Raw genomic sequence first — 144,179 nt, 5'->3', positions numbered from 1 at the left:
GGAAATAAGAAGCACAAGCTAACAAGCGCCGAAACTGTACCCGAGGTCCATTATAGGTAAGGAATCACTATAGGTTAACTTACCCTGCCTACATACGTCACAGCTGGCACGCACAGTTTCCTTTGCGATATCGTCTCGGATAGTAACCAATAGATGCTTGAATTATTCCCAAGAGTGCTTGTAATTTTGCTGAACATATATCCCAATACAGAGTGATCTGTGGGATTGAGATTTGGTGACAAAGCAGGTCATTTTTGTAATGATATGAGAAGGGGTAAATTCTGACGATACCACTATCGTGTTGTGTTTAATTGACAAAAGGGGCAATTCATCGTTTCACTTCGCGGCTTAGATTGTTTTCACATGTCACGAGCGTACCAAGTTATATAAATTCCTGTACTACTCCATATCGTTCCTCGTCCAGGTCGGCTCCAACACCATTTGGACTGTCCGTTCCCTGCCAGCAACAATGCATTTCGTTTTAGTGATCTTAGTGGTTAGTTCCAATCTAGCTTCCTTCCGTTTAAATGGCCTAAAGGCCTCTTCCACTGTTCTACGGTTGATTCCGATGATATCGCCGTCATCATCAAAACCAAGAAGCACGTAAGATTTCGTGATTATAAATTCGTACCTTTCCACGTTTGCTCTTGTTATTGCACCCTTTAAGGCAATGTTTTTTGTTGGATTATAACCACATAAATAGCTTGGGTCATTCGTGACTTCTGCGGAGTTGGTATTTGAGTTCAGGTCCTCGGCGTGAATGCTAACCACTACACTGACTGACCTCAAGGCAATGTTGAATAACAGGTTAGAGAACGCAACCCCTTGCTTCAGTCCATCCAACGTGATCCGATCATCTATTCTCACGCATGATTTGACCACCCGGCGTTGCATGAATCAGCGTAATTAGTTTCTTCGGAAAACCATGTTCTGGCATTATCTGCAACAACTCATTTCGTTTGACTGAATCGTACGCGGCCTTAAAGTCCACAAACAGGTGATAAGTCTGCAAATTGTACTCTCGAAACTTGTGTAGCAACTGACGCAGGGTAAACATCTAATCTGTCGTAGAACGACCCTCACGAAAACCAGCGTGGTACACGCCGACGAAGGACTCCGCTGCCCGCTTACGGTATCAACCTACAGAACGTGATAGGAGAAAGCAGAATTGAGCAATGTAATGCCTCGATAGTTTTTACACCCGAGTCTATGTCTTTTTTTTTTTTTTTTTTTTTTTGAAGATATGGCAAATGAGGCCCTTTAACCACACCTCCGGCATTTGTTCTTCCTCCCAGGTCCTGACAATGATCCGGTGGATTACTTTGTACAGTCGTTCGCTCCCCGCTTTCAAAAGTTCAGCCGGGATACCGTCCATCGCAACAGTCTTATTCAGCTCACTGATTGCCTTCTTAACCGCCTCCTGTGTTGGTGGCTCCACAGTTTGCTGTTTCATTTGACTACTTCCACCGTTATGACACTAAGATGGCTGCACACCACTGTTTTGTAGAATCTATGTGAGTCGTGGCTGGCGAATCTTTCCTTTGCGCCGGCGAGCACGTGCTTCTTGTACTCGTGTTTTTTTAGACGGTAACTCCAGGCCTTAGTCTTCTCATCTGTCACTCGCTGGCAATCGGCATCAAACCAGCAGTTACACAATCTTCCACGCGTCGTGCCTACTACCTCTCTCGCAGCTGTTTCAACGGAACTATGGAGGTTCCTCCACAGCCTACTAATACTCTCTTTTCTTCCTGCTGTTCTGCGATTCGTTGATCAAGCTTTATAGCATTCGTTGATCAAGCTTTATGTCACGCCATCTGCCGTCAATAGCTGGATGTTAAAACGTAGCGTCCACTCAATGCGAGCATTCGCCGCATTCGACAATCTTGCGTGAATCTTACACACGACGAGATAGTGGTCAAAGTCGATATTTGGTCCCCGAAAAGGCCGGACATCGATGACATTCGAAGAGTGTAGACCTTCAGTCCCAAAGTGAATACCTCCAGGTGTGTTTCCGAATATTTGGACGTGGAAAGTAGATGCTACAGATGGTAATTCCTCTGGCCGCAGCAACATTTATGAGCCTCAGACCGTTATCATTCGTCGACAGATGAAGGCTATGTTTTCCAATGACAGTACGGAAGAATTCCTTCCTCCCGATCTGTGCATTTGCATCTCCGATGAAGATTTTCACGTCGTGTTTTGAGCACTCGTCGTAGAACTCGTCCTTGGCATCATTTTTTACGAGTAGGGAAATCTGCTAGCACCTGAGAAGATACGGTGCTTTGAGACACCTGGGAAGACAACTCAGGTACTGTAGGGTTGGGTATCCCGACCCCCTTAATGAGGCGTGAGGATCCCGACCCCATACTAACCCTACTCGAGTCTCCAGCCTCAATTTTCCCCTGGCGCCATCTTGTCGGTATTATTTTAGGAGTGGGCTATTGGGCTAAACGCACCCTCTTAGATAACTACTGGACTATGGTAGTTAGGGTGTTTATTCGCCGTTGATCGGCTCTCCAGCGGTTTTGTAGCTCAAGTACAATCTGGGTAGCAGCCGCATTGACCGCTCCCCAAACGTTCGAGCTAGAACACATCCTTTGGACTTAGTTATCCGGAGTAGTGTACTGTCCGTTCACTGCCATCATTCGCTTCTCACGCCCGCGAAACAAGGGCATATGAAGAAAACAAGTTCTGCAGTTTCCTCTACATTCACGCATTCGAAACACGCGTGGGACTCCACATGCCCGAACTCGTGCAGATACTGTCTAAAACAACCATGCACTTACAGAATCTGTGTCAGGTGGAAGTTGACTTCGTCGTGGGGCCCCTGTCGACTCACCCGGAAACTTCCGGAATAAGTCGATGTGTCCACTGGCCTTTTGTGGAATCAGACCATGCCCGCTGCCATGTGGACATCGAGGCCACGTTGTTTGAAGCACTCTACGTCCTTGCTGATGATGGTGCCAATAGGCATCATACCCGCCAAGACGCAGATTGCGTCATGTACGATAGGTACTTTCCAGCTTACCTAGATAGCTTTTGGTTCCTAACACTGATGACCACACCAGCCCACCATATCTAGGTATGGACTGGACCACGTTGGCTAATAGCCTTCGCTGGCGTCCTTAGCATCATCGGATTAATCATTTGTCGGTACAGGTACGCTGATTGGGCGATTATTGAAGTATTTACCCTTTATTCTCGACACATATATATGTACGGTCAACTGCGCGCCTTCACCGGATAACTCGTTGCTGTTGCTTTCCCAACAGTACGAAACCGACTCCTGCTTTTCTACCGTCAGTGTAGTAGATGTGGTACTTGAAACAAGTGTCTGCAATAGGGTCTACTGCACAGAACTCCCTTTCTCCGGAATTTGGCCTCCGAACTTCCTGAATAGCAGCGATCTTCACTCCGAGTAGATGTAGCTCTCGAGCAAGCAAGCCAGCTCGCACCGGGTTATAGAGAGCTCGGACATTCCGGGTAACAAGTTCCCAATCGTTATCCATTAATCGTCTCCTTATTCTTTTCCGTGTGCTATGTCGATTAATTCATTCCGTATTTCCATTTTTGTTTTTCGTGGTAAATGAGATTTTAGGTACACTACATTCCGCTGATAATTCTGCAATCTTAGATATAGCTTGCAGGATACAGCGTTTCATATTCAGCCACTCACTCCGAGACAGACGCTGTTTGAGCCGCCCCGCACTTGAGGAAAATGCACTCAAAGCAAAGCCTGGATGCTAATTCCGTAATCGAAATTTGACCTTCTGTTTTTATACGACAGACTTCGCAAGCAGCTGTTAGAATACAGGACAGTGCGGGGTCAGTGCTACGATCCTATTGACTCTAGCAGCCAGTCCCAGCCGAGATTCGAACATACGACGACTGGCTTATTAGACCAGCGTCTTACCTCGAGGCCAACTGGGAGGCATGGGAAAAGGCACTCAGGTTCGCCCCTTTTAGTTTAGCTACTCCAGTATCAGTATGTACATGAAGTATTTCCAGGTACGAACGTAATTGTTTGATTTAGATCTTCGAGGAGGCGCTAGGTAGGGGTTTGAGAGAGTCAGAGCTATATTTGACGCTCTTTCCAGGTAACTCTCCCCATTTAATACCCACAAAAAGAAATTTAGAAGAACTAAAACTCTCTTCTAGAATAAATTTTCATCTCCTCCGGGTGTTACAGCATCAACGTTTGTTATTGTAGAAGATTTAGTTAGAACGGGAAACAAATTTTTGTTAGAATTTAAAAGACATTAGATCATAATAGATTGGTACTCAGTTCATATTCCGTATTTTTTTATAAGAGGCGTTGAATTTCTCAATGTTTTATGTTTGTTTCGACTGAACAGTCAGCATTGTATCAATTATGGGCCCTATTCTGTAAGTCACATCGAGCAACTCGGCTCGACTCAGTCACTGTCGAGTGTCGAGTGCAAGAAGAACGGGCAGCATAGTGGCTCAATGCACGACTAAAACAAAGCTAGCTCAAGCGTCACTTGTTAACCGTTTAGTCACTAGCTTTTTGGCGGACTTACAGAATAGGGCCAGATATTTCAACATTTTCCCGATTCATTTGAAGGGCTAAATTGCTTTGAAATTAAATAACCTCAGGCCGTTTTCTAAACTTAGGTGCGATAAGTTGTTATTTAAACCGGTCATTGTATGTTTCGAAGGGCAAAAAATGGAGCAAATTACATTTAAATCTAAATATCGTTTTGGTTGATTCTCATGCAAGTTCGTCATCCAATCTAGCAGAGATTCTATGAAATTTTATTGTATTTTACTTACATTAGCCCTTGGAGAATACTTTCATATTGATATTTTCATTGGAAATTTGAATGTTATTTGATTAATTACTATCATGTTTTTTAAACTACAAAAATTCTATCGACGGTCCATATGTCATCAATTGAGGGATAAACATATTTTAAAATTTGATTGACAACTGCTCGATATCTGAGTTTACCAACGAGCTTTTCGAGATAACCTACCAAGGTTTCAAAACTTTTTAAACGCTATAGTTCCCACGTGGTAGAACACGAATTCGTTCGACTCCAAAGGTATGGAAAACGACGCATGGGTGTTTCTTGATTTACAATATTTGATTATTAAATAATACTCCTAAGATTCACCTTTCTCGGACAGGTAACCAAAAACGTTTCACCAATCAATTTGCCGAAATCAGGCCCATCCTGAATTGTTCACACAGTACGTTACGCAACAAAGCTCCCCAAAACCGCCATCATGCATTTAAAATTATGCAACCATTCGATCCGATCGAACGATCCCTGCAACGGGAGAACCATATTCAACAACCACGCCGCTGGCTGCTGCGTGGGGCCGAGGAGTTCGTCCCTTCGCAAGCGTCGCACTCTTTTTACTTATCTTTTGGAAAGCGGACGCGACTTATATTGAAATTTCGCAATGTGCCCAAATGCGCGATGAACAAGCATCTGGATAAGGCCGACCAACGCCCCAAAACATCCACGAACCCAGACAGAGCAGCAGAGGGTGAGCAAGCAGCAGCAAGTCCCCCCGAAAAAATGAAAGTTGTTTTCGATTTCTCCAAATATCCGGGTTTCGACCACCTCGGGCTACTACTACTACTACTACTACTACTACTGGTGCGGCACCAATCGATACGCCGATGTACAGTGACGGGTTCCAATATTTATCATCTCGTCCTGAGCCGACTGCCGAGTGAGGTGTCTTTTAATTAGCGGTTTCAAAAAAACCTCTACGAGCGACTTGCGGACAAAAGGCTGATTGTTTTTCTGTCTCTGTTGTTCCCATGATCTCTGGAATAGTTATGAAAGATAAGCATCCATGATATGACAGCAAGTGGACGAAAACATAAACATTAATATTTATTGGCTTCGAGCAATCGGCATATGTTGGTTGACGAAAAGGGAAAGTTTTCGTTCTCTTCAGTTTTTCTCCACGCTACAGATACTTATAATTGGATGGAATGTCTTGAAATCGATCTCAGAATGTATATTTTTCGGGACGACGGAATGTGTCTATTTCTGACGCCATCTGATTGGTTTCTTTTACTTGATTTAATATATTCACTTCAATCTCTCTTTGCCCCATTTCTGCGTGTAACCTCTTTCACTACTGCGAATCACACATTTTCAAACATATTTACATGAATGTGCGTGGCATTCCTAATCATATGAGCTACCAAATATGAAAACTAGTTGAATTGCCGCTTTTCAACAGACATTACGCTTGAGCTCTCACGTGTACACCCGCCAGATGATCGAGTGAACGAACGGTCGAAAGTAAAAACTAAAGAAAACAACCCGACGCTATCCCATTCTTTCACGCAATTCAATTGAAATGATTCCTGATAGAGTAACTAACACACTGCATAAGCATAAGCATGATTGTAAAGTTCGTTGAACTTCAGCCATCTCTTATGACGCGCTGCAACGCGCTGCTCCGAGAAGAGGAAAAAGCGGAACGTAAAGATTAAGAACACACGCATCTGTAAAGCAAAGCCATGATGATTACAAGTAGCGGAAAAGTTGTGTGGTAAACATTAAGCGACTACAGATTGTAACAACGGTGTAAAAACAAGCATTGTTTTGGATGCAACAATTACAGTATGAATTTACAGAATTTTTAAAAAATCAATCTTTGATGGGCAAATATTATCTGTGTTTCCCTGATAACAATTTCCACCCGCATAAGAAGAGAAGGTGCGAAACCCGAGCCTTTTAATCGACATTGAAAAATGCGCACTCCGCCATACGAGCCTCTGTTTGTCTAGTGTTTTATATTGAAGCCGATGGCACTCTACTGTGAAGTGCTTCTTTCTATTTTCCAACCAGCTTCTGCCGTTGGGACGATCGTAGAAATTATCCGGGGGAAACTCTCAAAGTAAACCATATAGTAGACTATACTAGGTTATTGGTACAGAGTCGTTTGGCATCGCACTCAAATGTGTTTATTGGTTACTGAGTAGTGGAACTAACAATGACAGTGCGTCATAGGAAATCCATGCGGGTAAAATGCACATCGTTTAATGCGGTTTAATGTTAGTTTCAAATATTGCTACATAATTTTGATTCACAGGTTAGAGAACTATATGTCTTCCGAAAGCATTCTTAGACGTTTTTACCCTCATCCCTCACGGACACACTCGCAGAAGGAAATAGTCGAACTTATGACGGATACTTTCACACAGTCTAAGACATAATTTCAAAGTAGACGAGCTCACTTAGTAATTATTATCCATTGTTTTGTGCTAATTTTCTACTATTGAATCACAATCGTCGAAATTTTGTAGATGACTGAGTTTGTTATAATATTTTGGTTTTTGGCAAGATCCTTCAGCTAATATACAAACTCCATCATTTCTTTTCCGACCAATTCAACATTAGAGTATTTGTAATAAGAGAGTTTTTTGGATTAAACAGTATTATAACAAAGAGTGTGGCTTAGACAGGGTCCCACACAAAACATAATCTGAATAAGCTATTCTCTATAAATAAATAAATTTATATAAAATCTATAAAAATAAATTTTTACGCTTATGAAAACACATAGCAAACCTATCATTTTCAAATAAATATTTACATATATTCATAATTATAATTATTCATAATTATTAGCCAGTCATCGTATGTTCGAATCTCGGCTATACGGTGCTTGCTAGATAGATCGTTGCACTGGCCTCGTAATTTTCCTGTACTCTAACAGCCGGCTGCGAAGTCTGTCGATAAAGAAGGGTAATGTCTAAAGACGGTATAAACCTAAGGCTGTTTGCTTTTAGTAATTACTAGCTGACCCGACAAACTTCGTATTGCCACAAATTAACCTGTGTTGTACATAAATCATGAATCTCGGATGATCTTTGTCACTATCTCGAGTTTTGCAAGCCCCCCAATGGGCGGCGCTTCCGACGGCGGGTCACCGGTAACACTCGCGACCGGCTCGTCCTGAATGATCTAGTGTTACTATAGATAGTTTTTGTGGTCTTGTTATTGATTAATGTTTTATGGAAGAGTCTCGCATTTCTCGAATTTCTCGAGTTGGATTAGTTTTTGAGTTTCGCAAAAATTTCTGTTTTATTTGTATGAGAGTCCATATCCCCCTACCACAGGAGTGAGAGGTCTCTAACTATCATAAAATAAATTCAAGACTCAAAAATCTCCTACATGCTAAATTTGGTTCCATTTGCTTGATTAGTACTCAAATTATAAGGAAATTTGTATTTCATTTGTATGGGAGCCCACCCTCTTAAAAGGGAAAGGGGTCGTAATACACCACAGAAAAAAAATTCTGCCATCTAAAACTCTCACATGCTAAATTTGGTTCCATTTGCTTGATTAGTTCTAAAGTTATGAGCAAATTTGTATTTCATTTGCATGGGAGCCCCCCCCCCCTCCTAAAAAGGTAAGAAGTCCTAATTCATAATGGGAAAAATGGTTGCCTCCAAAAACACCCACATGCCAAATATGGTTCCATTTGCTTGATTAGTTCTCGAATTATGAGGAAATTTGTATTTCATTTGTGTAGAAGCCCCCCCTCTTGAAGTGTGGAAGGATCCTTATTCACCGTAGAAAATATTTTTGCCTCCAAAAACCTCCACATGACGAATTTGGTTCTATTTGCTTGATTAGTTCTCGAGTTATGGGAAAATTTGTATTTCATTTGTATTGGAGCCCCCCCTTCTAATGTGGGAAGAGGTCCTAATTTATCACAGAAAAAATTCTTGCCTCCAAAAACACCTACACGCCAAATTTGGTTCCATTTGCTGGATTAGTTCTCGAGTTATGAGGATATTTGTGTTTCGTTTGTATAGGACCCCCCCTCCTAAAGTGGGGAGGGGTCCCAATTCATCATTGAAAAAAAAATTGTCTCCAAAAACACACATATGCCAAATTTGGTTCAATTTGCTTGATTAGTTCTCGAGTTATGAGGAAATTTGTATTTCATTTGCACAGGAGCCCCTCCTCTTAAAGTGGGGAGGGGTCCTAATTCACCATAGAAAATTTTTTTGCTCTCGAAAACCTTCACATGCCAAATTTGGTTGCATTTGCTTGATTAGTTCTCGAGTTATGAGGAAATTTGTATGGAAGCCCCCCCTCTTAAAGGGGAGAGGAGTTATAATTCCTCTTATAAAGAGGGGAGGGGTCTCAATTCACCATAGAATAAATTCTTGTCACCAAAAAAAACACCCACATGCCAAATGTTTTTCTATTTGCTTGATTAGTTCTCGAGTTAGGAGGAAATATGTATTTCATTTGTACAGGAGCCCCCCCCCCTCTTAGAGTGGGGAGGGGTCCTAATTCACCGTAGAAAATTTTCCTGCCCTCGAAAACCTTCACATGCCAAATTTGGTTCCATTTGCTTGATTAGTTCTCAAATTATGAGGAAATTTGCATGGAAGCCCCCCCTCTTAAAGGGGAGAGGAGTTACAATTCCCCTTATAAAGAGGGAGGGGTTTCAATTTACCATAGAATAAATTCTTGTCACCGAAAACACCCACATGCCAAATTTGGTTCCATTTGCTGGATTAGCTCTCGAGTTATAAGGAAATTTGTATTTCGTTTGTATAGGAGCCCCCCCCCACTTAAAGTGGGGAGGGGTCCCAATTCATCATAGAAAAAAAATTTGTCTCCAAAAACACACACATGCCAAATTTGGTTCCATTTGCTTGATTAGTTCTCGAGTTATGAGGAAATTGGTATTTCATTTGTACAGGAGCCCCCCCTCTTAAAGTGAGGAGGGGTCCTAATTCAACATAGAAAATTTTCTTGCCCTCGAAAACTTTCACATGCCAAATTTGGTTCCATTTGCTTGATTAGTTCTCGAGTTATGAGGAAATTTGTATGGAAACCCCCCCTCTTAAAGGGGAGAGGAGTTATAATTCCCCTTATAAAGAGGGGAGGGGTCTAAAATTACCCTAGAATAAATTCTTGTCACCGAAAACACCCACATGCCAAATTTGGTTCTATTTGCTTGATTAGTTTTCGAGTTATGCATAAATTTGTGTTTCATTTGTATGGGAGCCCCCCCTCTTAGTGGGGGGAGGGGTCTCTAACCATCACTAAAACCTTTCCTGGCCCCAAAAACCTCTACATGCAAATTTTCATGCCGATTGGTTCAGTAGTTTTTGATTCTATAAGGAACACAGGACAGACAGACAGACAGACAGACAGACAGACAGACAGACAGACAGACAGACAGACAGAAATCCTTCTTTATAGGTATAGATTATTTACCATCGCCATCAACGTCTAATTCCGTACAAAATATAATTATCATTAAAATTGAGAATTCATGATTCAAATAAAGGTGAGTTCTCAAATTGAACAAGTGACAGACTTTCCAAACCATCTTCTTTGCTCCACCTGTTGATAAAAACTCGGCTGAAAATTTTCTTAACGTTCCGAAGACAACTTTCTACCATTTCTCAACAATGACGCACTTTTTTAACGAAAGCTTTCATCGAAAGCAAAGCTCCAAACAACCAAACCCCTAAAACTTTTCTACCGGTGTTCTTTCACCCGTTTCGCAGAAGCACGCAGCAGCCGCCTGAAGCGAGTCTTCCTTCCCCTGCTGTTGGCACTGAAGCTGAAGATGTCGATCGTCTTGCCGATTCTGCTCACCATCATCAAGCTAATCTCGCTGAAGGGATTGATCGCTGGTCTGCTGGCTCTGAAATTCTCTAGTAAGTAATTTTCAAAGTCGAACTTTTTCAACACATTATTAACCTCTGCCTTTCCATCGTAGTCTTCACCTTTCTGAAGGATCTGTTTAACAAGAAGCAGGAACGTGTGACCACCGCTTACATCACTAGCGCCCAGCCCGTGAATGCCGAGATCGTGCACCAGGACTGGCACCGCAATGGACAGGCTTCGCCGCAGGAACTGGCCTATAGTGGCTACAACCCGTACGCTACCCTGCAGTAAACGAAACCAAACTACAGCACGGCCAGCCGTGCTATTACTATAGGCCAAAACAGGAACGACAGGAATCTTTGCACTAGCTCATCGCCGCATCGTAACTTATTTATTTATTTATTTGCATTTCATTTCGGAGTTTCTGACATCAACGCTTTGATAATTTCTAGCTCCTCATTATTAGCTATTTCTATTTTCATTTCATGTAATTTTATGTTGTCGATTATCTGAACATGTGAAAGAAGAAAACAAATAAACAAAAATGAATGTAAAATTTTGAAAAAAAAATTTCATTTGAGTGCTACTGTCTAAATCCAATCATTCTTAGGAAGGTGTTCTTTGAAAAAATAAACCTGCACAGTAAAAATTGAATGACACACAGTAAATATTACAACGAAACGATGGCACAACACTCTTTCAATCGGTTAGTCGAACATTACACATACAAATCGACTCGCAATAGTATAGATCATTTTGCGATGACGTCATTTTGCCGTCAAATGACACCACTTAGTGGTTTGTTTACATGTTTTTTGTCACATCCAGCAGCTTCGATTTGAAATTTCGTGAAGGATAACTGCATCAGTTTCTGTAAAATGCATGTAAGGCACTTTCTCATATTTAAAAACTATAAATTTTTATCATTATCTGCCGGATAAAGATAGAAAACCCAATTCAAAATTTAACACCATGTAAACAAACCACCAAGGGCTGTCAAAAAAGTGTGGTTAGGAGCTCCCGTGTAATGATCTATAGATCATTTTGCGATGACGTCATTTTGCCGTCAAATGACACCACTTGGTGGTTTGTTTACATGTTTTTTGTCACATCCAGCAGCTTCGATTTGAAATTTCGTGAAGGATAACTGCATCAGTTTCTGTAAAATGCATGTAAGGCACTTTCTCATATTTAAAAACTATAAATTTTTATCATTATCTGCCGGATAAAGATAGAAAACCCAATTCAAAATTTAACACCATGTAAACAAACCACCAAGGGCTGTCAAAAAAGTGTGGTTAGGAGCTCCCGTGTAATGATCTATAAGCAATATATATAGAATGCCAGTGTCGCTGGTGTTTCATGGATATTTTGGTGGCAAACATGTTGCTGGTTCGTGTCTTGGATACGGGAACTACATTGTCAAATTGCCCAATAGAAAATTTTCCTGCCGACGAAGTACCCCAAAACGACCAAATCGGGTGATTTATCCTACGTGATTTACGGAAAAGCAGAAAGATTTTTTATTGGGTTGCCTTTTTAGTTTGACAATCAGATTCCCGTTTCGAATCGATCACTCACACATATGCGCATACAGTGTAAATACGTAATTTTCAAACGTGTGATGTTTACCACGAGCACTGCAGCGACACTGGCATTGTATATATATATAGATTCTACTCTCGCAATAGATGTATCAATTATGTGGTTATCAATTATGTTGAGAATTACAAATTTCTCTTTCAATCATTGATTAGTTAAAATTGACGAAAAGTTGCAAGGTCAAATATCCACATACATTTTCTACGTGATCGCGTTGCTTCACAGGCAGGGACGATAGTTAAATATACACCGTCTGTTTACTGTGATTTCGATAACTTTTCATTTAGAAAAAGAAATCAGTGGGGTTGTGTACAAGACACGACCGCATATGTAGGTGACGCAGGACTACGTAAAAGTCTCTTTGTTGTGATAGTAGCATGTATCCATGCATGTCCAGTATAAATACATGTTACTTGCGATATATGTAACATTTATCAAAGTAGTAACATTGTACACGTCCAATCCTCGATGTATATTTCAGAGTTATTTCTATGTGCATTTGAAAACAATTTAACAAAATCAAGAACACACACTAATGTTTTCTTGTTACCTTACAGAAATCAAAGATTTTATTACCAATCGTTTCACCACGTTGAAGGAATTTTACCAATTCAATCCCATTTCATCAACAGCACATCTTTTCACTACACTTCCAATGAAACGTACAACACGCGCATCCGTGCAGAATTAAATTATAACCGAACACTACAGCTGTAGGGCACTTTTCCAACACAGATATTAAATTCGCCTAGGTTTAATCGACTCGTCGTAAAGAATTGGCAATCTGTTGAAACAATGGGCTTTAGTATTTTTTTCTGACACACCTCCCTAAACCAGACCTCTAATTGGACAAGGTTTAATCGCGTTCGAAAGAAATTTGTTGGCACGAGAGGGCTTTGTCACTCTTTCTGGCGTACTTCCCAAGTAAGGACATCAAAATGGTCTAGGTTTAGTTGCGGTGTTAACCTTTCGTTACTCGCGCCAATTTCGATTTATATGCGTGCGCTTAAATCTAACAGAATTCGCTCGAATACCAATGCCACTTGGTGAAAAACTTATGAAACTTTATACACCGTTTGAAAAATCTTGGTCTGCGGATCAACTTTGTTGAAAACAGTATTTTTTTTTATTGCTGCTATCCCGAGATATACCGAGATTAAGTTAACGGTTCACAGGCGTTGTACAAAATACAACAGCGCGAGTAACGGGGGGCTAAGAAATCTTGTTGAGATGAAGAAGTTTTGTCACTTGTTTTGGCTTACTTCCCTAATATATTAGGAAATGATCGGTATACTGATATCAAATTGGAGTAGGTATAGATCATCGTAAAGAATCTTCCAACCAATCACGAAGCGATGATTTCCAGTTGGACAATGCTTAATTATTTTCAATTTTTCAATAGTACGTACTTTGAACTTTGGTGTGGATGCATAGAAGATTTTTCGATCGATTGGCGTAAAAATATTTCAAATCTATCTGGAAACCGCTAAGCTATTAGCGCTCAAAATCTTTCATTTTTCGTGACGCTCGCATTTTTCGATTTTTTGGAATTACCCCCTATACCAGCTACCTTCCTGAAAGACGTAGTCCTACGTCAAAAAGTGACAAAGCTTCCTCGTCCCAACAAGTCGAAGATTTTTTACGACGATTAAACCTAGAAGACCAGTTTGATGATAATATGATTCTATATGTATGCTCACGTTTGTCATTTCTTTAGAAGAGTAGTGAAAAGAGAATGTATTGTGTTGTGGTAAGGATGTGCCATTCATAGAAGGGATAAAATTGGTAAATTGGTAAATTGCTGATAGACAAATATAAAAATCAGAGGGGTGCACACCACACGACCGCATAGGTGACGTAGGACTACGTAAGTCTACTTGTACACTGAGAAAACTTTTCGTATAGTTTCTATGTGTCCCACATATAGATTTTTGCAATGTGCCCAGTAAATGATCTTTATGTGCCAAACAGTTATCATTTATGTGCACGCGAAAAATTTGCACATACTATTCATGTGCGTATAATTTTTATGTGTATTTCTGGTAGGATTGTGTTGATGTGCAGCTCATGATAATCATATGGAATTTCATATGGAAATTTAGTATTAGTTATGTGCAGAATATTTTGAGTGTAGCGATAGTAGGATGTACCCATGTATGTAATAATTCAATTCTTCATGTAAACATGCTACATGCGTTGTACGTAGCGTTTATCAAAGTAGGAACATTGTATACGTTCAATCCTCAACAGATTTAGAAGTTATTTCTATGAATTGATTAAATCTATTTTATTAAAACGAATCAGTCACACTAAACCAAATAGTAAATCAATTTTCATGATCTGTTTCTACGTTGAATAGCGCTTTTCCTCTGGTAATTGGTACACGGTACGCGCTAGTTTTCAAAAGGCTGAAACTTTACGCAAAACTTTTCTGCGGCTTATAAAAGAAAAACACTGATTTACAAGCTGCAGACGTTTTGGAAGTGGTAGAAAATGTCCTCCGTGACCAGAAAACTTATTCACTCCATTTGTTGGTCGTCCGCAACGGCGAAAAATTCAACTTTTCCCTTGTTGCCTGCGTTATTATCGTATTAACTGGACAAGAAAATATAATACACTCTTCAACTGTTGTGTGCTCCTTAAAAGAACCGATTGTTTGATTATCATAACTACAGCTTGCAATGACCTTGCACTAACGCACTTAACGTATTTTCTTTTCGGTAAACGGCTTGTTGCAACGAACCAACCGGAAAGCCTTAGGAGCTATGCGATCGACGAAGCCGTTCGTTTATTCCATCACAGCAGTCAGCTCCAGCTTCAATAGTTTCCTTTCCTCAGCAGCCGATACATACGACCGACCGGGAACTGCAAACGTGCACGACTCGAGCGTGACTTTCGTTTGCCCTTGATGCTTTCTTCTTTGTCGCAGCCAGACATGCCAGTAAGATGTTGGCAGTAGCTCAGCTAGCGTTTGAATAATGCTGTTCGCCGGCTTGCCTCGTGTTATGTACCAGAGCAAGCGACAAGAATCGGTCTCGCCTGTTTTTCGTGGTCCTTCATTCTATCATCTACGTTGAATGAAATGAAGCATTTCAATTTCAGTCTGAACAAAAGAGCAAAGTTACCAGTGAGCCGTTCGCCTTTTGCTGTCAAAGAATAATTACGTGCGCCCCAGAGGTTGGAAAACTCGCAAAATGAATAGATACGCCGAGCATCGGCAAACGGTTTTTATCATGATAAAACATCTACGCGAGTGGTTCAATTCGTCTATAACAATGAGCAACATACACTCACGCTTCGTAGCATCGCTGAATATACGAATATCGTGAGCAACGCAAAAGTGCGAACTGACGCTTTTTGCTGCTTGTAAAGCCACTAACATTACTTTAAAGTATTCTCTTTTCGTGGTAATACTATTTTGAATACTTTCCGACGTCCCCGGGCATTCTATATCCGAAAAATCGAACACACTCAATGTTCAATATTCAATTTTTGAACGAATTCTGATGTTCACATTGAGGTTCTGTTCGTGATAAAATTTAAAGCTGATGCGTGCATTATCTGCGAGGCAGGCGAATAGTGTATGTTCATGAGGGATGTTCATCGATTCAAATGATCACTTTTTCGCGAATTCTCCAACCACTGGTGCGCCCATAAACCAGCAGTAGTAATTTCGCAGCTGGAATTTTGAATTTATTCGCACGCAGGCGGGCAGATTGTGTGGTGACGAGAAGACCACACTGCAGCTGGCTGTCCGTATCGACGGAGAAATGAATAAGCTTTTCTTCGGAGCTACTAGAGGTGTTTTGCTAAACATTCAAGCTGTTAGGTTGCCCAAGAAAAGTTAGAAGAATGCCGATATCAACTACCAGACACCGTCCTTTTAAGGATGAAAATATGCTTTTATGAAGATATAAAAGATTATTGTTCACCGCTGATCACAATGAAGTTTATTGGGTCAGCAGTATTTATTAAAACAAAACATTGGGTTTAGTTTTAATGTGTTTTCCTGCGCATTTGTTGCGGCGAATCAGTGTTTAATTTGGTGTTAACTTGGTTGTAATTGCTATCACTTATTCACGGCAGACAATTTATTCGACGTGACGATTATTGAATATTGAGCCCAATAAGGAATTATCAAGGCAAATAGCAATCAAGGAGAAATGGTAGAATTTCTTCTAGTTCTCTTGTAAGTTTGTTATACTAGAATTAAATGGAATTTTCCATCGACTTTCTCGTTGATTCCTGAATTGTACCAAGACTTGTTCGATAATAATTGTAAATTATTCCAACCAACCACAAAGCGACAATTTCTAGTACGACCGAGTTAGATTTATTTTCAATTTTTCAATGACGCGCTTTGAAAATCAATAGTTTTCTATATTTTCAATATTTTCCAAAACCGATTTTCCGATCAATTGGTGTAAATATCTTGGAATACTATTAAAAATTTACTGAATTATAAGCCGAAGCGATGCCAGATTCTCTTGTGAGTCAAAAATGAAACGCCCTATTTACATAGATTCGTCAATGTCATTTGTCAAGAGTTTATGTTCACCATTCGCATGAGTGCCCTTCGCCTGTCCACTTACGACCCTAGATTCCGCCGGTTATCTGATTTCAACCGAGGTTCGTATCTCGGATGGTACCACGAGGAGGCAGGTATAGAAGTTGCTGCATAAGAGGTTGAGGACTTCCGTGGGATCTATTTTACAGGTGTTTGCATAAAATAGACCGCGACGTTCTGACGGTGCGCATTATCCAGTTGTTTGCCATCAGGGTTTGTTATCATGGATGACGAAACCTACATAAAACTATAAAATTCTTCCGGAACCGCAGTTTTATACCTCGCCGAAGGGGAAGAATGTTTCTGGAATGTTAAAGGACATTTACACCAAAAATTCGGTAAGAAGATTATGGTGTGGCGATGGCGAGCCAAATGCGAATGTGTAAAAACGTCTCGTCCATTCATTACAATTTGTTTAATTTTTTTTTTATTTATTTATTTGCCGTCAATCAACAATAGACCATTTACATTATTTTTTACACAATAATTCGTTACAATGAGATTATGACTAAAATACTGATTGCTGTCTTGAGCAAACGCACGCTTCCTGCCATTACTCTAAGAAAGCGCGCTAGTGTGGTATGAAGCCAACAATCCCAGCTAGCATTTTCATATCGGCACCAACTTTTCAAAAAAAAATAATCTGCAAAATGTAAACAAACCGAGTGAGAGTCTCTTTCCCTATACTAGTCCAGCAAAAAATATCCCTCACTCGGTTTGTTTACATTTTGCGGATTGGCCCTTTTGAAAAGTTGGTGCCGATTTGGTGCTAATTGTAACGCTGATGTCTTTTGAGTAGATGTCGTTTTTTGTGTATTAATTTACTATCATGAGAATATTGCAAACTGGGGCCCCTAATCTCAAAGGCCCGGTGGGCCCTTTGGCTCCCAGTCCGCCCCTGGTGCTAACTGGGATGTTTCATGTGCATCGAAGGATGTAAGCTTACCGCACTGTCCAGAGATTCATCCTATCGAAGCTTTTTTGCATGCATGTATGAAACCGACATGGACGGTGTAGAAAAACTGGCACCAAGTGATAAAACTTGTCGGAAAAGCACTGTGCAGAAGCTTATAAGTAATGTTAAGAGTAAATTAGAAAACTCGCCTACCCTATAAAAAAGCAAATTTAGTTAAAATTTGAAAAAAAAACACTGCTATGAAATATGTCAGAGAATAAAATAATTTTTAAAAAATTACATGGTTACAGTGACATTTATAATTCTCGGGACAGTAAGTATATACAAACAATTTTAGCTTAAAACACGTTAAAACTATCGCCTTAATATTTGAATGAGAATTAAAGTACCAATTTTTGTTTTTTAAAGCCCTAGGGAAAAAGTTTTACTGCTCCGTTGACCTATTATCCCATGTTATCCCATTATCGCAAAAAAAAATGTTGCCAACTGGAGAGCTTTGACGATCGTCAATTTTATCCAATCATCTAAGCAGGAGATTTTTATCGAAATTGATTTCATATTGCAATTGCTACAAACACATTTTTTGTGAAACCGATAATAATTATGGCTAGGAAACCTGTTCGGTTAAACATCAGCGCAAATTTAATTAAGTTTCACCAGTTTTTTTTTCTGTTAATCTAGATGGCCAAACCAAGTAAACAATTTCTAAATTATGAATAATAAACCAACAATTCACGCAAAAAGTCAACGAAATTGTAAATGAGAGTGGATAGCTTGAGAGCATACAAATCTTAGTACTCATCATTGTTCAACTCGTAACATGACCGATTTATTAGAACGTCCAATTTCAATTAATTTCACTTTCGCAACCATATGTTTCACATTAACCTTCCACTCTGAGCTTCCCGAACCTGGAATTAACGCAGTTCATAAACGAAAATACCTAAAATGCCTATAGTACAGGTGAAATCGTTCGGCAGAAAGGGAAAACTGCTCTAATGGTGGTACGCTCTAGTAAACAAAATCCGTCTATTCCCTTTCATCGTCAGTCAGCAACCGGCAGGTTTCGTTCCCTCAAATGCTCTAGACTCGTTCAATGCTTCTTATTTCATGTAATTGATTTATTCCGGATGGCAAGCTTGGCAAAGTTCGGATGAACTGGAAATGGTCCAGCAGCGATCGGTTTTTATGTTCTGTTTTGCTACAGTATTCGTCTCTTAGGACCTACAGTAATCTAATAATGGCATAAAAATTGATTATTTGCATTTGTTTTCACGCCGCTTTCGGCTCAACTGTTGTGGTCGGAGAAATGCTTAGCGGTGGGCTTACAAACTTGCAAGACTTTTTATCCCAAACGGTAAGCCATTTGCTGAGTTTTATTCGAAATTGCTGTTTTGCTTTGAGTCAAACGATGATTCAGTTTTATTTACAATTATTTGGGTCATACAATAATACTGGGATACGATAGTTCTCCCGTTTTGAACCAGAGTTTCTGATATTAACAATCATGTAAAAAAAACCAAGCGCCTCCATCAGTTTAAAAAAAAAGTAACAATGTCATCTCGTTTAATCACGGGCGATAGACGAAAGATCGAATAGTACTAATTTATGTGATCCTCATAGTTTGTCATCATTTTATTAACCAACTGGTTGTAACAAAACACCCACTTACCGACATAACGTCGAGCGTTTCCTCCCAACATAAAACCTACCCTCATCCCAAGGCCAAGTTCAACCTAGCGCCACTCGGTCTCGCCGAGGCTGCAGTGAGCCACATCGAAGTTCATGTAAACCGATTGATCGAGCTCGATCTTGAACTGTAAAGGAATCATTGTAGTGGCAGCTGGTCATTGCACATTGCAGGTGCGGTGTGGTAGGTAGAAACGATGCCTTGTTTAGCGAAATTGGGCTTTTACGCTTCACTTTAGAAATTTCATAAAGCAGTCGGAGAGCCGGAGGAATGAAGCAATGATTGTCGACGGCGGAGCCCCGCGGGATCTGCAGAGTGTGATTTTCGATGGCTTTATTTTCAGGAGAACAACCGCGATTTACTGTAAGCTGCTGTATAAAAGTTGATGATCTATCGATGATCGGTGGCAGTACAAGTTTGAGGTTTCCGGAATATCGAACGGTTCTTCTTGCTGCACGTCCGTTAGTGTCCAGCAGTGACTTAAAAGTGACTACAGTTTTAAAAATGACGCATTCCGTGCATGGTCTAGTAATAAGTGTGATTTTAACAGTTGCTTCCGGAGCATTTACCGACCACTCGAAGAAGATCTGTATCAACAAATATAGTGTTACCTGTTTAAAATTGGAAATCGTGTCATTTCTTGAACGGATATCGGAACAATCCGAGTACAATTTAATGTCCGGAGTGAGTGTGGTAAAAGATGCCGATGCAAACGTCACGAAAACGGCCGAAATCATCGCCGAAGTTTCCAGAATTTTTCCAAAGGATCCGAATAAACGATTGGACGAGTTTTTAATAGTAAAGTTGAACAATTACTTGAAAAGTCACTCATTGAGATTAAAGCTAATGGACAGCGAAGCTATGGAAAAAGCGCGTGCTCTTTTTGAAGGACGAAAGGGAAAACTTGGCAAAAAAGGCGGGTTGGAAACAATGATCGCCGCTGCGATGATGATGAAAGGTAATTATGCTGCAATCACATGATTGGTTTGGGCAAAGGAGGGTGATAAAAATAAGTAGAAGGAGTGATCCGATTGATGAGCTACAATCGCGCCTGTGAAAGAAAGAAACTAGGGGAAAGTAGTTAACAGTGAGACAGCAGGAACAGGGAGACAACGGGAATAGTTTCGTCATTTAAAATTTAAGATCCATGGTATTTTTCTGAAAAATGAAATTTGTGAACCTATAATACGTGAAGTAGCATGAGAAAAATTTGTTGCTTTTTACTATATTTTTCATCAAAAATCATTTTCGTGATGGACAAAGTAAATTTAATGGCGATCATTTTCAGGTAAATTTTAACAACAAAATGCTTATTCTAAATTAAAAATACTATCTAATCGAATTATTTGCTAACATAACTATTTCACTATTTGTTCATAAAACTTTCCTATTAGGAAAAGTGAGTCAAACAGATCGACCTAGTATTTTTTTTTATATTTTTTTCTTGTTGAATTGCGAATCAATCCGGATGGATTGATTGTAAATGAATTCTTGACTGTGCTAAAAGTTTGATGACCAGAATTTTCCCTTTATATGAATCTATATAAATGTGAAATGTATCGGAATTTTCAACCACACTTAACAATAATGTTTTCAGTTTAGATAGAATAAACAGGACTACCTCAATCTCAAAAGTCGCGAATCACTTTCGACCTGATCGAGTCATCTTGCACGTTGAGCCCCCCTGTTCCTGGTGTTTCTGTGGTTGTTGTGAAGCGCTGTTTTCGTCACTCTGTCGTCCGGCATTTTTACGATGTGTCCGGCCCATCGTAACCTACCGACTTTCGCCAAATGTACGATAGGAACCTTTCCAATCAGTGCATGTATCTCGTGATTCCCACGCCTTCGCCACTCTCAGTTTTCAGTTTGTACTCTGCCAAATATCGTTAGCAGTACCTTCCACTCGAACACGGCAAGGGCGCATAAGTTCTCCGTGACCGGCGTCATGGCTTAAAGTCCATAAAGAACTACTGATCTAATAAGGGTTCTGTACATCGACAGCTTCGTAAGGCGGCATATGCTTTTTGATCGTAGCATTTTGCAAAGGGCAAAATACTTTGCCCTAAGACCTAGGACTATTGTTGTTGTTCGCGGTCACCAGCGACACCAAATACACGAACTCATCTACCACTTCTAGTTGGTCACCGTCAACGGTTACCGTTTGTGGGAGACACGTATTTGTTTGCTTTGAGTGTCTTCCCTTTATATGTTTGGTCTGCGACGCATTTGTTTTTAGCTCAATCCTCCTAGACTCTGCTTTCAGTCTGGTGCAGATTTACCATTTACTCCGCCGTCACAAAGTTCCTGGCTCATTTGTCATTTACAAAGCTTAGGAGTTGACTACCTTGGCGAAAATCGTCCCTCTCGTTTCGATGCACAAGCGTCGGGTCACTTCCTTGGGAGCGACGTTGAACAGCATGCAGGATATTTAAGTCGTCACCTTGTCCCAGGCTTCGCCGCGTCCCGAGATGCGCATGAAACACATCACTCGATCCGATATAGCTCTGATCAGTAGTGGCGGTGTATTCGGTAAACCGTGTTCATGCATTTTCTACCATAGCTGGCAGTCTGGTAATACCTTTCGAAACCATGTGCTATCGGTGACAGCCAGCGTAACTAGATCTGGGAGAGTACCTTGTAAGCGACGTTTACCAGCGTTATGCCGCGAAAGTTGTGACTGCTCCCGATCACCCTTTTTGTAGATCGAGCGAACCACGCCTTTCGTCCATTCCTCCGGTAGCTCCTCCTCTTCCCAAATCTTGGTAATAACCCAGTGTAGGATCGTTGCCAGCATTTCTCGACCATGTTTACTAAACTCTACCGGCAGGCGATCCTTACCAGCGGCTTTGTTGGTCTTCAGCAGCCTGATTTCTTGTTCGACCTCTTGGAGGTCAGGTGTTAGGACATTACTATGTTCCATGGTTAACTTCTGTTACGGCTTCTTCTGCGACTTCGCCATTGAGGTACCCATCGAAGAACCACTTCCACCTGACGGCCACCTTGCACACATTTATGATTAGATTCCCTCCCTCGTCCCTACTGTAGAAGGGAAAATCAATCTTCACTGCTTGATGGTCCAAATCGGAATGAAAATATTATTTATTCCGTATTAGTTACAGGGAGTCAAGGATAGCTAATGCTATACAGTTTGCTACGATCCTACACCTACACTTGCTAGGTTTCGGTATGTAGCCCTTACGACTTCACCTTCTTGTAAAGCTTGCGCTCGGAATAACTGTTTATATCCTTCACGATCTCTGACCTCTTTTTGGCGCTTTTGACTACTCAGGATCATGATCAACTGGTTCCTTGCTCGTCGATATTTGACCAAGTTCTCCCTAGTGGCAATGTTCAGATACTATTTTCCAACCAATTTTTTTCTCCACCGCTTCAAAGCCATCACCTAACACCCATCAAACCAATCATTTTGTATACTACGGGGCTTTCCACCTAGTGCCTAGTGCAATAGCGGCCTCTCTGATGGTTGATTGTGTTTTGCACCAAGCGTCTTCGAGGTTTGAAGTATCTAACTCTTCAGAAGAAAGCAGTGCCGCATCCAATATTCGCGCGTAGTTCTCGGAAGATTACGGGTTATTATACTGTCTGATGATCAGTCGAGAAGGACGGTTATGACATGTCCGGTATAAGATTAAGAGTTTTGAGCGCACATATACTGCTGGAAACGAAGTTTTTACATCGTTGGTCGTAATCGTTCGTGTCGGCGTGTAGGCTATCGGGTTCTATCACCGGCCTATATATTTCTTCCCTACCTACGATGACGATCCTGATGTCCCGTGGTGAACAGCTATCGTATGTTGCATGCAGCCGCGCGTAGAATGCTTCCTTCTCATCGTCGGGACTACCTTCTAGAAACGGTTGTTTATCCTAAATAGACACATTCTCTCGTTGATCGGCTTCCAATCTATCATACGATCCTGCATCATGCCCAACATTACAAAGCCCATTCCCAGTCCATTAGTAGTGTCACCGTTCTAGTAAAACTGGGCCTTTCCGTCGCGGATCTTCCAAATTTTCTCTCTTTTGCAACAGATTTCCTGCAGAGCAACGATGCTTAGTTTACGGTCCTTACCGTCCTAAGACAAAGCCTGTTGAACAAAGTTTCTCCATGTAACTCAGTTGAGAGCTACCGCTCTCCAATTCCTCGGACACCGAGTATTCTCCGCGAGATCTCGCTCTACCTGGTCTAACCATCTTGCTCGCTGCGCTCCTGGTCGTCTTGTTCCTACCGGATTTGAGGGGAACACAATCTTTGCAGGGTAGTTGTCCGGCATTCCTGCAACATGCCCTGCCCATCGTCTTCGTCCAGCTTTAGCCACCTTCTGGATACTGGGTTCGCCATAGAGCTGTGCGAGTTCATGGTTCATCCTCCGCCTCCATACTCCGTTCTCCTGTACGCCGCCGAAGATCGTTCTTGGCACTCGTCGTTCGAAAACTCCGAGTACTCGTAGGTCTTCCTCGAGCATTGTCTATGTTTCATGCCCGTAGAGAATAACCGGTCTAATAAGCGTCTTGTACAGGGTGCACTTTGTACGGGGACGTAGTCTGCTCGACCGCAATTGGTTGTGGAGCCCATAGTAAGCACGACTTCCGCTGATAATACGCCTCCGAATCTCACAGCTGGTATCACTGTCCGCCGTTACCAGTGAGCCAAGGTAGACAAATTCATCGACTACCTCAAACTCATCGCCGTCGATCAATATACTACTACCCAAGCGGTGTCGTTCGGCCTCGGTTCCACTGGCCAGCATGTACTTTGTTTTAGATGTATTTACCTTTAACCCAATCTTTTCTGCTTCGCGCTTTAGTCTAGTGTACTGTTCAGCCACCGCCACAGATGTTCTGCCGATAATATCCATGTCATCGGCAAAGCAGACGAATTGGCTAGGTTTGTTGAATATCGTGCCCCGCGTGTTGATATCCGCTCGGTTCATAACACCTTGTAGCGCTATGTTGAACAGCAGGCATGAAAGACCATCACCTTGACGAAGCCCTCTGTGTGATTCGAATGAACTTGACAATCCACCCGAAATCCGAACACAGCACTGTGTACCATCCATCGTAGATTTAATCAGTTTGATGAGCTTCCTAGGGAAGCTGTTCTCGTTCATGATTTTCCATAGCTCTTTCCGGTCGATGGTATCATATGCGGCTATGAAGTCAACGAACAAATGATGCGTGGGAACTCTGTATTCACGGCCCTTTTGGAGGATTTGCCGCAGTGTAAATATTTGATCCGTTGTAGACCGACTTTCGACGAAGCCGGCTTGATAAGATCCTACAAATCTATTCGCAATTGGTGATAGACGGCGGAAAATGATTTGGGACAGCACTTTATAGGCGGCACTGAGAACGGTGATCGCTCGAACACAGTCCAACTTGTCGCCCTTTTTATAGATCGGGCAGATAGCCCCATCTTTCCACTCCTCCGGTAGCTGTTCCGTATCCCAAATTCTAACGATTAGTGGGTGTATACAAACGGCCAGCTTTTCTGGACCCATTTTAATAAACTCCGCTCCGATGCCATCTTTTTCAGCTGACTTGTTGTTCTTTAGCTGCATGATGGCCTCCTTAACATCGCCTATCGTTGGGGCTGGCACCTCTTCCCCGTTTGTTGCACCGTCAAAATCGCTTCCCCGCCGCCATGGTGCTCCGCCTGGGCGCCATTAAAGTGTTCGTCGAAGTGCTGCTTCCACCTATCGGTCACCTCACGATCGTCCGTCAGAATACTGCCAGTCTTATCCTGTAGGCTAGCAGCACAAAACCTTTGCGGGATCCGTTCAGTTTCTGGTAGAACTTTCGCGTTTCCTGAGAACGATGCAGCCGCTCCAACTCTGCATATTCCTGCTCTTCCAGGTAGCGATTTTGCTCCCGAAAGATTTGGTTTCGCTGCATCTTCTTCCGTTTGTGTCTTTCCACGTTCTGACGTGTGGCACTGCGCATTTTGGCCGTCCGCGCAGCGTTCTCCTCATCCATCACCCTCCTACATTCATCAACAAACCAATCGTCCCGCTGATTCCGGGCCACATGCCCGATGGAGCTCTCCGCTACACTGCTGATGGCTGTTTTGATAGTGTTCCAACAGTCCTCGAAAGAGGCTTCGTCCAGCTCGTTCTCTTCCGGCAGCGCAGCTTCGAGTGAATGCGCGTAGTTTGCGGCGACGTCTGGCTGCTTCAGCCGCGCGAGATCTAACCGATGGCTGGCGAGATCTAATGGCTGGCTGGCGTCGGTATCGAATGTTTTTCACAACGGAGAGTCTTGGGCGCATCTTAACCATCACTAGGTTGTGGTCCGAGTCAACGTTAGCGCTTCGATAGGATCTGACGTCGATAATGTCTGAGAAGTGCCGACTGTCGATCAAAACGTGGTCGATCTGTGATTCTGTCTGATTTGGTGACCTCCAGGTGTACTTGTGATGGATTCTGTGCTGGAAAAAAGTACTACGTACGGCCATATTCTTGGAGGCGGCAAAGTTGGTAAGCCTTGGGCCCATTTCATTGGTCCGCTGGTGTGCACTGAACCTTCCAATCAGGTTTGGATTCCTCCTCCTGACCGACCTGAGCATTGAAATCCCCGATGACGATCTTGATATCATGTTTTGGGCAGCGGTCGTATTCACTCTCCAATTGCGCGTAGAATTCATCTTTGTCGTCATCGGTACTTCTGAGGTGAGGGCTGTGCACGTTGATGATGCTTATATTGAAGAATCGGCCCTTGATTCTCAACCTGCACATTCGAGATTGATTGGCCACCACCCAATCACCCGTTTCCGCATCTCGCCCATCACTATTAAAGCTGTACCCAGCTCGTGTGTGTTGCCGCAGCTCTGGTAGATGGTATGTCTATCTCTGAACGTACGTACCGTTGAGCTCTTCCAGCACACCTCCTGCAGCGCTACGACATCGAACTTGCGGCTCTTCAATAGGTCGGAGAGCAGTCGAGTGCTCCCTTGGAAGTTGAGAGATCGGCAGTTCCACGTCCCGAGTTTCCAATTCATAGTCCTTTTTCGTCGCGTGGGTCTATTCCGATTGTTCCAGTAAGAATTTATATGTTCTTCGTTCCGTACTTTAGTATTTTTCGTGGTGATGGCTTGCAAAGCCTGCTACACCAACCCCCTGTCTCGCCGGAGGGCCAACAAAGCTCGAAAGAGCCCTCCTTTCCTGTCAGCATACGACCTTGGCTTCCACCGGGGTTGGTTACCCGATCTCCACCAAAGTTGCTCGTATCCCGGCTGGTACCACGAGGAGGTAGGAATATGAGTTGCTGGATAAGAGGCTATGAACCACTCTAGGTCTATTTTGCGCCTACACGTGCACAAGGCACCGACGGTACGCATTATTCAGCCGTTTACCAACCAACCGGTTCCGTCGCCTAGGTGGATGCCGAATATTCCAATTCGTATTTGCTTGAATACTCGTAGTTGTTTAATTTAGGTGGGTTACCTTACTAGAGCCACAGTTCCGACTCTAGAGATGAGGCTGTCATCACAAACTAACAGCCGTAACACTGAAGCCTCATTTCGTCGTCAATAAAAACGTTCATTTCAAATTTTCGCCAAGACTCAAACAACAGTCGCTGCGTGAGAACGCCGCTCGCCTGCGCTGGCGCTGTTGTCAGATAATTTACAGCATTTCTCAATTTATAGCACCCTATTCTGGTGTAGCGCGAAGACTGCACCAGGTGATGCTAGTGTTTTTCCATGTTTTGGGGGTGTCATTGAAATGATGTTTTGTTAGAAAATTTGTTCGAAGTGTTACGTCTGTTATTCTGTGCTGTCATCTTATAATGCCGAGACAACACTGTGCCTCCTTCCCTGCCGGTACACGGCCTTAGTTTCCACAGGGGTTGGTAACTCGAATCTCCCCTGCATAATTCAATCATACGAATTATTAATTTAAAAAGTTAATAGTTAATAAAGGGTTCAATTCCGGTGTAGTGGTTAGCATTCACGCCTCTCACGCCGAGGACTCGGGTTCAAATCCCAACCCCGCAGAAGTCACGAATGACCTAAGCTGTTAAAATGACTATAATCAAAATAAAAAAAAATAAATAATTAATAAGCTCTACAAAAATGGCCAAGAACCGCTAGCAACGGCAGTTCATTGAATAATTTCTAGGATTTGGGCGGAGGAGAAACTACCGGAGGAAATGATGGAAGGTGTAGTCTGTCCCATCTACAAAAATGCCGATCGACTAGATTACTGTAATTACTGCGGCATCACGTTGGTCAACGCCGCCTACAAGGTGCACTCCAAGATTTTGTTGTGTCGTCTATCCCCAATAACAAGAGAATTCGTAGGGCAGCTACTACGTATCAAATTTTTACTCTCCGACAAATCCTCCAGAAATGTCGGGAGTACAAGGTGCTCACGCATCATATTTTCGTGAATTTCAAGGTAGCATACGATACAGTTGAACGAGAACAGCTATGGTAGAACGTGTGATCCGGCGAGCGGGCACCAAAACGAGAGGAACGATCTTCAGCAAGAGTGGCCAACTTCTAGTTTTCACAGATGACCTCGACATCATTATTAGAAACCTTGGGACGGCGGAGGCAATCTACGCCAATCTAGAAACGAAGGCTAGGAGGATAGGGTTACAAACCAATGCGTCGAAAACCAAATATATGGTAAGAAGAGGCTCCAGAGAAAGTAACGTTTGCCTCCCACGGACAGTGACTATTTACGGCGATGAACTGGAAGTAGTTGATGAGTTCGTATACTTGGAATTTCTGGTCACCACCGACAATAATACGAGTAAGGAGATCCAACGACGCATTCAAGCTGGAAATCGAGCCTACTTTTCTCTCCACAAGCCGCTTCAATCTAGGAGCATACACCGCCACACAAAGCTGACGATGTACAAAACGCTAATCAGACCGGACTCTACGGAATTGGAACAGTAACTTTGCTTACGAATACATACGTGCACTAGCCGTATTTGAACGAAAGGTGTTGTGGACTATGTTTGGCGGAGTACAAACGGAAAGCGGAGAGTGGCGGAGGCGTATGAAACACGAGCTACAGGCTCTGCTTGGACAGATTCCCATCGTACACCTGGCGAAAGTTGGGAGACTACGGTGGGCCGGCCACGTCGCATGGATGCCGGACGACTGAACCCCACCAGCACCAGGAATAGAGGGGCTCAACGTGGCTCGACCAGGTTGAAGTCGACTTGCGTGTGTCGAGACACGCAACGAATTGGCGACGAGTAGCCCAGGACCGAGTACAATGGAGGGGAATTCTTGATACGGCAAGAGCCACCCCGGCTCTCGGCTGCTAAAGTAAAGTGAAGTAAATTATTAAGTTAAGTTTAGGTGTCCACCAGACTACCACGTCAGCACAATCGTTAAGATTAGGGCCCCTCAGTCGCAGAATGTTAATTCAAATATAGCTATAAGAAGCGATATATAAAACAAAACATACTAATTCATGTTATCAAACTTTACGGTTTATATTTATAGCATGATGTTATGAATATATTTTCATACTGTAAATACAAATACATAGAAATGTTTTTTTTTATCGTGAATATAAATTTGAAACCACAACGAATTCTTATTAAAGCAACGTCCGTTACAAAACCGGATCAATGAATTTTTCAAATATACTATTCGCGCTAATGGTTTGTTTCATGTTTCCAGGAACACTAGGAGCAATTGCTCTAGGAACCCTTGCGCTCATAGCCGGCAAGGCTTTGATGACAGGACTGTTGGCGCTTACCTTGGCCACCATTGTTGGACTCAAATCGCTCACCGGCGGCGGGGGCAGCCACAAATCCACAACCTACGAAATAATAGCGAAACCAATGTACTCACATGCCGAAACGGAGGAAACCAGTCATCCGCACACTGGCTTTAGCGGGGGCTGGAAACGCTCCCAACGAATAGAGATACCGGAATATTACGCCAACGAGGGATACTAACCATGTACATGCGCTGTGTTATGATTTTCAAAAGAAATATTTTCCTGGCAGTATGTGATCGTAGCGGTAGTGACGAGTAAAAACTTCCAGCGATCATTTCTTTTCTCCATTTGCTCTCTTTGAAGCTTCTTTTTAAGCGCCTAACATATAGTCTATTGAAATAACCTTGTGTGAAGAACTGAAAGCTTCATCCACTCATTTTATTTGTAAGCAGCCGATATAACTTTGATTCAATCATAGAGTAAGGTTTTCTCTGTTTATTTATTAATGTGATAATAATTTAATGATTTGTTATAGTCCTAGCTTAAGAAGCATTTTCATAGTTATATACTATCATCATAAAAGTTTTTGCCGAAATACTGTTGTAAATATTTCATGATATTAACGTGATTAACGTGTTAAAACATATTCCATTTCTTTAATTCTGAACCAAAATTTGTTGAATTATCTCAGAAGGGATCTCGCCCCCTGCAGACAGCGCGACAAGTGACACGCTTGTTTATATGGAATTCGTGTTCGTCGCCTAGTAGGATAACGCATATGTTTTGGCTTAAGGTTAAGACATAAACCACACGGCCGCGAATTACCCATATACGGTGTGTCGCATGTCGCTCCGTCTGCAGAGTGCTTTACACTGTGGTAATGTCACCACGAAACTTTAAACAAATTCTGTAGTTTTTCAAAAAACGAAAAAACAGTAGGTCAATCTTCATTCCCCATACCTTAGCACAATCAGGTAACTATCTTAGTATTATAGTGATGTAATACTTACTGTTACACACATGGCATATAAAAAAGATAAAATAAACATCAATTTATATTTCTGTGGTACTATTGTTTTTACTTCCTTACCGCTCTAAATATTTACTTTCGTAGCGCAATTTATACTGATGACTTTGCAAAACGATTTTGATGACCTTTACAAAGGATTTGTTTCATTTTGAATTCCTATTACTCTCCAACATAATTGTTTTTTCCCCCACTGCATATCGTACACAGGTGTCACAATGTTGCCCAAGCACACATTATTATTTTGCTACGGTTTCTTGCACTTTGTCGTATGGCTAGGCACAAACAAAAACGAAAGAAAAGTGCGCCCATTTCCGATCTTTAATCAATTATCTTGCCGCCATCCGAAAGCAAAGGTTCGGTTTGATGTTTTTGCGCTGCCCCCGGGTAGGTTTGTTGAAAAGCGATGACGCTCACCCGCATACATTAGCGAAAGTTCAGCAGACTGAAGAAAATGATTGCTGACATTGTTTTGTCTTGATTTCATTCCTGGCCTTCGAGTGATGAAAACACACCTGTCACAGGGCAACAATCATGGCCTCTTTCTGCGAAGTACAGTAGTGACGGAGTTCATCCTACGTAATGATTGCCTTAAAATTGTTCATCCGTTTGATTGATAATTGGTCGATATCAATTCATAGAAGTAGTACTGGCGAACTGGCATTGTTGCATTCCAAGCATTTTCTTTAGAGACTTTAGTTATGATTTTTTTTTGAAAATGCTTCAGAACAGTAACTTTATCACAGACACTTTATCGTAAACACAGACCATTGTTTAAGTTACTATCTCGCATTGAAGGGTTAAAGTAATAAAGAAAGCATATACTTTTTTATTACACAGTTTGACAAAAAATAATTTAATATTGAATAAATATATCTGACACTCCTTTTCTTTCTTTTCTGCTGCATATTATGAGCATTTCTATGCGGCTCGTTCGTGGAAGCATACCAATCAGTTACAATAGACTTGAGAAATGAATGATTAAATGCTGCATTGAGACTGGCGCCGTATTAGGCTCCATTTCAATTCATTCAATTGCTTTTGCTTCTGGGTCTTTAAATTTCATATGTTTTAGTACTCATATTATGCCCAGCCCTACAGACTACCAGCACAGACAAACAGACATAACCCTTGGAAGAAAAATCTACAAAAATTATTGTCACGCACATTTTGCCTGAACACCAGCACCATCTATGATCAACATTCCCGGCTCCAACAGAAGTATCCCTCGAACAACCGAGAAATTTTCATGGGATATTCCTCTCCTTTCGTTAAAAAGCGCCACTTTGACGAATACGGTGACATTTCCAACCAACAATAAATTTGAAATAACAGTTACAGCGTGCGATGAATAGAAGAGTGATTGTTATGTCCACTTGTCTGTGCTACCAGGTTGATTATTTCCCGAAGCCACCAGCAAACACTACATTGCTATGAGCGCAGATTGATTTACAAGAATAATTCATGCTGTGACGGAAGCTACGTGCCGTGAGCCCTCGCTAATATAAATGACTCCTCGTTCAGATTAGGCAAGTTCATTTTTAATCTGAATATTTGGTTACTCTACTCATTTTCACATACGCGCAAGGTGCGCACCCTATCAATTTGCTGTTTTGATTTCTAAAAATAAAAAATAAGAAAACTTAGGAACTGAGGAAGCCTGCAAGTCGTAGGCGAAATACGTATCTGTCGTGAATAAAATACACATAGTAGAATTAAATTGGATAAGTTTTCTTATTTTTTATTTTTAGGTTTCGTATTCTACTAAGACGCTCCAAAAACTTCAGTGTTTTGATTTGACAAAAACAAACATTTTTAAAACGTATCAAATGTGAGTGAATTTTCAACGTCCAGAGTTTAGAAGCTAGGTAATTTTCTAAACTATTCCAACTAAAATGGTCTTTGTAGGGTACTGAAGAGAGGTAAGTTACGTGTGTGCCAAAGCTTCTGCGCAAGAGGAAACATATTTAGTTTTTTTTTTATTTTTTCAATTTGCCCGGTCATCATAACGGTCAATTGTATATGACGCTTGAATATTTTTAATGTGAACGCATTCAGTTTTTAAGTTTAGTTTTAGTTTAGTTTTTAATCTAATTTGCTCAAATTAAAGAAAGTCGTACTAACGGGGAGTGACGGTATAGAAATTTTTTCCCAACATGGCTCGTTCCTGCACTCTAAAAAATCGATACGTCGCATCCACGTGAAAAATCATGTAAAACTTCTGCATAGCAACTTACATGAACTTCATGTACTAGTTAGAGTGACTATATACAGAGTGGCGCCAAGTCATCCCAAATGTATGCAATGCGGTTTATCCTAGGTTTTTCCTTCTCTTTCCTGCATACGCGTTGGATAGGTTGTCTGCTCGATTGGAATGACACTGACAGATAATTATCATTCCAATTTTGACATTGTCGCCACTCTGTATATAGTCACTCTAGTACTAGTTAATAGGAAAGTTGATAAAATTTACCGGGAATGTACGTAAACTGGTTAGTACGAGTGCGAATTACCAATAATTCACGTAAATGTTACATGGAAAGTGTTATGGATGAGAATAACTTGACGTGCCGTTTTTTTTTGAGTGTGATTAATTATTTAGGCCATTGCACAATAAATTTTTAGAGTTTTTGCCATCAGCCCTTAGAAATTGGCTTTAAGCCTCTAACGGGCAACATCGTAAAAACGATGCGATCAAGCCAATTACTACTTTTTTATGAAAGTACACTCAAAACAAGCTCGAATTTTGATTTTCATGCTAAAATTATTATCTGGAGGAGCGCCGGGTAAGAAATAGTCCAATTCCCAATTTCCTTTTTTCGTTTTTCAAGTCTAACGCTCTTTATTATTTTTCGGAATTTGTCGATTTCTTGTTTCTGAAAGATGATTTTGCGCATGGTCATGATAGAACGCAGAATGTTGTGATATTAATATGTCAAGAAATCGGTTCTGAACTAATTTTTCATATTGTTAGTTCAAAACAAATTTTGTATGTTGCTCTGAAGCACCAGAAGCGAAAAAAATTGAAAATTAGGAGGCAAAAAAAAAATTTTGGACATGAGTTAATATCTTTTAATTTTTAATTTTTTTTTAATTTTTGGAATGATTCGCGATAAGAGCGCAACTAACAAAGTGTGAACAATGAGAAATATCACTGATAATTTGCCAGTACATTTTCAAGTCATAATTTAAATAAAAGTTACAAAAATCAATATTTTTTGAAACGATGATTCTACAATTGATGAAAGGACGGTAAGGGAAAGTAATGAAGAAGGATTTTTTTTCCGGGAATGAAGGGGAAGGGTGGAAAGGAAGGGGGGGACAAAAGATAGGAGTCACAACGACAACTTGTTAAGCATAGCTACCTATTACCCCCCCCCCTCCCTTCCTTTCCACGCTTCCCCTTCATTCCCGGAAAAAAAATCCTTCATTACTTTCCCTTACCGTCCCTTCATCAATTGTAGAATCATCATTTCAAAAAATATTAATATATGCCTGACCGCATTTCAAGGTCATGACTAAAGTCACGAGTTTGGTCAATTTACAAAAATCAAGTTTAAAGACATAAATTGGTGTAGAATAAATCAATCTTATAATTTCACAACAATACTGCATAAAATCTGTGCATTCAAGCTCAAAATCAAAGTTTTATAGTTGAACCCCTTGGAATGAGCCTCAAAGCATTTTGACAATGAGATTCGCCCAGCCCTGTTTCATCTTGTTTTGATTTTTTTTATTTAGATTCGCCTGTTTACAATGCGCCTGTGTTTTGAAAACAACGCAGTTTCGCTCTTTACTATCGCCCGCTTAGGCGCTTCCGGCAGAAATCGAACAAACATCTGGCAGCGAAAAACTTTTTCTGCCAGTCACCCGTGAAAACTAGCAGAAATGACACATCCGATTCGGGCAGAAATTTTTGCCCAGTTTTTCTGCCGGATTTTTGTTCGATTTCAGCCAGAGGTTTCGAATAAAAACCGGTTTTGCATCGATTCAGCTTTCCCTTCTTTTTTGGAGGGTAGCAGCAGCGGACTGTAGCAGCAAGAAGCGTGCAATAAACAGGTTAACAATTAAATTATACCTGCTTTATCCAGTTCCATATTATTCTCTTACCATTTGCCCAAAACTGCACATTTGACATAAAGAGAATCGAGCGAAAAATGAAGACTGGTTCCCCGCTTACGAAAAAGTCGGATGCCTGGCAGAAATCGAACAGAATCAATATGGCGCCGGCTGATTTTGACATTCAGAACCGGTTCATCTTCTTCGTTTTTCGCTCTATTCTGTTTATTTCATAACAAGTGACATAAACATGACATGCGCTGCTCGTTGCAGTTTCCGATTCTAGGTAAGAAAATTACAAATTTATATTTGCAACCTTCAGTTTTCGTTCGTATAGCCACACAAAACAAATCAAACAATCTTCATCTATAGCTATAATCATAAAAATGTTTGTTTTGTTTAGTGTGATGCATTTATAACCAGACCTTTTTTCAGAAAATTGTTTCCAGTACCGGTGTTCTTTTGTGCGCCATTTATGTGCTTTGTGTGTGAGTGCTTATATAATAATGTAAATAAAAAGTTACAATAATAAATATAAATTTGATTTAACGTAATTTGTAGGATGACATTCCATCTTTAGTAATGAAAAATAATACAAAAAAGGAAAATCGGCCGAACCGGTTCTGTTCGATATGGCTGGCAGAAACCGAACAGAAATCGGGCAGAAAAATCAAAACAGAACCGTTAGGCGAAATTTCTGCCCGAAACGGTTGTTGCATTTCTGCTAGTTTTCACGGGTGACGGCGGCCAGAAATCCGGCAGAATGACTGGCAGAAAAAGTTTTTCGCTGCCAGATTTTGGTTCGATTTGTGCCGGACGTGCCTAAGCGGGTTCTGTTCGATTTCTGCCAGGCATCCGACTTTTTCGTAAGCGGGCGCCTGTTTACAAAACGATTTGCAAATAAGCCTGTCACCCTTGCTGTCACCTCATAACAATGCGAAGGGCTAAACTGCGAACTGTCTTTTGTTTTGATTAAACACTTCTATCGCCCATTACTAAAAACTTGTTTTAAATAATTCTAACGATTAAAACAGAAGAAAGGATTCTTGCCAAGGATATTATCAGTCTTTTTAAGGATGATGGTGTGATAAAACGCTTTGTTTACAATTTACCAGTTGAGCCCCAATCGCGAATCACTCCGGATTTACTTTAATTTAATTGTCTGTGGGCAAGCGCTAACATAACCCTACTTCTTTGACGTCTATCAGTGGTTTGTTTTCATGGACATGACCAATATTGCATGGGTGAGAAATAAACGTAGAAACACATATCTCTGCGGTCCCACTGACACATCTGTTTGATGAAAAATATCAAGATTTCTCAGGCAAATGTAAATGAAACATTGCTTATTTGCAACTATTTACTCCAGCCTTTTCAATGGCTTTAATTTTTCACGTTTGCAAACGAAATATTGGTGATGGTTATGAACAAATAACGCCATGTTGCTTGTAATGTAGGTTACATTTATCTTCTTCTCTGGTTTATCTCCTCTCTTGGGTACATTTATCACTTATGTTCATTAACTTCTATTCCTGTCTTCACATGGTACCGGCTGGGGAATGCAACTTTGGTTGTCGTACGCAAACAAGGAAGGGTGAATAGTGACTTCAGCCCATTCTAAGATGGCAGCCCTGCTAAGTGAGATAACAACCTTTAGGCCCCCATACATATTCGAACATGTTGGCCTAAAAATGTTGGTGTGTCCACATTCGACTGACACGCTCGGCTGTTTGTGAGTCCCGCGAACCAAACTGGCAAAGATTGACTGCGATGGTTGGCAACACATCGTCCGGGCAAGCCTTGCTCTAGTCTGGTATCTAAAGTGAAAAGGCTACTCGAGAGAGATAGATAGAGGGAGAGAGAGAGAGAGAGAGAGAGAGAGAGAGAGAGAGAGAGAGAGAGAGAGAGAGAGAGAGAGAGAGAGAGAGCCTTCAACGCAACCAGTGATAAACCCCTCGGCAAAGTGCCCAGCAAGTGGAGGGAGTGATTTTGGGATGAAAGTTGGAGGATAATCGACGAACGGAAAAAGGCGAAAGCCACCATTGAACGAGCACGAATTAAAGCTGCTGAAACAGCTGCCTGTCAACGATACGCCGAACTCTAGAGGGTGTTAAACGAGCTTGTAGGTGGGATAAAAAAGTCTGGACTAACTCCCTGGTGGACGAAGGAGAAACCACCGCCGCCAATGGTGATATCCGTTTGTTGTACGATATTTCTCACCGTCTTAGTGGTGCCAAGATGAATACTAAGATGCCGCTCAAGACAGAACTGGTCAGCTATTGACTTACCGTACAGAACTGCTTAAACGATGGACTGAACATTTTGAACAACTCTTTCGAGTTTCAAATGTCAGTAGCTAGCAAAACCACACGCTTAAAAAATTTGACCCACTTTCACGAAAAGTGGAACAGCTCAAAACATGCGTATATTTTACACACTATTTTGAGTAACTCTTACTCCTTTTATGAGTTCCACCGTAGAAGCTCATTAATGAGCAATATTTACTCAAAAATGAGTGCCATTTCACCCAAAACTGAGTAGTACTTACATAAACTACGAGTAAATTTAACTCAGTTATGAGGTCGACCTAAACTACTCAGAATTGAGAAATTGCCATTACTCAAATTTTTGGGCTGTTCCACTTTTTGTCATAGTGAGTCGGTTTTTACTAATTTTTGAGTTGAAAGTCACTCATTTCTGAGTTAATCTTATTCATTCGCGGGTTAAATTTTTTAAGCGTGCAGTAGCGTATGACGTCAATAGTTCGTCTCACGTCTCATCAATCGTGTCATATCCAAGGCGCCTGGATGAAATTGAGGTAGTCATCAAAGGTATAAAATCCTAAAGACTGCCAAGGATTCAGTGCATTTCGGCCGAGATGCTCAAAACTGACCCATCTTTGCCAACCCAGATGATGCATATGCGCAACTTTTTCGGTAAACTGGATGCAGAGCATTTTGGTCAAAGTCCCTAAACAATGGAGACCTGACTGGATGCGGCAACTGATGTGGCATCACGTGGCTCTGTATCACTCTTAAAGTACTCTGTAAGGTAATTCTTAATCAGATTCAGGAGAAGATCGGCTCTACTCTTCGGCGGCAGCAAACGGAATTCCAAGCTGGCCAATCAAGTGTAGACTATATCACAAAACTCCGCATTATTGGAGCAAATCAATGAATTACAAGACTCTCTTCAGCTGGTGTTCATTGACATCGAAAAGACGTTTAAGCGACTCGATCACGAAAACATCTGGGGCACACCTAGGCGTAGGCACATCTAGGAGTTCCAGATAAGCTAGTCCATCTCATCGATGCGAGGCGTTCTTGTGCAAGGTGTTGCACAATAGACCATTTTATATGACAAACGACAAGGTAACCTGCTGATTATTGATATTGCCCTTTCCCGTGCTGGCACGGCACGGCAGCAATATCAATATCAGCAATATTGTTAGTTCGTAAAATGGTCTATGGCGCCTTGTCCGGCCATATAAGGGATACTACTGGTGTGGTGTGAGACAGGGCTGCATTTTATCACGCTGCTATTTCTCATCGTTATAGAGAAGATATTAGTTGGAACGATTGATAGTAGACCACAGTCTATGGCAGTGAATTCTGAAGGAAAAGAGCGTATGAGATCTGCAGAGAAGCACTCGACAGGAATTCGCAAGGGAAGCGTAGAAGAGGTGGACCGAGAGGTTAATAACGACACAGCTTAATTGGCTACGTGCAAAAGGAGGAGCTGATTAGGAGGGAGCCAACAGAAGGCGACGAGGACAGTGAGTATGAATGTATGTTCCGCCATAACTCCGGAACGCCTGAACGGTTCTTGTTTTTTGACTTAAAAGAATCAGCGCAGGGGGGTTGACAAAAGGGGGAGACGGTCTCTTACAAGGGCGGAGAAAGGTTCAAATAGACAAAGGGACGCTTTGCTCTTGCATTTGGAACGATATCCGTTGTACAATAGGACACCGCCTCTTGTTTCTGATAAAAAATAACAGAAGTTGGCGCCTGTGTTTCATCGTGCGCCATGCGTGAGAGTATGCTTGAAACTATCAATGTTTCCCTGTTGAGTACAACAGATGTCGTTACTTCGTAACGCATATTGTACATTTCGGAAACAACTGAATTTTGCGCGATAATAAATTTACTGAACACATCAACCTTACTCTCTCATGCATCTCAGTTTCTTTTATGTTTATCGCGAATCACAATGTAACGTTTGACACCTGAATCAATAAATAGTTGGTAAACATTGTTTTTATTTATTGCATTCATGTTGCGAAATTCAATTTTTTCGAATTGAAATGTCGCAAACACATTCAGCTCCTGGCTCTCGTACGGTATCAAATCACTCTCGGATGACTGGTAATAAGATGCTATGGACAGGTATAAAAAATGTTTGTTTTTTATCAAAATTAGGCAGAAGTCATGAAAATTAACTATAACAGAGTAACTGTATCACAAAAAAATATGATTAGTGATTGTTTCTCAGGTAGGTAAACATAAATAAGTGAGAAATTTTGATTTTACTACCACCAGGAAAGCGCCATCTCTTGAAAAGCAACGGTTCGTATGGTGTCCTATTAACTGGACGACAAGTAGGGATTTCTGAAAGGGAGGAATAGGGTGGCAATTGATTAGGGGGGAGATCCATAAATGTCCATAAAAAAAGGATTTGTCTCGCTTTATAGGGATTACCGAAAACAAGACTGATTACAAGTGGCTGAATGACAACTGGAGGGGGAGCTGATAAGGGTTAAACACATTTAAATGAAGAAAAACGATTTTATTTCTTGCATATGAGAATGTTCGTTACAATAGCAGATGTACAAGTGGCTGAGTGATATAGGGACTCCGGGTAAGAACGAGCAATCAACTAGTTCGATATATATGCCCAAAGCAGTCCTGGTTTTAATTTTTGTTACATTAACTACTAACGAGACCAAGTTTATAACAAAACGCAAAAGAGATTTAATTATAAAAAACTTGCTAGGGCATTACAAATATTTTATAAACTTTTTGTCCTTCCCATGTTGGGCAACCTACGGAGAATGAATACAATAATATAATTGTAATCGAGAAAAAATTAAAAGATTTAAACATTTTTACGTGAAGCTTATTCGTGAAAACAAAATCTAATCTATTCTGGAAATCGAAACTAAATTTTTTTGTCGATTTTTGGAACTTCCACTTTTGTTTCGTGATAGAAATGTCAACATTCTGTATATTAATTTCTCAAGTTCTTTCAGTTATAGAGCACAAACAATACTTTACAATTATTTTACTCAGCTCCAACAATTTTTGCCCTCCAGTTTTTAAGGTTACGGTTTAGTGGTGTAACTGGTTAAACTAACACGCTCAGCTAGAGATTAAGAGCTGTGAGTTCGACTCACGACTTCGCTTGATCGATATTTTTAGGCTAAGATTCAAATTTTCAGTTCGTACTATTTTTGATTTGTCACATTAAACATTTACTCTTCCAGTAAAAAAATTATTCATTTTATTCAAATGCGTATCATCAAACGTATAAGCGACGAACCCGAATCTCCCGTACGATGCAACGCATTTACGCTGGTATCATCATAATGCACCTTTTTCTCACCATCTCATTCTGTAACTCACGTGATTTTTGCGCACACAGCATCTTTCTCCGCAAGGAAAAACTCTCTCCTGCTCACGGTTTTTCGCCGCTGCTGAAGATTGATTCGAACCGGGTGATTAACTCCAAAAATGATAAAACACTCCAGCCCCGATCGAATCCGTTTCAGTCTTGCAGCAACAGTTCGCGACGTAGGACGTTCGCTTTTTGTGCAGTGTTCCGGCTACCGTGCATCATACACGACTCTCACGAGACTTGCCGAAAGGTCTCCCACACACGTGTGCCAGGCAAGCTGGGTCCGCTCTCCGGTGAATACATATTTGTGCGGACGCGAGCAGAAGGAACCAAACTTTCACTACTTTCTCGAAGACTTCTTCGATCGCCTTGCCGAAGACGGAATCGGCGACCGGTTTAAGTTTTCCTACAAGTGAATCCACACGGAAAGGAAAAGAGCTCCGACGATCGGCCAGACTCCTCCAGCCGCAGTATTTAATGGTGTTAACAGTGTAGTGGTGCTAATTAGCGCGTTGAGTGGACGTGACTTTAAAAAGTGCAACTCTGTGAACGGTACGGCACGCAGCAGGCAGATTCGACCGGAACCGATCAACGAATCGGGCAGGACAGCGAACCCCAATCCAAAAAAAAGGTGAACATATGAACCCTCTCTCTCTCTCTCGAAAGCGTATTTTTTCGATTGTTTTGTATTATATCGTGCGGCACCCAAGTGAAACAAATTGTGACGCCATCATCAGCTCCCCGACGACCCGTAGTCGCGTGCGTGAGTACATTCACCGCTAGGTATGCCTAGAGGAGGCAGCTTTGCCGAACGGTAACATTATCAACAACAGAGCCAAAATACGGAAAATGACAGACCGAGCGTGAACTTGATGCGTCTGACCGATATTTGTGCGGTTCGCGCTGCTACTCGTTCGGCACATTAGGTGGTTTTTTTTTCGAGGACAGACTCGTCCATGCATTTTGCTTTTTTGTATATATCTATTAATGGTTGTTTTGCATGATAATGAATTGGAAGGAAAACAAATTATTAAAACGGCGTTGGAAATCTCTGTTGGAGATACAGTAGAAATCTGTTTTTATCCGTTCCTGTTAGTTGGTGGAACTGGTTTTGCAAATTTTATTAATAACCTTAATCTAAGGCATTCCATAGTAAATGATAGTTCGCTATTTTGAATCGTGACTAATTTCTTAAACATGCAAAGGCAAAATTTGTTCTTGATTATCGAAATAGCTGTTGAAAAATTTCCAAATTAATTGAGGTCAGAGACTGAAACGGTTGACATGTTTCCTATACATTTCCCAGCATGCAATGCCGGGTCAGACTCTTAACCAATACCATCGCTCCGTACTGCCTCTGCATCAACAGTGCCTTGAAGCATCAAATCTAACCCGAACATGTACATGATGACAAGCAAACATTTTCTCATATGCGGTGATCAGTCACACAAAATGTCATGGTATAGAAATGACTCGCATGCACCGCTTTTTGCTTACAGTTGTAATTGGAAGGATATGGGCAAGCGATGGAGAATTAGGTGTAATTGGTGATACAGTTTTCACCTAGCATTAGCATTTATGTATTGAAAACTGTTTCATTTTTGCACGATTTTCGGATTGATCACCACTGTTAGAATCTGCTAAGAATAGATCCAGTAGAGTTTGGTTTCAATTTTGAATATGGTACACAGTGCTAACCGATGTATGTAAATGTCATTTGTCACTTTTGGTTGCTGCAACCTATTTATGACTGAAATCAGTCATTAATCGGTTACCACAACTAATTTATAACAACTGTGTTAGTAGGGGTGTCTCACGAGTGGAGATGAGCCTGTGCTAGAAGTGTGTACGACACGAAAAACAATAGGTGCTTGCGTTATTCTGGCATTTCTTCTCGGTGCGTGCGCACTAGAACCGTGCCGCAAGACTGGTGACAAATTTATGTCACCAACCAGTACATTTAACGATCCTGGGTAAGGTAAATCTTTCCAGTCACTATTTGCCAGATATTTTGAACTTGTATAGCAAAATGTGACCGATGATCTATAATATCAAAATTCTAGCTATTTTTATAAATTCAAACTTCAAACGAGTCCAGTTTTATCGTTACAGGTATTATACCACAATAGATCAAAATAATGGTCGCAGTGATCTAACCTTCCGACAAAGAGATCGTTACAGGCCTCCAGAGATTTGATTCCATAGTAAATTTAGTAAAGAATTTCGTTTTGATTTTGGTTTCGAACTATATTGTATCACCGAAACTTGTATCATCAAGAGCTGTGTCACTTTCAAAAAACGTTTTATGGCTTTATTATTCTTATCCGCAAGCCCCCTGCTTGGATAAATGATTGCGGTACACAACTTCTTAAGCGTTGCTTCACATGACCCTCCCTTACTTCATCTTGCGCTGTTTCTCCATCACGCCTGATCTCAATCTGTTACATCCTACTCAGGCCTAATAAGCCAGTCGTATGTTCGAATCTCGGCTGGGAGAGGCTGTTAGAGTCAATAGGATCGTAACAACTGGCCCTGCAATTGTCCTGTACTCTAACAGCTGGCTGCGAAGTCTGTCGTATAAAAACAGAAGGTCAACTTTCGATAACGGAATGTAGCACCTAGGCTTTGCTTTGCTTTTACTGTTATAAAAAATAACAGTTTGTTTATAAACCACTATTTCCGAAACTATAATCATTAAGATAAAATTAAGATGAGATTTGACCTATTTTTATTTCAACCCGAGCAGGAGCGAAGAGCAAAATAATATAAAAACAATATCAAACTGTGTTATAATGCTATATTTTGTTATTGAATAGATATGGAGATACATTGATAACACACTTTGTTATTGAGTAGATGTTTGAAACAGTGCTTGTAAGATGAGTTTAATAACTTATTTTGTTATCATATCTTATTTTGACCTCAAAATGACATTCGATATATTTTATAACTTTATTTTTTTATTCATTAAAGAGATTTTAGATTTTAAATATTTTATAAAATGATTTTTTAATATCTCATATGCTACTGCATTTGTTATTCAATACCGTAATAATACTGAAATATGTTATCCTAAACTCTAAATACAATCATGTTATTGCTTTGTTATTCAAATAACACAAGTAGTTATTCTTTTGGCCTTGCAGGAGCAAAATTTTGATATTATTTTTTGTTATTTTACCAACTATGTCAGCCAAAACAAGACCAAATTTTGATATGAGTTATTCGATTTCCCATAACACATTTTGATATTATTTTGCTCTTCGCGCCTGCTCGGGAATTCATAACCGCTTGGTTGGTTTCGAAGCACGATGCTGGTCTACCAAGCCAGTCGTCATAGGTTCGAATCTCGGCTAGGCGGTGCTGCTAGATAGAGTCAGCAGGATTTTTGCACCTGCCCTGTACTTTAATAGCGGGCTGTGAAGTCTGTCGATAAAGAAGGGTCAAGTCTTAGAAAGACGTTAAGCCCAAGAATTTGCTTGTTTCATTTCAATTCATGTCTAAACTAGTTTTCCTTTTTTGGTGTCAATTTTTTGATAAATATTTTTCCTAGTTATTTTGTAATTTTTTCCGTTTTTTGCTTATTTTTTGTAAAGTAGCCTTTATTTCAGTTCAGACTATTTTCTAATTTACTTATAGTTAGTCTGAAGCTAGTTTCGACTATAGGCCCTAGAATAAAAGAGTTCGCTTTACACCTTCTGTGAGGTTTACACGGTAAAAGTAGTTTTGTGTTAGTCCTAGGAAGTTTTGGATGTAGGACTATGGTTTTCCGCAGAGTATCATTCCATAATTTAGATTCTAGTTACCGTCATGAAAATATGAAAGATTTTGAACGCTAATAGCTCCGCCAATTATAAATGGATTTTCTTTTTCAACCACGAATGAGTGAAAACCAACGTCAAGTTTCAAGGTCAAATATCCCTACACATTCACCCTTATTCTTGTTTTCGTTCGAATGATATTCGTTCGAAAGTTAAGCCGATTCGTATTCTTGTTTTCGTTCGAATCAATTCGAACATTCGATGGTCCCTTCCTTTTGTTCATTCCAATATGAGAATAGTGCTTCCCGATTCGTTCGAAACAAACTATTCATACGAATGCAGGATACGGCCGTAAACATGACAAACACTTGACAAACACAAACAAAACACTTTGTGTTTTGAACATGATCCTTAAATCAGTTACCATTCGTTCCAAGCCAGTTACCTAGTGCTATAAGCCACACGAAAATTTTCAAAATGCAACATCGTCGCCAACCACCAGAAGAAGTGTAATTGTGACCTGATGAAAAAACTCTAAGAAACGAATAAAGCTGATATATAGAGCACGGGCATTTAGGCAATTTAAACTTGTCTTCTTGTATCAAATGCAAAACTATATTTCAGAACATTTATTACAATACAGTAAACAAAACATTTCGCGTGAACATTTGAAAAATGTCAAGCTCTGTCGAATTGAACCTACATTCATAGTCCTACGAGAAGCCCCCGGTTGTGCGCGTAAAAAACATACTTTAATTAAAATTTTTTGTAACGTAGTTCTTCTACAGTTAGCGAAGGGACGGTAGAAGAAACTAATGAAATTTAGAATGAAGGACAAAGAGCGGAAAGGTGAGAGGGGGAGGGGGGAGGTTATTAGTAGCTACGCTTAACAAGTAGTCGCTGTGACTCCCACCTTTTGTCCAATGCTGGAAGGTGCATGGTTCGAACCAAGCTATAATCTGAGTTTACAACCGGATTCGAACCCACAACACCCGCCAGGACATGTGGCTCGCTGGTACTAATGTACCTTTGAGCCATAGAGACGCTGGACAAAAGGGGATTACACAATCCCCTTATTATAATAATACTTTTTAGTACTCTTTATTATTGTTTTTATTTTCATTTCCTTTCCTATTTTTTCAATTTTGTTGAACTTCCCAAGTAACAATTTGGGTTTTATTACACTGTTATGATGGAATTTAAGACCAAAATTCGTCATGAAGACCGCCATAAGAGTACAATAAAACTTATATTGTTGCTTGGGTTACTTACTTACTTAATTGGCCTAACATCTTACGACAAGACCTCCGCAGTATAATTTCTCCATCTATTTCGGTCCATGGCAGCTGGTCTCCAGTTCCACAGGCACCCAGTGCTCACCAGATCTGGCTCCACCTGGTCTTGCCACCTCGCTCGCTGTGCCCCTCTTCATCTTGTTTCTACCGGATTTGACGCGAAAACCATTTTTGCAGGATAGTTGTCCGGCATTCTAGCAACATGTGCTACCCAACGTATCCGTCCAGCTTTAACCACTTTCTGAATACTTGGTTCGCCGTAAAGACGCGCGAGCTCGTTGGTCATTCTTCGGCTCCATACACCGTTCTCTTGCACTCCGCCAAAGATGGTTCTTAGCACCCGCCGTTCGAAAACTCCGAGTGCTCGTAGGTCCTCTTCTAGCAGTGTCCACGTTTCGTGCCCGTAGAGGACAACCGGTCTAATTAGCGTTTTGTACAGTATGCACTTTGTACGGGGGCTCAAATTGTTCGACCGCAAGTGTTTGTGGAGTCCGTAGTAGGCCCGACTTCCGCTGATAATACGTCTTTTAATCTCACGGCTAGTATTGTTGTCCTCAGTTGCCAGCGAGTCAAGGTATACGAACTCGTCGACTACCTCGAACTCATGCCCGTCGATTACCACGGTACTGCCCAAGCGAGCCCTGTCGCGCTCGGTCCCGCCAGCATATACTTCGTTTTAGACGTATTTATCTTCAATCCAATCTTCTCAGCTTCGCGTTTCAATCTGTAGTACTGATCTTCCACCGCCTCAAATGTTCTGCCAACAGCATCCACGTCGTCAGCAAAGCAGATAAATTGACTGGATTTATTGAAAATCGTGCCCCGTATTTCAATCGCCGCTCGTCTTATAACACCTTCAAGCGCAATGTTGAATAGCAGGCAGGAAAGGCCATCTCCTTGTCGAAGTCCCCTGCGAGATTCGAATGGGTCCGACAATCCACCCGAGATTCTCACACAGCACTGGATCCCATCCATCGTAGCCATGATAAGTCTAGTAAGCTTACCCGGAAAGCCGTTTTCGTCCAAAATTTTCCATAGCTCTTGTCGGTTTACGCTATCATATGCGGCTTTGAAATCGATGAACAGGTGGTGCGTGGAGACTCGGAATTCGCGGCACTTCGGGAGGATCTGCCGCAGGGTGAAGGTTTGGTCCGTTGTAGACCGATTTTCCATGAAGCCGGCCTGGTAACTTCCCACAAACTGGCTACTGACGACAGTCGATGAAAGATGAATTGGGACAGCACTTTGGAGGCGGCATTCAGGATAGTGATTGGTCGGTAGTTCTCACAATCCAGCTTGTAGATAGGGCAGATAACCCCGTCTTTCCACTCCTCCGGTAGTCGTTCTGTATCCCAAATCTTGACTATCAGTTGATGCAGACAGCCGGCCAACTTGCCTGGGCCCATTTGAATAAGTTCCGCTCCAATGCCATCCTTTCCCACTGTTTTGTTGTTCTTCAGCCGCTGGATGGCTTCTTTAACTTCCCTTATCGATGGGGGTGGCACATCTGCGTTGCTTGCTTTGCTACACCAATGTGGTCACTTCCTCCACTATCATGGTCTTCCGCCTGCACGCCATTTAGGTGTTCATCGTAGTGCTGCTTCCACCTTTCGATCATCGCATGGTCGTCAGTCAAGATACCTCCATCTATATCTCTGCACATTTCGGCCCGCGGCACAGAGCCTTTGCGAGATCCGTTGAGTCTCTTATAGAACTTCTGTGTATTGTGAAAGCGGTACAGCTGTTCAAGTTCTTCGCACTCCTTCTCGTCTTGGTGGCACTCCTTCTCCTTGAAGAGTCGGGTTTGCTACCTCCGCTTCTGTTTGTATCGATCCACATTCTGATGGGTGGCTCTACGCAGCATTTGTACCCGCGCTGCGTTCTTCTCATCCAATATCTGCTTGCATTCCTCGTCAAACCATTCGTTACGTCGATTCGGTGCCACACTGCCTAGGACGTTCTCCGCTACGCTGTTAATGGCTGTTTTCACGGCATTCCAACAGTCTTCAAGAGGGGCTTCATCCAGCTCTCCCTCTTCCGGCAGCGCGGTTTCAAGAGATAACGCGTAGTTTTCGGCGACCTCCGGTTGCTTCAGTCGCGCTAGGTTATACCATGGTGGGCGCCGGTGTTGTTCACAACAGATAGTTTTTGGCGTATCCTTACCATCACCAATCAGATAGTGATCCAAATCAATGTTAGCGCCCGGATAGGTTCTGACGTCGATAATGTCTGAAAAGTAGATGGTCGGCACTTTTCAGACATTATCGACGTCAGAACCTATCCGGGCGCTAACATTGATCAGAACGTGGTCGATTTGTGATTCTGTCTGGTTGAGTGACCATGTTCTTGGATGCGACGAAGTCGACAAATCTTAGGCCGTTTTCGTTCGTTTGCAAGTGAGCGCTGAACCGTCCAATCACCGCTTTAAATTCCTCCTCCTGACCAACCTGAGCATTACAGTCCCCGATGATAATTTTGACATCATGTCTTGAGCAGCGGTCCTATTCACGCTCCAACTGCGCGTAGAATTCGTCTTTGTCATCATCGGTACTTCCGAGGTGAGGGCTGTGCACGTTAATTATGTTAATATTAAAGAATCGGCCCTTGATTCTTAATCTGCACATTCGGGGGTTGATCGGCCACCACCCGATCACCTGCTTCTGCATCTCGCCCATCACCATAAAAGCTGTGCCCAGCTCGTGTGTATTGCCGCAGCTCTGGTAGATGGTATGACCATCTCTATACGTACGTACCATCGTTCCTTTCCAGCATACCTCCTGCAGTGCTACGATGTCGAACTTGTGGCTCTTCACTTCTTTAGAAAGCACGTAGGTACTTCCGAGGAAATTTAGAGACCGATAGTTCCATGTTCCTAATTTCCAAACGTTGTTAGTCCATTTTCGTCGCCTGGGTCTTTGCCGATTGTTCCGATTAGAGTTATTATCATTACTTACGGAGTCCATTGCCTTGATTTTTTAGTGGTTCATGCTTGCAAATCCCGCAACCAACCGCACAGAATCACAGAAGGGCCAACAAAGCTCGAAGGAGCCCTCCTCCCCTGTCAACATACGACCATGGTTTCCACCGGGGTTGGTTACCCGATCTCCACCGAGGTTGCTTGTATCCCGGCTGGTACCACGAGGAGGTAGGGGTAGGAGTTGCTGGGTAAGAGGCTGTGGGCCACTGTGGGGTCTATTTTATGCTCAGTGCACAAGGCACCGATGGTACACATTACCCAACCGTTTACCAATTTTGTTGTAATACCCTCTGAATTTTGAGAGTTTTGGTTTTTCACCTTTTTGTCTACTAACAGAAGGATGACTACTGGCTAAGCTTCTGGCCAGGATAAATACTGGCTTATCTTTCCGAGTACAGTCATCATTTAGCGTTGATCAACTTATGACAGCGGCATAAAATAAGTAAAAGAGTATATTTCGGTTAGAATCACATAATTGAATTGTTTATGAGACTAAAAAATGTATGTAGAGGAATCCGTTGGAGTAGGATTCTTCAAAGTTTTCAATTTTTTATTTGATTGTCCGTAAACTTATATAAAATGAGCAGAACAAACAAATTATAAGTACAAACAATATCCTCTGACACATCGCACAGAACCAACAGAAAGAAAAATAAAGAAATGCTCTACTGACCTACAAACAGCGTACCATTATTTCATTGCCTTCATTCTCGTCCATTACTGCTACAATAATTATATAATATCCGCACACCCTCCAGGATAAACGAAACACAAATTTCATTACCGCGTATCACTCGCAGCGAAAATTTTCCCAAATTGCGATCCATTAGCGGGTGCAGGTGCCGAATTGCAGCAGAACGCTTTTCCCCTGCCCGTCCGTCGCCGGCGGTGTAATGCTTTAAATATCCGTGCGGTTGAACGCGGACGCTTTCGTTTACGTTCTACTGATGGCGACGGACGGCGCGAACTTCAACGGGACTTTTCCGGCTAAGCGCGTTACGTAACCGATATTTCGCGAGGCCCGAAAATAAGCGGAAAGTTCAATTGTTCGCGCTCCGTTACCGGCTTTTTGCATAATTCGAAACAAACCCCGAAAAGTAGCGCAAAGCATCACGACTCTCCCGGTAGTGTTTGGTGTTCCGGTTGCCAATCCACTCACGATCTAAATGTGCGAATCCTATAAGTATTTCGATATACTGGCGATTTTATAGATTTGCATCATTGAATCGATTGTTATTAGCACTATTTGTTTGCCGATTGGATTTCAAGCTGAGGTCCGATCTTGCATTAAAGACATGTTTCCACTTTATTCATAGAATACAAGCAAACAGGCTTAATATATGGCAGAAGCATGGTTTCATGATCGAGAATCGTTAAACCTTATGTTGGTATACCGTTTGCATATATATTTATGATAGTTTTATTGCTGCTGATCACAATAGTTCTAATTTTTAAATTGCTAAGTTACGTTTTCTTTCGTAACTCCATAAAGACCTGGATAGCATGTGATGATTGTATTTAATTTGTTAAATCAGTCGTGACTACTCACGAATGGTTTAATTGTACTAATAAAAGATGAACAATACATCATATTTGTATGCTTTTGTCTGAGAACAAATAGTGCATGATCAAAAGAGCGAAAATTATCACAACTCTGCAGAAGATATTACACCTGTCTAGCTTGCTGTTCTTGTTCGACGCACTGTATAATTATTTAGTGGGTTTCACTGGTTTCTGCTGACCAACCAGCAGTCATAATACATGCGAGTTCCAGCTCAAAGATTTCTTCGATTGCACTGCACCCGAGCTTCCGCTTTGGATGCGTTTCGATGCGAACGATGAAAGCAGATCATCACCTAGTGCTCTACCCATGGTTATGGGGGGAAATAAAAACCTGGATGACGTTTCGTCAGTGCATTCCCGCTCTAGCCCTAGCCACCCGGAGCAAAACTGTTCCGGGAACATAGCTGAATTGATGGCATGAACTCGCTACACCAAGCGGTTGGCCTTTCTTTGTTGTCGCATTCTGATAGTCGGTCACGAGAGCCGCATTATGAAAATAACGCAGAAAACAAATGTCGTCTGCTTACATAAATTTGTGTTTGGTGTCGCGGAACACAATGAAAGGTGGCTTTTGTAGGTTAGTTACTTTTATTTTCGGGTTTTAATCCGGCCGAATAGTTTTGCTTTTCTTTTGTTGAAATTATTATGGGAAAAATCTAAGCAAGAAGTTAAAAATGGTTAATGCAATGGAGCCTAGAATTTAAAGTGAGTAATGCGAGGCAGTTTTATTTAACAATTCTTTAAAATAGTAATGTTGAAATTTAAATGAGCGCCGATTTTGGTCAAAACTTATACACTTATTTAGGTCAAACCGGTTCTTAAATCCAGATTTAACCAACTGAAAAACTGAAAGTTAACATTTAAGTCATTCCACGCAAGGGGCCGAGAAAAAGCTCAAACGTATAATCGCCTTTTTCTGATTTGAACCAAATTTTGTTAAATTGCTTGTTTCAGGTAGGGGAAGACTGTCCAGAACGCACCGGGGGGGTAGAATGGCCCATGCTATTAATTGTTTAAAACGCGGAAACTATTTGGTAAAATTATGAATGCGCATTTTATATTGGTGTAAAACAAGCTAATTCATAATTGTGTAGAATGTAAAAGCATCAAACATAGCCACATCCAATAAAATCAAGCGATTATCCGCGATCTCATTCCACATGTAAGAAATCACGGTTTTCTCTTAAGCTTTTACCACTAATCGGTATGCAAATTTCATAATAAATACAGTCTATCTAATTGATATACTGTCATACTCGATGAGTCATCACAAAAACGGCATTAACTAGGCATGTTTTTCACGTATATTGCAAAAAACTTCAAAATACAAAGCAAGGGTAGAATGCATCACTGCGGGATCGAACAGTTATAAAATATTTTTAATTTGCAGTACATCTTTTGTTTCGGATTATTTATTAAAAATGTAGCAATATTATGTATTGTATAGGAATTTGCCTTAAACCTAATTGTACATTGTTTTACTTACAATATTTCATCACACATCAGTTGGAGAAAAGTAGATGATTAAATTTTATTGCCAATTATGTTGAGATATGAACCCATCCCAGCAAACAAGCGTATGTAACAAACGCTATAACGAACGCTTCCGCCATTTCGGCAGCCTAGTTTTAGGAGTTTATACAACACGTGATTGAATGTAAATTTTTTGGCTGCGTTTAACGCCTAGCTGGGCAAACTTGGTGCGTTTTGTCCACGGACTTTGGCGTTCTGCCTCACATAATGATTTTGACTCTTGCCAAAAATCGTCAAAAATAACAAAAAATACTGGTTTTTGTAAGGAAATTTCACCAGGAGTAAGTGTAAAAAAGATCCCAAAGTCTTCTAGAAGTTGAAAAACGTGGAACAAACACGCCGTAGCTCTACAAAATGATGTTTTGCTTAAGCGGTGCATTCTGCACCACTTTACCCTATAAACGTGTAAAAAATGGGACACGTTGGGTATGGGATTTTGAGATCAAATTGTACTCATAAAGAAAAAAAGTCTATTTAATTTTCAAATCGAATTATAAAAGGAGGTTCAACCGGTACCAAATTGGGGATTTTTATTTTCGGGCTTTCAGAACAATTTGACAGAATATGGTTCAAATTCGTAAATGTCGATTACACAGTTTTTGAGTTTGTTCCAAACTTTTACCAACAAAATAAACAAATATGTATCAATACGTTGATTAATTTCCGAGAAAAAGGCGCGTAAAGCTTAAAAATATTGTTTTTGCAAATAAAAATAGTGTTTTTCAAAAATATTAGTTGTTTATGTTCCATTACATTTCGTTCCTATTCAGCCTCCGACCTCCTCGAGGTGCGACACTGATCCAACAAGCCAGTCATCGTATGTTTAGATCATTGGCGGAACTGGCGCCCATTTCTAGGGGCATTTTTTCGACCATTTTATTTGATCGGCCAGGTCCATTTTTCTAGGGGGGCTTAATCTCTCCTAGGGGGGCTTGAGTTGCATGGTTTCTCGAAATAACACATTTTTTTACACGGTTTCTCGAAATAACACAGTTTATTTTTGCACATATTTTTTTTGACACGGGACGCATCCCCCGTGTAAAAAATGAATTGGGTGTAATATACGGGACCACATCAAAATAATGAAGAGTACGTGATGAACGACAAGTATGAGAGCAGAAAAACCATTCCTGGCCGTCGTGGATGCAGCTCAGGAAAAAGGAAGTAGATAGGGTATGTTGCTGCTTCGTTGTAATTGTCTATTCCCGTCCTATCCAACACAAATTATTAAAAATATCAGCATTGTTATGACACACCATGCAAAACTAGTTATTCCCTAATATTTTAGTTTTTTGTCTATCATACGCGATCAATCAAAGTGAGCTGAGATCTATTCAAATGCTTTTTATCATTAAAGAAGTCCTACCAGTCAAATTTCCTACGTTTTTTCGACCGACGAAGAAGAAAATGTCGACTAATCGTTTTAATTTCCGTCATTCATAAACGAAAATAACTCACGAAAGGCATTATCGTTATTCTACAGCCAGGAAAACTTGCCTGACCTGCAGAAATTTGGCAGAATGACATTTGTCATGCCGTCCTACACAAATACACGCGCGTTAGCTACGTAAACATTGTCGTGATTTTTAGTTCGGACGATGAAGAATTTTAATTGACGGATTTTAAAACGGTACGACGAATTTAAGAAATAAAGTCAGTTGCGTAATTTCAGTAATATGCTTTAATAATCGCTTTTCAGTGATTTCAAAGTTCACAGAACGTAAGGTAAGTGTATTCTAGTCAAATCGGCACAAGAACTTTTGGAGTATTCATTAAATCCATCCAACAAGTAATGGTTGGTTGGTCGGTTTATTTATTAGAGACACTTTACACCGGGCGTTTCGGTGCATTCGTGTCTTTTGGCATAGTATTTACATACAATTTGTTTACAATTGCTTTGTATTTGTTTACAATTGCTTAACTCATAACTTCCAGAGTTTTCATTTCTCCATTTCCAAATTTTGCATGCTTCTTCGAGAAAAATCAGCAAATATTTTAAAATAAAAAAAATCGAGAAAAAAAGCTCCAGCTTTGAAAAAATTGTAAATTTCCCGTGACCCATATATAAATGAATTTCTGTCTGTCTGTATGTTCCATATAGACTCGGAAACTAATGAACCGATCGGCGTGAAAATTTGTTTGCAGGGACTGTTAGTCCGGGAAAGGTTTTTATGGTGGTTTGAAACCCCTGCTGCCTCTAGAAGAGGGGCTCTCATACAAATGTATCATAAATTTCTGCGTAACTTGAGAACTAATCAAGTAAATGAAACCAAATTTGACATGTGAGGCTGTTTGGAGGCAGGATTTTTGACGTAGGACTTCGTTTTTGTTTACTATAGTGGAACTGGGTAGCACTTTGTGGAAACGAAAATAGAAGTATAACGTTTGAATGAAAGATTTCAAATGATAATAACTACTAAACTATTGAACGAAACTGAACAATTTATATGTCGTTGCATAGATAAAATGACCAGCAATTTTAAGGAAGGGGTAAGAGAGCAATTTTATGGAGGGCGTAGGAGGGGGGGGGTCTCATATACAAATGAAACACAAATTTCCCCAAAACTAGAACCAGAACTAATCAAGCAAATGGAACCAAATTTGGCATGTGGGGGTTTAGAAGGCAGAAGATTTTTTTATGGTGTACTGAGTCCCATCTGTCTTTTTACGGGGGGGCTCCTATACGAATGAAACACAATATTTCTCATATTTCAATCTTCATGATGCACAGAAATGATTTTTGAAAGAAATCTCATATCTCAATGGTTTCAGGCGTTGTAATTATGAACTTATGAATTCCACGTATTTTCAAAGCCACCATTGCATTCAATGAAAAATTGAATCTGAATATTTCGCTCTTTCAGAGCGAACATTCACTTAAACAATAGCACTCACAGATTCTTATAAACATAAATATGCCAGAAAAGTAGTTTACCTTAGTCTTTGATCTAATGATCTGTTATAGTCCTACGTCACCCTTTCGTACAACTCTTAGAGCTGTATACCTTGTAGTTTTTCTATAGTGTATCGTGACCTCTCCCCTCTCTAAGAGAGGTGGCTCCCACACAAATGAAACACAAATTTACTCACAACTCGAGAACTAATTAAGCAAACGGAACCAAATTTAATATGTAAGGGGGTTTTGAAGGTTGGCATTTTTTCTATGGTGGCTCGAGACCCCTCAGCTCTCTGAGAGGGGGGCTTCCATGCAAATGAAATATAAATTTCTGCATAACTCGAGAACTATTCAAGCAAATGCAACCAAATTCAGCATATGGGGGTTTTTGGAGGCAGGATTTTTTTCCTATAGTAGTTTGTGACACCTCCCGCCTTTGAAAGCGGAGGCTCTCATACAAATAAGACATTTTTACTTAACTCTTTTATAAAACATTAGTCTATAACAATAACACCAAAAAATAAAATTTGTGAATTAAACTACCCATGGTTTCATAATTACGTAACTGCCAAAATGAATCATCTATGGCTGAATTGCTCAAAAACTTGCAACACTCGAGATCATGACGAAGGTCATCCGAGTTTTACAATTTATGTGCAGCACAGTTTAATTTGTGGCATTACGAAGTTTGCCGGGTTAGCTAGTAATTACTAAATTTTCAGCAGTCTCCGTTGGTTCGCAGCATGTGCGCATTAAATTTTATGGTGCAATTTGATAACATAGGTGCCTAAATTCAACGCGCTATCGAAATTTTGCAATTTTAATTGATTGTGATTTATAATAACCTTCTTTCTACAAAACATTTTGCTTTGCTTTGCTAAAACAAAATACTAGAATATGGCAATATGGCCTCGCATAAAAAAAATTTTCGGTGTTAAACTCTAATATTCTTCATAATAAAAGCAATAAATAAATAGCAATAAAGCAATAGCAGCAATAAATAAATAAAGCAGCAATAAATCTGGTTGGTCAGGGTCTTACCGTTTTAATCTATACCTATAAAAAAGGATTTCTGTCTGTCTGCCCCTATGTTCCTTTTAGAATCGAAAACTGCTGAACCGATCGGCGTGAAAATTTGCATATAGGGTTTTTAGGGCCAGGGAAGGTTCTTATGATGGTTAGAGACCCCTCCTCCCACTAAGAGGGGGAATACAAATAAAACACAAATTTCTGCATAACTCGAGAATTAATCAAGAAAATGGAACAAAATTTTACATGCGGGTGTTTTTGGAGATATGAATTTTTTCTATTGAGACCCCTTTCCACTTTAGGAGGGGGGCTCCCATACAAATGAAATACAAATTTCCTCATAACTAGAAAAGCAATCAAGCAAATGAAACCAAATTTGGCATGTGGGGGGTTTAGGAGGTAGGAATTTTTTTAATGATGGATGATTTTTTAATGAGACCCCTCACCCCTGTGGTAGGGGGATAAGGACTATCATACAAATAAAACAGAAATTTTTGCGTAACTCAAAAACTAATCGAACTCGAGAAATTTTAGACTCTTTCATAAAACATTAATCAATAACAAGACCACCAAAAGCTATCAATAATATCATTAGATAATTCAGCGCGAGAAGGCCACAGGCCGCGAGTGTTGCCGGCGACCTGCTGTCAGCCGGGCAGCCCCCCGTAGAGATCACCTCTATCTAAGTTTATTTCTTTTCCTAGATTTACTGACCTCTATTACTTTCCTTCAGTTGGGTCACCCCTGCGAAATGGTACTTTCTACGAAAAGATTTTCCGTAAAATGGTTCATCCCGCGTAATGTTTTTCGCGAAATGGTATTCTGCGAAACTCTATATTCCGCGGTACGGTCAACCGAGAATTGGAGTTCCGCAAAATGGTATTCGGCGAAATGGTTTGTAATGATGGCGAATATTTAAATCCTATCCGGTTTATTTTATCAAGCTAAGCAATGGGGGGAGTTGTTTTCTACTTTACTATGAGGAAAATTTGTATATTAAAACACCCATGAACTTCCCAGAAACTTGCAAAACTCAAGATTGTGACAAAGGTCATCCGAGATTCACGATTTATGTACAAGACAGTTTAATTTGTGGCAATACGAAGTTTGTCGGGTCAGCTAGTAGTTCTATAAAACAGCTTTATTGCGGTTTGAAAAGCAATCGTTACAAGATCAATTTTGATTGGTGCGCGTAAGGTAAGTTTATAAAAGACGTGATGCAGCCAGCTAGTTTTATCGTGGTAACGTAAGCAACCACAATAAATTTGCTTTATTAGCAGTTTTATATCGATTTTATATCCAGCTATAAGTGTGTTTTGACTCGTATCCTCTCTTACCCTCCTTATGGCATTACGCATAATAAAACCAGAGGTAATGATTAATACCGCAATAAAACCTTTATAACATTCAAGTAAATCCAAGTGGCTTTAGAATTGTTACTTGGGATGGTACTTCGAATCTAACTGGGCACTTATTATGGTGGTTCCAGTAACCACTTTCTCTTAATATTACAAGAGTTTCATCAACCCGAAGATACTCTACACTGCATTTTCTAAAAGATAAAGCATGATTTACTAGATGATTCGATACAATAAAAGTTTTGTTTTTGTACATGTTGATTTTCACTGCTCAAACGTGAATATCAATTTCGATATTTGAAATATCACTTCGTGCTGATATTGTACGACAAAGCGCATGAAGCTCATGCTTGCAATATTTTGTTTTTTTTTTTTTTGTTACTAGTTATCGTTGCATTTATTGTACTATCTATACCGTTTTACTTCTTTTGAAGTGATATGTCCAATCCTGAGTGTACGCCAATAAATAAACATCAATATTCAAGACCTCAGACACGAAAATGCTGCTCAGAGTCATCAGAAATTGGGCCATCAGTGCAAAAAATTGTCGTGGCGATCCTTTGAGTGATGTCTTATTAGCACGAAAATCAATCAAATTTTCTGTGTTTTGTTTCAATTTCAAAATGAATTAACTTTATTGGTGAACCCTTTATTAGCATATCTCTGTTAATTATTTTCAATTAATAATTCGTGAATAAACTGCTCTCTGGTCTATCACGGACAGCCCGGTTAACTAAATTTGGAACCCTAAATTTAATTTTCTTATTTTTTGTTGAACCATAATCTCCTACCGTTGACAAAATTTCACGGACTTATGGTACTACTAGACTCCAAGCTGCACTGGGTGAATATATATGGAAGAGTATGTAGTAAAACAAAAAAAATCCATGCGTCAGAAAAATAACTTGTAGCCGCTTTCCACAGACCAATCTAAGCACCTGTTGGCATTGGCACACATTCGATAGTGCCGGCAGGTGTTAGGTAGGTATAATGACCGATCAAAACATCAAACACATAATTCTACTTGAAAGATCAGCTTCCGAGGCACGGATAGGAAAAGTTATCTGTAATGTTTTAGTAAAGCTGGTCAAATCCACCTCCGCACGAACGAATGAAATCAATAAGTTGTAAACACATTTCTGCGCTGTTGTGAAAGCAACTAGCAAAACAAATACATTTAATTCCTCAACCATATCCACCTGTTCGAAGTGATGCAAACTGAAGATCCGAAAAAGAAAGTAAATAAAGTGGGAGTATTATGAAGACTCCTAGCCTTGTCTAGCCCAAATAAAGTGTACTCAAAAGTTTATTGCACGCACGAGCATAATTGATTGCCAGCATCATTCGCCCAGATGGGGAAAAACATGAATGCGTTTGCTTTGCTGGCGGTGGCTAGCATAATGGCTATCAAACAAGACTAGCGATCTTAATCATTGGACCGAGCACTCGATTTTTCAGACTAATTAGATTCTGTTTAGTTTTTTTTTCAGCCTACACGAAATGAAAGATTGCAACCGATTTCCTGAAAGTCTGATGTTGCAATCACGCTGGGTGATTTTAGTAATCACATTGAACCGCGCGTTTGCTGAGAAAGACTTTCTTCTTTGGCAGTTTTCTATGTGATGCCCGCGTAGTTCAATCACGGAAGCGCATTACGAGTAATGTGAAAATGTGTGTATTTGAAGGTCTGCTGCATTTGTGATTTGTGAAATGCATTCGTCGTAACATGGACGGTTTCTAACGATGCGAACTGTTTCGATTTCGAACGAAATGACCAGTCGATTGGCGAAAACATCACTTCGCAACAAGCTTAGTAGCATAGAAGGCGTAAAATCGTGAACTCAATATGTGATAACCTTTAAAAGTTCACCAATAGAGAGTTTAATTTAAGGCCGTGAAATATTTTTCGGGTGATTCGGTGATCCGTCAACTTTCTTCGACTGTGTTGGAAGGCAGACTTTCGCGGTCAGTGTGAAGGTGTCTATGATGATGGTTGTCATAGGTATCAGAAGCCAGTGGATGGCCGTTGAATGCGAATTGAGTGAAAAAGTTACGGGTATGCATAGTTTTTGGAAACCGGTTTGGATGACAGCCCGGTGAAATCAGCTATTTGTGTATTTTAATTTATTGATCTTCAGACATGGAAAACGAACTCTCGTCGACATGAGTGCAATCGTGCCCACTTTAAGTTTAAATGTAGCTGCAGAAAATTATTCTCCTGTTGCTTTTGCCACAAATAAGCATCGCTTGTTTTCAAACAATCCAGTTTCGACTCAAGTGTGCATCAAATCATAATAATTATTACATTGAGTTTGTTTGGTTGTTATACATTATTAATTCTACAGTAGTTAATTGTCCGACAATGGAGTACCTGGTTCAAAAACAGTTTCGAAGAGGGACTCAAAGCATTATTCACGAAAAGTGCGTTGACCAGTGAATGACGTAACGGGAAGATGGGAAGCGGGCCGATGAATGGGCTCGATTCGGGAAGCTCAAATACAATCTACTTGCACAACGAGCGTTGTTTTGAGGGAGGCGTGAACATGACACAGTTTCATAACCGAATTTGAAATAATTGTGCAACGCAAATTGAAATGATGAACCGGGAACGAATGCTGTTTCGATGATTGGTACGCTCGCTGCTGTATAACTCGGTCACCGCCAATCTTGTAAGATGATCAAGCGATGTCTGGCGAGTCTGGCCAGTCATGGGCACCTGTACATTATCTGCCGATTGCTATCCCATTGGCACATTTCACTGCTCCTGACTTGAAGAAACGCTACAGTTATGCAAGTAAATCAATGTATGGTTCAGCCTGTATGGAGCCTGTGTTTTCATCATTATTAGGTTACCGGCTGATTAATTCAGCAATTCATTCCAATCTACGAGAATCAACCCAGTTGAGCACTATTGCATTTTTTTAGCTTTGATTAATATAAATGCTACCGGTTTGTATTTATTTTAACACAGCGAAATGTTGATATAGATCAGCTACCTGTAATTTTACCTCCGAACGGAGATGGTAATAAACTATTTTATTCGAAATGGTTTGGTTCCACTGTGATAATTGATGCTGAATTGTTTTGATAGAGCTGGAAAAGTGTCGATATGGAGCTATATCGCACGTTTTAGACCAGTGGCTTAATATGGCCTTGATCAACCAATTATTGATAGTTGAAATATTTTGGTTACTAAGATACTTTTATCTATTAAGGTTTATCTATACAAAACTCAATATAGGTATAGCTCCGCATGTTTTAAGTCTTACATACATGTCTCCTCCAAGTCACCAACGAAATAAAGTAGTGGAAAATTGCACAGCTTTTGCCCGCGATTTCGAATAAGATAATTGGAGTCTACATAATATGTGGGAATCGACGTAATTGGTTCCAGCATGAAATAGCTTGTGATTCCGGCCGTTTATACGTAAGGTGTACCTTTACCAGATGGACAGCATTCTTTACCAACCGGTTAAAAGTCCAGAAGGTCCTTGACGATCGAGCTGGGATTACCACGCAGTTTATTTGGCTGAGACACTCAGTGTCTCAGTCACCTGCCACGTTTTAATAATCCAGATTCCGAGAAATTTGCATTACATTTAAAATTGCATTCATCTAACAGATGTAGGGGAATTGTGTAACGTTACCACCCCCCCCCCCCCCCCTGGCCAATGTGCCCTCTTCGTTTTTCCATAAACAAGCGAAATTAAAATGCAAAACCACCCAGAAACCATAGTATTTGATGGAACTAGCCTACTATGCAAGTATGACAGTTGTCATATGCTGTAAAAATAAAACAAAAATAAATTTGTTTTTGAGCAGCTTCCGATGTAACTTTTGGCGTTGTTCCCATAAGCTATTTTCTTGTCAAAATCTGTAAATAACCGGTTGTTGCGATTCGATTGCGCGAAGTGAACTTCAAAAAGACATCCCTGCCAAAAATTACGGCATGAAACGCTTGATTTGCTTTAGCATTTAATATTTTTTGAAATAAGTAAAAGCAGGCCAATATGCCCCACTTGCGGTGGTGCAATTTGCCCCCCTTGCAAATGTGGCTATAAACATAGGTAAACAGATCTAAGTTGAAATCAATTGCCATTATTTAATTCAATTGGTATTGTAGAGTAACCGTGGTGGGAATAATTTATTACTAACGTCCAAATTCCAGGTAATTCAACTACGCGGTGCAAAATGCCACAGCTGCAGTATAATGTGCCCCATGCAGAAAAGAAAAAGTGCACCAGAAGGCCGAAACTAGGTTTATTTTATATAAAAATACGATATTTTGAAAACAAAGGAAATAGTTTTACTTTCTACAAAATAGAGTTGGTCTGTCACTGGTAGAAATACTCAAATTATCGCATTGGGCATATTATACCGAGGGTGGGGCATTTTACCCCGCGCAGACGAGTAACACAACATTTGGGTGCTTTTATTAAATAATTCCTAGCATATTTATTCCACCATACTAAATAAAAAAACAATTTCAATTGGTTGTCAGCTTAAATACCAACATATACTCGTAGTTGTCACGTTAATTTGGGGAAGCATAACAGAGATATATCCATTTATTCTTAGAGGTGGCATATTATACACAATTCCCCTAACACTGAAGCTTTGTTTCATCACCAACAAAAACGATTAAGGGAACTGTGGGTGACGAACAGGATGGCACGGTGGTCCGGATTCGAAAAAATGCGGACATTAGCAATTGGGTACAAAATGCGTAATTTTTCAAGGGTGATGTCTTCGGAGAAGTTTAATAATCAAATATAGCGCATCTTTGTGCATTATTAGGGTGATCGTGAATTAACATATTAGGGTGATACAAACATTTGTTTTTTAAATAAATTTCAAAAAAAAAAATTCTCCAGAAAGTTACAGAACATGCTAAATTAAGCAACTTTGCTGAATATAGTCACTATCTATCTCTAACCGGTTGCGAAATATAATGATGTGTTAAAAAGGAGCACTTAATAATCAATTATGCTCAATAACTTTGCACACGATTTTTTTATTGCTTGTGAGTGTTCAATAAAGTTATTCAGTATGCTAAAATACACATTTTCTCTGAAGACTATCTGTCGCGACCCAGATAACACAAAATCGTAATAGAAAGTTCACATTAAATCGTTTTCATGCCAATTTCACATTGGAATTGTATAATGATTAAAGTATGTTAAATCGAAGTGAACAATAAGTTGTTTTGCAGTCGCGCGTACCTTCATATACAATTGATGACTGTGAATTATAAAGCAGTATAGACGATTGCTATATTTGATTATATCTTAATCATATATTCAGGAGTATTTAGTTGCGTGTTATAAAAACTACGCAAAATAGAATTACAACTAATTGTCAAAGTTTTCGCACGTATATCGCCTCCACTTTGGTACATATATGTTCTTATATGGCGTGAAATATAACTTTTTCGTTCAGATATGATTTCGTATATCTCAGTTGCAATCGAGATATACAAACCAAATGGTTTACTGGGGAGGACGCATATTTAATAAGTTATTAAATAAATGAAAAAAAAATTTACGGTATATATTTTTTTTTTTCAATTTCGGGCAGCTTTGCACAAACTAGACAACCATTAGGTGGAAGTACTATATTTTATCTATAAAAAAAATATTTCCCTCAGGCAGGGCTTATTCGTTCACTTTGGCTCAAGTTTGATTCATTTGACAGTACCGTCTCAGCCGAGCAAAATTTGACAAAGTTGTGCATGGAACATTTGTAGAACTAGTTATCATCTTCAATTTTGCTGAATGTAGTCTTGCTGTATCTGTTGTAGTTACGATGCTACAATGCTAGTCCGTCATTAGTAACTAAATGAGCATTCATTTAGTCACCAATAAGGTACCAGCATTGTTGCACCGTAAATACAAAAGATACAGTAAAACTTTATTCAGCAAAATTGTAGATAATAACTGGTTCAAACGTCCCATATAACTTTGTCAAATTTTGCTCGACTGAGACGGTACTGTCAAATGAATCAACATTGAGTCAAAGTGAATGAACAAGCCCTGCCCTCAGGAGATCTCTAAAGGAATCTCAGAAAAAATGAATTGAAAAATGTGTTATTTTTTAATAAAAATTTTTATAGCTCGTTAAGCGAAAGAGATAGAGAGTTACAGTATTCAACAAAGTTGCTTATTTTAATGTGTTCTACAACTTTGCTGAAGACACCATACCTTTTTGAACGCATTTAAATAAACCAAAATTTGTATCACCCTACCCAAGTAACCAGTAAGTACTAAACACTAGTCCTTGGACAACATTGTATAAGCATACAGAACTATGATTAAAAGCATATTTTTCTTTATATGCTTCTGTAGAACTCACATAATGCTAAAAAGGCGAAATAGCGGGTTGTTAAAATGCTACGCCACAAGCATCCAATAAGCATTATCAGTGTTTGTTTGAGGCTTGAACAAAACGTCATTTTGTCTACATTATCGACGTATCGAAAAAGTATCGATGGCATATCGTTTGCTTGTTATGGTAAATAAAAATATAGATTCGGTCGGGATTTAAAAAACTAAAAAAGCTAGCGATTTATTTTGCTGCATCTCACGGGGAGCAGGATAAATAGAACCATTTTTGGAAATGCTGAATAATCTATCTTACCATCTAGACAGGGCTCGAACCGGGAGTTAGTCATGCAACCTCATTCGTTTCCTTGCACCTTTGCTATCTAAACCATAGCGGATGTGATTGAGTGAGGTGAAATTAGTCGTATTTAAATCTTGGTGATATTCCCTCTCATATCATAGCTACTTGTCCTGCATTAACAATAGGGTAGAAAAAGACGGCAATCGTCAGATGGAAGAGGGCACAAATAGTGGCCGCAGAATAGCAAAATAAGAAGTCAAGTACAAGCCGTTCATCAACACTTACGGCTCGTTTTAATGCAATTGACTAAATGCATTATATTGTTACGTTATATGCGCATATATTGCTTTCTTTAATGCTGATTTACGTTAATGCTTCTATGCATCAACAATGTTAATATACGTTTTATAAGCATTAAGATTGCTAATATACAAAAGTTTGGCACTTGGGATGCAGAATTATTTCCAATATACGGTTTTAGATTAATGCTTATAGTTACTTGGGTATAATAAAACCACCAAAACCACAATAGTTTGCTATAGCGTGAAAATGAGTTATTTTTGAGGCATAGTGTCTTTGGAGAAGTTTAATAATAAAATATAGCTCATCTTTCTGCAATCTTAACCTTCCGTTACTCGCGCTGTTGTATTTTGTACAACATTTGTAGATTTTCGGATGCCATTTTGTTTTAATGTAACAGATCGATGACAAACCAAATTGTATTCTTCAATAAACTTATTACGAACAAAATGACATAATTATTCAATACATTAATGCTTTAAACTGTTCAGCAAAATAGATCAGCGTAAACCGAAATCGCAGAAACGATGCAAGCGACGAGTGACGGGTACCGCATCTGGTCCCTACTGGAGTTTTCTCTTATTTCTTCATAAGGGAAAATGGTTTCTGTATACAGCAAAGTTATTCAGCAGTTGATGGTCATTCCGCTGGTGTGCAAAAGTTCATAATTTCGTGACTTCACGGCGCTAGTCTACGGGCTAGTTTTCTGAATATGTTCTATCTACCGAATCTGTTTCTTTGTAAGATCCTGTTTTCAGAAAATGTTTTAGTGGACCAAGGCTAATGATCGGAAGTATCCAATTTTCACACTATGTGTCAACACTATGCAAAAATTTTTCTAAATACCATGCCCAACTAAATCAAAATACCACATCAGCCCTACTTTCTAACCACAGAAGCCATAGATGCCAACAGCAGAAATGTTATCATACTTTATGTGATGAGATGTTTTATGTGAAAAATATCTAAGAAAACATGATAACGGCTTGAAAAAATTTTAATCAATAGAATGCTACATCATTTAGGAACGATAAAAGGATCTTTCCGAATGCAGCAACTTGTATATGGCCGCAATTGTAAGATGTACAATTTACAGCGGGTTTTGGCGCCGCCTGGTGACAAACCTATAAAATTCTATCCCCCAAACGAAAGGTCTTAACCTACTGATTAACTTTGCTAAAGACAGTAACTTTTTATATAGCCAGGATTCCGAGATATTCCGAGATAAAGAGTGTTGTACAAAATACAACGCGCGAGAATCCGTGTTACAAAAGTTGGCGCGAGTAACGGAAGGTTAAAGTGACCGCGAATTCACCTATCAGGATGATAAATACTTTGGCTTTTTTAAATAAGGCCATTACAAATTAGTTTTAAAGTTTTTGTCACATCACCCCCTCTCCTGCCCCCCTCTCTCCCTTGGAAAATGGCTTGAAAAATCGGGGGGTAAAAAAATAATTTATAAGATATGAATAAATTTTTTTTTTATAAAATCAATTGTCCGTGAACTCCACAACCTGAAAAATTCGAAAAATGAGTATACAAGTTGAGTTAACGCTTCTAGCACCAAAGAGAAATAGAAATTCAAACAATGAAATGAATTTCTTTCTTTCTTTTATTTTTTTGCCTTTCTACTATAGAAATATATAGTAATAGGTAAAGCAATCACTTGGAAAACCAAAAATCGATAGAAAGAGAAAATTTTCGAATATCCAGGTTAGTCTCATATAACTGGTGCTTACATACTTATATCACAGACAAACAGACATAACACTTGGATTAAAAATCAACAAAAATTATCGTACCACACATTTTGCCTGAACACTAGTGCCATCAGTGCTGCAATTTTTCGACTGAAAATTTAAACGCCGAAAACTTTTTAACCTCAGTGTAAAAGATTACGGCTGACAGAAAGCTTCATTTCGCTCTCATTTATATTTGTTCCCTCTCGACTGCTTGCATCTGTTTCACTTACATGGCTTTGTGTATGAACATAGCTGTCATTCCTATATATTGAGCAGCGATTGATATACAATATCAATATCATTAAGATCCTGTTGATATTGAAATATCCATATCATTGAGATGCTGACAATATCATGAATGTCTAATATTAAATGCTGAAAAATTATTGTACGATCATTAAATTGAGTATCTAATTATCTAACTATATCATTAAAAATGATAATAATTGATTTTTTAGTCTCAGGCATTCATTATCATCAGCGTCTTAATGATATTAATATTGACAGCACCACTCAATACGTGATAGAACCTAGTGAATGAACTCGTCACTACCAAAATAATTTTGACGGATTGATCTGAAATAAATCTTCACTCGGATACAGTACGTTGCTTTCTTTTTCGATTGGTGTGCTATGATGTCGGTTTTGACAAATAGTTGCATTCATTTTCATCGGAATTTTGATATTGAAATTGAAAATTAGCAGCCCTGGGTGCCATTCGACATTCCCAAATATCAAAGAGCAATAGAAGTATCCCTCGAACTATCAAGTATTTTTTAAGGGGGACATCCCCTTCTTACGCTAAAAAGCTTTGATCAAAACGGAGACATTCCCAACTAAGCTCAAATTTGAAATGAGGGTTTAATTGGTGCGAAGAATGGAAAACGAGTGTTATGTCTATTTGTCTGTGCTTACATTATCCATGTGCTGGTGTTTACTGCCGTGAGCTGGAATTTGAGGAATCCTATTCGTTGGGTAGTTACTGCACCGTTTTCAAGCTGAAATCTTTGCAATTATGTGCGGAGCTCAGTTTGCATTTCAGAAAGAACTGATAGGCAAGATGATCTACTTCTGTTCTGACAGTCAAGCTGCTATAAAAGCCCTTTGTGCGGCTAATTCTAAATCTAAAACAGTCATCGCCTGCCACACCCAATTAGAAGAAATAAGCATTCTAAATGCCGTTCATCTGGTTTGGGTTCCTGGCCATTCTGGTATAACCGGAAATGAATGGGCTGATGAACTAGCAAGATCTGGAGCAGAAAAGTCGGTTTTCGGACCGGAACCTGCTTTACCAATTGCGGCATGTTGGCTAAAACAAAAGATTCGATCTTGGTTTTCATCTGAACATGTACGTTATTGGGAAAATCTTGAAACTTGTCGTCAAACGAAAAGTTTCATTGTTAAGCCTTGTGAGAAGGTTGCGCAATTTCTTTTGCAACACTCAAAGGTAAATTGTAGTATTCTTGTCAGATCACTGACTGGTCACTGCAGACTAAATTATCATATGGCTTTCATTGTAATTCATGTGAATCCGACTACGGTACACCATATCACGTAATTTGCAACTGTACTGCAGTAGCACAATTGCGTCATAGGATCTTTGGATCCTACGTCTTAAATGAATCGGATTTTAGGAAACTAAAATTACGAGACATTTTGATGTTTCTTACCGAAAGCGGAATTGAACTATAAGCTCTTATTTATCATGAGTATACCCCCCAGGGGGTGTACTATCGATAAGTTAACTACCAAGGATTGCAGTATCCCTTCGGGGGAACAAAAATCTCTCGGTATGTATGTGTTTGTGTTTGTCCAAATTCCTCATCCATCCCTTCCTATTCCTCCTGTTTTCCTTCCCGTCCTCATCAGGTAAATGATGACACGGGCAAGATGGGCAAGGCGCAAATCTTCCAAATGATTGTGAGGAACGTGATGCTCGAGCCAAAGATGCTGATACCTGATACATTATCCTTCCCCCATCTACTAACAATTCTTTTCCCGAAATACTTATGAAGATACAGAGGATTCCCTGATCCTTAGTAGCAACAAATATTGGACTAACATTCCTTCCTATCCCACCTGGACCCGCATTCGGACGTGGCCGGTGTCGGTATTGATCAGCATGCAGGAATAGCGTGCTGTCCCAAGTATGCTTTTTCCAGTCATCATTTTGCAATTTTCATCGGTCTTGGTCAATAACGGAGTAGCAGCGCCTGGGCGGTATCCTATGCTTATGCTTATGCTTATGCCGGGCTGTATCACTGCCGGACAGTGGGCGATAGATAGGTTATACACACATACAAACACACTTAACCCTCCGTTACTCCCGCTGTTGTATTTTGTACAACGCCTGTGAAGATGATACGGTACTGAATCCCAACATGGTATGGCATGGCATAGGTGCCCAGTAAACCATTTGGTTTGTATATCTCGATTGCAACTGAGGTATACGAAATCATATCTGAACGAAAAAGTTATATTTCACGCCATATAAGAGCATATATGTACCAAAGTGGAGGCGATATACGTGCGAAAATTTTGACAACTATTTGTAATTCTATTTTGCGCAGTTTTTATAACACGCAACTAAATACTCCTGAATATACGATATAGATATAATCAAATATTGCAATTGTCTATCCTGCTTTATAATTCACAGTCATGAATTGTATATGAAGACACGCACGACTGCAAAACAACTTATTGTTCACTTCGATTTGACATACTCTAATCATTATACAACTCCAATATGAAATTGATATGAAAACGATTTAATGTGAACTTTCTATTACGATTTTGTGTTATCTGGGTGCCATCTACAGAGACTATAGATTACAGAGGCGCCGAGACACTCGTCAAAAACCGCTAAATTTTGAACGAAAGCGGAAAGATACCTTTATTTATGATGGTACTCTCCGTGTTGTTTCAAAATTTACGGGTGTTTTAGTGTCTCGGCGCCTCTGTAATCTATAGTCTCTGTAGTGTCATCGATCCGGCCATGTTGGATTCAGTACCGTTTCACCTGAACTATTAACTTTATCTCGGTATATCTTAGGATTCCAGCAATAAAGAAAATTACTGTTTTTAGCAAAGTTGATCCGCAGACCAAAAACTTTTAAACTGTGGAAAAAGTTTCGTAAGTTTTTTACCAAGTGGCATCAGTTGGCGCGAGTAACGAAAGGTTAACTGGACCGGAAAGGCCCGCTGAAGTGTAAACAATCAATGTTCCTTTTCTAGTAGACACAAAACCTTCTTTTTGTATTATTATAACCTGTTCCACAGAAATAGAGTTCACAAAACCTTCATCTTTACTTACGTTTCAAGCCATGCAGGGTAGTGTTCAACACCCTTTAGGGAGACACCTCTTTTAGTTAATTTTTAATCACCTGTACACCCCTGGGAACTGCACAACTGACACACCAACATTCGTCAGTCAGTCTCTCCTAATCAAGTTAATGAAGATACGACCAAATTTGGCAAGGTTAGTGCTACTAACAGCTAATTTGGTCTAGAGCTACTAACCAGGTAGCCGTGGTTTGACGTAGTCCGGTTTATAATCCACCAGCCACGTACGTTAACCACCGACTAGAACGATGACGTTTGTAAAGTGGCAATCAGAATTCGTCAGCGTCAGCGATCCACAAAAATTGTAAACCTAAATATGTTGTCTACCTAGCGGTAAAACTTCTCACATCACTTCTCTCACCATCACATTCTTAATGCGTTTATCAACACAAAGTGTTTATTCATTTATTCAAGCATTTACAGTTAAGTACCGTGGTCGGTGCTTTCCGAAGGCACTCTATTTCTATCCTCTCCGCAAAACGGAATGGTCATGAATATTTACAATCGGTACACTGCCCTGTTAGGCGTGAGTTGTTGCGTGCAACATATCAAAACGCGGCGGCTTTTCCAGTTTACTCACAGCCAACAGATATAGTTTTAGAAGTGGCCGTCGCAGATACATATTAGAGATTGGACAATTTTGCGGTCAAGTTTTACGAAGTACATATACCATTGAAAGAGGAAATGCGTTTCACACAGCACAGCACCAATGAATTTTGGTGTTTATTCGGTGGCGAGGAAGTCCGTCCAATTCCGGATCTGAGACAAACTGCTTCATAGTTGATTCCGCCGATCAATTCGGTAATGTGATATATGACGTTTGCATTCAAACGAAAGTGAAACTTTCTACGACAATAAACATTGGCCGGTGGGTAGCACTAGGCGGAGGGGCTTGGCACCATCGACGCAAGTCAACAGCTCAAAGCTCTAAACTGGCAACGGCAAGTCGTCAGTATGAAAAACAGGTGAGCCGAAATTGATTCGATCATGGGCAAACCATTTATTTGATTGAAAGTGAAACGCTTACCTATTGTGATTCTTTTCAAGCAGACTGGATGATATTTGAGCTACTATGATTGTAAGCACTTAAACAAATGAGTCTATATGGCTTAGACGAAATATAAGCTCAACAAGTGTTAAAATGACGTCATAAAGGTTCAAAGAAAGTAAAGCCCTTCGGGTGGCTTTCTGTATTCTTCTTTTTTCTACTGAACACAATGTTGAATGGACAAAATTAGCTTGGTTCGTTTTTAAGAAATGCTACTGGTTAATATGAACGTTTCTTAGGACAGCTGATTTTGGCAATTTCACAGAAGTCAATAGTCTTCAGTTGAAAGGAGCCCAAGTCTAAAATGTAAACAAACCGAATGATTTTCCAAAAGCTATTTTTTGCTGGACTACCATAGGAAAATGAACCCTCACGCGGTTTTTTTTACATTTTGGACTTGGACCCTTTTCAATTGTTGGTCTTCAGTTTATATCGCTTTTTATCATGGATATACCCTGTTGTTGACTATTGTGAAAATATTCAAGTTTGTGATAACTAAACGGCATTTTCATGAAGATTTATTTTTCTGCATTATTTAGAAGAAAAATGTATCTGAAACGCATGGAAAAATTGTGGAATTTTTGGACAGTTGTGAAAGTTTTGACAGTTCAAGGATGGCTCATTGAGAGGCTCTCTCAATTGGCCTCGAGGCAGGACGCTGGTCTAATAAGCCAATCGTCGTATGTTCGAATCTCGACAGGGAGAAATAAGTAAAAGTCCATAGGATCTTAGCACCAGCCATACATTTGTTTTGTACTCAAACAGTTTACTGTTAAGTTTGACAGAAGACCATGTTTCAAGAACGAAATGTAGCACTTAGGCTTTACTTTGCTTTGATATCAGTGCTCAAAATAAACCACGGTGTGGATAGTCGAAAAGTTCGAAGACGAAGAATCGAAGATATGGCCATCGGCATAACTCAAGCGAACAAAAAGGGACGACGATTCTTGACGAATTATACTTGAACCGGCACACGTGCTGGAGACTTTATCATCATAAGAAACGCCTCATGTAGAAACCTTTGTTGGCAAATACCGATTTGCGGAAGGAATGATACACAAAAGAACAAGGCAGCGTACGATTCAGTATACAGCGAAATGAGTTACAGCGGATTATGCTTGAAAATGGTTTTCCATCGAAATTGGCTAGATTGTTACGTGCCACTCTTTAAGGGTCAACGTCAAACCTCAGCAGCAGTCCGGAAGCGAGGCTCCGAACTCGTTTGTGATGCTAGACGCTATTAAGCAAGGTAATGGACTATCGGATTTTCTGTTGAACATTGCCTTAGAAATTGCTATTCAAAGGGCAGACGTGCAGAGGAGCGGTACCATCGTACCGAAACCTTGCATGTTTCAAGGCTCCGCAGATAACATCGGTGTCATCGGTATTAACCATAGGGCTAAGGCGGAAGCTAATACTCATTTTGACCCGAACCGGTTCAATGATGTCATACGGTATCAATTGACTCATTTTATGTTTCTTGACACAAAATAAAACAATTTGATATTGATATTTTTTAAACACGAGGTTTGGCCAATTTGATATTTCCTTGATTTGGTAACACTTTTTCAAAAGACCCTGAATACTGTTGTACAGAAAATATCGCAAAATTGAATATTGGACTAAATTTATGAAATAATTCTAATTCCGGTTATAAAAAAGGAAGCTGCGAGGATTGGATTTCACCAAACCGAAGTTTATTATGGCTGCCACAAGGCAGTTTAGGTGTTGGTGCTGCGGCGGAGATAATTATGAAGTGGCCTATGAGCTCGTTTATCTTCGTATATTAGGAACCGCACATAGGGTACGGGAGGGTATTCCCATCACGCTACTAATTTCGGCATACATTACCTTTTTTGGCTACACTTTCCCAAATAAAAACTTTGCCGCTATATAACAATACTGAAACGAATGTAGCACTCATAGGCTTTAAGGTGTTATAACTATTTTCATAAAAATGTAAGTAGTTTGCTTAATTTTATTCAATAAACATCAAAACCACTGATTTTCCACTAGCACGTAACCAGGCTGAAAAAACTAACAGCAATCGCTTACGCGTATCCGCTCTTGGTGATGATTTGGAAAACACACAATTATGATCACGTTTACTTATTCTAGAAACTAAACAGCTGTGAATATGCTATCACAGAACAATTCTACTTCTTTTTATCACGGAAGAACACAAAAATTCCCCTCTGATATGTAAATATAAATCAATTTTCATTCACTAGCCGTTAGCAGCATTTTGTTTTTAATTTCAGCGTATGGTGCGTTACTTACACTACTACCAACATATGTGCTGACATATCTGGTATTTGAGTGACAACTGGCGCTAGTGTATATGACCGATTCAGTGATACACTAGCGCCAGCAGCAAGCTGTTGTCACTGCAAAACTAAACATCTTCAATGAGCCCGGATTATAGGCAATAGCGAGGAGTTATTTTTTGGTCTCTCTTTTCTTGTCTCTTTTGATCTGTTTTTGAAAAGCATTTAATCGCTGTGCTAGCTATTTCGGCCTGTCGGATTTAAAAAACGCAGACACCACTATAGAAAACGGGCTCAATTTAGCCGCAGCGAATCATTTCTCGCGACTATAACTCAAATTCAGTAGCGTTTTATTAAGACCAAAATACACGCCGATATTCAGTAAATATTATTCTATCAACTGGTATAAAAATCTTGTCTCGAATAAATATAGTTTCAACGTAGGTCCTGAATATTGTTCAGGCTATCGCTTAATGGGCTGGAAATACCCACCCGTACCCTATGACAACGATGGGACGATGTGATGATGTGAAGTAAAGAAGCGGATACTTACTTTCTTATCCTGGTGCGATGTTCATTAGAATTTCATCTGTATAACAACGTTCCGCCAACAAACTCGCTCCAGAGCTGACCGTCTGCAATTTCTTGAATGTCTAGCACTTTCCCTTGCGCCACTTGGTCTAACCAATGAGCATGCTGCGCACCTCAGCATCTGGTACCAAACAAATTCGAGGAAAACGCCATTTTTGCGGGGTTGTCCGGTATTCTCACAACATGTTCCGCCCATCATCAAAAACGACCAGTCCTTTCAAGTCCCCGTCGAGCGTTGTCCACGATTCTTGTCCGTAGAACCCCTTATTAGTGTTTTGTAATTAGTACATTTGGTACGGCGGTTAAACTTATCATACCTTAGGATGTTGTGGGGTCCGTAGTAAACACGACTTCCGGCGAGAATAAGCCTGCGTATTTCTCTGCTGCAGTTATCCGACGTCATCAACGACCCGATGTATAAAAGTTATAAAATGTCCTTATAACCTCGTCAAACATTCTCTGATATTCCTCGTCGAAATAGTCGTTACGTCGACTCTTTTCAGCGAACCCAATGGCTCCTTTCACTGCGCTGCCGGTGACTACTTTAACGCTATCACAGCAGTCCTCGAGGTTTCATTTAGCTTTCCCTCACTCGGCAGTGCAGTCTTAAGGCATTGCGCGTACTCAGTAGTGACTTCAAGTAACTTGAATCATTCCAGATTGTACCGTGGCGGTCGACGGTACCGAATGTTGGTAATAACGGAAAGTCTTTGGCACACTTTAACCATCAAAAGATCAAAATCGATGTTTGCACCACGATAGGTAATAGTCAGAACCGATGTTTACGTTGACGATATCCGAGAAGTGCCTTCCATCAATCAAAACGTGGTCGATTTGCGTCCGTCTGTTATGGTGATCGCCAGCGGGCGTACGCTGAATTCCAATAACCTGTCTGAATTCCTCCTCTTGACCAACTTGAGCGTTGAGGTCTCCGATGACCAATTTGAAGTCATATCTTGGGCAGTTGTATTCACGCTCGAGCTGCGCGTAAAAGGCGTAGGTACTTATCGTCCTCGTCACTTCCCAGGTGTGAGCTATGCACGTTGATAATGCTATTACTGTAAAAACGACCTCTAATCCTCAACTTGCACATACGGCTGTCTACTGGTCACCACCCAATCACGCGCTTTTGCATGTCGTCCCTCACGATAAAAGCTCTACTCAGCTCGTGTGAATTGTCGCAGCTCTGGTAATTGGTGTATCCATTTCTACACGAATGTACCGTAGACCCTTTCCAGCATGCCTTTTGCAGTGCTACAATGTCGAACTTGCGCGCTATCAATAAGTCGAAGAATACTGACTGATGCTTCTCAGATTAAGAGACTTGCACTTCCGTGTTCCAAGCTTCCAATCGTTGGTCCTTTTTCGTTGCCTTGGTCTATGCCGATTATTCCGGTCCATATTCATACCTCCTGTACTAGTATTTTTTACGGATGGGTTGTAAGGCCTGCACTAACCCCCTATGTCGCCAGAGGACAATCGTAACAGTACCTTTTAGCGTCCCACACCGACACGAGGACAATAATTTTCCCTCCCATGTCAGAATACGACCTTAGTTTCCACCGAGAGTGGTTACCCTATCTCCACTAAGATTGCTCGTATTCCAGTTGGTACCACGAGGAGGTTGGGACGGGGGTTGCTGGATAAGAAACTGAGAACCACTATGGGGTTTATCTTACGCATTTACCGAGCAGAAGAAACGAAGAAGAGGCGGATGGGAACTGCAAATAAGGCCTTCTACAGATTAACGGGTGGAAACTAAAAATTCGGAATTTTTTCGTGGCCCCTATACTCAACAACAAACGAGCTCAGAGAGAAATGAGAGAATGTATGTGTTAGCTCTCTCTCTCCTCTTTTTGTCAATATTATTTGTTTTGTTTATGCTTGCCCAGTTTTGCCTAAAATGGCGTCGAAACAAGAAGCATTTCGGGAGCGCGTTGTGCACTTCTATGACTACCACAGAAATCTTGACAAAAAGTATACAGTACAACATTTAAAAAGCGAATATGTTGCGGCTGCAACTGTTTACCATATCCTAAGATGCCCAACAACTATTCGCAAGCAAGGTAGTGGGAGACCAGCCAAAATTATGGACGCAGAAAGACTTCGTTCTTTTTCTCATACCTTCAACAACAAGCCAAGGTTTGGCTATCATTTAAAATGTGTACCAGACGAATGTTTGAAGAAAATTTTGATCCCGTTTCTACAAAAACTCAGATCTTCTTCAAGCATCTTTGTTTTTTTTTTTGACAGCTTAAGAAAAAAATCCCAAAATTTTAGCTGTCGCCCGTTACATAGCAATCTGAGGACTCTCAGCCTGCACTTCATATAAAACTCACGTTCTATAAAACGTTAATCGTCCCAGTAGTACTCCACGACCAAGAAGCGTGGGTTGTACTTTTTATCCACTTCTATTTCTATTTCACGAAAATCGATAGACCCAACAGATCGAGAATAATTTGTTTTAGTTTAGCACGATCAATTGAATCACTAGGGTGTTAGAATTGTTTCACACCTAGACTCCTCTTGCATAGTTTAGATCTTTAATTTACATAACCATCTCCAATCAATAACGGATTGTTTTTGATCATGTGGCATACGGTAAATGGATATATATCGCCTACTTATCGATAATCAGACGTACGGAGGTAAATTATACCGAATAGTGGAACAAAGTGCTTCGTGTAAAACGAATAAAATTCATTTGAAATAGGAAACACACCTGTTGCCCAAAACGATTCGCTCTAACCTGGAAGCGGGTATTAATTAGCATCAGTTATGTTTACTTACAGTTAAACTAAAACGAAAAGCTTTTATCTCTATAACACACTTATCACTGCCGGCTGGACCAAACCAAAAACTATTTTAAAATTTAATTTATGTTTTTATGTTTCAATTTTTTAAAGCAAAAATTATATACATCAACACGCTCAGGTATATTTGACGTGCAAATCTTTGAAATGGTTTTGGTGCTTTGTTGAATGTGATAAATCTATCGATTGTAGAGACACGTTGACACTACCAGCTAAAAAAATAAGAAAATTTTGGGTGTGTACTGCGTTATTAAACAAAAGACTAATAACCGATAAACTTTTATCGAAAGTGCGAAAAAATATCAACAATTTGTAGTAGAAAGGAAACCAGCAATTTGCAAAGCACAACACATTTTATTCACGGGTAAAATGGTTCCGGTATTTTTCGATTGCCTTGTCCAATGTAATCCTTCCGGGCTGCACAATCGGTTATAATTTGGTCAGTAGAAAGCAAATAAAAAATGAAACTCGCGGCGTTTCACCTTGGACCCATTTGAAACGCTGTCAATGTTGCAATCTGAAACAGAGATCACGAAAGGGAAAATATGTTTTTGTTGTGGTGTAGGTATTCTAGTTATCAATTTACAGACTTGGCGACTCGCGTTGATGATGAGATGCGTGCTGTCACGTCCGAAATATTGACACAATATTCGACAGGTTTGCGTCTGAAGCTGTATAATGAGAAATGCCAAAAAGAAATGGAATGGAGATAAACCGGTTCCAAGCAGTTGCACCCAATATTATATTTTCAAAGTAAACCAGCTTAAAATAGTCTCAAAATAACGTCAATATTCCATTCATTTTTTGTAGATTACAGTATTACAGCTTGCAAGAAAAATCCTCACTTCACGGTAATTATATTGATTGTTGAACCAAACCACCAAAGATCACCGCAGAACTGATTTCAGTAATTACATACATGAAAATGTACTAAATTTTTCGTCAAAACCATACTACAAAACTGTTATTTTGTAGAACTGTAAACTATAAAACCTAAATTTTAATATTGCGTTTATCTCGCGGTTATCTCCTGAGCGCGTTATCACCGCCGCTGCAGGCGGAATTTTAATAAGCGCCGCAATATCAGTCAGCTGATAGTTCGTCTCACGTACTAGCAACATGAAATATCAGATTGAATTATGCTGAATTCGATACCAAAATATAACGTTAGAGATAAACTAAAACAATTGTACTCCAGTCGAAAACGTTAGAGATTATCAACTGACGATAATATTTACCACCATCGCGTAGCGACTCTCTCTCTCTCTGTCTCTCTGTCTCTCTGTCTGCAGCAAAATTCGATTTCCCCCGGCTACCGAACTCGCACTCGTCATCGCAACGGTTACAAATGATTGCGCCATTTTCGGCCAACTTTCGTCTACTGGACCAACGAAACAAAAAAAAAATATTAACCATTGTTTTTGCGTTATTTCTTCCATTACAGAGCCGCACGACCGGTACGGTGATGGCTGCAACCAACCGATCAGCAGAGGCAAAACCGTTGTGTGGAACGGAACGTCAACAATCGTAAAAAGTCCAAACTTTGCTGAACGCGCGGACTAATGATTCAATTAGCCTAGACGCGCCAGATGGTTTTGTGGGGTGATGCGAAAGTGACTGGTCAGCTTTGGTGAGAGTGAAATTGATCGAGGAAAGTGTGTTCTACTGAAGTTGCCATCGTGGAAAATAGCGACTGAAAAAATAGATTAACTAGACAGGAAAAACTGCAATCAGGTGCAGCTGATATGGTAACGAGGAACCTGATCGTTGATCATCTCCATCAGCAGTTATTGGTTGGTGACAAAAACGGTGACGATCAGCGAAGAAGAAACATGGTGGTCAGTAGGGCAAGCGCATCGTCTTGGTTGCGGCCATTGACAGTGAGTCTGTGCCTTTGCATGGTGATAAATGCTGCGGTGGCAACAAGCACCACCGTCAACGTGACAACCGCCTCCACCGAGGAAAGTGCAACTGTCAGTGGACTCAGCACGGCAGACTACCATAATCAGACCATTAGTAGGGACAGTGACAAGTTAGATATTGATATGGTCAACGTGACAACAACTACGCACCTGCCGGTTACCGCCCGAGCGGTGCGAAGAAAGCCGCTATTTTCTACCGGAAATCGGCTCTGGGATGCTCTGATAGCAGAGTGCATCCAAAAGCCCACCTTTGCATGCATTCAGAAAAATGTGTACAGTTTCTTGGGTGAGTCGCTGGATGTCGGTGACTTTAACGTCAGCAACCGGCTGGTGTTCGTTAAAAATCGGGTCGATTACACTAAGTACACCCGCGAGGCGAACGAAGATGGGCATCATGAAGCGGACAACGAGATACCGGACGCGAGAGCAGGTAATTATAAGGATCGTTTTTACTTAATTGGATGCGAAAGTGAAAATTGAACGCATGTAAATTAAACTGTTCTTACGCACATAACCTTACTATTAGATTTTATCAGTTAAGCATATATCCAGTGTAAAACGAAAGCAAGTTTTTATTTGTGTCACAATTATAGACAGGTTTCATTGAACTTTAATGATTGATGAAGGTAATCACAAGCTGTTTTACGAAGAATTGGCCGTTGTCTTAACCAACCCCCGGGTATCTACCATGTTTCATGAAACCGCCACGTTGTGAGATGGCGCTACTTGCGTTTTGCTTTCAATAAACAGCATTCACATGGCAGTGGAAATGACGCGACCAAGTCAACAAAACTTAAACGCGTATGTATCAATTGTATGATACAGAAAGAGAGATTTTTTAAGACTCTCAATAACAGTTCATTGAGAAGGTAAAGAACCTATTTTAAGCAGGCTAAGCGGATCACTGATTGTTTTACCATATTATAAGCGATAGCTTGCCTTAGTAGGGGATATCAGCGAACCAATCTTATTGTTAATTTTAGTTCTTCAAGCTGCTACCACTGAAAACCACTAATAATAAGCTTAACTTCTGATTTTTTACATTAAAAATTATGTTGTTGGAACTAATTTTATTCAACTCGAGCGCATTTTAATCACCAAAGTGCTTTCTTACGCAGTCTTGAATTTTACTAATGATCGTCATAGTTCTTGTTCAAAACACAGTAAATTGTGTTTGTATTGTTTGTGTAATTGTGTAGATGTATTGATATTGAACGATGTTCTTGTCAAAAGATTCTGAAAATGTGAACAAAATACTACGTTTTAAGCTCATTTATTTTCCGCTGAATAAAATAAAATAGTAAAATAATTTACATTCGACTAACAGAAAACGTCACCTTCGGACGAGGAACAGATGATAACGCATCGAAAATTACGTCTGGTGCTGCATAAATACAATGTGAATCTTTCTTTTATACGTCCACTAGCATAAAAGTGACCCAATGATCCGGTTAATGCTAGCTTCGCTTATTTTGTTCGCAAATGTCAAAATTGCCACCGGGGTGATCACAACCCTACACTCAAAATAATTTTCACGTCGAAATTACGGAAAAAAGTTATGTGAATATTTTCCATCCAACTTTTCCCGTACTATTTACGTGAATTTAACGTAGTTTGCATGCGTGCGTGCGTGTTTGCATGCGTGCGACGTAGTATGCGTGCATTTAGGTACGTGTAAATCAGATAGGTCTTATTGTGTTTTCCAATAATGTTCAACTGAAAGTCAAGTCACGTGATTTTTAACGTGGAAAGGACGTGTGGATTATTTTGCGTGTATGTTCTTTACTAGAAAGTTTGGCAGACGAATTTGAAAACGCATTGCAAAGCATTACACACATACACATGGGTCGTTCCACGTCAAGTGTCCGAGTGGCATGTAATCGACCTTCTCGGATTTGAACCAAATTTTGTCAGATTGTTCGTTTCAGGTCAGCAAGAAAAGATCCTAAGTTTGGTGCCAATTAGACGTTACCTCGATTAATGGAAGTACCTCCACTTTTAATGAAAAGACACGTTTTTGTCAAATCCTCTTATTTTCTTTAGCTTCTTCTTCTTCTTCTTCTTCAGCAGCATAGAGCCGGGGTGGCTCGTGCTGTTTCAAGCACTCGTCTCCATTCAACTCGGTCTTGGGCCACTCGTCGCCAATTTCCTAGTCGTCTCAGAAGTCGCAAATCGCTTTCGACCTGGTCGAGCCATCGTGCACGTTGGGCCCCCCTGTTCCTGGTGCCGGTGGGGTTGTTGAAGAGGACCGTTTTCGTCGCACTGTCGTCCGGCATCCTTACGACGTGTCCGGCCCACCGTAGCCTGCTAACTTTCGCTAGATGTACGATGGGAGCCTCCCCAAGCAGTGCCTGTAGCTCGTGATTCATACGCCTCCGCCACTCTCCGCTTTCAGTTTGTACTCCGCCAAATATCGTCCGCAGCACTTTCCGCTCAAACACGGCAAGGGCGCGTATGTCCTCCGTAAGCAGCGTCACGGCTTCAAGTCCATAAAGAACTACCGGTCTAATAATGGTTTTGTACATTGTTAGCTTCGTGCGGCGGCGTATGCTTCCTGATCGCAGCGTTTTACGAAGGGCAAAGTAGGCCCGATTTCCCGCTTGGATGCGCCGCTGGATCTCCTTACTAGTGTTGTTGTCCGCGGTCACCAGCGATCACAAATACACGAACTCTTCTACCACTTCTAGTTCGTCGCCGTCAATGGTTACCGTCCGTGGGAGGCGCGCATTTGTTTCCTTTGAGCCTCTTCCTTTCATGTATTTGGTCTTCGACGCATTTATTTTTAGCCCAATTCTCCTAGACTCCGCTTTCAGTCTGGCGTAGATTGCCTCCGCCGTCGCAAAGTTCCTGGCAATGATATCGAAGTCATCTGCAAAGCCTAGAAGTTGGCTACTCTTGGTAAAAATCGTGCCTCTCGTTTCAATGCCCGCTCGTCGGATCACCCCCTCAAGAGCGATGTTGAACAACATGCAGGATAGACCGTCACCTTGTCTCAACCCTCGTCGCGTCTCGAAGGGACTCGAGAATGTCCCAGAGATGCGTACGAAACACATCACTCGATCCAATGTAGCTCTGATCAGTCGCGTCAGTTTGTCCGGAAAACCGTATTCGTGCATTATCTGCCATAGCTTGTCTCGATCGACTGTATCGTATGCTGCTTTGAAATCGATAAAGATGTGATGCGTGGGCACGTTGTACTCCCGACATTTCTGCAAGATCTGTCGGATAGTAAACATTTGGTCCGTAGTTGCGCGAGCCCCCATGAAACCCGCCTGATAATTCCCTACGAAACCTTGTGCTATCGGTGACAGCCGGCGTAACAGGATCTGGGAGAGTACCTTGTAGGCGGCGTTTACCAGCGTAATACCACGATAGTTGCAGCAGTCTAGCCGATCACCCTTTTTGTAGATGGGACAAACCACTCCTTCCATCCATTCCTCCGGTAGCTTTTCCTCCTCCCAAATCCTCGAAATAACCCAGTGTAGAGCCTTTGCTAGCGTTTCCCCGCCATATTTATAAAGCTCTGCCGGTAGGCGGTCCTTCCCAGCGGCTTTATTGGTCTTCAGCAGCCTGATTTCTCGTTTGACTTCTTGGAGATCAAGTGCTAGGACATCACTATCTTCCATGGGCGCTCCTAGGTTAATTTCCGTTCCGCCTCCTTCTGCGACTTCGCCATTGAAGTGTTCATCGAAGAACTGCTTCCACCTGTCGACCACCTCGCGCTCGTTTGTAATTAGATTCCCTCCCTCGTCCCTACACATGTCAGGTTTCGGTGTGTAGCCCTTCCGAGTTTGGTTCACCTTCTCATAAAACTTGCGCGTGTCATTAGCTCGGAATAGTTGCTCTAATTCTTCACGATCTCTGTCCTCCTTTTGGCGCTTTTTTCTCCTCAGGATCGTGGTCAACTGGTTCCTAGCTCGTCGGTACTTGGCCAGGTTCTCTCTAGTGGCAATACTTAGATAATTTTTCCAAGCATTTTTTTCTCCTCCACCGCTTGTTGGCATTCCCCATCGAACCAATCATTTTGTGTACTCCGAGGCTCAATACCTAGTGCCGCGGTAGCGGCCTCTCCGATGGCCGAGCGTATTCTGCCCCAACCGTCTTCGAGGTTTGAAGCACCTAACTCCTCGGAAGAAGGCAGTGCCTCATTCAGTACTAGCGCGTAGTTCTCGGCAGCTTGTGGGTTATCTAGCTGCCTGATGTTCAGCCGAGGAGGGCGGCTTTGACGTGTCCGGTATACGGTGGACAGCTTTGAGCGCACATGTACTGCTACTAGGTAATGGTCAGAATCAATATCCGCACCCCGACGGGAGCGTACGTTCGTGATGTTAGAGAAGAACCGGCCCTCTATGAGAACGTGGTCAATTTGGTTCATTGTACGTTGGTCAGGTGATCTCCAGGTGGCTTTGTGGATATCCTTGCGCGGGAAAAAGGTACTTCGGATCACCAGGCCTCGAGAAGCTGCGAAGTTTATACATCGTTGGCCGTTATCGTTTGTGTCGGTGTGCAGGCTATGAGGTCCTACCACCGGTCTATACATTTCTTCCCTACCGACCTGGGCGTTCATATCCCCGATGACGATCTTGATGTCCCGTGACGAGCAGCTGTCGTACGTTGCCTCCAGCCTCGCGTAGAACGCTTCTTTCTCATCGTCGGGTCTACCTTCGTGCGGGCAGTGCACGTTAATGATGCTATAATTGAAGAAACGGCCCTTTATCCTCAATACACACATTCTCTCGTTGATCGCCTTCCAATCTATCACGCGATCCTGCATTCCGCCCAGCACTACAAAGCCCGTTCCCAGTTCGTTGGTAGCGCCACCGCTCTGGTAAAACTGGGCCTTTCCGCCACGGATCTTCCATACCTTCTCTCCTTTGCGACAGATTTCCTGCAGAGCTACGATGCCGAGTTTGCGGGGTTCCAGCTGTTCAATCAGCACCCGCTCGCAACCTGCGAAATTTAGCGATCTGCAGTTCCAAGTCCCGAGTCTCCATTCGTCGTCCTTATTTCGTCGCATAGGTCGATGCCGAATATTCCGCTCCGAATATGCTTGAATGTTGTTAGTTTAAGTTTAGTTTAGGTGTGTAGCCGTACTGGGGCAACACTACCGAGTCTCGCGATGGGGCTGCCATCTCATAGTGCCGAGACACACTATACCTCCTTCCCGGTTAGTATACGACCTTAGTTTCCACCGGGGTTGGTTACCCGATCTCCGCTAAGGTTGCTCGTATTCCGGCTGGTACCACGAGGAGGTCGGGATCGGAGTTGCTGGATAAGGATTCTTTAGCTTATATCTCTGGAAATACTAGGTTTAGAAAGACTATTTTATCTTGTTTCTAAAGAAAATTGTCCAAGGAACCCGAAAAAAATATTAGTGTTTAGCGGCAGTTCTGCCAAATATTTTTAAAATCGATTTAAAAACTAAATTTGCTTTTTTCTCTCAATGAGTACAATTTGATATCAAAAATTGTAAATCCATCGTATTTCTCAGATTTTTTTACATAAGAATCGTTCAAAACTCGAGGTGTTGTTTGCCGATCCAGAGTTATAGCGATTTGAAGAAAGAAACCAGCGATTTTTCACAAATAATCAATAGTAAAATTACATTTCGTTGAAGCGCTGACTCTCTTAGCAATGTAAAAAAAACTTTGTGTTATTGTAAAAGCATATATACCGCAGATAATAAAGTTTTTTCTTAACAGTGTTGCCAACCTTTTAGTTTTTCGTATAATTGTTAGCGCTAGTTATGGGAATATAAGTTTTAAATGGCGTAAAATATTCTAGCTATTTGCCCGTAACATTGTAAAATGTTTTTCAGCTCGCTGATAGCCTCTAGATTTTACCTCCTTTGTTTGTTGCTGCTATGATACTAATATTGATTTAATTAGTGTGGGTAATACTGAGAAAAACGAAAAATTTGGCAACACTGTTAAGAAAAAACTTATTATATACTATATACATGCTTCCACGATACCGCACAGTGTTTTTGCAATGCATAGAAACCCACTGCTTCAATGAAATGTAATTTTACTACAGGGATACTTCGATATAAGACAACCTCGTTATAAAACAACCTCGATATAATACAATTCGATATAAGACAATTTTTACCTCGATATAAGACAAATCCCTTTGTCCAGCTATAACGATAGCAGAGCTAATTTTCCATTCCAAAATTGGTGCCATGAAGATGTTCATTATTTCAAAATAACCGTTAAAATTGTAAAAAATTAATAGCTCAAACAATAATAAATAGTTCAAAAAACGTAAACACATAACACAGAGCAAAATTGACGACCGCTAATGCAATTTTTTTTTTGAAAAAATCATGTTTCGATATTAGACAACTTCGATATAAGACAACTTTTTGAAATTATAAATTGTCTTATATCGAGGTATCCCTGTATTGATTATTTATGAAAAATCGGTGGTTCATTGCTTCAAATCGCTGTAACTCTGGATCGACAAAGAACACCTCGTGGTTTTGAGCGGTTTTTATGTAAAAAAATCTGAGGAATACGATGGAATTGAAATTTTTAAAATCTAATTGTACTCATTGAGAGAAAAATGCATATTTAGTTTTTAAATCAAATTTAAAAATATTTGGCAGCACTACCGCTAAAAACTAATATTTTTCTCGGATTCCTTGGATAATTTCCTTTGGAAATATCATAAAATAGTCTATCTAAACCTAGTATTTCCAGAGATATAAGCCAAAGAAATGGATTTGACAAAAAACGCGTCTTTTCATTAAACATGGAAGTCTCCCATTGATCAAGAGAACGTCCAATCGGCACCGAACTTAGGATTTTTTCTTGCTGACCTGAAACGACCAATCAGACAAAATTTGGCTCAAATCCGAGAAGGTCGATTACAAGTTTGTATTTTTTCTCGGTCACTTGACGTGGAATGACCCACATACAGAAAATGCTCAGTCTTCCATACTGAATCGAATGGTTCCGGAGACCGGACATGTTATCCACTGCAGAGATGCCAGATCTACGGATTTATCCGTAGTTCTACGAATTTAGAAATTTCCTACGGAACTGCAGTCCAAGCGCTCGTATCTACGGATTTTCATAAGCTTTACGGAAACGTAAATTTTAAGGGTAAATGAGCACTTAACTTTTCGTCGGAAAGCCTAATTTCGGAAGCAGTTTTTGGGCCCAAAACAGGGACTCTGTTTTTAAAAATGTACTGCACTGCATTCTTCTTGCCAATCTAAACACAGAGAATATATTTAAATGAACAGAATTTTTGTATTAAACAAAAGAACTACTTTTGAAATTTATAGAACCAATGACGACTTATTTCTCCTTAAAATTTACGGTAATGCTATCATGCAGACTATAACCAATGTTTATCAAATGTCAATGGTATTCTCCAATTTCGGGCTTTCCTTCTTTGATCGCAGAAAATTCATTTGAAAATTCACATATTGATATTTTCTCTGTTGGAGTATGGTAGAAACCCAGCCAGCATTTTTATATGCACATAAAAGATAAAATGCAGCATTACGTACAGATATACAGCCTGATAAAACGTATTTAATGCGCAAAATTTTTATATTCGTATTATTTTGGTGGCGACATACGTGATTAGGAATAATTATAAGCGTTACGACTATATGAGTATTTATATACGATAATATCCGATTAAGCACGACTCGCATCGTAATGCTATACAATTCTGTGCTGAAATCCGTATGTATGTCAGTTATTACCATTATATACGATAGAAAATCAGCTTGGGCCCACTTTATCAAGCTTTAGTTACGATTTCGAATTTATTAAGAGTTTATGATAATTTTCGTACATTTATATATGTGCTGATGCTAGCTGGGAAGGCGATAACGTAATGATGATGAAAATTCAATGAATAGATTCCGAAAATGTAATGAAAAGCTGACGAAAAGACAATGAACGGAAACAAAAGGACGAAAACAACTTGAAAATACGATAAAAATGCCCAAAAACAGCGTCAAAAAGAACAAACAACACAACAAAAAATATTACAAAAGCCGACGAAACATGCTCAGAAAAAACGAAAAGATGTCGAATATACTACAGAAATACGGCGAAACAACAACGAAAAGATGATAAAAAGACAATTTTTTGCTATCCCGATAACAAACAGAATGACGACAGAAAATGGCAAATAATTGACGAAGAGTCAGCGAAAATATAATAAAATGACGATAAAAGGCGATTAAAAATCAGAGGGGTTGTGTACAAGACACGACCGCATATATTTTTGTGCCATTTTTTCTGGCACACTTCCCTAACACAGACATCAAATTGGACTAAGTTTAATCGCGTTCGTAAGAAATCTGTTGACACGAGGGGGCTTTGTTACTCTTTCTGGCGTACTTCCCAAGCAAGGACATCAAAATGGTCTAGATTTAGTCGCGGTGTTAAGAAATCTTGTTGAAAGGAGGGAACTTGGTCACTTGTTTTGGCTTACTTCCAAGCACAGATATCAAATTGGTATAGGTTTAGATCATCGTAAACCGTATTCCAACCAATCACGAAGCGAGAATTCTGGTAAAACACATAGGTTCATTATTTTCAATTTTTCAATAGTTCAACATCAAGAATCCATACTTTTCTTCATTTGGGTCAATTCTTAGAAGATTTTCCAGTCGACTGGTGTAAGTTATTAGCGTTCAAAACCTGACCACTTTTCGAGAAAGATTTTTTGGAATTACCCCCTATACCAGCTACCTTCCTGAAAGACGTAGTCCTACGTCAAAAACGCACACACAAAATTGTCACCCAAAATTGTCACCAAACGGCAAAATTCCACCAAAAAAGTGAAAACAGAGACAGAGTGGAAAGATGACAGAGACTATGAAAACACAACAGAACTTCAACAAAGAGGTGACAAAAAAAGACAAATCTGAAGCAAGAAAGAATACAAAAGAACTGTGTTGAAATGATAACAATAAAATGACTAAAAGACTACAAAAGAACGACGAAGAGACAACAAGTAGACGACAAAAAGACTATGAAGAGGTGCCAAAAGACAGTGATGTAGTGACAAGTAGGCGTAAGGACGATAAAAAAACGAAAGACAACAAAAATACAACTAAAAGACGCTGAAAGACCGTCAAAGAAGCGACCAAAACTCCGAAAAAAAGACCATAAAAACGACAAAAAGAGTAAATAGATGTAAAAGATGGAGAAGACAGCCATGCTAAAAAAAAGGTTGCAAATAACGACAAAAAAAACGCCATCAAGAGCAACCAATAACGTCACAAAAGACTATAAAATAACTACAAATCGTCGAAAAGAGACAAAAATACGATGTAAAGATGCCAGAAAACCAAATGTTGAAAAGAGACGAAAAATTCCGGACCAAAGACGAAACATGAAAGAGAAAGGACACAAAAACCAAGACTAATGGCGAAAGATCAAGAATAAAAATCAAATAAGGTAATTAAGATCAAATCTCAATGAGAACTGATTGAAACCTAACTGCGTTGAACGCTGCTTGTTAGGCATGGCTTGTTGCATTTCTTCACCACTTATTAACACCTTCGGTGTTCCAGAAGGAAGCAATTTAGAACCGCTTTTGTTTGTCATCTTCTTCAGTGATGTTGCATTCTTGCTTGGGAATAAGTGCAGACTTATTTATGCCGATGATTTGAAGATCCACATAATGGTAAACTGTATCGAGGACTGTCTCTACTTCCAAATGTTGTTGAATGTGTTCGAATTGGTGCCAAATGAACAAGCTCCTTAGCAGTATCGCAAAATTTTACGTAACGTCCTTCATCGCTTCATAGATCTTATTAACTTCAATTACTTCATCGACGTTGCTATTCTCAACGGAGTGGACCATGTAACAGATCTTGGTATTCTATTGAATTCAAAGGTTACCTTTCATGCTTATGCTTAGGGCCCATAGGCCCTATTCTGTAAGTCACGTCGAGCAACTCGACTCGAATCAGTCACTGAACGGGCAGCATAGCGGCTCAATACACCACCAAAATTAAATAAACTCACTCGTCATTTGCTGATGGTTGAGTCACTAACTTTTCAGTGGTCGATCCGGTCGAGTTACGCGGCAAAATCTGACTTGCATAATACCCAAAGTAGACTGGTCGGGCAAAGTGACATATGTCCACTATATCTAAGGCAAAGCGACAGTTGGCTTTATCTCCAAAATTACCAAGAACTTTATGGATCCGCACTGCCTGAATGCGTTGTACTGTTCCCTCGTTAGTCCGATCCTTGAGAACACTTCAGTAATATTTGCACCGAATGATTTTACATGGAATTTAAGGATTGAGCGAGTCCAAAAGAGTTCATGGCGTAATCCTTCGAATCTTCCGGTGAATAGATGCCAACTTCTTAGTCTCGACACGCTTACCCGAAGACAAACGGTACTGTAAGCTACTTTTGTTGTTCAGCTGCCAGCCGGCGACATCGATTGTGGATGGCTTTTATCCTTGCTTGATTTCCGTACATCAGAAAGGACATTACGACAGCGATTATAGCAACTTGGATTTCACCGTATTCGCTAAGGTTACGATCAAGCTAACCTTGGAAACAAAATATTGAAATATTGAAATTTTCGAGATCAATTTGTACTCATTGAGAGAAAAATGTAAATTTAGTTTTCAAATCGAGTTAAAAAATATTTAGCACCACACCAGTCGCTAAAAATAAGTATTTTTTCTGATTATAATCTGAAAATAGTTTTTTTGTGAACTTAATATTTCCGGCTATATAAAGAAAAAAATCAGACAAAATAGGACTTTTTACTAAAAAGAAGTGTTCCCAGTAATTGGGAAGAGGAAAATCAGTACCGAAATTGGAATTTTAAACTTATGATCTAAAACTGATCCGACAAAATTTGATTCAAATCCGAGAAGGACGATTACACGGAGCCAGCGGCTTTAGGCTAAAACAGCAATAACTCAAGAGATGAAAAAAAGTAGCGTGCTGCTTCTTCTCACGTTCTTTTACAATACCTAAGTAAATGAAAGCGTAAAATTTTAATTCGGTTCTAGACATTGAAAGAAACGGCATTGCTTGATTATAACACCTAATGAAAAACGCAGCTAAGTCATGTCGTCCACATTACGCTCCAATACAGGAAGTACAAAAGCAAAAAGCCCCAGTAGAGATAAATGACCTACTCCTTGTTTCATCGATATCCTTATTTGTACGTATTAATTTAAATACCTTTTCAAACCTAACCAAATATGGCACCAACCGCACGCTCACGCTCATATCCTCAAGTTGCAAACGACCTTCCTATAATAACAGCATACTGCTAGGAAAAGACTACGGTGAAATTGTACATCCGACAACTGGTTTTCCAGGAACTATGTTACTTGGGACATTCCATTTAGATATGTAAGCACAATTTCCATCCCTTCGTGATTCACCTGGCTGGCCTATGCTCATTCATAGGTAATGCTTCGGCTAGTACGTCGATCGTCACCAATCAAGTGTAGATACCTCGAGACACTGAACGACAAGCGCACGAAACAGCATAAGTGGCATCATTGTCGTCATCTGAGACGGTGATCATAAAACCTTTCTTTCGCACGAGCCGTGCGGTTTCCCTCTTCGCTCAGCCAACCAGCTCTGTGGTAGCTTTTCTTGCAGGCGCGGATGCAAACGGCGGGATGCTTTCGCTCTCGTTTGGTACTGGCCTGCCGGTGCCGGTTTTCCGATGGGCATAAAATTTCTGCACCATCGGCGACCACGACGACCGGGGCGACGAATTACCCAACCGCTAGATGAAGATGCTCGTCCTACCGGTTTTATGACCTACAGAAAATCGTCATACCACCGGCATTACCACCACAACTGGCGATCAATTGATTCTCGGACCGGTTTCCACTGGCGGCTCAATAACTTTCACTATCAGTTTAAGACGTTTTTCAACCAGACATACCCGGGTTTTTAATAGACTGAATCATACCAACACCATCCAAGACATGGCATGGTTATAGTGGATTTACATTAGGCTTGCACTAAATTTTAGACAATTGAAATTTTTTGAAGTGGTTTACAAGGTAGCGTAAATTTTATGACTTAGGGGAAACAAGGGAGACTTGATCACTTGATCATTAGTGTACAACAGTTTAATTCAAAAGTATAAAAAGTATTTAGAAATTGTTAAGTGCATCGATGTGTAAAAGTAAAGCTTTTAACATCTTTTATAATTTGCGACGAGAACGTTTTCGTTGGGCTTTATTTTTGAAGCAGTATATTTTTCCTGTTTAATCAGAGCAGCCTCCACCTTCAATTTCCTTGGTGCATCTGTAAGGATGTGTATCTCCTCGTTTTCTTACTCTTCGCATACTTTTACGTGGTGATGCCCTTGGAAATGGTTTAATATCTACAGGTGTTTTGATAATTGTATTGTTCAGAATCGTCGATTTTGGTACCGGAGTAATAGACTTCTTCAAAGAAGATTAGTTGTTTTGTTCTGATGAATTCTTTGTCAGAGAAGTCTTTCTTCTTCCTTGGCAAATGCACGGGTTGCTCCTCCGTAGTCCGGTTGATAAATGATCTTTTCAGAAGCATTTTTTCGTTTTCTCACATATCGCTTAAGTGTCATTACATTCAAATTGAACATTTTTGTGGTCGTTCTGACCGGATCTCCGGGCTATTCTTGATTTTTACATAACGAATTGTTACGATATGGAGAAGTGTTCATTTTTGTATTTACGACATAACGGCCTCCAAGCTCTTCATTTCCTAACAAAAGGATCAAGTGTCACTGAAATTATGTGGATCAAGTGTACCTGTTGTAGTAAGATTTACTGAAAATTAATTTTGTAAAATATATACAAATTTTATTGTAAAATGTATAAACATGTTTAGCTAATTTTTTGTTTGAAAAGCAATTCAAAAATTTCAAGACAGTTCTCCGTAGCCACTAGTTGGACTTCACTAAAAAAAGAAGTATAGAGAATTATTCCGTTGCAAATCTTATTATATTATATTTTCCTTGCAATGTAAAAATTTATTACATTTTTGCAATTTTATAAGCTAAACAACTTTATTTTTTTCTGCATAAAAAAACATTGTATTTACTGAGAAACTATGAATGGATCAAGTGTCCCAAGGGATCAAGTCTACCTGGTCTCTTTGTAAAATAAACTTTTCTTAATTGCTGCTACTTTGTACACCCCAGTTAGGGATGAATCAGAAAAAAAACTCACGAGAAAAATTCAATACCGCAGCATTTTAAGAAAAAGTAGTTAAAAAGAATACACCACACATAAAAACCACTTGGTTTTTATAAGCAGTCATAACAGGTATTTCACTGTCGTACAAGTTTGAATTGTAGAGAATTGAAAATAGAATCAAAACGACTGACGGAATCTATGGAGATAATCAACAATATTAAAACTGACGAGATAATGGTTTGTTTCAATGTGATCAGGTTTGATTTTCTCATTTGGCTTTTATTTTGCTCATTTGACTGCACCGCCAGAGGAAAGTTATGCATGAAACACTGGTAAATAGAGCTAGTTGTTATCCAACACATTGCAAAATGAAGCATCTCTCTATCCTTAACAGGGATTTAGTGAGCAAAATAAAAGCAGAATAAGCAAATCAACCCTAGATATAGCAGTTTTATTGCTTGGTGTTTAGATGAAAAAAGATAACTACCTTTCCAATATGACAAAGACTTTTCTAAAAGACCAGCTGATTTGCTCAATATAGAAACATTAATGGTAAAATATAATACTGGTAAGGGTTTACTAACAAAGATGATATAATTTGACAGCTCACGGTGGCCATTTTACATGTATTTCTCAATAAAGGTAGCAGTACATTTTCTTCGTCGCTCAATTTTTCATGGAAAATGACTACCAAAGTTACCGAAACTATGTTTTTCCTGGAGCATTAAATAAGCATTAAATTACGGTCATACTTCGGTAGCTCTATCTGCACCGGAAGTGCCATTTCCGAACATTGTCCTGCTAACTTTATCTAAAACTAGCAGTACATTTTCTTTTTCGCTCAATTTTGCATGGAAAATGACGTCCAAAGTTACCGAAGTTATGTTTTTCCTGGAGCATTAAATGAGCATTAAATTATGGTCATACTTCGGTAGCTCTATCTGCACCGAAAGTGCCATTTCCGAACATTGTCCTGCTAACTTTATCTAAAGCTAGCAGTACATTTTCTTCGTCGCTCAATTTTGCATGGAAAATGACGTCCAAAGTTACCGAAGTTATGTTTTTCCTGGAGCATTAAATGAGCATTAAATTATGGTCGTACTTGGGTAGTAGAGATGGTCGGGTTTCATATATTCCATGCCCGAACCCGACCCGAGCCCGAAAATTTTTTTGCTGTCAAACCCGGACCCGACCCGAACCCGAATTTTTATTTTCTGTCAAACCCGAGCCCGACCCGAACCCGAAATTTTATTTTCAGTCAAACCCGAACCCGACCCGAACCCGGATTTATTTTTTTCGCTAAGCCCGAACCCGACTTGAACCCGAATTTTTTTTTTCGGCTAAACCAAAACCCGATTCGAACCCGAATTTTTATATTATGTTAAATTTGATCCCGCCCTGAACTTGAAATTTATATTAATTTTTATAAAACTCACACCTCGATTTAAATCTCGGAAGTTTTCTTTTCGTATTCTATATAACGTTCGAGCTCTAATATTCATTTGAAATTATAGGTTTTTATCACCCTTCTATTTCTTTTGGAACTGAATTGAAAATTCTAAAAAATTAAAGTATACACTAGAATCGTTTCTTTTACTTTTTGCGGGAATATCTCTTAAGTTTTCTATGAAACCTGTAAAAAGCGAAAAGAAAAATTTACATGAAATATTATTTTGAAATACTTGGATCTTGTTTCATTATGTTACACCGGTATCTAATAGCCGAAAGCTAGTTCTTAGTCTAAAGCACTAGCACCTTAGTTTAAAGGCAGCAAACATAAAAGGGATTGATTTTAACACTAAACATATCGACTTCACTCTACAAATATTCGCGAGAAGACCGGAAATCCCGCGATCCCCCTTCCCGGCAGAGCTGCCATAAATACAGATATTTGTGCATGCGTAAATTTGGGACTACCGTTTTCTCCGGAGTATTTTATTTTCTCGATCTAATTTTTAAAAAACATAAATAGTTTATAAAGTACTTTAAAATTCAGGAACATTAGTTAGAGCCAGAAATCACAGCTACTGAAATAATTGATGGGTCCCAAATTTATTCATGCACAAATATCTGTATTTGTGGCAGCTCTGCTTCATGGTATGTTCAGTGTTCCTGAACAGTTCAGACAACTAAACTTACAACTATTCCGAGGCGCGAAACTTTTTGGAAATCGGAGTAGAAACCAATAATTTATGATAGCCGACAATTTTAGTCTTCTGTCAGTCCACCCTATCACTAGTTTGGGCGCAGTTATGACATGATCCAACTAACGAATTCTGGCGAATTCTGGAATATATAACTTTTGGTCTAAACTCGATCTAAAACTGAAAACACTAAACCGTCTAAAATGCAACCAGTCCAGTGTAGCTGATATCTGAGTCATGCTAAATATCATTAAAGTGGAGATGGTTCGGTTTCTCATTACCCAAACCCGAAACCCGGACTTATTTTTTTCGCTAAGCCCGAACCCGACCCGAGCCCGAATTTTTTTTTTTGGCCAAACCCGAACCCGACCCGAACCCGACACCTGGTAAAAGTGTCAAACCCGAACCCGACCCGAACCCGACGGGTTCGGGTTTTTTTCGGGTTTCGGGTCTGAAAACCCGAGACCCGACCATCTCTATTGGGTAGCTCTATCTGCACCGGAAGTGCCATTTCCAAACATTGTCCTGCTAACTTTATCTAAAGCTAGCAGTGCATTGTTTTTTCCTATGAAACAATGGAGCATTAAATTCGTCGTTAGGAGCATTAATTAGCATTAATTGAGCATCAATTAACTGAATGGTGCTACTAATGTTCTGCTAGCTTTGTACTGCCCTGCCAGCTTTAGGGACATTTAAACTCCTTCCAATTAGATTTCAAGTTTATTTTCAAGTCTAATTTAAACCCAATTCCAAACCGCTTTCAAGTGCAATTTTCAGTTCGAATTGAGGTACAGCTTCAATCGCAAATGAACCTATGTTCAAGTCCAATCTCGAGTCCACCTTTACGTTAATTTCCAGTCCACTTTCATAACCAATTTCACGTTCATTTTCAACTCTACTTTCGAATCAATGTACAATGTTCGAATCTTGGCTGGGTGGTGCAGCTAGCGCCAGTCCACTATCAGATCTACTTCCATGTCCAATTTTACGTTCAAGTTCAACTTAGTTTTTGAGTCCAGTTTGATATCCAATTTCAAGTCCACTTTTAAGTCTAATTTCAAGTCCCAATACAAGTTCAATTGAAGTTCAATTTAAAACCAGATTAAGTAAAATTTCAATTTTACTGAAAGTCCGATTTATGCCTACAAATTGGTAGCTAATTTCATGTTCATTTTCAAGTTCATTACGATTCCGATTCCCAAGTTTGATCTCTGTCTTTTAACTTTGGTCTTTTAAATGTAGAATTTTGATTTGGCTTCGGATATGGGTTCTTGCGTTTTTCGATTTTTACTCTTCAAGTCTCGCGACTTTCGCCTTTTGATTTTGGAGTTGTTACTTTTGACTTTCGACTTCTTCGCTGCCGTTCGAGGTCGACGAAGTCTGGCGGTCAACTTTTGACATTTCGACTTTCGACTCTTGACATTATCAGGGAATCAAAAATCACAAACGCACAAGAGACAAAGATATTAGGCCGTATACATAAAACACTTTGCTTTGCTATTCACGTGTAAATCTTATGGGAGAGTTTGCTCTAACTCTTTTATTCATACGGCCTATTGTCTTACTTACTTACTTATGTGTCCATATCCGCCGGTCCGGCAGAACAAAGGGATGAAATCAGAGATCTCCACTGCTGACGGTTACCCGCCATGGCTTTTACCTGTCGCCAGGACAGGTTCTCGTCTACAGCCCGGATGTCGTTGGCTAAGCTCCGTCGCCATGAGCCTCTGGGTCTGCCTCTTCTACGCTGTCCTTGTGGATTCCAGTCGAGTGCTGCTCTGCAAACCTCGTTCGCTCCTTTCCTCAAGGTGTGTCCGATCCACTTCCACCTACGCTCACGAATTTCTGTGGCTATCGGCCGTTGATGACACCGACGATGGAGTTCCTCATTGGATATCCAATTATCAGGCCACCAGGCACGAATAATATATCGCAGGCACCGGTTAATGAATACCTGCAGTTTTTGCGTTGTCTCCGCTGAGACGCACCACGTTTCGCAGGCATACAGCAGTACGGATTTAACGTTTGAATTAAAGATTCGGGTTTTCGTACGTAGAGTGATCTGGTTTGAGCGCCAAATGTTTCGCAGACCTGCAAAGGCACCCCTGGCCTTCCTGATCCGTGTGGCTATATCAGTCTTGGTACCACCATCGGGCGTTGTTTGGCTACCAAGATATTGAAAGACGGCTACCTGCTCAACTTGTTGTCCCGCTACTGTAAAGTTGGTTGAATTGTCAGTGTTCACTACCATAGACTTAGTTTTCGCTACATTGACTGTGAGACCTGCTGCCTGGGAGCTCTCGGAGAGGTCGTCTAACTTGCTCTGCATATCGTTTCGGCGTTGTGCGAGCAAGACAATGTCGTCGGCTAGGTCGAGGTCATTTAGCTGCTCCATCGTTAGAGGATTCCAAGGCAATCCTCGATTTGGTCTACTGTCAATTGCTCCAACTAATATCTCATCCATAACGATGAGAAACAGAAGCGGTGATAAAATGCAGCCCTGTCTCACGCCAGCAGTAACCCTTATGGGGTCGGACAAGACGCCGTCGTGCAAAACCTTGCACGAGAACGCCTCGTACTGAGCCTCGATGAGATGGACTAGCTTATCTGGAACTCCTCTACGCCTAAGTGCGCCCCAGATGTTTTCGTGATTGAGTCGGTCGAACGCCTTTTCGAAGTCAACGAACACCAGCAGAAGAGAGTCCTGGAATTCGTTGATCTGCTCCAATATAATGCGGAGCGTTGTGATATGGTCTACACATGATCGGCCAGCACGGAATCCAGTTTGCTGCCGCCGGAGAGTAGCGTCGATCTTCTCCTGAATCCGGTTGAGGATTACCTTACAGAGTACTTTGAGAGTAATACAGAGCAACGTGATGCCACGCCAGTTACCGCATTCCGTTAGGTCTCCTTTCTTAGGGACTTTGACCAATATGCCCTGCATCCAGTCCACCGGAAAAGTTGCGGTTTCCCAAATATTGCTGAAAAGCTGATGCATCATCTGTGCTGACAAAGATGGGTCAGCTTTGAGCATTTCGGCTGAAATACGATCTATCCCTGGCGCTCTATTGGATTTCATACTCTTGATGGCAGCTACAATTTCATCCAGCGATGGCGCCTCCGAGTTCACGCGATTTATTCGACGAACTGTAGGCGTCGTACGCTGCTGGTTTTGTTGGTCTCTGACATTTGAAACTCGGAAGAGTTGTTCAAAATGTTCAGTCCATCGCTTAAGCTGTTCTGTACGGTCAGTCAATAGCTGACCAGCTCTGTCCTTTAGCGGCATCTTTGTATTCATCCTGGCACCACTAAGGCGGCGAGAAATATCGTACAACAAACGGATATCACCATTGGCGGCGGCGGTTTCTCCTTGTTCGGCTAGGGAGTTAGTCCAGGCTCTCTTGTCCCGCCTACAAGCACGTTTAACAGCCCTCTCCAGTTCGGCGTATCGTTGACGGGCAGCTGTCTTAGCCGATCTGGTCCGCGCTCGCTCAATGCCGGCTTTCGCCTCTCTCCGCTCGTCGATCTTCCTCCAAGTTTCATCCGAAATCCACTCCCTCCGCCCACTGCGCGCTTTGCCGAGGGTTTCATCACTGGTCGTGATGAAGGCGTTCTTGATGCCGGTCCATTGCTCTTCGACGGTTCCACCAGATGGCAACTCCGAGGCTCGAGATTCAAGTTGTTCAACAAAGGCCCTTTTCACCTCAGGATTCTCCAATCGGCGGACGTCGTAGCGGCACCCAACTTTCTCCTCCCGTCGTTGGACACGTGCGACGCGCAGACGTATCTCAGCGATAACAAGATGATGGTCGGATGCAATGTCAGCGCTGCGTTTGTTGCGTACATCAAGAAGGCTCCTTCTCCATTTCCGGCTGATGCAGATGTGGTCGATTTGGTTTTCTGTTCGGCCGTCGCGGGAAACCCACGTGACTTTATGTACTGGTCTATGGGGGAAGAGCGATCCACCAATGACCATGTCGTTATTACCACAGAATTCTGTAAACAGCTCCCCGTTTTCGCTCATCTCTCCTAGGCCATGGCGTCCCATGACGCGTTCAAGGTCCGCGTTGTTTGAGCCAATCTTCGCGTTGAAGTCGCCCATGTGAATTTGGATGTCCCCCTTCGGGATTTTCTCAACCACGCTGTTCAGCTGGCTGTAAAAGCTCTCTTTCTCCTGCAGGTCGGCAGCATCTGTTGGCGCATAGCACTGGATTGCCGTAAGGTTCCTAACCCGTGTTCTAAATCTGGCAACGATTATTCGCTCATTTATTGGTTCCCACTTCATCAGGGCCGCATGTGCCCCTGGGCTCAGTAGGAATCCAACTCCTCTTTCTCGAGTAGCATTTTCACCTCGTATGCCAGAGTAGAGCAAGACTTGCCCGGATGATGTCCTGTGTTCGCCAGTACCCGGCCAGCGGACCTCGCTCAGCCCCAGGATTTCAAGCTTCAGGCGGCTAGCTTCCCTTGCAAGTTGAGCCAGCTTGCCCTGCTGGGCAAGGGTCAGTATATTCCATGTTCCGATTCGTGTCCGTGTTTTCATGCTAAAGGTCGTTGCCAATAATCCGGAGAGATTTCTTCTTTCATTTTCATTAACTTTTTGTGTGTTCTGGTACAGTAGGCTGTTAACCTAAGGTCCTTATCCCGCTGATGGGGCTGCCATCTTAATGTGGGCGGGAGCCACTGTGCCCCCTTTCCTGTTAGCATACGACAACCGAAGTTGCGTACCCCAGCCGGCACCTCGTGGAGGTAGGAATAGGAGTTAATGAACAGAGGTTATGGAATGCACATGTTCACCCTTTGCCAGCCACGGCCTATTGTCCCTACTTTAAAATGTTGCGACAATGTATGATAAAGGTTTGTCACTATTGCATGGAAGTTAGGACAATAACAAGATATCGTAGCTGTCTATCGTGGATACAGATGTTTCATGACAACCATGTTGTTGCCTGCGAAAAAAACTTCACATTGCGTCGGCAGTGGCAGTGTTTGGTAGTTAGCAAGGTAACGTTAATAACTTACCAGTGGTAAGCATTGTACGCCAGACTTGGGATCAACGCAAGCTAGTCATTTTCTTAAGGTTTTTACTGTTTGTCCCTTTTGTTCAAGTTGCTGTTAAAGTATTGTCTTTAACCAGCCGACTTGCGACAAATACATATTTTATTGTATACCTGTATCAACAACAACAAGCGCTTGTGAGAGCGAGTGTGTATCAAAATATATTCTCACCGAAAGCTATCCTTCTCACTGGTGTGAAGGGACATTCATTTGTCCTATTATTTTGTTATCGTGATACATTATTGTTTTTTGTAGGCAGAGAATAACTGGTTTTTGCTTGTTATTTCTACGTATGAACAATGATATTTTGATTCCCTCGACATTGTACATTTAATTTTTGAATTTCAATTTTTGACTTTCACTTTTGATTTTGGACTATTGACTTTTGACTTTAGACGTTTAGCATTTTGACTTTTGACTTTAGACTAATCTCAAGTTTTTAGTCTTGACCTTGAAATGCGGTCATACATATATATTAATATTTTTTTTTTGAAATGATGGTTCTACAATTGATGAAGGGACGGTAGGGAAAGAAATGAAAATTTTTGGTGAAGGTGGGGAAGAGCGAAAGGAAGGGGGGGGGTATTGGTAGCTATGCTTGACAAGTAGTCATTTTGACTCCTACCTTTTGTCCAATACTGGAAGGTGCATGAGTTTTGACTTTAGACTTTTGACTTTTGACTTTTGAGTTTTGAGTTTTGAGTTTTGACTTTTGACTTTTGACTTTTGACTTTTGACTTTTGACTTTTGACTTTTGACTTTTGACTTTTGACTTTTGACTTTTGACTTTTGACTTTTGACTTTTGACTTTTGACTTTTGACTTTTGACTTTTGACTTTTGACTTTTGACTTTTGACTTTTGACTTTTGACTTTTGACTTTTGACTTTTGACTTTTGACTTTTGACTTTTGACTTTTGACTTTTGACTTTTGACTTTTGACTTTTGACTTCGCCGAACTGTACTGTGGCTCGCCGTGAACTTTTTCGACAAATCCCGCAAGGAGGTCCTATAGGCTTATTATCGGCTACTTGAATCACCTTTGCTCGTAGATCCCGGTCATATGTTTCACCTTTACGCCTGATTGGTTTCGCCCGATCCAACGTAAGGGTCTCCCGGTAACGTTTGAGTATGCGATTTACCGTCGATTTCAGATTAACGAAGTGGAGCTATCGACTGTTGCTGATTCTCAAACTTTATGGTTTCGGCAGGACAGTCAATTGGCAAAGCAAAACGAAGATCCATTTAAGAAATTTCAAGAATTTTGCAATCTTTCCTCCTGACAACATCGGGTTCTCAACGTGAGTGTGCAGAACTTTTTCTGGACTTTCGCGTTCCATCGTCGATAACTTTTGAATGTGTCCTTCAATCTTGATGAAATTTTCACTACTAAATAAATAAACTATCCGAATTAAAATGCTGTGAATACTTTCGTGATGTGATAAATAGAGGCGCTGCAGTGAATAAAAATAAGCGACCAAATTTTAACTGAAGCACGCTTTAGCCCAGATTCGAACATACGACTGGCTTGTTCGCATTGTCAAAGCTAAGTGGGCAAAGCTTATTTGTAATACTGCAGCGATAAATAACAGTAGTAGGCGAACAAGTTTGCAATGTTTAATGTAAAAAATCAAAAGTTTAACATAATAATTGTGACTTTCGATAGTTATAGCTCGAAAAACTAAAGCTAACAAGAAGATTGTTATGCTGATATCCTCCACCTAATCAACCCATCGCTTAAATAAGGTAAAGATAGATGATACATTATTTTGTTAGTGAATACAAACGTCACAACGAAACCGTAAAGGTCGATGTTTCCCACCTAGATCCAAAAGTACTTTTTTGCAATTCAGCAAAAAACCTCTGAAAAGTAAAAGTTTCATTCCGTATGATCTTACAGCTTCCAACTTCAAAAACTAAACCGTTATCCTAACAACCATATTTGTTACTTCTCTATTTTCACCTATCGCAACACCTTACGCCCCAATGACTGACAGTTGAAGCGGAGCTGAGGCTAATCCCGTTTTCGCACGTAAAATCCGCGCTCCTATTGACCCAATTCAATTAGAACCGACAGCGAAAGTACCGACCATCTTGCCCGTACTCAAGATAATGGGTGCTCATTAACACTGAATCCACAAGCTACCGCGTAACAAGCTCAAATTATCGTATTTTGTTTTTCGCACTACAGTCAAAAAATGGATAACGCGATCTCGCTCACAGCAAAATTAGCTTTACTTTGCGTACATGAAAACTACATCCGCTGTCGAAACAGATATGAGTAGCGTGGTCTCTACCTGCCAACCGGTGGCGGCACATTCGAGACTATATGCCAAACGGCTCGGGCCAAAGCACGTGCCGGACCACGACTGGTCGGCTGGCAGGTGCGGTTTCTTAACATTAATGGACAATGCCGCGAAACGAACGGAACCTGCTCGGTGGAGCAATCGTGTTGTCTAGAGCTAGAGGTCTGAAGCTAGCTCTGAAGAAGATCCAAAACAGTTGTCAGTGGCGTAGGTAAACATGCGATATACTCGCAAGATAGTCTGCGGATTGGCGGCTGTGTTTAGCAAAGTAGACAGATTATTATCGCCAGCTTAAGTCAAGTGACCCGTGGGATGATTGAACACAATTACCTACAATTAATAATTTGTGAACGATAAAATTTTCCCACAAGTTTTCTATGAAGCATTGTGAAATGAAATCATTTTTTTGTCATGATTGTAGTATTGAAATAAGCGATTGCATGAGCCTTTTATACTCCCCACTTGCGGAACCATAACAGTTAACCAGCCAACCACTAGACCATCATCTTACCATATCATTTTACTTCTGATTGATTTTATAGGAAAAAGTCAGTTCCAATTTTCATGTCCATCGGTGATCTCTACAAGAACTACGGAACTGTGAGTTTGGCTATTGACATTAAGGGGTTATAAATAATATGGGTTGCTCAATAGAATCTTTATACACAACTCACTCGACATTGTGGTAAAAACATAAAAACTTTTTTAGACTTGTGTGTTGCCCCAATCCTTACTCACCCCATCACATACTCATTCACCATGCACTCATCCCATCTTTTATTATCCACGGAAGAATAAATAGTTTTTCTTCAATTGCTTCTCAGCTCCAACAGTTTTTGGATCTTATTCAGGTTCCGATTGGCCTAATATATCCCAATTGGGTGGAGCTCTGGACGTTGTGCACAGTTTTGGCGGATATCCATGCCTTCGTTCCGCAATGGCAGGATACCAAATCCGACCAAAATAGCACGGAACAAATTACGTAGCGAATTATGCTCCTTCAATCGGTTCTGTCGGTTCTGGACTGCCGTTTCCTAATCCCCACAAACACCAGCTGAACATGCATCGTGCTCGACAACATTAATCCATCAGGTGCGGGGTCTGCCCCGAAGTCTACGGTTTCGCCCCGGTTCCCTGCTGAAAATAGTTTTAGCTACTCTCTCGACGGACAATCTGGCCACGTGCCCAGTTCACCGCAGCATACCACATCGTACTACCTTCACTATATCAGCATATTTGTATACTTGATTCCGCTCGTGGTTCATTTTGCCACCAAATGTAGATTGCAGAATTTGCCGCTCAAAAATCCCAAGTATTCGTCGATCCACTTTCTTCAGCGCCCGTGATTCACGTCCGAGTGTTCTGCCAGTTTTGAGCGAGTTCGCAAACTACGGAACTTCAGCAGGCTTCGTAATCCTTAGAAAGCCTGATTCACTATTGCAATTCGTCGTTTTACTTCGCGGCTTACATCGTTGTCACATATCACAAACGAACCAACTTCATATCGTTCCGCTACTTCACATCATTCTCCATCCAGCTGCACCACGGCACCGACACCATTTGGACTCCCACGATCCCGGTCAGTAATCATGTATTTCGTTTTGGCGGTGTCAATGGTAAGTCCCAATCTCGCTGTTTTCCATTTAAAAGACCTAAAGGTCTCTTCCACTGCTCTACGGTTAATTCCCATGATATCAACGTCATCCGCAAACCCAAAAGGCATGTGAGATTTTGTGATGACAGTCTCGTTCCTTTCCACATTTACTCTCCGTATTCAACCTTCCAAGGCAATGTTGAATATCAGCTTAGAAAGTCTATTCCCCTGCTTCAGTCCATCCTACGTCACAAAAGCGGCTGAGATCTCACCTGCTATTCTGACGCAAGATTTTGACCCATCCAGGGTCACACGAATCAGCGTAATTAGTTTCGTCCGAAAACCATGTTCTGGCATTATCAGCCACAACTCATTTCACCGAATCGTACGCCGTCTTAGAGTCTATAAACAGATGTTGAGCCTGCAAGCTGTACTCCCGGAACTTGTCTAGTAACTGATCCATCGTGTAGCAACCCTGAAGACAATCAGGTAGATACTCGCCGACGAAGGACTCCGCTGACAATCTCAATCTACAGAAGAGGATACGGGAGAGCACATTATAGGCAGGATTGAGCAATGTAATTCGTCAATAGATTTTACACTCGAGTCAATATCCTTTTTTAAAAATAGGGTAAATGAGGCCATCCAACCACTGCTCCGGCATTTGTTCTTCCTACTGGATCCTGATAATGATCCGGTGGAAAACTTCCTACAGCCACTTGCTCCCCGCTTTTAGACGTTCAGCCGGGGTACAATCCTTCCCAGCAGCTTTTTTCAGCTCACTAATTACCTTTCTGACCTCCTTCTGTGTTGGTGACTCCGCAGTTTGGCCATCGCTCATACTTCTTTGCATATTGCACATCACATGCATAGTAATATTCTTGCACCTCGCCATTTTACAGCAACTCCATGCGTTATTGCTGGCGAATCTCTCCTCTGCGCCAACGAGCACGTACTCCTCGAACTTTTTCCCGCAACTCTAAGCTATTCATACCTTTTTCTGTTCTGACGGTTCTGTTCCAACCTAGTTCTTCTCATCTGTCACCCTCTGGCATCCGGCATCAAACCAGCTGTTACGCTGTATTTCACGTGTCGTGCCTAAAACCTCACCTGTATAGGTTCCTCCACAGCCCACTTATATCTTCTTCTCTTTCATCCTGCTATTCTGCAATTCGTTGGTCAAGCTTTCTGAAGTATTCCGCTGCTATGCCATCTGGCGTCAACTGTTGGTCGAAAATGACATCCAAAAAGTGTCGACCGTCAATCAAGACATGATCGATCTGAGAGCTAGAGACTCCATTTGAATACCTCCTTTGAAGTGTATTTCCGAAAATTCAGACGAGGACGTCTACGTTGATGTTGCTGTATTTGAAGAATTCGTCCTTAATTCTCGATGTATATGTTTGATTCTTTTAAGACACCGTTATACAGCTTACAAAGCATTAAAAATAAAAATGCAGTGTCTACAGCAGAGTCCATTCCAAATCACTCCGAAACATTCCGAGGACGTCAGTCCGATGGAAAAATAGATTTCTTGTTTTTCAAAAGAAACTCGTTCAAGGTTTACTCATTAGATGCCGCAAAAGTATATATGTTAGTAATTAGCTGCGAGCAGAGTCGTTAATACCAGCTGTTTGCTTTGCATGACCAATTATTTATAAACAACATAGCATTTTTAGCAGGCTTCATTTTGGGTTTTTTGCTCAGAAGATGCTCATTTGGCTACAGCGCCTCAACGAAACGGAATTCCAAAAAGTAGTGTAGAAGGAAATTGTAGAGTTAATTATTATCTACAATATTTTTGAAGAAAGTATAGTTTTAACTTTTGTATTTACGGTGTTATGGGACTGCTACCCCATTCATAGCTCAACAAAAAGCGCTCATTTGGCTACCAACGGGGTGGCAACCCTATACCGCCGTAAATACAAAAGATAAAACTACACTTTCTTCAACAATATTGTAGATCAACGGTTCCCAACCTTTTTTGGTTCCCAAACCCCCTGGCGAAAATCCTTATACTAATCTGCAGCGAACTAAAGTTTTGGCGAACCCCTATTTGGTAAACGCAAATAGGCGAACCCCTATTTGGTAAACGCAAAATAATTGACTCTACAATTCCTCTTTACACTCCTTGTTCGAATTCTGTTTCGCGGAGGCGCTGTGGTGAAATGAGCATCTACTCTACTGAGCAAAAATCCGAAAATGAAGCCTGATTTTTAGTTTCACTGTTAAACCAATTTTGCCACATAAAAATTTATTTTTGTCACACAATGCTTCATTGTTTTTAACACCCTAAAGTCATAAAAATCGCGAATCACAAAAAAGAATGAATTTGATGTTCAATTATTTATGCCACTTTAAATAAGTAAGAGCAGAGATCATTACACGTTGACGTCTTTCGACATGTCAGGGACACTGTTAACGTGAACTTTTTAGTGAATTGTATTCAGTACTCGAGAAAGGTAACCTTTTTTCCGTAAACGGAAACTTCAACATTTTCCAGAAAGTTCAATAATATTTTATTGATAGCTAAACCCGACAGCCGAAAATGGCAATCGAAAGCTCCCTGCAATGAAAAAATGAGGTTAATTTTAACTTACTAGTTCAGAGAAGTTATTTGCATAGTCTTCGCAGCTTTTCTACTATTTTGATCCGAATACCTACCTGTAAAAGTTCCCGAAGCTGGCGCGAGCGATTACTCGAATTATTATTTGGTTTTTTATTTTGTGACCCCTGAGGCACCAAGAAAGTGATAATTAGTATGTTATATACCCGATTACTTAAACTACTTCACGTATCAATCAAGATTTTATTACCTATTGATAATGGTTTTCACGTCGGAAAGTTGATGAAAAGTAAACCGCAATAAAAGTGCAATAAAATTTATATTTTTGCTTGGGATGGCCTCAACGGAAAAGCGAGATTTTAGCTACGATTGTATTCACCCATTTTATCACAAATTAGTTGCTTATTATTTCGCATATAAGATTATTTATATTATTAAGAAATATTTGATGCACCTCGCAAAACGCCATTTCTTACAAATGTTTTCAAACATAAACTTGGTGGCTTTTAAAATAATTATTTTTTTACGAATTAAACAATCAAATTCGGAAGATACCCTAATATGTGTGGAAAATTTAGGGTAAAACTTCAGACGTTTAGCAATAAAAAATCTCAAGAAACCAACTGTTTTAAGGGCATGTCTATCGAAGGTTTTTAACTAGTAAAACTTAATAATCTAAAAATCTAAGACATAAAACATATATTCCAGGTGGAAAGCTTTCATTCCATAATTCATCCAATACAACTACAAAATAAAATCTTGCATGTCTATAGCTTCAGCTGTATCTATCGCATCATACAATCAGCTTATATCAATCTGCTTTCTACTGGCGAATTCAATCTGCGAGGGATAATTGCAGCGAAATCGAGGGGAAGACCTGCTAGCGATATTGTGGTCTAATTGGGGTCTCTCAGTTGGTCGCCAGCGTGCAAAATATTGATGATTAACATATTGCACGGTGATGGCACTCAAAACCGGTTGCTGCTCCTTTCCGATTCAGAGGATGTCAATCTAAACTGAATACAGGGTCTCAAAAATTGCACAAGCTCAGCTTAATCACAAATGGTTTATATCAAAGCATGAAAGTGTTGAATAAAAACGCTCAAGGCTGAACATTCATCGGCAATGTTTTCAAAATAATCGCTCAGCTCATAGCGAAATTATTTTCCTTTTGGAGAGATTTAGTATGCAAACTGTCGGACGTACGCTGCAAGAGGAAACCCAAATTACCGGCAAACAAGGTGTCTCAAACGTCAAACATCTTCAGCGTAATTTATTTTTTAGCCAAATAATAATAGAACACCCTTAAAAATATATACATGACGAGTAATTATACGCTACGTTGCTCTGAACAGGGCGAAAATATATTCAAATGACCGGTTTCACAAAACTTTCACTGGACACCGAATTAAAATTACACACAGAGTCATTAATATTGCGTGGAAGATATTCCTACCTCCCTATACACGACTCTCCATTGACACGAACTTCACACCCCGTTCACTCGTCTCAGCGTCACTCTACTGGCAACTAATCTTCATCTTCCTGTGTTTTTTCCTTTATTTGCAGATTACGAACCTACATCTCCGATCGAGGAGGTCACTTCGGCGCTACGCGGCAAGACGCTCAAGTTCATGCTGACGCACGATCTCAACGTGCGTATGCCAGAAATCATGTTCGACGGAGCCATCTTTCGCATCGAACCGCGAGCCATCGAGGGCAACGGAATGCTCGCCAAGCTGGAGTTCGTCCCACGCACCGCACTCCAGTCCAGGGGTATAACAGAACCGAGGATTCTGTTCAAGAAAATTAGTGAGCATCTATCCGCCTGTCTTATTCTTTTACACTTCCAATACCACATCGCAAAACTGAGAGATATTTTCATGCAAAATATATGAGTGTTTCGCGGTATGCTATTGGGATCAACTGTTTCTTCACCCAACGACACATTTCAGATTTTCCAGCTTAACACATCATACTTAAAGCACATTTCTGTGTACTTAACTATCCGCACAGAAGCTTCGAATTGGCATAACCTGCAGGTTGAAATTTACCAACAATTTATTATTTTCATAGAAAGTGAATGCCAGCTATATGACATGTTCATGTTGTTGTTAATTGAAGAATCAGCTTTGAAGACAAAGAAATAATGGAATTCGTCATTATTTGCAATGTAATTAACCTTTTGAATACTGGTGAGAAAATTACTTAAATAAAATATTTGATTGTAAGTTCATTTGAACAAAATGAAAACGAAATCTTTTCAGCCTGGAATATAAAAAGCGAGAAATATCATGCAAAACTTTCTCCAACAATTCCTCGTATTGAAGTATTGACGAAATAGAATAATCATAACAAAATGCAATTCCAAAAACACATATTGAGACACAGATGCATAGCCACTGACATACATACATCACACAGGTACACACAATCAGACCCACACACACACACGCATTCATAAATACACATTATCAGGGCACGTGGCCGTTGAAAAAGTCTGAAAACATCGATATTTCTTTATTTCATATTTCATTTCTTAAACTTTTCTACTTACTTTCACACTAAATTTGTAATTATTCGACCACGCGAAGTGGATGAAAAATAATCATATGACCTAATTATTCCAGTGTCTCAAGGATTCAGCGCAATAAGACACTGCTCTTTTTTAAAATTATGTTTTTCAGACTCCATGAAAAGGTACATTGGAAACTCAAAACCCTATTGGAATTGATTTTCTTTTTTGTTATTTTATTGGTGAGCGTTTGGTTTAATTTTCTAGGTTTATGACCGTTTGTGTCGATCAGATTCATCAGCATTCATCCTTCATGTTCCTAAAAGGTCACCGGAATCATTACAGTTTGACAATATTTGGAAGCTATTAGAACTCTCTCGATAGGAATAGGTGTCTTGTAAGATTTGAAACTACTTACGTATTTAAGTAGCTTGCCGTCCTAAGACAAAACCCTGTTGAACAAGGTACCGCACTCCAATTCGTCGGACACCGAGTACTCTCCGTTAGATCTCCCTTCCCTAGGTATAACCATCTTTTTCGCTGCGCCCCTGGTCGTCTTGTTCCTACCGGATTTGAGGCAAACACCTTCTTTGCAGGGTAGTTGTTCGACATTCCTGCAACATGCTCTGCCCATCGTACCCGTCCAGCTTTAGCCCAGGCTTCTTTCTCGGTTTTTTGCTCAGTAGATGCTCATTTGTCTACAACGCCTCAACTAAACAAAATTCGAAAAAGTAGTGTAAAGGGCGATTGTAGAGCTTATTATTATCTACATTATTGTTGAAGAAAGTATAGTTCTATCTTTTGTATTTACGGTGCTATGGGGCTGCTACCCCGTTGGTAGCAAAAAGAGCGCTCATTTGGCTACCAACGGGGTAGCAGCCCCATAGTGCCGTAAATACAAAAGATAGAACCATACTTTCTTCAACAATAATGTAGACAATAATAAGCTCTACAATTGCCCTTTACACTACTTTTTCGAATTCTCTTTAGTTGAAGTGCTATAGTCAATTGAGCATCTACTGAGCAAAAAACCGAGAATGAAGCCTGCTTTAGCCACCTTTTCGATACTGGGGTCACCATAGAGCTCTGCGAGTTCATAATTCTTCCATACTCCATTCTCCTGTATGCCACCGAAGACCATTCTTAGGACTGGTCTTTCGAAAACTTCCAGCACCCGCAGGTCTTTGAACATTGTCCATGTTTCATACCGATAGAAAACAACCGGTCTCATAAGCGTCTTATACAGTGTACACTTTGTACGGGGGCTTAGTCTGCTCGATCGTAATTGCTTGTAAACCCCATAGTAAGCACAACTTCCAGTGATAATACGCCTCTGAATCTGGCGGCTGGAGTCATTGTTCGCCGTTACCAGTGAGCCAAGGTAGACAAAGTCGTCGATTACCTCAAACTCATCGCCGTCGATCATTATAGCGTCGGTTCCGCTAACCAGCATGTACTTTGTTTTAAAGGTATTTACCTTTAACCCAATCTTTTCTGCTTCGCGCTTTAGTCTGGTATACTGTTCAGCCACCGCCACAGATGTCCTGTCGATAACATCCATGCCATCGGCAAGCAGACGAATTGACTAGATTTGTTGAAGATCGGGCCCCGAGTGTTGATATCCGCCCGGTTCATAACATCTTGTGGCGCTATGTTGAACAGCAGACAGCAGACATCACCTTGACGAAGCCCTCTGTGTGTTTCGAATGAACTTGACAATCCACCCAAGATCCGAATACAGCACAGTGTACCATCCATCGTAGATTGAATCAGTTTAATGAGCTTCTTGGGGAAGCTGTTCTCGTCCATGATTTTCCATAGCTCTTTCCGGTCAATTGTATCATATGCGGCTTTGAAGTCAACGAACAAATGGTGCGTGGAAACACTGTATTCACGACTCTTTAGGAGGATCTGCCGCAGTGTGAATATCTAATTTGTTGTAAACCGACCTTCGACGAAACCGGCCTGATAAGTTCCCACAAAGCTGTTCGCAATTGTTCGGCGTAAAACAATTTTGGAACAACACTTTGGGCTCCATTCAGGAGTTCATCGAAGTGCTGCTTGCACCTATCGGTCACCTCACGATCGTTCGTAAAAATACTGCCATTTTTATCCCGATACATTTCGGCTGGCAGTAGCCTTTGCATAATCCGTTCAGTTTATTCCTCAGAACGATGCAACCACACCAACTCTGCATATTCCTGCTCTTTCAGGTAGCGTTTTTATTCCCGGAAGATTTGGTTTCGCTGCATCTTCTTCTGTTTGTGTCTTTCCACGTTCTGACGTGTGGCACTGCGCATCTCAGCCGCCCGCGCAGCGTTCTCCTCATCTATCACCTTCCTACATTCATCGTCAAACCAATTGTTGCGCTGATTGTGTGCCACATAAATGTTATAGCTCTTCGCTACACTGCTGATGGCTGTTTTGATAGTGTTTCAACAGTCGTCGAGAGGGGCAGTCGTCCTTTTACAGCAGCGCAGCTTCGAGTGAATGCGCGTAGTTTGCGGCGACGTCTGAGCGCTACAGCCGCGCGAGATCTAACCGAGGCTGTCGTCGCTACCGAATGTAGTTCACAACGGATGGTTTTGGGCGCATCTTAATCATCACAATACAATCTGACGTCGATAATGTCTGAGAAGTGCCGACAGTCGATCAAAACGTGGTCGATTTGTGATTCTGTCTGATTTGGTGATCCGTTCGGTTCACCAGTTGTACTTGTGGAGGAGTCTGTGTTGAAAGAAGGTACTGCGTACGGTCATTTTCTTAGAGGCGTCAAAGTTGATAACCCTTGGCTCACTTCATTAGTCAACTTGTGTGCGCCGAACCCTCGAATCACCGGTTTGTGTTCCTCCTCCTGGCCGACCTAAGCATTGAAATCCCCGATGACGATCTTAATAACATGTTTTGGGAAGCAGTCGTATTCACTCTAACTGCGCGTAGAATCCTTGTCGTCATCGGTACTTCTGAGGTGAGCGCTGTGCACGTTGATGATGCTTATGTTGAAGAACCGGCCCTTGATTCTCAACCTGCACATTCGAGGATTGATTGGCCACCACACGTTTCCGCAACTCGCCCATTACTATAAAAGCTGTGCCCAGCTAGTGTGTGTTGTCGCACCTCTGGTACATGGTATGTCCATCGCTGAACGTTCGTACCATTGAGCTTCCTTCTGCAGTGCTATGACGTCGAACTTGCGGCTCTTCAAAACCTCGTAGAGCACTCGAGTGCTCCCTTGGAAGTTGAGAGACCGGTAGTTCCATGCCCCAAGTTTACAATCCATAGTCCTTTTTCGTCACATGGGTCTATTCCGATTGTTCTAGTCTGAATTTTCTTGTTCTTCGTTCACTGCTTTAGCTTTTTTTTGGTGGTGGCTTCCAAAGCCTGCTGCCCCTACATCCTGTTTCACCGTAGGTTCAACGAAGGTCGAAAGAGCCCTCCTTCCCTGTCAGCATACTATCTTGACTTCCACCGGGGTTGGCTAGTCGATCTCCACCAAGGTTGCTTGTATCCCGGAAGTTATTACGAGGCGGTAGGTATAGGAGTTGCTGAATGAATAAGAGGCTGTGAACCACTGTGGGGTCTATTTTATGTCTAAAGGTGTGCAAGGAACCGTCGGTATGCATTATTCAGCCCTTTACCAGCCCGATTCAAAACTAGCGGTTTCTAAATAATCGGGGTTACGAACTCATTTCTCCCCATTGTGCAAAGTCATGAAAGTGTCTGCGGACTCGCCCATTTTTTTTTTACGTCAGACTTTAACCTTTACGTCCCCGACATCAAAAATTAAGGTACTTTCATTTAAGGTAGTGACACTTTTGGCTCTTTCTTCACTGATTTTCAATCAATTTTTATGCAACTTAAAAGAACCACATTAGTTTGGCCTTTAATAAAAAAAAATATGCTGGTAGGTTATGGTTCCATTTTCCCGGAGATATTCCAGATCGCGGTGGGATTTTTTTTTTGACGTCATAAGTAGCAGATTAAATAAAACTAGAAATCTGTTCTTTTCCAGTGATTCGATACCCCATGCCATATGTTCGAAGAGAATTCCAAATGACCACTTTTGAGTTCCGGCAGAACCGATGCCAGATGTTCCGGAATGTTTAGATTGGCTCAAAATACATCCAAATGTCCACTAAAGAGCTCTTGTTGAAAAATCCTGTCATTTGATACCCCATTTGCAATATTTTCGAAGAGAATTTCACATGACCAAATAGTACGCCGTCTTGAATTCCACCAACAAATGATGGATCTACAGGTTGTACTCCCGAAACTTATCTAAGATAGGTCGCAAAGTAAATATTTAATCTGTCGTTAAGCAACGCTCTCGAAAAATAGCTTAATATATGCCTATAAACCATTCCGCCTACAGTATTAATTCCTTGAACAGTCTACAGATAGAGCACTACAATATCTGTATAGCTGACGCTTGTTGTAGATAGGGTAAATGAATCTTTTCAACCAATCTTTTGGCAGCGTCTCACCGCTGGGATACCATCCTTCCTAGAGGAGGGGGGTGGGCATTCAAAACAGGGGAGAGGCCACAACTGCGAAACACCTGGACGGTTCTTCATCAAACTTGGCACACATGTTCCTTGGCATAGAGAATCAGAACTCAGGTGGTTGACAAAAGAGGTGGAGGGTCATAACATGAGGGGCGAGGTTCACAACAGGGGGGAGGCCATAACTCCGAAATAGCTGGACAATTCTTTATCAAACTTGGCACAAATGTTCCTTGACTTTAGGCAATCAGCAAAGGGAAGTTGACAAAAGGCGGGACTCCCTAACAAAGGTGGCGAGATCTAAATAAGTAAAAGGGGTAGCGTTTCTCTTGCATTTAAACTGATTGTAGTTGTGCAACTGACTTTGAGAAAAGATGGGAGTTCCACCGAAGAGGAATATATGGTAAATAAACTTTTGTTTCGTTTCCATCATTAGGTATAGGGATTTTCATAGAGCAAACCGATGCATAATTAGCTACGTGATAGAAGGGGGAGCTGACTGGGAAGGAACTGACATGCAGGGGGACGAGGGACGTGAGTTTGATTGTATGTTGCGCCATAGCTCCGGAACTTCTGGATTGTTCTTCATCGTTGTTTGTCAAACACATGTTTTTGGCATGATTCTTTTCTGCCGGGGGGTTGACAAAAGAGGAAAACGGTCTCTTACAAGGGGAGAGAAAGGTTCAAATGGGTAAAGAAGTGCGTTTCTCTTGAATTTAGGACGATAGCAGCTATACAAGTTGTTTTACTTCTGAAAAGGGAAAAAGGGTGGCCATTAAAAAGGGGGAGGGTCAAAAACGTAAAAAAGGCTTTGTGAAGATTTACAGGGATTACCGAGAAGAAGACAGATTTACATGTGGTTGGGGGACAACGTGAAAGGAACTGACCAAGGGAGTAGACATATTCAAATGAAAAAAAAGGGTTTTGTTTCTTGCATTATGAGAGTTTTCGTTACAAAAACAGATGTACAAGTGACTACGTGAATTTGCACAAAGGGGACGCGATTGAGATCGGGCAACTAGCTAGTCCTTTTATATATCTGAATTTTGCACCTTTAATAACGTTTTTAACATTGTTCTAGAGTTGCCTAAGGGCCTCGAGTAGATGTGTCAGTTGAAAGAAGAGCCTGTAATTGAATCTACTGGAACGAACTTCTTCGGAATTTGTCTGCCGAACGTCCTGAGTCGCTGCGATCATCACTCCTAATCGTTGTAGCTCTTGAACTAACCAGGCAGCCCGTACCGGTTCGTAAAGGACTCGAAAGTACCAGGTACCATACCAGACGCTAAGTCAATTTGGTATTACCCAAAATGCACCACGGGTTTGTGAACGACATTACAACGCGTAGAGATGCGTGATTTTATGGGGGATTTGCCTTTATTTCTATTCTAATACTAGAACTCGTTGGGGTGATGTCAAATGACTTGAAATCACTTATATTATCGCTATATTATAAAATATCTGCTCATATTCTTGCTACTAAAGCAGAAGCTACGTTTTCGTAACTCATTGATAACAGTTTTTCTTCTCGAAAACAAGCGAAAACAAACTAAGCAAGTTAATGTTCATTTCTTCACTTTAATAGCCCACTTCTCAAACATATTGATTACCCCGCTACAAACCGCGCAATTATTCGGATTGCCAAAGGCGGCACTGCTTTGTCAATTTTGTATATTACTGTTGCACACATTTTTCACACTTAATTTTCAGCTCCTGTTTGTCGGTACGACTATTTTCTTTCTCGCTCACAACCATAACATCCTTTATCGAACATATTGAACGAATAGGTGGAAATATCAGAATGAACGAAACCCCGTAACTACTGAATTGCAAATACGGGGTGAACCAGAAACAGTTCATCGCTCTATTACCTCGCCATTCTAACATTCGAATCATCCGTTGTATTTTTTCTTTCTTTTCCTTCATTTCAGAAAAACTATTCACCGGCAAACTACTTCTCGCCTTTCTCGGTCTGATATTAGTGCTAAAGATCATCAAGATCAAGGTCATGTGGCTGTTCCCGCTGCTGGTCGGCGTCGGTACCGCCAAAAAGCTGGTTCTCAAGTTCCTGCTCTTCCTCTTCCCGGCGCTGTCTCATATATTCAAGCTATGTTCATACTACCACGCATCCTACCACAAGCCGAACTTCCATCACCATCAGCATCACATCAACCATCTGCACACGGTGAGAAATGGATTTCGGGTTTTGTTTATTTCCTAGCTGTTAAATGCGCTACCCAAATCCGTGCTACCACTGGTCTACTTGCACTACGCAAAAACTAGGTGCCGCCGAGAGAAAGCCAACTGAATGACGACAACGTCAGTGCAAACAGCGGAAATTTTACTTTTATATTGATTCTGACACAGTGACATTGCGCAACGCACAAGCAAAAGGATGCTGTCAAATTTCTAAAACCAAAACTATAAGCTTCTTCAAGTTGTTATATTTATGTTTTACTCATCCCTACCTTGACTGTTTTAATTTTTTAACCCCATCAACAGTTCCATCCGCATGACCACAGTTCCGCCAACTTGCCGGAATTGATCTACACCAAACCTCCTCGTGGACACCCGTCGGAGTATATCCACGGAGCACCGGTGCCACCACATGCCCACTTCCAGCCGGAATTCCACTACGAATCGTCCGGCGTTGGACTTGGATCCGAGTGAGTATGCCGTCAAACAGAACCAAGACCGTAAGACATTATTCAGGCCGACCGATTTGATAACCGCAAAGACTGTATAGAAAGCCAGACATATGCGATAGGGTCCACCTTTCGTTCAGTTTCATGAGCTTACTTTTTCACAGCGCTACCAAATGTGATCTCACACTGCCTCCAGGCAATTTGTTTTGGTGAATGTTGTTCTTTCTTTGTTGACTGTTACATGTTCGGACGTGGATGGTTTCTGTTTACGTGTTTCGTCACGGTTTTTGTTACTGATTACTACCTACTACCGGCTAGTTAGGACAACGATTGGCAGGGAACAAGGGGAAACGCTTCCATTGACGGTTTGATACAGATTGGCTTTACGTAACCGGTTTATGTTGCTTCTGGTGATGGTGGTAACGATGGCAACATTGTTTATGCTTCATACGTTCCGATTAGTGAGTAGGACTTCAATTTCTCGTTCAATTTACCCTGCCCACGCTCTGGCGAGCAAATTCAATAGTAAATAATTTAATGTTTTCGTACTAATCGATCTTTGTAGCTAATACAGATCAAGTCGTATTTATTATACATAACAGAATGACAGGTAAGCCGCTTCAGTAAGAGGCATTTTATAATCAAATAATATATGTATCAAAAAATCCTTTCAGTGTATAAAGGGTATTACGATTAAAATTTGGACCAAAGGAATGCGTGCAAATCGATTGTATTCTATTTGATGTTTTAACATCAAATATTCTTCTTTCAGCAATTAGACAGACCACGAATTGCCGGGTCCTACCATCAGATCGTGTACAGCCACCTCATATGCTTAGCTCGCCTTAAAGAGCTTCTTGCTTTCAATTATTTTTTCGGTCTTCTTCCCAACTCAAGCTTCACTTAACGATGACCAAATATTTTCTGATTTGGCACCGCTCAGGCGTGTTAGAAGGGTTCTTCCTGTGTACACCACCTGCACGTTGTTGATAGCATACCACTCCATGGCCTTTGTTTCTCGATGGCAAGATATCAAATCCGGCCAAAACAGCACGAAACAGTTTTCCAGAGACTCGCTCATGTAAATATCCTGACTGTCAGTTTGATAGCAATAAAAACGTCGCTTTTCACGTCACGGGTACATCCAGACTCATTTTACTATTGCACGATTACAAGAAATGTGTTCAGTTCAAGTCGACCAAATTTTAATTATAATGCCCTTTAAAAAACTATGAAAGTTCTACAGTATAAGTAAAACTGAATTATTTTATTTGGGAGCTCTCTGCATGCAAGAATCGAATTTCCGATTGACTGGAAATGTAGTTTAAGAAATATGCCAAATAGCGTATGATTTCTTTATTTTATGGTATTTTAGGGCCAAATATAGACATGCCTTAATAAAAAAAATCCTTTGAATCATTTCCGTAATTCCGTTAACGTTAAAACTAATTTTATTTTGTTTCTCATTATTTTATTTCCCATTACCTATCTATGCATGAACCTTTATTTTAAAGGGTAATTGATTACTTTTTTCTTTTTCACTTTCCACTTTACCTTGTTCATACTGTAAATTTGAATACCGTTTTTATTTTAATTTGATTCGTATAAAAAAAACAAAATATCATATCCATAGGTTACTTACAGGGAACGAACATTTTACAACAGTATTGCTTACTTTCAAATGTAGATTGGAATATTTATTTGCGCCAGTAACCATGCTTTAAACCATCTCCACCATTTGAAGAGTCAGTTGCTTTGAGAATGATTTTCGACACATCATCACGAATACAAAATATCAAAATAACACTAAGTACTCGCGTGTAACATCTACCATTTATTTTTAGTATGACCCGGACTTTTTCAAATGTCAAAATTTTTCATAACCTGTTTTTTTTCTCTTCAAATTTCTGTTTTCTATTTATAGTTCGATTTGGTTCGACAACTTTTTCGAACTAAAATGATGTGTATCAGAGAGTACTACGCCATACATAACAAATCCAAGCCAATTTGTATCAAAATACCAGTATCTGTTTCCTCTATATTTGTGATCTAATCCGGACTGTAGTTCAAAGAATAGTTTTTAAGACTTGCTGCAAATCTCGTACAGACCACTGAAGCTACCTCGGAAATCCAAGCTAAACACTGCTACCAAATCACACAAGAATGTAATTCAAACAATCAATCGCCTCCTTTAAAACGCAGGTTCATTAGCGATAGAAACTCTTACGTAGACACCTCATTCAAGCCAAAGTACGAGGATTTGAGTGATATCACTGCATGGGGTTTGGGCACTGGTTCAACAACAGCACCCCCACTACAATCATCATCATTCTCTTCACCATCCTACGGTAGTAGTCACAGTAAGAGCAGCAATGTAAATCCACTAATGCATCATCAGCCAAGGTAGGTTTATACTTCTACGAACGCAACAAAGATGCTTCAAATGTCCCCGAGTGTGTCCGGACTGCTTTACCATCACCAACAATACCGCCAACACCACCATCACCAATCCCAGAGCCGCTTAGTTTGACACCCGAACCGCGTCCACTTCTCAACAATCACATCCACTGCGCATTGCACTTTTTCGCAAGAGATGTGTCCAACGGAAAACTCTCGCGTATATCACTAATTACCCACCCATGACTAACAACATTCGGAGGAGTTCAACACGAATTAACAACCACTAGTCCTTATTGGACTACACACTGAACTGGTTTACTAACAAATTACATCACATATCGCTCAAATTTGGTTCAACAATGTTAAGGCGTGGGCGTGAATAATCAAAACCGCGATTGTGGATTAATTTCCTGCTAATTATACCTCGGTGTAGGTCTGTCCTGTGAATCAGAGTGCGAGTGCGTACCGCCTTTTTGCTCATGTACACTGATAAGTGCTGAAAAGCTACTGCTAACATCGCCTTTTCTACTTTGGTCTAATTCACCTATAATTATGACCCTCTTCTCAGCTTATCAAGCGAAGAAAGCTAGTTCATCAGTTTGCTTCAATGCTGCAAATGATAATTACTCGGAACTCGTCAAGGATATTTAATTTATCTTTCAATAATAGAACTCTTCTCTTAACGAAAAGAAATGCTTTCTTCGCTTCAATCCCCAACCTAATGAATCAATTTGTAGATGTCTGCATGCACACAAGTAATCAGTTTATTTTATTGATTTTATGCGATCCGAACAGAATCATCGGTCCCAAACCCGTATACGGACCACCTCCATCCGCTCTCGGACCCAGCTTCCCACCGTACGCTTCCAAACGAACGCCGACTGGAGCGGCTAGTTCTATTGCAGCATCGTACGCTTCCGCCCCGTCCGGGCCACCGATGACGGCAGAGGAGCAAATGGTATGTTGTTAAATCTATGTACTGTGTGTGAGCTGAGTTAGCAAATCTTTGTATTATATACTGTGGTAATGATCCTTCATGCCTGCCTGTAATAAGTACATGAACATGATATTGTTGGAAAAGATTCCGGAAGCTGGCATAAAAAAACAGTTTCTATTTAAAAGGCTATTACCATCTTCTATCACCTCAATTAACCAGTTATGCTGTTGTATGCAGACACAAGTAAGTTTTAAATACCTAACACTTTTTTCCGCCCATTAAAGTTAGTACTTAATTGCACCTAATTAAACAAAATGATTTATAACCGTCGCCCTGGCACTGGCACTGAAGGTAACGTATGAAGAATGATTGCTGGCAAACGACTGAACAGTCATTTCTTGTTTGTTTTTGCTAATAAAAAAATGTCAAAATGTCACGCTTATTTTGTCTTTGATAGCCGATGTAAATCTCAACCTGTCAAGACTTCACAGCCAGACTTTACTCTTGCCATCAGATAGTGAAAGCAAATTTGCACTCTAATAAGCTGTTGTTGTGTCTTTATGGGAAATGACACCTTTGCATTTGGAACATTTTTTGCTTCAATCAAATAAATTATCAAATCAAAATTGGAATAAACTAAAGGAAGGAATGCCAACGTCGTTTTCTAATGCCATTCATGCTCATTTCAAAGTTTTATGTACCCTTAAGCAGAAATACCTACTACGTTTGGCGTTTCAGGATGCTGTACTCTATAAAACATCGTCTCTGTTACTGCTAGTTTTATGTTGAAAAACAAAGAATGTGGCACCAAGCCTTTGCATTGTTTTCATATGTGTTTGTAGAAACAGATTAAATATTTCGCAATTTACATATTTTAGTGAACCAAATCTCATCGCCAGTTCGTCATACGGAACCAGTGTTGCCACCTGTACAGATTTATCTGGAAAAGTGCAGATTTTTCCAATTGTTTTGGTACAGATTCTGTACGGTACAGATTACAGATTTTTGTCATAAGGTACAGATAGGTACAGATTTTTTTGGGTGTCAAAAACCTATCTTTTTCTCTCAGTGTTGTTACTTGAAATCAATAGAGGAACATCTCTTGGCATGCATGCAAATGAAACAAAACGTGCCTGTATTTAAGTTTAGTAAGAATACGTACAAACATCATCAAATTTGCGACGTATGTATTTTTTAAAGCTAACGAACCAGCTTTTCCTTCTTCCTCTTCTTCAGCAGCATAGAGCCGGGGTGGCTCGTGCTGTTTCAAGCACTCGTCTCCATTCAACTCGGTCTTGGGCCACTCGTCACCAATTTCCTAGTCGTCTCAGAAGTCGCAAATCGCTTCCGACCTGGTCGAGCCATCGTGCACGTTAGGCCCCCCTGTTCCTGGTGCCGGTGGGGTTGTTGAAGAGGACTATTTTCGTCGCACTGTCGTCATCCTTACGCATCCTTACGACGTGTCCGGCCCACCGTAGCCTGCTAGCCTTCGCTAGATGTACGATGGGAGTCTCCCCAAGCAGTGCCTGTAGCTCGGGATTCATACGCCTCCGCCACTCTCCGCTTTCAGTTTGTACTCCGCAGCACTTTCCGCTCAAACACGGCAAGGGCGCGTATGTCCTCCGTAAGCAGCGTCACGGCTTCAAGTCCATAAAGAACTACCGGTCTAATAATGGTTTTGTACATTGTTAGCTTCGTGCGGCGGCGTATGCTTCCTGATCGTAGCGTTTTACGAAGGGCAAAGTAGGCCCGATTTCCAGCTTGGATGCGCAGCTGGATCTCCTTACTAGTGTTGTTGTCCGCGGTCACCAGCGATCCCAAATACACGAACTCCTCTACCACTTCTAGTTCGTCGCCGTCAACGGTTACCGTCCGTGGGTGGTGCGCGTTTGTTTCCTTTGAGCCTCTTCCTTTCATGTATTTGGTCTTCGACGCATTTATTTTTAGCCCAATTCTCCTAGACTCCGCTTTCAGTCTGGCGTAGATTGCCTCCGCCGTCGCAAAGTTTCTGGCAATGATATCGAAGTCATCTGCAAAGCCTAGAAGTTGGCTACTCTTGGTAAAAATCGTGCTTCTCGTTTCGATGCCCGCTCGTCGGATCACCCCCTCAAGAGCGATGTGAACAGCATACAGGATAGACCGTCACCTTGTCTCAACCCTCGTCGCGTCTCGAAGGGACTCGAGAGTGTCCCAGAGATGCGTACGAAACACATCACTCGATCCAATGTAGCTCTGATCAGTCGCGTCAGTTTGTCCGGAAAACCGTATTCGTGCATTATCTGCCATAGCTTGTCTCGATCGACTGTATCGTATGCTTCTTTGAAATCAATAAAGATGTGATGCGCGGGCACGTTGTTCTCCCGACATTTCTGCAAGATCTGTCGGATAGTAAAAATTTGGTCCGTAGTTGCGCGAGCCCCCATGAAACCCGCCTGATAATTCCCTACGAAACCTTATGCTATCGGTGACAGCCGGCGTAACAGGATCTGGGAGAGTACATTGTAGGCGGCGTTTACCAGCGTAATACCACGATAGTTGCAGCAGTCTAGCCGATCGCCCTTTTTGTAGATGGGACAAACCACTCCTTCCATCCATTCCTCCGGTAGCCTCCTCCCAAATCCTCGAAATAACCCAGTGTGGAGCCTTTGCTAGCGTTTCTCCGCCATGTTTATAAAGCTCTGCCGGTAGGCGGTCCTTCCCAGCGGCTTTATTGGTCTTCAGCAGCCTGATTTCTCGTTTGTCTTCTTGGAGATCAGGTGCTAGGACATTACTATCTTCTTTGGGCGCTCCTAGGTTAATTTCCGTTCCGCCCCCTTCTTCGACTTCGCCATTGAGGTGTTCATCGAAGAACTGCTTCCACCTGTCGACCACCTCGCGCTCGTTTGTAATTAGATTCCCTCCCTCGTCCCTACACATGTCAGGGGTCGGTGTGTAGCCCTTTCAAGTTTGGTTCACCTTCTCATAAAACTTGCGCGTGTCATTAGCTCGGAATAGTTGCTCTAATTCTTCACGATCTCTATCCTCCTTTTGGCGCTTTTTTCTACTCAGGATCGTGGTCAACTGGTTTCTAGCTCGTCGGTATTTGGCCAGGTTCTCTCTAGTGGCAATACTTAGATATTTTTTCCAAGCATTTTTTTTTTCTCCTCCACCGCTTGTTGGCATTCCCCATCAAACCAATCATTTTGCGTACTCCGAGGGTCAATACCTAGTGCCGCGGTAGCGGCCTCTCCGATGGCCGAGCGTATTCTGCCCCAACCGTCTTCGAGGTTTGAAGCACCTAACTCCTCGGAAGAAGGCAGTGCCACATTCAGTACTCGCGCGTAGTTCTCGGCAGCTTGTGGGTTATCTAGCTGCCTGATGTTCAGCCGAGGAGGGCGGCTTTGGCGTGTCCGGTATACGATGGACAGCTTTGAGCGCACATGTACTGCTACTATGTAATGGTCAGAATCAATATCCGCACCCCGACGGGAGCGGACGTTAGTGATGTTAGAGAAAAACCGGCCCTCTATGAGAACGTGGTCAATTTGGTTCATTGTACGTTGGTCAGGTGATCTCCAGGTGGCTTTGTGGATATCCTTGCGCGGGAAAAAGGTGCTTCAGATCACCAGGCCTCGGGAAGCTGCGAAATTTATACATCGTTGGCCGTTATCATTTGTGTCGGTGTGCAGGCTTTGGGTCCTACCGGTCGTACCGGTACCGGTACCGGTCTATACATTTCTTCCCTACCGACCTGGGCGTTCATTTCCCCGATGACGGTCTTGATGTCCCGTGACGAGCAACTGTCGTACGTTGCCTACAGCCTCGCGTAGAACGCTACTTTCTCATCGTCGGGTCTACCTTCGTGCGGGCAGTGCACGTTAATGATGCTATAATTGAAGAAATGGCCCTTTATCCTCAATACACACATTCTCTCGTTGATCGCCTTCCAATCTATCACGCGATCCTGCATTCCGCCCAGCACTACAAAGCCCGTTCCCAGTTCGTTGGTAGCGCCACCGCTCTGGTAAAACTGGGCCTTTCCGCCACGGATCTTCCATACCTTCTCTCCTTTGCGACAGATTTCCTGCAGAGCTACGATGCCGAGTTTGCGGGGTTCCAGCTGTTCAATCAGCACCCGCTCGCAACCTGCGAAATTTAGCGATCTGCAGTTCCAAGTCCCGAGTCTCCATTCGTCCTTGTTCCGTCGCCTAGGTCGAAGCCGAATATTCCGCTCCGAATATGCTTGAATGTTGTTAGTTTTTGAATTTAGGTGTGTAGCCGTACTGGGGAAACACTACCGAGTCTCGCGATGGGGCTGCCATCTTATAGTGCCGAGACTCACTATACCTCCTTCCCGGTTAGTATACAACCTTAGTTTCCACCGGGGTTGGTTACCCGATCTCCGCTAAGGTTGCTCGTATTCCGACTGGTACCACGAGGAGGTCGGGATCGGAGTTGCTGGATAAGAGGCTAACCAGCTTTTCCTCTGCAACAAATAAACTTAGTGGTACAGATTTTGGTACAGGTTTTTGAAAGCAAAAGTACAGATGAAAACGATTTTTTTGCCTTCCAGTGCAGATGAATATGTGGCAAACGGTACAGCAGTGCTAAGAAATCTCATATTCAATATTGCAATACGCCTAAATTGATGCAAAATACTGCTCATCCTTTGCTGTATCTAGTACAAATGAAATGAACTCAGCATTGCCAACCTGAAACTAACGAATCGAGCGAATCACTTGCGTTCTTGTTCGTGTTGTTCTCTACATTCATTCATTCTCGACAATAGTGAATGAAATCAAATATGAATCATTCATTCAGTTTGAACTGCCGACAACGGCAAACGAAATTACAATAAATACATTGCTCTGATGTTTTAGTTAATTTCCTTAAAACAGGTTTTGGTTGATTTTAAAAAGCAGACAGTTTAAGAGACTAAACTTTGAGACCTAAAATATCAATCAAGAGCAAGAAAATTGACTGACAGCTGACAGGTTAGACGAGCAATCATTCAACACTGCAATTCATGAACGAATTGTGTTGAAGGGTAGAAACTGAGAAAGTTAAACGCTGTCAGCAGCTCAGCAGCCATGTCCATGGGCTGACAGATAAAAGAATACTACCAGGGGTAAAACCGTACGCGCTGAATGCGTTTTATATTCGCCTTCATGCAGGGCTGTCAATTTTTTCGACCAATGAGCAAACGTCAGTTCGACACATAGGGTACTGGAGGGTATTTTCAGCCCATTAAGCGATCGCTTTTATTTTTTCGGCCTAGATCTAGTGGAATCTTACATTATTTTTTGTCGATGATAAAAAAATAATCTATACCTATAAAGAAGGATTTCTGTCTGTCTGTCTGTCTGTCTGTCTGTCTGTCTGTCCGTATGTTCCTTATAGAATCGAAAACTACTGAACCAATCGGCATGAAAATATGCATGTAGAGGTTTTTTGGGGCCAGGAAAGGTTTTAGTGATGGTTAGAAACCCCTCCCCCCACTAAGAGGGGGGGCTCCCATACAAATGAAACACAAATTTCTGCATAACTCGACAACTAATCAAGCAAATAGCACAAAATTTGGCATGTGGGTGTCTTCGGTGACAAGAAGTTATTCTATGGTAAATTGAGACCCCTTCCCTCTTTATAAGGGGAATTATAACTCCTCTCCTCTTTAAAAGGGGGGGCTTCCATACAAATTTCCTCATAACTCGAGAACTAATCAAGCAAATGGAACCAAATTTGGCATGTGAAGGTTTTCGAGGGCAAGAATATTTTCTATAGTAAATTAGGACCCCTCCCCACTTTAAGAGGGAGGGCTCCTGTACCAAAGAAACACAATTTTCCTCATAACTCGAGAAGTAATTAAGCAAATGGAACCAAATTTGGCACGTGGGTGTTTTTGGAGACAAAAAATTTTTCTATGATGAATTGGGACCCCTCCCCACTTTAGGAAGGGGGGCTCCTATACAAATGAAATGCAAATTTCCTCATAACTCGAGAATTAATCAAGCAAATGGAACCATATTTGACATGTGAAAGTTTTCTAGGGCATGAATATTTTATATGGTGAATTGGGACCCCTCCCAACTTTAAGAGGGGGGGCTCATATACAAACGAAATACAAATTTCCTCATAACTCAAGAACTAATCAAGCAAATGGAACCAAATTTGGCACGTGGGTGTTTTTGGAGACAAAAACTTTTTCTATGATGAACTGGGACCCCTCCTCACTTTAGGAGGGGGGGATCCTATACACATGAAATACAAATTTCCTCATAACTGAAGAACTAATCAAGCAAATGGAACAAAATTTGGCATGTGAAAGTTTTCGAGGGCAAGAATATTTTCTATGGTGAATAAGGACCCCTCCCCACTTTAAAAGGGGGGGCACGAAATACAAATTACCTCATAACTCGAGAACTAATCAAGCAAAAGAAACAAAATTTGGCACGTGGGTGTTTTTGGAGACAAAATTTTTTTCTATGATGAATTGGGACCCCTCCCCACTTTAGGAAGGGGGGCTCCTATACAAATAAAATGCAAATTTCCTCATAACTCGAGAATTAATCAAGCAAATGGAACCATATTTGGCATGTGAAAGTTTTCTAGGGCATGAATATTTTCAATGGTAAATTAGAACCCCTCCCCACTATAAGAGGGGGGGCTCCTATACAAACGAAATACAAATTTCCTCATAACTCGAGAACTAATCAAGCAACTGGAACCAAATTTGACACGTGGGTGTTTTTGGAGACAAAATTTTTTTCTATGATGAATTGGGACCCCTCCCCACATTAGGAGGGGGGGGCTCCTATACAAATGAAAAACAAATTTCCTCATAACTCGAGAACTAATCAAGCAAATGGAACCAAATTTGACATGTAAGTGGTTTTGGACGCAAGATTTTTTTCTATGGTGAATTGAGACCCCTCTCTTCTTTAAAAAGCGAGTTATGGCCCATCTTCCCTTTAAGAGGGTGGGCTGCCATACAAATGAAATGCAAATTTCCTCTTATCTCGAGAACCAATCAATCAAATGGAACCAAATTTGGCATGTGGGAGTTTTACATGGCAGAAATTTTTTCTATGGTGAATTACGACCCCTTCCCCTTTTAAGAGGGGAGCTCCCATACAAATGAAATTCAGATTTCCTTATAACTTGAGAACTAATCAAGCAAATGGAACCAAATTTGGCATGTGGGAGATTTTGGAGTCTTGAATTTATTTTACGATAGTTAGAGACCTCTCACCCCTGTGGTAGGGGGATACGGACTCTCATACAAATAAAACAGAAATTTTTGCGAAACTCAAAAACTAATCGAACTCGAGAAATTCGAGACTCTTCCATAAAACATTAGTCAATACAAGACCACAAAAACTATCTATAGTAACACTAGATCATTCAGGACGAGACGGTCGCGAGTGTTGCCGGTGACCCGCCGTCGGAAGTGCCGCCCACTGGGGGGCTTGCAAAACTCGAGATTGTGACAAAGATCATCCGAGATTCATGATTTATGTACAACACAGGTTAATTTGTGGCAATACGAAGTTTGTCGGGTCAGCTAGTAATTCATAAATATTGATACTCAGTAATAGTTTGGATGCAATTCGCATCAAAGTTGGTTCTATGACGGGAATGTAGACGAAGACATGTCGCAGACTAAAATATTCGTCACTCTACCATTTTGATACCAATATTAATTTTAAGGCTTCACTTTACGAACCAAGTCAAATTAATGACCGATTGACATTTTCTTTTCCAAATTTTTGGATGCGTCTTATAGCATACAACTAACAAAAGATTTCAATACGTCACGAACGCAGTAAAATAATTAAACGTCACCGTCGCACAGTGGGACCATTCTGGAAAAACGTCTTTTCTCGCTTTTTCTGACGTATTCGAGCTTAGGTGTCTTCTGGGAAGTTTCTTAAAAAAGTATTCTGTATCTTTTGACATTTTCATACAATTATATATTAAGGGGATAACAAATTTGAAAAAAATAACTTTTTATAGGAACTATATAACATGTTTATGTGTTCGGCAAAGTTGTAGAACTTTGAATTTCATGAAACTTCGTCAAAGATACTAAGTATCCGTATCATATGGTTTGCGAGATATAATTGACTTTCTGTCGTGACCCCCTTAAAATCAGTTTATTAAACTTTTTGTACACAAAACCTCATCTAACAGGGTTGACATGTTCTACAAACTTTTTGACACTATCAAAATACGTAGCTTTCTAGAAGGTGTAAATATGGTATGTTGCTTTATTTGCTTTAAAAATTGATTTGAAACAAATTTTACCGTTTTTACAAATATTTTTTCCGTAAATAGGCACCTAGTGGCAGCTGAAGTTAGCATCGCTTGAACCGCCATAGAATACAGTATAAGTGTGCCAAAAATCACGGCTGGGTCTGCTCGGACATTTTGAGTTTTTCTTTAATCATTTTGGTTATTTCAATTATGAATGTACATATGAGTTTGCCGGATTTATTTGAAAATATAATTGCACCGAGCTTTCAGTTCGCTTGGATATCTTATTGCATTCAGTGTACATCAAGTGCCAGAAACACGACTGTCATCGCGTCTGTTTATATTAAATCCAGTAGAATGTTGTCGATGTTGCCAGTTTTAGAATTTATTGGTATGATACAGCCATGAAATGTCGACCAACATTTGAAAGGGGCGGATAAGCCAACTGTCAAATAGAACGAGTGAGAGTTCATTTTCCTATACTGCTCTAGCAAAAAATAACTCTCGCTCGGTCTATTTGACAGTTGGCTTATCCGCCCCTTTCAAATGTTGGTCGACAAATATGTTCAACTATACGGTTGGTATTATATGCCGCAATCGGTACGTCGAATTTTAATTCATGGTGCAGAAATAATAGATGCAGCTGTTCTACCGGTCGGTCGTTTCTCGGAAGAACCGTAAGAGCGCCGTAACATAGACATAAAACGTTTTAGAGGTATGTTAACAGTAATGAATTATGATTGTATGTAATTATTTAAGTAATCTGATTTCTGAACAGAATACCGACAACGAAGATGTTTTCGTCGGATTCGTTGGTTTCAACTTTAAGAAGACCAACAGTAAAAAAATCAATGCGGTTGTTACCAGCAGCATACAAACTTTTACAAAAGTCCCAGAACGAAAGTAATTCTGCAACAGATTGTGAAATAGACGTGGACGAGGTCCTGTGACATTTTTATGAACATATAGGAATAATAAAACCCTAATAACTTACTAAAATCATCATGTATGTATGTCATTCATAATTAATATAACCAAAATGCCCGAGCAGACCCAGCCGTGATTTTTGGCACACTTATACTGTATTCTATGGCGGTTCAAGCGATGCTAACTTTAGCTGCCACTAGGTGCCTATTTACGGAAAAAATTACTTGTAAAAACGGTAAAATTTAAGTTTCAAATCAATTTTTAAAGCAAATAAAGCAACATTTACACCTTCTAGAAAGTTATGTATTTTGATAGTGTCAAAAAGTTTGTAGAATGTATCAAACCTGTTAGTTAAGGTTTTGTGTACAAACAGTTTAATAAACTGATTTTAAGGGGGTCACGACAGAAAGTCAATTATATCTCGCAAACCATATGATGCAGATACTTAATATGTTCGGCAAAGTTTCATGAAATTCAAAATTCTACAACTTTGCTGAACACATGAACATGCTATCTAGTTCCCAAAAAATATCTAATTGTATGAAAATGTCAACAAATGTAGAATACTTTTTTAAGAAACTTCTCCGATGACACTTAAGCTCAAAAACGTCAAGAAAAGCGAAAAAAGACTTTTGACCGCCTTTTTCCAGAATGGTCCCACTGTGCGTCGTATTCGTATGCATGGCTTAACCTCATGATAATCGGCTATCAAGCGATTGCAAGTGCAAAGACGATCAAAAGCTACGAACCTGTCCTGGAGTTTTAAAAACTCTATCATAGAAAAAACCATCCGTTCGTAACCTCTAAATAAATGATAAAAATGATTTTTATTCTTGGAAATTATTTTGAAGGCATGGTGTTTTGTGAAGGTACTAACTTTCTCTCAAATAGTTTCCATTTCTTATGCCACTGGAGAGAAATGGGCGTGCCAAGTACAAATACAAGGAATTATATTGACCAATAAATGCAATAATCGTAATTGTGACTATCAAAAGGTTTCATCATGTCAATCAATCAAAGCAGATGACAGTCACAAAAACGGCTTTGTTAATTTTATTGGTATTTTTGAAACAGTAAAGATTATTATTTGCTATCTAATATCATGTAGGTATAAAAGGTTAATTTACGTTTAAACTCAATCGTAATATGCATCCAGTCATTATATGGTATAATACATTTGACCTTGAGCTCTCAAGTCCAAGTGTATTGTAGTACCCAATGAAAGAAGGAAAGTCAATTCTATTATTCACAAGCTTTTATCCGGTAACGTTTTTTGTCGAAACAGAACTTAAAAACGAAACCTTTCAATCACTGGCAGACCTGTCCAGCGGCGGTGCGGTGCCTTCCTTGTTCCGACATTTATAGGCAACTTAACGGAAGGTTTCCATTAGGTTTTTTCCGTTTTTTTTGGTCGGCAGTCATAATGATTATGATCATGCACTTCATCTCTCAAAAAAAGACTCATCTCCACTTACAGCACTCCACTTGATCAGAGATGCATGAAGGGCGAGATTGGACATGAATGAAGATGCAGCCGAGTACACCGACTGCTGGGGTATTTTTCAAACATTGACGGGGATCAGCTAGTTTCGCTTTCTTCATACCTTGTAGCACGTACCGAAGGGAAATAATATCCATCCAGCGCGTTGTACACATAGTTGTATTCACCGGCACTCAGGAGGAAAGTGTGTCAGAGACTTATTGGAATTTGATCATAAATGCGTGTTTTGTTTTGGTTATAAGTTTCCGCAGCACGCCAACCAGCGCACGGTCGCTTTGGGTTGAGTGCGCTAAATAATTCAAAGTTCGTTAACCTTCAGCCTCTTCGTGTCTATATGTGAATTGACTGCATAGTTGACAAAAGGTTAATTTCCATAACACAATAGAGAGATAATTGGTTTTAGGCGGATGAAGGAGAAGTAAATGTGTCTTCATACTTTTACTTATGAACAACGGGCCATTTCTTGTTTTGTTTTCGTTTTGAATAGTTACATGAAAACAGTTGCAACAAAACTAATTGTTTTCCCTTCAACAGATTCGAGAGGCGCAACGACAGGAGGCTTACAGGATAGCGCAGGAGCAAAAGCTGATCGCCAAACAGCAGCAAATCATCAATCACCAAGCGTTTGTGCAGGAAGGCGTCACTCCGCGCCCAGTTGATCCATTCTACAGTCCCATCCTGCAGCGGATGGACAAGGTGTTCAACTCGCTCGGCATAGTCGACGAACACTGCCGCGAAAGGCTTGTCTGTGCCATGTACAAAACCCCACTCAAGTACAGTCCGCACAGTAACTACATCTCAGCGGAACTGAGCAGGTAAGTCGTGGGCGTTGTAGATTGTAAGTGCTTTGCGTTTCAGCTGAAAACAAGTTCACACCGATTTGCTTCAATGAGCCTAGTTAGTTCTATGCAAATATGCAATCATTTCTCTTCCATAATCATCAATGAAGCTTGTTATGGAGAAATGTTATGCAAACTATGCAATCTACACGCCACCATGATTGAATGGCAGGTTATGTTTTACACTGTCATAATATTATCTATGTAAACGTGTGTGAAACATTTCTCACGTAACTTTACAGAAGAATATAAGTAACAATGGGATATTCTCTTCGGTTCTCGTCTCTATCTACGGTAATTCAAATATTCGGGAGCGAAGGACATCGAGGAGAGTCTCTTAATTTTACTTACATTCCTTTTGAAGTAACGTCAATAAGTAACGTCAATAATTTTGTTTAACAACCTTCCTTGTGTGCTTAAAAACTGTGACTGTACGACATTGTAACGAAATACGATCTTATCACACTAACGTTTCGTATAACTTTACAATGTTTTGCAAACTCCCTCGGAAAGTACGATTACTATCAACATAATTGGCTGAGAACTGAGTGAAGTCAACATATCATCAACGCATCAACCAAGTGTCACTCTTTGTCAATCGCGTAATCACAAGTCTTCTTTGTAATAATCGCTTTATGTCATAACCTAGCATCATGCGCACGCACTAACAATACCTGCATCCAAGTACCGCCCTCTACAGTCGGAAAACCGTACTAAGGTGGAGGAAAACTGAAAGCGAAAACCCACTTGCATGCGCAGCAAGTGCGCTAATGATCTTATCGCACCGTATCACCACCCCACGAAGGCAAATTACAAATGAAAGTAGTGCTTATGCTTCACAAGCCGCACCGCCCAGAGGTCTTTACCAAGTTCAATGCCTGGTGGCGCGTGGTATGTTGCTCGCTGACTAACCACACGGTGCACGTGATATATGACGTTTACTACCCTCTGATCTAACACAGTGGGAACGTTGATAGACACCATCCGCCAAGCTCCTCAACGTTGGGCCCGATGGATGGTGATGATGATAATCAGCGTCGGCATCATGCAACCAGGCACTACAAGTGTGCATGCATGCCTGGAACGGGGGAATGCGCCGAGATCTGTTTTCCCCTGCGCCACCAATATGAAAAATATGCTTCATCGGAAAAAATAGCTTTCGTTGTGCACGCGAGTGTTATACTCAGAGATAACCAGACATTAGAGAAACTGTACCACCGAAATGAATTAGGTATCGAATTTTTTTGTCAATATGTCAGTTTTTCACAGCGACGTGTTCAACCAGTAAAGTAGTTTAACTATCAACATATTGATTAGCCATTTAACACAAGCCTCATTAATGTACGGCTGCCTGCTGTCGTCTTAGGTTACCTAGTTAATGTTTTGACACATTTTCCAATAGCACCACCCGAAATAAATGGATTACATTTTTTGTCGAGTCACAGTGTTCGCACCAGAATAATCATTTGGGTGCAAAAATAGCTAACGGAAAAATGTGCTTTTACCGCACACTAGTGCAATTCGAATCTCTACGACTAAAAACTTGCTGTTTGCTTCTAACGCTTTCATTGTTCCTCTGTTCGAATTTTGCTCTAGATTGTGCAAATGAATCAACGCAATGATTTTTAGTTTTTTTTCGTTTGTGTTTGTCTAAACTAATGGACGATTCCGTTGCGAACAAATATGGCACTATTGATTATATTAAAATAACATACAGATAGATCCACACATTATGTTAATTGATTTGTAGCTATTGTGGTTATCCCGCTGCGCTGATCGATCGCCTCTCGTTAGTCACGTACGCTGTATTGCATATAATTATATCGGTTAATTTTCTTAAGGGGACATAAACTACTGAAAATTTTGAAGAAAGCAATTTTTTTTATTTCAGATTTTGATTCTGTAGTCTTTTTCGTTTATTTTGATACTAAATTTGTAATGATCCGACCACGGGAAGTGGCCGAAAAATGATCATAGGCATATAAGCGTTCCAGTGCGGCGTGAAACAACCTCGACGGAATAAAACGCCGCTCCTGAAAAACCACGATTTTCAAACTTTATGTACCTTTTTCTCAGAAACTACACAACGTATTGAAACAAACTTTTTTTGTTTTGTTGATAGTAACTTGGCAAAGACTTTTATAACTTTTGAGGTTTGTAAACGAAACACATCCTGAGAAAAACGAAAAAGAAGAAGAAAAGATGGCTGAAAAAACAAAATTATGTCTTCTTTTTCTTTTTTCTCTGTTTTTCTCTGCAATTAATTATTGACAGCATTTATTGTTTTGGAAATTTTTAACAAAGATGAACCAGAAATGTGTGTTTCAAATTACTTAATTGATAATCTTGGGGTGCCCATACTATGAAAATTCAGTGTCTTCGAATTTATATCGTACACATCTCTACTGTACGTATAGAAAAAGAAATATGTAGTCGTGTAGCGAAGCCTTTAAAGCATCATAGACCGTCGTATGTCACCAACACATATGTATGCTTTTACCAACACTTCAAGTATGCGTGAGTGAGTAATAATTTTAAATGATACTAACTTACCACAGACTAACAGACGTAACACTTCGAACAAATTTTCTAACAAAACATCGTTTCAATGACACCCCTAAAACTTGGAAAAACACTAACATCACCTGGTGCAGTCTTCGCGCTACGCAAAGTAGCTTGCTATAAAGTTAGCAATGCTATAAATTTACTTGTGTATTATCTGTCAACAGCGCCAGCGCAAGTGAGCGGCGTTCTCGCGCAGCGACTGTTGTTTGAGTCTTGACTTAAGTGAACATTTGAAATGATCGTTTTTATTGGCGAGGGGTTATCAATCATGAAGATTAATTTTAAATTTACGAAGCGATATCCTTCAGTGTAAATTAATGATAAAATGCTATGTAACAAACGCATCCAAAAAGGCCTTTCTTGTTAGGAAATCACAAATACCGGTAGATCTGGCACCTATGCGGTTGACAGAGAGCCGGCCATCATCAGCTTTCTCCGAACGGGTGATAACCTGAATCTACTACAGGGATGAGGCTTCAGTGTTACTTCTGTTAGTCTGTGAACTTACTTTACGTCTACGGTGACAATCGGCTTATCGAATCTGGGCCGAATTTAGGTGTCGTCTTCACGCTTCTCGGTCTTGGACTGTCACTTTCGAGTCGCTCCTAATACCCGCTCCTCTAGCATCCTCATCAACAGCCACGTAGCCAGAGGGGGCCAGGAGCCCGATCTTGGCTCCTAATACATTTTGTGCATATCTTATTGCTTATAATTATAATACAGTACAATACATTTAATGTATTGTAGTTCTAAACGAAAAAATATGCATATAAAATAGTTAAAATCGAAATTGGGCCCCCGGGCCCCCCCTTCTGGCTACGTGGCTGCTCATCAACCGCGCTCATGCAACGGGTACGGGGTCGGCCTCGAAGTAGACGGCCTGTGTCGGGCTCTCTGCTGAATATTTATTTATTTATTTATTTATAATGTAATTCATCCGACTAATAGTCTACATGAATGTAAATGACTGGGAAAGCCCGTTCGAGTTGATAAAAAAACGATTGTGGAGTCATTCTCGAATAGGCACAAAACCCAGTATCGTTTAACTAGCATTTCGTATTATAAAAGCTCACAATAGTAGTCAAAAATAATTAAAGATAAAGCATCGCACATACAAATTTACAAAATAAAACGTAATGGTCAATTCAAAATAAACAAAAATGAACATATTACTAACTAATAGATGAGTTAAGTAACTTAAGCAACTTTTGTTTGAACACCGATGACGACTCATTGAACTCGAACAGGTGGAAGAACTCATTGAAGGTTGCGCACATCGATTGAATAGAAGAATTCTTCGTGAAATCTGAACGGTTGATGGGTATATGCAGAAATCCGCTACGTTGACGAAGGTTTCTGGGCAATACCCTTGCCTGTAATTGTTCTAGTAATGTGGGACTATAAACTTCTGACGTGAGAATTTTAGCTGCCATAACAGCCTTGTACACCTTTCTTCTCTTTTCGAGGGTTGTCAATCCCAGCAACTGACAGCGAGCTTCATATGGTGGAAGATTCTGTGGGTTATTCCACCGTAAATGCCTAAAGACGTACCAAACAAACTTGCGTTGGATAGCTTCTATCCGATTGATCCAGTTTGCACGATAAGGTGACCAAACAACTGCAGAATTTTCTGGGTGAGATCGGACATATGCACAGTATAATGAGCGAAGACAGTGTGGGTCGTCGAACTCCTTAGCGATTTTGAACATAAATCCCAGTTGTCTATTTGCTTTATCGATGATTGCTGAGAGATGGTTCCGAAAAGTTAACCTTGTGTCAATCAAAACTCCAAAATCTTTGATACAGTCCGTTCAAGTATCTGATCATTAATACGATAGTTAAATTCGAAAATTTCACGGTTTTGTTTACGGTGGAATGAAATTACGAGACATTTATTAATGCTGAGCGTCATTCTATTTTCTTGGCACCAATTGGTAAAGATTTTCAACAAAGACTGTAGAACATAGCAGTCGGCCAAGCTTTTCACAGCGACGTATATTTTTAGGTCGTTAGCATATACCAGTTTACATTTATCATTAAGTAGAGCTGTCACATCATTAAAAAACAGTGAAAATAGCAACGGGCCAAGGTTGCTACCTTGGGGAACTCCAGTCTCATTAACGAAAAAGTCAGACAGCGATGATCCGATTTTAACTGGTAGCTTCCTATTTTTCAAGTATATAATATTGTTTTCAAGTGTCTCTCATCCGGCATCCTCGCTACGTGACCATTCCTCTGTAGCCTGCCGAATTTTATTCGGTTTACAGTATCCGTATCTTCGTATACTTGGTAAATTTAGTGGCTCATGCGCCCGCGCCACACTCCATTGTTTTATATGCCGCCAAGAATTGGTCGCAGGATCCTACGCTCAAACATCAAAAGCTCGCTGTGTTTCAACGTCCACGCTTCATGGCCGTAAAGTACCACCGAGAGAATAAGCATCTTATGGAACGTGAGCTTCGTATGGAATTGCAGGCTACAAGACCTCAGCTGGCTACGTAATTCATAGGAGGCCGTATTGGCAGCCGCTATCCGCCTTCTTACTTCACGGCTCACATCGTTGTGCCATGTCACAAACGTCCAAGGTAAACAAATTCGTCGACCACCATCTATCGCCACCGCTATTCCAACATCCAAAGGGCTACCATGCTCTCTACCAGCCACCACATACGTTGTTTTGACAGAGTTTATGACAAGCCCTATCCACGCAGCTTCCTCCTTAAGATACATATACGCCTCTTCCATAACTCTATGGTTAGCACCGATGATATCGATGTCATCCACGAACCCAAGGAGCATGTGTCAACCGTGCTCAAGCACAATCCTCCACAGCTCATTTCGTTTAACTAAATTGTGCGCCACCTTGAAGTCTATGACCGAAAGGTGAGACTGCAAGTTTAATCCTTGAAATTTATCGAGGATTTATCGCAAGGTGAACATTTGGTCCAACGTAAAGCGGCCTTCTCGAAAACCGTACTGGTATTCGCCAACAAAAGTTTCCTGCAACGGCCTCAGTTTATGAAACAGGATGCAGGAGAGAATTTCGTTTGCAAAATTGAGAAGAGTAATACCCTGATAATTGCTGCCATATTTCGTATTTCGCTTTGCCGGTTTGCCGATTTCCATCTCTCAAAAGCCTCTTCCCTCATCTAAAGTTAGTGGATCCACTGCTTGTCCATCATGTTCAATCGTTATCCTGTTTTGATTGACAATTCCATCATATTCACCATTCAACAGTACATCGAAATGTTGTTTCCAACGCTTGGCCACCTCCGATTATCACCTTTCGACCACCTTTCGATAATCAGGTTCCGCTCCTTATCGTTGCACATTACAGGAGATGGCACGGTTCGGTTCCTGATTCCGTTAATCGTTTTGAAGAAGCTTCTCGTATCGTGCCTCTCTAAACAATTTTCTTTCTCCTCAAGAATGCAATCCCAGTGCTTGCGTTTCTTACGATGGTGTAGTCTTTTTTCGACAGCTCTTGCAACTCGGTATCTCTCTTTGCTCTGGCGTGTCACAGTAACAGCCAATATGTGATTTCTGGCTCGATTCTTCTCGTCAATCACCCGTTGGCACTCAGCGTCAAACCACTCATGAGTACTCACTGAAAGTGGCTGCAGCAGTAGGATTCAACATTTGGACAAAGTAGTCTAAGTCCCCCTAACCAAAAGCACTTCTTGCGCTGCAGTATTGATCGCAAGGTGGATGTGCTTCCACTGCTCGTTCAGGTTCCCTTCAATTTGTTCACCGATCCGCTCATCAGTTTTCCAAAAGTACTCTGCTGCAACACCTTCCGCTAATAACCGGTGATTGCTCAGTTGTATCTCTCTCGTTCGTCTCGACTTGAATACGTTGAACAACCAGGTGCGAAACTTGTTTACTACGTGCTAGTGGTCTGAGTCGACGTTTGGTCCCCGGAAGGACCGCACGCCTGCAACATCAGGCAAATGCCAGCCACCAACCTGGATGTGGTCGATCTGAGACCTGGCCAGTGTTTCCAGGTGTGCTTCCGAATATTTCGTCGTGCAAAATAGGTACTGCAGCAAAGTTGATTAACCTCAAGCCGTTGTCGTTGGTGGTAGGATTGGATGCTCTTCCAGTAACGGGTCGAAAGAACTCTTCGCGACCGACCTGTTCATTTGTATCCCGATGACTTTTTTATGTCATGTCCTGGGCACTTTCCATATGACCTTCCGAGAAGCTAATAGAACTCCTCTTTCACGTCATTCGGTCTATCGTTTGTCGGTACGTATGCATTTATTGGGACGTAGTTAAAGCCCTTAATCCTCAACGCGCATAGACGGTTATTAATTGGCCTCCTCCTAATGACACGCTTCATTTTTTTTACATGTAATGCGAATCGGACTCCATTTTTTTCCTGTGTGGACTCATCACTGCGACCAGTAATAGTTGATCTATTGTGATATCGCAGGCTGTATGACCTGCACTGCATTTCTTTTTGCTATAATCGCTATTGAATGAGCGATATGCTTATTAAATTTTATGCGTGCTTGTGTGTATTGGGGTTTTACCCTTCCTTCAAAGCTTGATCTACTTTATCCACTTATTCCTCACTGCCAGTACTATCCCATATTATAGCCGTCCCTGGCGAGAACTCATTCGTTCCTCTGACCAGTGCACTTAACTATAGGAGGGACTTTTGCACTTTCAGGAGGCTTCAGTGGGGAAATTTAGAATTCAGCATGAAGGAAGGGTAATCGGACTCCATACACTGCTGTATTGCCGCCACTGTAGTAGATGTCGTACCTGCAATAGGATCTACTGCTAGGAATTCGCCCAGTTAGCTCTTAGCTGGGGGAGGGGCTATAGCCGCAAGGTTACTGAGTCTGCTTTAACAGGCAAATAGCCATGGGTTCGAATCTTAGTAGAATCAGGCCATTCGATGTCAAAGTGACTTTAGCATGGGTTTATTCTCAGATCCCTCATCACCCTTCCTTCATGCTGAATTCTATATTATCCCGATAAAGCCTATTGACAGTGCATAAACGACTCTTATAGTAAAATGCACTGGTTAGCTGTGCCAGGAATGGCTATAATTGGGAACAGCGCTGTCATGTTGAACGAAGTGGGTAGAGTAGAGAAAGCATTGAAGGGAGGGTAATACCCAATTACACAGAAGCACGCATAAAATAAAATAAGCAATCGCTCACTCAATAACGATTATAGCAAAGAAATGCAGTGCGGGTCATACAACAAACACTCGGGCGATAGCACAATAGATCAACGATAGGGTTACGGACCCTCTTCGTCATACGTAAACACGATCTTTATTGCGAGTTTTTATAAGAACTAATCCACAAGTACTTCAGTTTTTTACGCCAGATAAATCTGACACACCTTGCCTCCACATGTATACCCATTTAGCTCGAAAAAATATTTCGGAACTTACATTTCTCAGTGGAACAATTTTTCACGCAACAGTGGTAGTTCGTCACACGAAAACTCACTTCGTCATAAGCAAAATTTTTTTCGTTTATCATAGACAGACAGCAATTAATTACAAAAATCTATCCATGTATTCTTTGGGCCGTGTGCAAGAGCTACCCAACTATTATAAAAAAGTGGAAATAGTTTGCAGCACAGCTCAAAATTTCAAGTAGTTACTCTTCGTCATACTCAAACTTCTTTTCGTCATACTCAAAACTGGTAGAAAAACCAAGAGGAAAAATAATAACTTTCTAACATAATCTGTTCCTCGATAGCGAAGAGACAATCCATTAATATCAATATCAGGTTAGTTTGACTACTTTTTATTTTAGATTTGGATTCTATAGTTTCTGCTTATTTTGAAACTAATTTTGTAACGACCCAATCAGCAGCTGTACATAATTTGGACACTTCCATTTAATTTTGCTGTGAATGTCCAAATCATGTACAGCTGCTGATGGGGTCCTAAATACGTTGGTTACCCTGCTGTATATCATATCCACAATACATAACATACGAAAGCGCCTTTCGGTATACAACATTCTCTAGCAACTAATGCTAACGCTTCTTTTTCAACTCTGTATCGCTTTAGGGACGCATCGGAACTACAGAAACCCACCTCGACGAACGCTGCGGTGATTCGATTCTACCGATACGTGCAGGCGGCTCGTGATGGACAGGATCAGCGTGACTGTCGGCAGATTTACTCGCACTGCACAATCAACGTTGACAAGAAGTAGTAGAGTAACAAATAATATCGATGATGGAAGCCGAAAATACAACCGTACTTTTTTAAGTTCAGGAAGCTTGAATACGTGAGATTCGATTTTTTTCGTTTACACCACTCAGATTTTTCTGAATAAGAAATGATTTTCAGTCATTTCCAACGAGTACTCAAAACTAAGCTAATGGAAAAACACTAAATCATTGTGAACAAGCTTCCTAAACTTTTAAATGGCGTCGTCATGCGATGATCCGTACCATGAAGCAATAGATCAAAACACGAAAACAGCCAAACACAAACATTTGCTCAACTTACTCTACAAACCTTACAAAAAAGTACACTCAACCAGTTTTATTTAATGATGTTCTACGCGGCATCAAAAGCCTAAAAAATAAGAAAAAGCCTCTTGCATTAATGATACTATACTTTCGGTATTATGATCATTTCATGTCTTATGATATAAGATGGACGTCTAGCTCGCATGTATCTCGAGCAAACACGTGCCCATCGTTCAAAAAGCATATGCAAGAAAAAAAACAACCACGAAAAATTCTAACTAGGAATATGGTCACCAAGTGATGAAAAATATCAATTTCATAAAAATGATTGGATGCAAATCTATAAACTCGTACTGTGACAAACTTTCCATCCATCTGTTCTGTTCCGGATAGCAGCACCAGATATGGCGACAGCGAGCTTTTTTTACGCCATACTTTCAAACAAGTTTTAAGCTGATTTCGATGTTTAATGTCACTAGAATAATTTTATAACGCTAAAATTATACGCCAGGTTCAGAGAATCTAGACATAAATTACATTACTACTTGTGTTCGTGACATTCAGCACTATTTCGCCATGGCTGGTGCTGAAAACTTGAAATGCTTTGAATCAAGAGGAAGAAATAGAGCAAACAAATCTAGATTTAAACTTTAACAATTGCTGTCTTAGGAACCACTTTCAGCTCAATTGACAAAATTATACCACGAATGCAGTAGAATTAGGGTATGTACATACGTAGTTAGTCGAAAGGAACGGTACTATACGAAATAATTTGAGTCAATTCTTCTAGTATATTTAAAATGACAGCGAAATTGTAGCTGCACCCACATTGTTTGCCCTTAGTCTTAGCATTAGGCATTAGCTGTGGAATTGTTGTAGGTCAACCGTAGGACAAGTAGCGAACAAATGGGTAATCAGGTGTAGGAATCCCGCTAGAGCTAAGTTAGCGCAATTCGAAAACAAACGAACCAAGGTCAACTTATGATTTGACCAGCAACCTTAGGTATGGTTTGCTCAAATGAGTGCAAGTACTCGAAATTCAACTTCAATTGTTTTGAATGGCAGAGTGTGAATGTAAAACAAACAAAGCGTTACTAGCGTATGATTATTTATTTATTTAATAATTTATTTATTTATTCTTTTGTTGATTTATTTATTTATATTTATAAAGTGCTTAATAATTTATTCATTACTTATTTATTTTGTTGAGAGCATAACAATCATTTCACTGTACATTGAGTTATGTTTAGGAATAGAAAACATGGAATTGAACTAGGAAATAATTACAACATTCATTCAAAATTTATTTTTTTATGATGACAGACTCCGCAAAAAACTGAAAACAAAAAATCCAACACATAGGTTATTAAGTCCGAAACATGAAAACAAACTAACCTTTATTTGTCAACAGAGTGGCCTTCCACATAGCGATACAATCGTTACTACATATTTTTCTCTTTTATGTACAGCATCTCCTATATTCATGACACCATCATCAAAATACTGCTATCTGTTTATCGCAAAGTAAAAATTTTCAAAATTACACCAAATTACGTTGAAAGCATTTTTTTAAATTACCATTAAATTATAAGTCATATGTGAGACGAAGAGTTTTTCAATGTCGTAAAATTGGATACAAGGACAAAACAGCCTTTAGAGAAAATGTGTATTTTAACATACTGTTTAAGTTATATTCCGCAATTAGTCAGAAATACACAGTTACTATATTCAGTAAAATTGCGTATTGTAGTTTATTCTACAACTTTTCTGTATAATTTTTTTGAACATTTTTAAAAAAACAAAAGTTTGAATCACTCTAATAGGTGGATTCGCAGTCATCCTAATTACACTATCATATCAATCAAAGATCATATATTTTATTAATAAACTTCTCCAAATATACCAAACTTGAAAAAACGCATTTTTACGAAATGGCAAATGATCACGTTTTCGCGATTTGGTCCCACTGTCACTTTAGCAACTTGGGTCATTCGTGACTTCTGCGGGATTGTGATTTGAACCCGGGTCCTCGGCGTGGTCCCACTGAATACTAAAGCATGGAACGAATAATAAGGAAATTCGGACTGGAACAATCGGTGGAGACCCACGCGACGAAAAAGTACTATGGATTGGAAACTCGGGACGTGGAACTACCGATCTCTCAACTTCCAAGGGAGCACTCGAGTGCTCTCCGAAGTATTGAAGAGCCGCAAGTTCGACGTCGTAGCGCTGCAGGAAGTGTGCTTTCTTTATATTTTTATGCACGTTTGAGAAAATTTTCACAAACAACACCTCCACGGTGCCGAGTAGGATTCGCAAGGTGCCAACTTGCGCCTACTTACTAAAAACTCTCCTGCTCTCCGTTTCCTGAACCCCTCCCGGAACTACCGTTAGGTTTTATTTCAGGAGGGAAGACGTGCATAAGCACTCCATCGTACCCGTTGTTTGGTGTAGGTTCAAACAACACCCCTTGCCACGTCATACCGCCACTACCCCTCACTTAGGGCCCGGGCTACCCACTCAGCCCTTTATCTGACCCTAGCTAAGCTATATCAGGCCCTGTCATTGCAAATGTTCTAGCCGTTGCAACTCCGTCATCACGTCCGTCACCGCCCTGTCGACGGCGACTCATGCGCGCTGCTCCACGCACATTCTCTGCACAATTTTATCGGCGTTGGGATCTTCTCCAGCGACCGCAAGCATCTTATGCCGAAACACGGAAGGTGAATCATCACATGCTCCGTCGTTACCTCGGCTACCATACATACGGGGCAAAAGGGCAATACAACCCGCCCACGCATATGTAGATACTTCTTAAAGCATCCATGCCCTGACATAAAATTAGTGAGGTAAAATTTTACTTCCCCGTGTTTTCTACCGATTCAGCACGAGATGTTCTGGATCAGTCTATGGGTCCCCCTGCCGTGTTCAGCATGGTCCCATCTCGCCTGCCACCGCCTAATAGTGTCCAGCTTAACTCTGCCCCGAACGCCTCTGACGTTCCTCTGCCTATAGCGCGCGATGTCCTCACCTAAAAGTATGCATATGGGGATCATGGTTGCAATGACCCCGATCGCATCCAACGATATGGTACGATACCCGCACGCTATATCCAGAGCCATTATCCTGAACACTTTGTTCTGGCATGCCTGATTGCGCTTACTACCAAAGCCAGGGCCCATGCCGATGCACCATACCTCATCACCAACATAGCAACGCTGGCCGTCAGGCGCCTCTTACTGCTGCTAGGTCCACAGCCGTTCGGCATAATCTTGGGCAGCGTAGCAACTGCTGTTGACGCTGTTCCACAAGCATGATCCAGGTGGCTGATGAAGTTCAGCCTGTTGTCTGCCAAAACACCCAGGAACTTCATACTTGCGGTTACTGATAATCTGCGCTTCCATCTTATGGTGGGCCAATCGTAGATTGACGCCAGCCATCCAGCCCTCTATTAAGTTTATGGCGTCTGATGCCAGCATTTCCACCTCTTCTATAAACTCGTCTATCGCTGTTAGGACGATAGCATCGGCGAAGCCTGTGATATCGACCTCAGTAGGCAGCTCGAGTCTCAACACCCCATCGTACATGGCATTCCAGAGCGTAGAACCGAGAATCGAGCCCTGTGGAACACCCGCTGTCACTTTATACTTCTTCGCCCCATCAGCCGTGTCGTACTCTAGCGTCCGGTTTTCGAAATAGCTTTTAAGAAACTTCCATAAGTTGGGGACTGTTGGTACACCATCAAAACAGCCATTAGCAGTGTAGCGAAGAGCTCCATCGGGCATGTGGCCCGGAATCTGCGGAACGATTGGTTTAACGATGAATGCAGGAGGGTAATGGATGAGGAGAACGCTGCGCGGGCGACCAAATTGAACAGTGTCACACGTCAGAACGTGCAAAGACACAAACAGAAGAAGATGAAGCGAAATCAAATCTTCCGGGAATAAAAGTGCTACCTGGAAGAGCAGAAATATGCACACCAAAACAAAGTAGCGGAAGTCGTGCTTACTATGGGCTTCACAAGCAATTGCTGTCGAGCAGACTGAGCCCCCGTGCAAAATGTACCCTGTACAAAACGCTTATTAGACCGGTTGTTCTCTACGAGTTGCTCGAAGAGGACCTGTGAGTGCTCGGAGTTTTCGAACGAGAAGTGCTAAGAACGATCTTCAGCGGCGTACAGGAGAACGGAGTATGGAGGCTGATGATGAACCATGAACTCGCACAGCTTTATGGTGAACCCAGTATCCAGAAGGTGGCTAAAGCTGGTCGGATATGATTTACTTTACTTACTTACTTTATCAGCTCCAGGCCGTGGTTTCCTTTGCTGTACGAAGAAGTCGTCTCCATGGACTCGGTCCATGGCCGCAATTCGCCAGACACGTAGTCTGCGTTGGGTCCGCAGGTCACCTTTCACTTGATCGATTCATCTTGCTCGCTGCGCGCCCCGCCGCACTGTCTCATTCCAGTCGGATCGTTATTGAGAACTTTTTTAACTGGACTGTCGTCCGACATCTTCACGACGTGCCCAGCCCATCGCAGGCGACCGATTTTTGCGGTGTGAGTGATGGCTGGTTTCCTAAGCAGCTGATGCAATTCATGGTTCCTTCGCCTCCTCCACGTTCCGTCTTCCATCTGCACTCCGCCGTAGATGGTGCGCAGCCCCTTCCGTTCGAAAGCATTAAGGGCGCGTTGGTCTTCTACGAGCATAGTCCATGTCTCATGGCCGTAAAGGACTACCGGTCTAATCAGCGTCTTGTAGATTGTTAACTTCGTGCGGTGGCGAGTTTTGTTCGATCGCAAAGTCCTACGCAGTCAAAAGTAGGCACGATTTCCTGCCATAATGCGCCTTTGTATTTCTCTACTGGAGTCGTTGTCTGCGGTAACCAGTGAGCCCAGATACACGAACTCTTCTACCACCTCGATTTCATCACCGTCTAAATGAATCCGGGGAGGGAGGTCAGCATTCACTTCCCTAGAACCTCTTCCTTTCATGTATTTTGTTTTCGATACATTAATGACAAGTCCAATCCGTTTGGCTTCAGCTTTCAGTCCGATGTACGTTTCCGCCATCCTCTCAAAGGAACGCGTAATGACGTCAACGTCGTCAGCGAAACCAAGAAGCTGGACGGACTTTGTGAATCTCATGCCACTCGTATCTATCCCCGCTCTTCTTATCACACCCTCCAAAGCGATGTTGAACAGCAAACATGAAAGCCCATCACCTTGCCGTAGCTTCGAGATTCAAAGCGACTCGAGACTGCCCCTGATACTCGAACAACACACATTACGCGATCCATCATCACCTTGACCAATCGCGTTAGTTTATCCGGAAATCCGTAGTAGTGCATAATCTTCCATAGCTGATCTCGATCGATCGTGTCATACGCCGATTTGAAGTCGATGAATAAATGATGCGTGGGCACGTTGTATTCGCGACATTTCTGCAACACTTGCCGAAGCGCGAAAATCTGATTCGTGGTGGCACGGGTACCCATGAATCCTGCTTGATATTGCCCCATGAGCTCCTTTGCAAATAGTGATAATCGACGACATAAAAGTTGGGAGAGTACCTTGTAGGCGGCGTTCAACAGTGTGATTGCGCGGTAATTACAACAATCCAACTTGTCGCCCTTTTTGTAGATCGGACACATGATGCCTTCCCTCCACTCCTCCGGTAGTAGCTCCTCATCGCTTCTCCCAAATCTTGACAATGACACAGTGCAGCGCTCTAGCCAGTGCGTCACCACCGTATTTCAGCAGCTCGCCGGGTTTATTGTTCTTCAGCCGACCGATCTCTTCTGCTACCTCCTGGAGGTCGGGGGCTCGTATTCTGTCATGTTCTGCGCGCGCTCCAAAGATCTATAGCCATATCGTCACCGTCATGTTTAGCTACATCGCTGTGGAGGTGCTCGCCATAATACTGCTTCCACCTCTCGATCACCTCACGTTCCACTATGGGCCAGAAATTAAAATATCGGAACAAAAATATTTGCGGTTAAAAAGCATGTCTCCGCTCAATGTGGTCTTCGGCAACTTTTTGAATAAAAAATTGATGCATATTTTGAAGGGGTAGTCCAATATTTAAGCGTTACTTAAACAACAATTTAGGTAATAACTTTTTGAGTAAACTTTTTTTTACCTTTTTGGTTTCAAAATATTAAAGATAAACAAATTTGAAGTAATTTTTGTGAAGATATCAAACTTCTACCTTTTACCCATTTTCAGCAATAGACCTTAGTTTATAAACGACCCCTCAAATCACATTTCTTCTTGTAACATGTTTATTTTAACAGACAGCTCAATGTGATGTTCTAGAAAATATTTTGCACATAAAAGAGGAATATTTTTGCTGAAGACTGTTTAGCTTTATATGCATTAATTAATAAGATATAACTGATTTTAGGTTAAAAACCGTCTGATGAAAAATCCGAATATCTTAGCCATCTGCAAGTATCTGCAATTAGTTTGCATACCAATTTGTAGGGAATTATTAAAGATATCTGCCCAAATGTGTATTTCAGAGAATACCTGGGAATACCATGGCTGGGAATACCTGGGAATAGTGCGGATTTTTTTCATACATTTTATAACTTAATAAATATGCGTCCTAGCGTCAAACAGTCTTCACAGAAAATATGTATTTCAACATACTGAATAACTTTGTAGAACATTTGTAAGCAATAAAATGATCGTGTACAAAGTTATTGAGTGTAATTGATTTTTAAATGCTCTTTTTTAACACATCATTATATTTCGTATCCGGTAAGAGATAGATAGGTACTTTATTCAGCAAAGTTGCTTATTTTAGTATTTTCTGCAACTTTTGGAGAAAAAAACTTTTTTTTTAAATTATTTAAGAAAACAAAAGGTTGTATCACCCTAATAGGTGAATTCATGGTCACCCTAATAGTGCACGAAGATGCGCTATATTTTATTATTTTACTTCTCCGAAGACACCACCCTTG

General features: G+C 40.8%; 3 protein-coding genes across 3 annotated transcripts in view; all 3 read left to right on the top strand.

Annotated features, from left to right (window-relative positions):
* The window catches only part of LOC128732613 (uncharacterized), a 19,281-nt gene extending 8,350 nt beyond the window's left edge, over positions 1-10,931 (top strand). The window contains exons 2-3 of the mRNA XM_053825897.1: positions 10,541-10,690; positions 10,753-10,931. Of these exons, the coding sequence (XP_053681872.1) occupies positions 10,541-10,690; positions 10,753-10,931 (329 nt within the window). The remainder of the gene's footprint in view (positions 1-10,540; positions 10,691-10,752) is intronic.
* Positions 10,932-19,919: 8,988 nt separating this feature from the next.
* LOC128745626 (uncharacterized) lies at positions 19,920-29,357 on the top strand. Its single transcript, XM_053842700.1, has 2 exons — positions 19,920-20,373; positions 29,077-29,357. Exons 1-2 carry the CDS (start codon positions 19,920-19,922, stop codon positions 29,355-29,357), a joined length of 735 nt encoding a protein of 244 aa, XP_053698675.1.
* Positions 29,358-76,702: 47,345 nt separating this feature from the next.
* LOC128745625 (uncharacterized) lies at positions 76,703-136,952 on the top strand. Its single transcript, XM_053842699.1, has 8 exons — positions 76,703-77,309; positions 105,268-105,510; positions 112,647-112,900; positions 113,218-113,381; positions 115,563-115,763; positions 116,556-116,718; positions 127,892-128,172; positions 136,805-136,952. Exons 1-8 carry the CDS (start codon positions 76,703-76,705, stop codon positions 136,950-136,952), a joined length of 2,061 nt encoding a protein of 686 aa, XP_053698674.1.
* Positions 136,953-144,179: the final 7,227 nt, after the last annotated feature.

The sequence above is a fragment of the Sabethes cyaneus genome, chromosome 1 (genome assembly GCF_943734655.1).
Source record: "Sabethes cyaneus chromosome 1, idSabCyanKW18_F2, whole genome shotgun sequence".
Lineage (NCBI taxonomy): Eukaryota > Metazoa > Arthropoda > Insecta > Diptera > Culicidae > Sabethes > Sabethes cyaneus.
The sequence above is the reverse complement of the archived record's forward strand: the minus strand, read 5'-3'. Positions and strand labels throughout refer to the sequence as shown.

Excerpts from the sequence above, each read along its gene's own strand:
- LOC128745626 (XM_053842700.1), top strand. The coding sequence starts at position 19,920 with ATGACGCATTCCGTGCATGGTCTAGTAATAAGTGTGATTTTAACAGTT. Across the intron at positions 20,374-29,076 it reads CGCTGCGATGATGATGAAAG|GAACACTAGGAGCAATTGCT; the intron begins GTAATTATGCTG and ends TCATGTTTCCAG.
- LOC128745625 (XM_053842699.1), top strand. The coding sequence starts at position 76,703 with ATGGTAACGAGGAACCTGATCGTTGATCATCTCCATCAGCAGTTATTG. Across the intron at positions 105,511-112,646 it reads GATTCTGTTCAAGAAAATTA|AAAAACTATTCACCGGCAAA; the intron begins GTGAGCATCTAT and ends CCTTCATTTCAG. Across the intron at positions 113,382-115,562 it reads GGCGTTGGACTTGGATCCGA|GTTCATTAGCGATAGAAACT; the intron begins GTGAGTATGCCG and ends TTTAAAACGCAG.